Genomic DNA, 138,654 nt, shown 5'->3' on the forward strand with positions numbered 1-138,654 from the left:
TGCCGCTAAGTCCCTGATCCCTAGACACTGGAAATCGACCTCAGTCCCGTCAGTAGGGGAATGGTTACGGGAGGTTAACCGAATGTTCGCAATGGAAGAGACGCTGGCCACAGCTAACGAATCCTCTGAAAAATTTCATAGCACCTGGTCCCCATGGGTCCAGTTTAAATACTCAGACTCATTTGCTAGCCTATCCACAGGTTGATGAGTTTCCCGATCTTTTTGGATCGACTATTTAGGTGTTTGCTGCACTACTTCAGCAGGCGCTGATGTGGATCTCTGTGTGAAAACTGCCTTCATCGCAGTCTTGCTCCTGGACTACTTACTTCTGTTTCTTTTCTACCCTTTCTCTCTTTTTCTCTCATCACCCTCCTTTGTTCCCCTCTAGCTCACCCACCCCCCCCCCCCCGTCCCCCTTGTTAAAACATGTACCTTGCAGATCAGTTGTACTGTCTGCTCACAGGATACTATACTGTTTAAATTAGGTGCTGTGACATTGTTCTCTTTTTGTTGAGTACTCATTCTTTTCACGGAAGCTGTAACTGCCGCTCCGGACCTTGAGTCCCAGATTCATTATAGCTACCAGAAGACATTTATAATTATAATTATATTTGTATCTATAAGTCTGAGTGTATTTGCTTTGCACTATCTGTTTCTTGCATTGCATACTGTGATGTTCTAAACCTGTTATGTGATTTAACTTGAATAAAATTCTATTGGGAAAAATTTTATTGGGAAAAAAAAAAAAAAAATAGGAGTCGTTCGTAACTCGGGTGTTCGTAACTCGGGTGTTCGTAACTCGGAGACTGCCTGTAAAGGGCAAATCTTCCAATGGGGCCACTAGTTCTGGTGACCTGGGGGTCTCCAAGTAAGTCCCTTATTTGTAAGGATTTACTCTAACTTCCTGTTTTGGTTATGGGACAGGAAGTGAAGGGAATTCTCCAGAGTGGGATAGGGATGACAAAAAAAAAACTGACAGGTGTTATGACCCTCCCTTCCTCTATCCAAAATGAAAAATAAAGTTTTGCCTATAGTTCTACTATAACGCAATTCCTGTCTTAGGGTGTCTCCACTCTATAGAAAATCAACAGAGACACTTTTGGACAGCCCCATTGTCAATCTGGGGAAAGGGTAGTGTTAGATTAGGAGATTTAAATGGACTTGACTAAATAAAGCTGAACTCCGGCCAACACTAAAAGGTGTTAGGTCCATTGGGATGTCATTAAATATTAGGGACCCAAATTTCTGAAATGCATGTGAAATTTTTTCAGCACACTGGGTAATCTGTGAGTTAAAAAACAGCCATTACATGACTTTAAAAAAAAATGTTTATAGCGGTAAAGAAATTTTATAAATACATTTGCACATACAGTATATTTTCTTATAAGTAACAGAGACCTACATAACAAAGATTTATACAGTGATAAATAAAATGATACATAATATATGGACAAATAAATAAAGTCCTTGTTAGTTTTGAAAACTTCCTAACTTAAATTATTATTTCAGCCAATAGCTGACAAGTTTTGCATAATTTGTTGTTTGAAAGCAATTATTTAACTTCAACGCTTACACTTCTGTAGCTGATATTTAAAAAATGTGACTTTATCACAGTGCCAGGTTTCTAGTGTTCTTCTTAAATGTTAATTTAGGAATTTAAAATATCTGAAACTTCTTGAGATTTTGCTGCCAAATCATTCTTTCCTGATTTATCTAACATCATATTGGGTTTTCAATTTTTTTTTGTATCTTATATTCACTTTATATTAGTCGTCTTTTAGTAAAATGCAAATGAAAAAAGGTTAATAGATGTTTTTGACCTCTACACAGGCTTCAGCTTGTATAAGAACAGTGTGTACTGCAAGCTTTTGCAAAGTATTGTAAAGCTTTAGGCAGTTATTTTCAAGTCTTTGAAGAAAACGTAAATTCTTGTATATGGATGTTAAACGGGGATCTTAATGGGAGTACTTACAGTCATTTTAGACAACCCTAACCCTAATGAAGTCTGATAGCACCATGTTTAAAGTGGCAGTCAACACTTTCTTAAAGATAGGTTTTTCGCATCTCAGTAGTAGAGGTAAATTGTGCTTTAAAAGCTTCTACAAATCAAACGCTTGGTGTACACTTTGCTATCATATAAGCTGAATCCCTGGTGTACAAGGACTAAGTAAGTCTATAGTAAAACATGTACATAAAATAAAATGTATAGAAAAAAAGTCTTTGCCCTTTTGCATAAAATCCTGAGTTCACTCTTCATCAAATCTGCCTTATATAGGTCAACCAAGTAGGCCAGGCCACCAACCTAACTGCAAATTCTCTGTATTTAAGCTCACTGTAACGTTAGTCATGGTATTCGCCAGTGGATGTTTTTCAGCTGTGATCCACATTTTAGCAGTGAGGGGTTGTGGACTGATGTGGTAAAGTGCGGAGTCATATGGCTCTGGATATGAAACCATTTAAAGTGTAGTCTTTTTGTTTACTCAGCGACTGTCAGCTTCTTGGTTTTTCACACCTGTTTGTAGAAAACATAGGAGACATAGGCATTAAATGGTGGTAGTGTCATGGTGTCTTCAAATCAGTGTTGCCTATTAAATACCTTCTTTGTCCACAGAGAGAATATTACTATTGTCTCTCTGTTCCTAGGCAGACGGTGAGCGGAAATTTCCTTCATTGGAACACAGACATCATAAAATCTTAACAGAGTTTCTAAACCTTCTTCAGTGTAAGCTTTTTCATTGTCTGTGTCCTCATTAATGAGATTATCCTTCATATTCTGCTCTGACATCTATTGAACAGACTGGAAGTGGGGAGCACCACTCACTTCTTGTTCTATCTGGCGACCATCAAAGTGAGTGGAAACCTCCCAAATGGGATCACAGACAGCAATAAAAACGATGATATATTATGAACTTGTGAACTTGAAAGTGCTGCCTGATTGCTAAACACCCAAAGATAATGCTTTTGCTGTCATCAACAATGTGAAAAACACTTTTAAATCTGGGCCAGAACCCCCCAGAGCCCCCTGAATGTTGGTTGTCACTACTTTGCTATTCCGTTGACGCTCACTTGAATCCTCTATCTTTTCGCTGCCATCTTTCTCCAGGAACAATCCACAAACTTACCAATAGATTTATTTAATAACTGATGTTGTTTAGGAGTACTAGATCCCAAAGGGTTGTTTCTTATTGATTGCTTCATACAGTACACATACTTGTATTGGTGTTTAGTAACTCTAGGGCAGCCTTTCTCAACCTTTTTAAAATTGAGGAACCCTTGAAATATGATTCTGGTCTTAGCCCTTGTACACACGGTTGGATATTCTGACAACCAAATCCGTCGGATTTTGTCTGAAACTGTTGCATACACACAGTCGGACAAAGTTGTCAGAAAATCCAATCGTACTTAACATGATGACGTTATTTCGTTAGGACGGGACTACGTTCAGGCTAGTAGCAATAGCTTTGGTCTAGGAATTTGATCTGAGCATGCGTGACACTTTGTCCGATCGGAATTCTCTACACATGATTGGACAAAGTCCAATCGGATCATGTTGTCGGAAAATTTTATAGCCCAGCTGGAAAACTTGGTCCGTCGGATACTCAGACGGAAACAGTCTGATGGAGCCCACACACTGTCGGATTATCCGACAACACGGTCCGATCAGACATTGTCCATCGGAATGTCCGACCATGTGTACAAGGGCTTAGGGAAACCCTGATAAAAATTACTGCATCTACAGGTCATTGTACATTAGTGTGATGATCAAGGAGAAAAATGCTCCCTACATTGGGGGTCAGTGGGAATAATCATCCCCTTACAGATAGCTAAAAAGATCATCGGTTTCAGTGGTAACTCATCTGAGTAGCAGAAATTTCCTCTTGCTCGAGGAATCCCTGGAAACCTTGGGAGTAACTTTGTGTGAGAAAGGCTGCTCTGGACAGAAGGATCTCAGATCAAGAGGCTAAGTGACATTTCTGACAACTTCATATGATATCAAACTGATCATAAAAGTCCAAGTATTTTTACTAAAGAAAATGTCCAAAACAAAGCTGTAAAACCAACTAGTCATGTGATCATGGCTACCGTAATTTAAAATGATTCTTCAATACCTCATAGTTTAGTTATTTTCCCTTTTTCTGGCATTTTTATCTGAGATGAACCAACCCTTGAAACAGGGTGCTTTTGGACATTCTGCTCAATAAATATAATTGAATTTTTACTATCGGTTTAGCACTCTTTGGGGGGAATTTTATAAAAAAAAAACTGGAGCAGACAAAATGTGGAGCAGCTTTGCATGACAACCAATCAGCTTCTATCTTCAGCTTGTTTCGGTAAGCTTTGAAAATGAAAGATATATGATTGTTAGTCATGCACAACTGCTCCAGATTCTGGCTGCTTCTGTTTTAATAAATCCAATTCTCTGTCCTTTACACTATATGCAATAGTTTTATTTTACATGCTGTAAAGAGAAAATGTGCTTTGCCAAGCCAGGACTGAGTGCATTCCACACAGGGGTAAAGATAATGTAAAATGTTAATTTGACAGATTAGAGCCATGGTTTATAGTTTCTTGATTTATCTGTGATGGCGAGTATGTTATGTATAGATTATAACTATTAAGAACTCTTTTTCTAACACATCCATTAGCAAAAGAACAACAAATCTAAGCTGGTGGTTTGATGGAGCTGACTTGTTAAACAAAATTAACCCAAAACGTCTAGTGAATGTTGGTTCTGCCTAATGCCAATTTTGCCATAGGAATAACAGTCTGGGATACATCTGTCACAAGATGCTTTAAAGGACATTCTTGTCATAGTTCCCCTATCAACCTGCACAAGAAGGGGCAGACTTTAAACTCAGTTTGAGTGTGGCACCTGCATCGCTCTTGGTTAAATATCAGTCCTCGTTGGTTGCACTTTTTCTCATTCTTCTGGCACACACATTCACAATTTTCAGGGTTTAAAATCCTCCGCTGGTCACAAGGTGGACAGACAGACCTAGGTGAAAAAGGAATAATTTGAGAAGATAATTAATTTACTTCTGTTACATTGAAGTTAGATAAAAAATTATATATATATATATAACAAATATTATACTTACCTGCTCTGTGTAATGGTTTTGTACAGTGCAGCCCCGATCCTCCTCTTCTCGGGTCCCTCGTCGGCGCTCCTGTTTCCTCCAGTTCTCTGATTGCCCCCATAGGAGGCTGCTTGCTGGCTCCAGAGCCTTGTGTCCATAAGTCACACAGAATGAGGCTCAGCCCCGCCCCACGCTCCCTCCTCACTGGCTGTGATTGACAGCAGCACAAACCAATGGCAAAGACACAGGAGAGCAGCTGCTCTCATGCACATTGCTGGATTGCGATCAGGCTTGGGAAAGTATGGGGGGGGGGGGGGCTGGGGGAGCTGCATACTAAAGGTTTTTTAGCTTCATGCATAGAATGCATGAAGATAAAAAAAATCTTCAGCTTTTAGAACAACTTTATTTAAAAGACTTGGGACTAGGGTTGAGCGAACCTGAACCCGAACAATTGACTGTATGTTCAGGTTTGGGTCCGGTGTTCGACAACGTAATGGCACATTTTAAAAAGCCCTGCAACAGCCAATCAACATTTGTTTAACTGATGTGCCCTTAGAAGCCATCACAGCCATGCCTACTAATGGCATGGCTGTGATTGGCCAGTGCAGCATGTGACCCAGCCTCTATTTAAGCTAGAGGCACACAGCACAGCACGTCACTCTGCTTTAGACAGTGTAGGGAAAGGTTCCTGGCTGCTGCTGCTGTGACAGAGAAAATTACATGATAGGAGTCCTGATTCTGAAATCTATTCTAATTATTCAGCGATCTACATTGATTTAGTTGTGTGGGTGCAGTGCACAAGCTTTTTACACTGCACTGAGAGAAAAGATAGACAGTGTAGTGCAAGGTTCCTGTTGCTGCTTTGAGGGAGAGAGAATTATCTAGAAGTCCAGATTCAGAAATCTATTCTAATAACTCAGCGATCTACATAGATTTACCTGGTTGGATTGCAGTGCTCAGTCTTTTTACACTGCCATGAGCCCAGTGCCGGAAAAAAATATAACTTTTATCTGCAAGCTCAGTGCACCAGCACTGCATATGTTGCTGTGAGATACACCCTGTACATACTGTGGGTGTATTCTGCTCTTCCAAAAACACCCATTTAGGGCAAAAAAAAATATTTTGCAGTTGCTGTTTTTCTTCTATTGTGCTATTAAAATAAAAAATATTTAGGGCAAAAACTTTTTTTGAATAGCATTTTTGCCAGTTTTGTAGCTCTAAGATACACCATTTACATACTCTGGGTGTATTCTGCTATTGCAAAAACACCCATTTAGTGCAAAAAAAAAAAACCTGCAGTGTTTTCTGCATATGTGGAGGTGTGCGTTACACAATTTATATAGTTTTTTTCTATTGTGCTATTCAAATAAAAAAAATTCAGGGCAAAAACTTTTTTTTGAATAGCATTTTGGGCATTTCTGTAGCTCAGAGATACACCGTTTACATACTGGGTGTATTCTGCTATTGCAAAAACACCCATTTATGGCAAGATCCTAAATTTGGAAAATATGAGAAGAACGTCAAAGAAGGGACGTGGCTCCAGTCGTGGTGCTGCTGGTGGAGCTCCTGTTGCAGGGAGAGGACTTGGTCGATCTGTGGCAGCTACACGCACAAGTGAAACACCTTCCTCAGGTACGAGTAGGAGACAGAGCTTGCAGCGGTATTTGGTCGGGCCTAATGCGGCTGTACGAATGTTGAGGCCAGGGCAAGTACAGGTGATAGTAGATAGGGTTGCTGACAATGCCTCCGGTTCCATGACATTGTCTCTCACCCAGTCTCCCGATGAAAGATCAGAGTTGGCACCTGCAGCCGATGTCCATCAGTCTTTCACATCACCCACTTGCAAATCAGCCAAGCAGTCTGAGCCCCAAATCACGCAGCAGTCTCTTCTGCTTTTTGATGACTCTGTTAGCAGGGTTTCCCAGGGCCATCCACCTAGCCCTGCCACAGAAGTGGAAGAGATTGTGTGCACCGATGCCCAACCACTTCTGTTTCATGATGAGTACATGGGAGGACCATCGCAGCACTTCTCAGATGATGACGAAACAGAGGTGCCAACTGCTGCTGCTTTCGCAATTGTGCAGACCGACAAGGAGGGCAGGGGTGAAGACTGGGTGGAAGATGATGTGGAGGACGATGAGGTCCTGGACCCCACATGGAATCAATGTCATGCAGGTGACCAGTGTAGTTCGGAGGAAGAGGTGTGGTTGCAAAGAGCCACCAGCACAGCAGAAGAGGGAGCAGGGTGCAAAAGCGGAGCATCCATCCCCTAGACAGTACGCCTGCTACTGCCCAACACAGCAAGGGACTGAGCACACCAAAGCCAGGTCCAAGGAGTTCCCTAGCGTGGCAGTTCTTCAGACAATGTGCTGATGACAAGACACGAGTGGTTTGCATGCTGTGCAATCAGAGCCTAAAGTGAGGCATAAACGTTCTCAACCTGAGCACAACCTGCATGACCAGGCATCTAAGTGCAAAGCACGAGCTGCAGTGGAGTAGACACCTCAAAAACCAAGAAATTTCTCTGGCTCCTCCTGCTTCCTCTTCTGCTGCAGTCTCGGCCTCTTCATCCACCTCTGTAGTGACAGTGGCACCTGCCAACCCGCAAACAGAGGATCTGCCAGCAACACTACCACCTGGGTCACCAACCATCTCCACAATGTCCCATGGAAGCGTTCAGCTCTCTATCTCCCAAACACTGGAGCAGAAGAGGAAGTACCCTCCTAGCCACCTGTGATCCCTGGCCCTGAATGCCAGCATTTTAAAATTCCTCGCCTTTGAAATGCTGTCATTCCGTCTGGTGGAGACGCAGAGTTTTAAAAGCCTGATGGCATTGGCTATCCCACAGTACATCGTGCCCAGCCGCCACTACTTTTCCAGGCGAGCCATCCCTTCCGTGCACAACCAAGAGGGGGACAAAATCAGGTGTGCACTGCGCAACGCCATCTGTGGCAAGGTCCACCTAACTACGGATGTGTGGACCAGTAAGCACGGTCTGGGACATTATATCTCCCTAACAGCACACTGGACAAATGTAGTGGCAGCTGGGCCTGAGGCGCATAGTAGTTTGGTGCATGTCCTTCTACCACTGAGGATTCCAGGGCGCTTCAGTTTGCCTCCTGTTGCTAACTCCTCCTACTTCGCTTCCTCATCCTCTACCGCCTCCTCATCCGGTCAGCATAACACCTTCACCACCAACTTCAGCACAGCCAGGGGTAAACGACAGCAGGCAGTTTTAAAACTTTCCTGTTTGGGGGAAAAACCCCACACCGCGCAGGAGTTGTGGAGGAACATGGAACAACAGACCAATGAGTGGTTGGTGGCAGTGAGCCTCAAGCCCGGCCTGGTGGTGTGCGATAATGGGCAAAAATATCCCTTGCCTGGCGCATGTGCTGAACTTGGTGGTCCAGAGGTTCCTTAAAAATTACCCCGATATGTCAGAGCTGCTGCAGAAAGTGCAGGCTGTCTGTGCGCACTTTTGGCGTTCTCACCCTGCTGCTGCTCGCCTGTCAGCGCTGCAGCGTAACTTTGGCCTTCCCCCTCACTGCCTCATATGTGACGTGCCCACAAGGTGGAACTCCACCTTGCACATGCTGGCCAGACTGTGCGAGCAGCAGCAGGCGATAGTGGAGTTCCAGCTGCAGCACGCACGTGTGAGTCACTCTGCGGAACTTCACCACCAATAACTGGGCATCCATGCGAGACCTGTGTGCCTTGTTGTGCTGTTTCGAGTACGCCACCAACATGGCCAGTGCCGATGATGCCGTTCTCAGCATTACTATCCAAGTTCTATGCCTCCTTGAAAAAACGCTTTGGGCGATGATGGAAGAGGATGTGGCACAGGAGGAGGAAGAGGGATAATTTCCAAGGCTTTCAGGGCAGTCATTCACAAGTGGCTATGAGGGTGGGTTCCTGCACCCACAAAGGTACACAATTGTCCAGCAGCAAGGGCACAGTTCTGAAGGATGACGAGGTGGAGGATGAGGAGGAGGAGATGGAGGAGGAGGAACCATGTTCACAGTAGGGTGGCATCCAGACTAGCTCATGACCATTACTAGTGCGTGGCTGGGGGTATACAGAGGACACAGACGATACACCTCCCACAGAGAACAGCTTTTCGTTGCCTCTGGGCAGCCTGGCACACATGAGCAATTACATGCTGCAGTGTCTCCGCAACAACCACCGAGTTGCCCACATTCTAACTGGTGCTGATTACTGGGTGGCCACCCTGCTGGATCCCCGTTACAAGGACAACGTACAATGTAGCTGGGGGACCGCCAGCACCTCAGAAGGCAGGGTTAGCATGGCTGAAATGTGGAAAAGCTTTGTCAGCATGCCACAAGAACCAGCACCACCAGCTGAGATGGAATATCTTAGCAGGAGGCAGCATTTCACCAACATGGTGGAGAAGTATGTGTGCACATGCTTACACGTACTGAATGACAGGTCTGCCCCCTTCAACTTCGGGGTCTCCAAATTGGGCACATGGCCTGAGCTTGCCCTTTACGCCTTGAAGGTGCTAGCCTGCCCTGTAGCCAGTGTATTATCTGAGCGTGTTTTTAGCACGGCAGGGGGGCGTTATCACAGACAAGCGCAGCCGCCTGTCCAGAGCCAATGTGGACAAGCTCACGTTTAGGGATGAGCCGAACACCCCCCTGTTCGGTTCGCACCAGAACTTTCAAACGGACCCCAAATTCGAACGAACTTTAGAACCCCATTGACGTCTATGGGACTCGAACGTTCGAAATTAAAAGTGCTAATTTTAACGGCTAATATGCAAGATACTGTCCTAAAAAGGGTTTGGGGACCTGGCTCTTGCCCCAGGAGACATGGGTCAATGCCTAAAATGTTTTTAAAAATGGCCGTTTTGGCGGGAGCACCGATTTTAATGATGATTAAAGTGAAAAAAAAAGTGAAATATTCCTTTAAATATGGTGCCTGGGGGGTGTCTGTAGTATGCCTGTGAAGTGCCACGTGTTTCCCGTGTTTAGAACAGTCCCTGCACAAAATGACATTAAACAGAAATAACATCATTGAAAACTGCTTGCGGTTTTAATGTTATATCTGGTTCCTGCAATATGGTTGAAAACCATTGAGAAAAATGGCATGGGTAGCCCTCCCTGCCCATTACCAGCCCCTTTGGGTCTTGTACGCATATCAAGGGGAACCCTGTACCCATATTAAAAAAAGGAAATGCGTGTGGCCCCCAGGCCCTATATACTCAGAACAGCAGTATACAGGCGGTGCAAACAAGACAGGGACTGTGTAGGTTTGTTGTGTTAAGTTGAATCTGTTTGTAATTTTCAACTGGTACATTTTTAAAGTGTAGCTCCAGTCAAAAAAACTATTTTTAAGCTTTTTGGAAAACATAGGGAAGGGTTATCACCCCCTGTATAATTTGTTTTGTCGTCCATCTTTTTTCATCTCACTTGCTGTTGTCTCCTTCCGTTTGCAAGTAGGAGATGTTTGTAAGTTGGATGTTTGAAAGTAGGGGCCTGCCCTATATGCTCTGCAGAAATGGCGGAACAAGGTGTTGGTTTTGCCACAACATTGTAAGCCCTCAAAGTGACTCTTGCTGGGCGCTGGAGCGCCCTGCTGTGAACGATTATATCAAGAATTGTAATTACATGCCATTGTTGAACAGTGGTAGAAAAATTGACCTTTGGTGGTTGTGGTGCTGGTGCCACAACACTATAAGTCCTCACAGTTACTCTGGGTGGGCACAGGAACGGGCCCTCCTGTGAAATATTATATCAAGAATTGTAATTACATGTCCCTGTTAAACAGGGGCAGAAAAATTGGGCCTTAGGCACTGGTGCTGGTGCCACAACACTGCAACCTCTCCCATATACTCTAGTTTTATTGCAGGAATTAGCCCTGCTGCAAAGCATTGCATCAAAAATTGTACTTAAACGCCCCTGTTAGGGATGTGATATTTCAAAAAAAATTATTCGGTTACATCAGCTTCAGGTGCTTGGTAGCTGTGGGTGATCCAAGACTGATTCATCTTGATGAAGGTCAGTCGATCAACTGATTCGGTGGACAGGCGCACCCTGTGATCGGTAACCAGCCACCAGCAGCACTGAAGGTGCGTTCCGAAAGAACGCTGGATGCAGGACAGGCCAGTAGCTCAATTGCATACTGTGCAAGCCCTGGCCAGTGATCCATCCTCAAGACCCAGTAAGCCAGAGGATTTGCGGTGGGAAAGGTGTCCAAGTCTGACCTTGCCCCTAGGTATTCCTGCACCATGTAAATCAGACGCTGGCGATGGTTGCTGGAACCGATCATACCTTGGGGCTGCGGACTAAAAAATTGTCTGAAAGCATCAGTCAGACGGCCACCTTCTCCACTGCTCCTTCTGACCGATGCCTCAGCAACACGTTGTCCAGGACCAGGAGTTTGTAACCTCCCAGTCTCTGGGAACGCGTTGCACAGACCTTTCTGCAAGGCCTCCCGGAGATGTCTCATTCTCTGCTCCCTCTGCGATGGCAAGATAAGGTCGGCAACCTTACCCTTGTACCGTGGATCAAGGAGAGTGGCCAGCCAGTAATGGTCCCTCTCCTTGATCCGAAGAATACGAGGATCCTTCCGCAGGATTTGCAGGATCAGGGAGGCCATGCAGCGTAGGTTAGCTGAGGCATTCGGTCCGGAGTCCTCTGGGTCACTAAGGGCAACATGATCCGCAGCTACCTCCTCCCAGCCACGTACAAGTCCACGTGTTTCTTGGGACTGTAAATCATCCCTACAAGACTGCTGCTGCTGATGCTGAGTGCCAGCCTCCACCTCCATGCTGACACAATCACCCTCCTCCTCCTCTTCCTCCTCCTCGTCCTCTTCCTGTGTGATGGGTGGCACAGCAGGAACACTGTCTGGATAAAGGGGGCCTTGAGAGGCAAGGAAGTCCTCCTCTTCCTGCCTCTGTTCTGCCTCAAGTGCCCTGTCCATTATTCCACGCAGCGTATGCTCCAAGAGGTGGACAAGAGGTACAGTGTCACTGATGCATGCACTGTCACTGCTCACCATCCTTGTGGCCTCCTCAAACGGTGACAGGACAGTGCATGCATCCCTGATCATGCCCCACTGGCGTGGTGAGAAAAAACCAAGCTCCCCTGACCCTGTCCTGGTGCCGTAGTCGCACAGGTACTCATTGATGGCCCTCTGCTGCGTGTGCAGCCACTGAAGCATGGCCAACGTTGAGTTCCACCTGGTGGGCATGTCACATATAAGGTGGTTCTTGGGCAGGTTCAACTCCTTTTGGAGCTCAGCCAGCCGAGCACAGGCATTAAATGATCGGCGGAAATGCACACAGACTTTCCTGGCCTGCTTCAGTACATCCTGTAAGCCGGGGTACCTGCCCAAGAACCGCTGCACCACCAGGTTAAGGACGTGAGCTACACAGGGCACATGGGTCAGTTGTCCCTGTCGGAGGGCGGAGAGGAGGTTGGTGCCATTGTCACAAACCACCATTCCTGGCTTAAGCTGGCGTGGCGTCAACCACCTCTCGGCCTGCCCCTGCAGAGCTGACAAAACATCCGCCCCAGTGTGGCTCCTGTCCCCCAAACAAACCAGCGCAAGCACGGCATGGCATCGTTTTGCCTGCGTACTTGCGTAGCCCCTGGAACGCCTATGGAGCACCGCTGGTTCTGAGGACAGAGCACTGGAAGAGGCCATGGAGGAAGAAGAAGAGGAGGGGGTGGAGGAGAGAGGTCTGTCACAACCAATAGTAGCATTTTGGAGGCGTGGTGGCGGAACAACCTCCAACACTACTGCACCTTGTCCTGCATCCTTCCCAGCTGCCAGAAGAGTGACCCAATGGGCCGTGAAAGACAGGTAACATCCCTGTCCATGCCTGCTGGACCATGAGTCAGCGGTAATATGCACCTTACCGCTGACCGCCCTGTCCAGCGAGGCAAGGACATTGCCTTCTACATGCCGGTAGAGAGCCAGAATCGCCTTCCATGAGAAAAAGTGGCGTTTGGGGACCTGCCACTGAGGAACCGCACATTGTACAAACTCACGGAAGGGGGCCGAGTCTACCAACTGAAAAGGCAGCAGTTAAAGTGCTAGCAATTTAGCCAAGCTAGCATTCAACCGCTGGGCATATGGATGGCTGGGAGTGAACTTCTTTCGCCGGTCCAGCAGCTGGGGCAGGGACATTTGCCTGCTATAATCGGACGTGGGTGTACCGCTAGCAGAGTTCCCGGAAGCACTTGCCTGTGACACACCTAATTCTACACCTTCATTCCTCTCAGAGCAGGTTTCAGAGAGGACTGAAGGTCTAGTGGGGTTGGAGATGCCAGCTGATGAGGAGCAAGGAGAGGTCCGCTTTGTTCTTTGGTGTGGGTCTTTGAGGTATGCTTGCCAACGAGCTGCATGGCAGGTCAACATATGTCTGGTCAAGCATGTGGTGCCCAAGCGGCTGATGTTTTGGTCACACGAGATACGCTTGAGACATATGTTGCAAATAGCAGCGGTGCGATCTGATGCACTCGTCTCAAAAAAGGCCCACACCAAAGAACTTTTAGAATAACGCCCAGAGGCAGCGCCCTGCACAGGCGGAGCTCTGCGGTGTGATTCAGTCGGTGTGCAGCCCCTAAGCTGGCCCCCGGAGGGCATCCTGCCTCGTTGGACACGTGCCTCCTCCTCCTCCTACCAGGCACCCACGTGGAGTCAGTGCACTCATCATCCCCTCCCTCTTCATCGCTGTAGCAAACCTGGCAGTATGCTGCATCTTGTGGAACATGACTGCCAGATTGCTGTCCTTCTTGAGCATCCCCTCTCTCTGCGCTCACGCTACTGCCTTCCTCTAGCTGAGTGTCATCATCAGAGCCCACAAAACACTGGGCATCCTCCTGGAGCATGTACCCAACACTGTGCTCAAAGAGTTCAGGAGACTCCTCAGGAGGACGTGGTGGGTCTAGGGAAGGAGTCACTGATGATGACATTGAGAGGAGGGAAGACGATGCGTTGGCAGCTGCTTTGCTAGTACCCTGAGACTGGGTGAGAGAGGATGAGGAGGATGAAGAGGGCTTGGTCATCCACTCTACCAAGTCGTTGGCATGTTGCGGTTCAAAATGTCCAGCTGCCGAAAAGAAGGACAAGCGTGTCCCATGGCCACGTGCTGATGACAATGCACCGCGTCCACGACCAGCACTGTTGTCTCTAGACACAGAGCCTGCTTGCCCTCTTTTATCGGCTCGCCTGTCTGCCTCTCCTTGCTGGCCTTCCAGACATGGTAATGGCCTGAAGGGAGTTGGGTAAAACAGCAGTGTAATGGAGTCACACAACACCCACTAAGCCCTGCAGATGGCTCTATTAGAGAACAGCAATAAACGATAGATACAGGTGTATATTGTGCTGGAGTCACACAACACCCACTAACTCCTGCAGATGCCTTTATTATAGAACACCAGAGATAAAGGGGTATACTGTAATTGAGTCATACAACACCCACTAAGCCCTGCAGATGGCTCTATTAGAGAACAGCAATAAAGGGTAGATACAGGTATATATTGTGCTGGAGGCACAAAAAACCCACTAACTTCTGCAGATGCCTTTTTTATAGAACACCAGAGATAAAGGGGTATATACAGATGTATACTGTGCTGTGCTGGAGGCACACACAACTTCCAATAACTCCTGTAGATGGCAAGTGGGCTCAAATAGAGAAGAGCTATGTAGGTGGATATAGCGGTATGTACTGGGTACAGAGCACGCAGACAGCACGCACAAGCTCCTAACACTACTGACTGCAAGCTCTATTATAAAAGATAGATCACTAGCTATATAGGTGAGGTGAATATAGCGGTGTATACTGCGGTCAGGGCACACGGACAACAACCACTACACAACAGCAAGATCGAAAATCGTCCGAAAACGATCGGTGTGTACTGTGTTGAAGGTACACAGAACACCCACTAACTGCTTCAGATGCCAACACACTACACTAGGCTGCCGCGCTGGCGGCCTTATATAGTGTGGGGCGTGTACTACACAGCCTGTGGCCAATCATGGCTCTCCTCGCTGCTGGCGCTGTGATTGGCCAAGCATGCGGGGTCACAGTGCATGCTTGGCCAATCATGAGCCAGCAATGCACTGCGATGACGCAGTGCATTGTGGGCCGTGAGCGCCACACGAATTTGGCGCGAACGGCCCATAACGTTCGGAATTCGCTGAACGGGCGAACAGCCGATGTTCGAGTCGAACGTATGTTCGACTCGAACACGAAGCTCATCCCTACTCACGTTCATTAAAATGAACCAGGCATGGATCCCACAGGACTTGTCCGTACCTTGTGCAGAATAGACATGTATACCGGTGTTCTGGCCATCAGATAGTGTCCGGCCGGAGGACAAGGAGATTCAGAAAATCTCGGAAGATGATTGGCGCCTGCGCAATGAGTGCAGGTTCAAGCCCCACCATCCAAGCGGACATACGCTTCGCTCGCCACGCTTCGGGCATGGCCTCGCTTCGCTCGGCTTGAACCTCGGGTGGTGTGGCTTGAGCCTGGACTCACGCGCCGTTCGTCTTCGGAGATTTTCGAAATCCCCTTGTCCTACATACTGAGCAAGCGCAGTACAGGGCGGACAGTATCCAACGGGGGACAGAATTTGACACATCACCGGCCTTACCCAGCCATTGTATTTTTGAACCAGTGTTGGCTACCTCGTCCACCTCCACCGCCGCTTCCACCTACACCGCCACATCCACCGCCACCTCAACCTCCTACTCCATATGGACCTCGTCCTCCTAGGTCAAGATTATAATTTTTAATTTTTTTTAATTTCAAAGTATTTTATTTTCCCACTAGCTTATCCATTAAATTGAATATTTTTTTCCAGATAGGGCGTATTCTGGGGCATTCCCACCATATGTGTGGCATCGTGCCGTTGAGTTCCTGAGGTTCTTAATCACTTCCTGTACCTCTTCTTTTGAGAAGTCTCCAGCATATTATTTTTTTATTTTATTTATTTTATGTTATTTTAAGTTATTTCCCTATCCACATTTGTTTGCAGAACACTTATCGTGCTCTTAACAACATTTTGTTGCCATTTGCAGCCCTCTAGCCCTTTCCATTACTTTTTTAGAGCCATTTTAGTCCTCAAAAGTTTGGGTCCCCATTGAATTCAATGGGGTTCGGGTTCGGGGTCAACATCCAGGTGTCCACTCAACTCTACTTGGGACCCATTAATTATGTTGTGTGCACATGTTGCAATGCAAATACATGTGTCCAAATTCCCCATAATAAAAAAAGTGACTGTTCCCATCTCTGTGTTGCAGGCAGCACAGTGAGTTTTTAAAAATACATGTCCATCTTTTTCTGCACTTTAGTGTGTTGGGAGTCCAAAGAAGTCAAAGGCAACCCATCAAAATGCATGTTACATGTGTTCTCGTGTTCTACCAAGCCTTGATCAATAGCATTTAATGCTGCCCACTGCAAATCCTAATTTCAAAAATGCATTGGAAACATGGGTCAATAAAGCAGGTCTACACGGCGACTTAATGTTACAAAACACACATAAATCTAAATGAGTCTAAAATCAAACAAAATATCAAAAGTGTACATTTTAGGGTCACTGCACCCTTTACCCTTTTTCCAGAACTTTCACTTTAATTTGTACATTTTTAACATCTGAGCATAGTTTTTCAAATGCCACTGTCCTGCAAAATGTCCCCAAATCTAATTTATCTACAAACCTGGCATTTTTAGGGGTGTGCATGCCTTTCTTCCCTTTTCGCCCCCGTTTCTTTGGTTTCTTTGACCCTAAGGTTGTAGAGAGTCTGTGTAAAAAAAAAAACAGACAAAGCAAATGAAAGTGGACTGACACATACAAGAAAATCCATGGCAAGAGATTGCTTCTAGAAGTTAAAGTATTTGTAAAGGTTCAGATTTAGTTTATAAAATAACACACATGTTATACTTACCTGCTTTGTGCAGTGGTTTTGCACAGAGCAGCCATGATCCTTCTCTTCCTGGGTCCCCTACCGATACTCTTGGCTCCTCCCCCTGATGAGTACCGCCAATAGCATACTGCTTGCTCTGGGGCCACTTATGCATGTGTAACACAGAGACACACACAGAGCACGGCTTGGCCCCGCCTCCCGTTCCCTCCTCACTGGCCAATGAGGAGGGGACCCAGGAGAGCTTCCCACACGTCTCTTTAAAGGTTGTCCATTTGTTAAAAGGCCTGACATTTTAATACCAAAAGCAGTTAAATGTTTATAGAACCCAATTTCTGTTAAATCTAAAGCCCCGTACACACGAGCGGACTTTTCAACATCCAAAGTCCGTCAGACCGAGTCCGTCAGACTATCCGATCGTGTGTGGGCTGCAACGGACTTTAGCTTCGCAAAAGTCTGACGGACTTTAGAAATGAAGCATGCTTCAAATTTTCCCGACGGAACTCCGCCGGACCCGGTCCCCTTCGAAAAATTTGCTCGTGTGTGTGCTACTCCGACGGACTAAAACCGACGCTAGGGCAGCTATTGGCTACTGTCTATGAACTTCCTACGTCGAATCCAGTCGTACGTCATCACGTTCGACTCCGTCGGAGTTTGGAGGTCTGTCAGACTTAATCCCTCTCGTGTGTACGGGGCATAAGATCACAAGCAGTGTGAACCATGGGGGCCATAAAAAGACTTAAGGAATAAGTTACAAAAAACATTTTATTGTCCTGATATGTGCCTCCTGTACTTGTAGGAGAAAGTATCCTGTCCTCTTTGTATTGCTTGCTTTGTGTGAAATCTCTGGCGTTCCTCCCAGTCCCTCTGCTTTCCTATCAAAAACGGACCACATTAAGCAGGAGAACATGCCATGGTCAGTTCTCTAGCTATGCTGGGCAACTTTTATCCGAAGATCAGACTTGTCCTGCCATCCCCCAGCTCTTATGCAGCTGAGAACCGAGGAAATGTCATCATCTACTTAAAAAAAAGGGTAAAACCGTTGTACTACTATTTTCTTTATGTATACGATACTTTTTGTTTCATATGTATCTGTAAAACCTTGTTCTATTTTACCTATCAATAAAATAAGATTAAATAAAAAAAAAAAAGGTGTTTATAATGTTTTTTATATCTATACACAAATGTTTTGCCTTTAATTTCTATTTTAAACTGATGGGTTGGTTTACAAGGTAATCGTTTGCATATGCTTTAAATCGGAACTCAACCAATCATCCAATCATTTACAACCAAGAAAATTGTCATCTTAGCCTCTGTTTGCTTTGCAGTTGCTGCACATGTGATCAGTTATGACACCAGCCATTTGATGGCCTGACAGTTCAGCTGAGAGCACAAGCAACTGTGAAAATGATCATTCATGGAATGCCTTAAACGTAACTGTTCTGGGAAACCATTAAATTGATGGGTTTAATTCTGCTTTAAGACCTAATGCAGTCTTAGTCACTTTGCATCAAAATCAAATTAAACTAAGTCCAGTACACATGGGCCAAATGTTAAGTGACATCGGCCAGTTCAATAAAAAACAGCCAACATTTGCCCTGTGTGTATGGCAGCCTGTCTGACAGAAGCTGACCAAGTGGTTGGCTTCTATCAGATGAGCATACTGGAAAACCAGCAGCCAACCAGCTCCAATGGCCAATGGTAGGAGGAGTTTTCTGCCTGTTCTATGAGACTGCAGGACCCCTGACCCTTTGTCTGGACAGTGCTGATTGGATCTGTGCTGCTCACATGCACTCTCCCAAGAAAAAAAAAAATCTCTCTAGCAATACACACCAAACTGAGCATGTGCAGCCTGACTCCATAGACTCTGTGTTATCAGGAAATGATCAGGGGACAGTGGAACGAGGGGAGGATCAGAGAAGACAGGATCAAACAGCTTTTTTACACAATGCAGAGGATTAACACCTTAAGTTCCACAATGAGTATAACAAGCATGCTTTACTGCATATACAGACTGATCTTACTGTTGTGGATTTAGCAACACTTTAAGGCATAACATGTTCAAGCCTCACTGACATAAATTTAGCCATGAATAAACTAACATAAGAGACCTAAGTGTTGGTGTATCCAAATAAAATGAAAATCAACAATACAAAGTGTTTACAAAAAAATTAGTTAGTTGTCAGAAATAACATCTTTCAGTAACCCAAAAGTCCAATACATTTAAACATGTGAAAAGAAATTTTCAAAAGCATATAATAGTGTCCTATTTAAGTGAACAAAAATGTAGTTAATCCTGCTTGTTCAGGAGAGAGTGCTTGACCACGTGGACCCTTCACAGCTACAAATCAAATAAGAAATGGAGGCTTACCAGATCACCGATTAGTATGCACAAATGCGAATACCCAAACGATTCGAAGCGGACAGCCGGACAACGACCCAGTCACTCAGACTTTCCACTGTCACCGAGTCGATTCGAGTCTCCTCACTGGACGATTTGCACAGACCGTGTAGAGTTTTCGATGTGGGAAGCCAAAAATCAGCCCACACCTTCGAGTGTTTCGTAGTTCCCAGGTCCGTTCCGGTCCTTTCGAAAATCTCGGGATATCGTGTCACCATTAAAACAAAAATGAACAAGTGCATCCGATCGTGTAATAAAGTTTAAACACGTAGAATTTATTCATTATTCAGCTGAATAATGTTAAGCGCTACAGATGACTTCACCGAGCCATACAAAAGTAGACGTAACTTAAAAAAATGAACAATTTTGCTAGCAAAACAAATATAAAATCAACGAATGCTAAAAGCACAAAGGGTGAGCGTAACTACCCGACGATCGTTTCGTCAAAATCTGACGTCATCAGGGGTACCTGTTTTTATGGTGACATGATATCCCGAGATTTTCGAAAGGACCAGAACGGACCTGGGAACTACGAAACACTCGAAGGTGTGGGCTGATTTTTGGCTTCCCACATCGAAAACTCTACACGGTCTGTGCAAATCGTCCAGTGAGGAGACTCGAATCGACTCGGTGACAGTGGAAAGTCTGAGTGACTGGGTCGTTGTCCGGCTGTCCGCTTCGAATCGTTTGGGTATTCGCATTTGTGCATACTAATCGGTGATCTGGTAAGCCTCCATTTCTTATTTGATTTGTAGCTGTGAAGGGTCCACGTGGTCAAGCACTCTCTCCTGAACAAGCAGGATTAACTACATTTTTGTTCACTTAAATAGGACACTATTATATGCTTTTGAAAATTTCTTTTCACATGTTTAAATGTATTGGACTTTTGGGTTACTGAAAGATGTTATTTCTGACAACTAACAAATTTTTTTGTAAACACTTTGTATTGTTGATTTTCACTTTATTTGGATACACCAACACTTAGGTCTCTTATGTTAGTTTATTCATTTATACTCAGTTATATGAAAATTCACTTAGTGGTAAGCGCTGCACTTCTATTCATTTTTTATCTTGTTATGCCCAGTATCCTGGTTATGGTGTTCAGCTGCTGTTTTTTCATTTAAATTTTTTTACTAAGCGCAGATTTTTTATAATTTTTCTTATAAATTTAGCCATGACAACGGCATCTAAGCACTGCGGAGCTCACAGCCGGTCTGCATCTGTCACAGAAGAGCTGACACAATGTAGCACAGTACAGCATGTTTAACTGTAAGATATCACTGAAAAATAAAAAGCATTCAATGACAAAAGATTTAAGAGATATAATGGAAAACTGTACCTGCTAGGCCTTAGCATATCACTGTCACGGGGCCTGCAAAGTATTAAAACAAAAAAAGAGTGGAACTGAGAATCATAGTATAACCAAACTGTGTAATAAATGTACAACATTCAGTCTATAGGTTTATATGTAATACAATCCTTATTGTTATTTATTGTATATTCCTAAACTGATATTTTTAGGAAACCTCTTACTTCATGGCAAACAGGCTATGTCACACAATGTGAACACATACTGTATAACTTACACAACAGCAAAACGGAAAATTGTATCAAATATTTACCGTAATTTTCAATTCCTGGCTCCAGTCCATGGCAACATACCACATGTATGTTGCCATGTTTGCGCCATCAAAGTGCAATACTATTGTCCATATAAATGAATGTTTTCGGCAATGGTTACCCTTTGATGATCTTTTTTTTGTTGGTTAGATGCCGAAAAATCAATGTGTGGTAACTAAATAAAAATGCATAGTAACTGATAAGTGTGCCATCACAAGTCTTGTACAAAACAAAAAACCTCCCCTGCTACTCCCTAGCTGACCAATGCAGGGTAACAGTGAGAGTTGGAAATTATATGAGATTGTCAAGTACAAATGTTAGAAGTATTGACCAAATGCAAGCTGAATTGAACACAAGTTGAGCAACACATCCATTCTAGATCAGATTTTTTACCCCTTTAAAAATGCATTTTAGATAGATTGGATCCACAAAAGAAAAAAGAAAAAAAATGTCTCCTGTTATTATTATTTTGAACCTCAATGTGTGGCATTCTTGTTGGTACAATTGTGTTCAATGGTGTTGGTATTTATATGTAAACAGCAATGGCTCATAGTTACAAAATTTAGACCCAGTTCACATTTGGGAAATTAGGAAGCGCAGGCAGAATCGAAGCAATTCTGCCAGCGATTCCTAATTGTGGAATGTAAATCTGCATGGCCTTCTGAATGTCACCCTAATGCGGTGTGATTTTGCCGCAATAGGAAAAACAGGGAACATAGGGAAAATGTGCTTGTAAACTCATACCTGGCTCAGGGCCAAAATTTGGTTTGTGAACTTCTTTGGTGCAACAAACAAACATAGGGCAGACCATTCAAGTGATTAGGCTGCCCTATGCGTAACACAGTGAAAAGCACGTGAATCGCACTTTTAAAAAACGCAAGCGGGAACCCACATTCCCGGTATGCAATATGTGAACCAGGCTTAAAGCCCACATTGAAGGCTCAGAAATAAATGTTTAGTGAGATAAAGATTGTAATAACAACCTCCAGTTTCATATAATTACTACAGTGCCTTGCAAAAGTATTCACTCCCCTTGGCTTTTTAGCTATTTTGTTAAATTACAGCCTTTAGTTCAATGTTTTTTCAATCTGAATTATATGTGATGGATCAGAACACAATAGTCTAAGTTGGTGAAATAAAATTAGAAAAATATATACATAAAACTATTTTTCGGAAATAAACTGATAATTTGCATGTGCATATGTATTCACCCCCTTTTTTATGAAGCCCATAAAAAGCTCTGGTGCAACCAATTACCTTCAGAAGTCACATAATTAGTGAAATGATGTCCACCAGTTGTCAGAAACCATGAAAGCAAACCGAGACAGAAGTACAGTTAAATCACACTTGTTCAATAATAAAATTAAAAAGAACAAACGCAGTTAAATCATAGCCAAAGTTCAGTAACCGGAAGCCAGAAGTCAGGGATCAACGTAGTGAAACAGCAAGCAGGATCTGGAGCCAGTAGGGATGTCAGCAAATCAAGTCTTTAAAACAGGAATGCAGGAGATCGTCTCTGATGTTGATCAAGGCGAAGGCAGAGCGCCTCTGGACTGGATGGCTTAAGTAGGCAGGACTGACGAGCAGGATATCATCAACAGCTGAGTAACTGTGAAGAGATAGGAGCTGGCAATTAGCCAACAGCTGAGCAGCCAGCTCAGAGAATGAAGGGGTGAGCCCAGCCCTGACACCTGTGTACAATCAAGTGTCACATGATCTGTCATTACATATACACACTTTTTCGAAAGGCCTTAGAGGCTGCAACACCTAAGCAAGTGGCATCACTAACCAAACCATGCCATGAAGACCAAGTAACTCTCCAAACAAGTAAGGGACAATGTTGTTGAGAACTACAAGTCAGGGTTAGGTTATAAAAAAATATCCAAATCTTTGATGATCCCTAGGAGCACCATCAAATCTATCATAACTAAATGGAAAGAACATGGCACAACAGCAAACCTGCCAAGAGGCACACCAAAACTCACGGGCCAGGCAAGGAGGGCATTAATCAGAGAGGCAGCACAGAGACCTAATGTAACCCTGGAGGAGCTGCAGAGTTCCACAGCAGAGACTGGAGTATCTGTACAAAGGACGACAATAAGCCGTACGCTCCATAGAGTTGGGCTTTATGGCAGAGTGGCCAGAAGAAAGCCATTACTTTCAGCAAAAAACAAAATGGCACGTTTTGAGTTTGCAAAAAGGCATGTGGGAGACTCCCAAAATGTTTGGAGGAAGGTGCTCTGTTCCAATGAGACTAAAATTGAACTTTTTGCCCATTAAAGAAAACAATATGTCTGGCGCTAACCCAATACATCACATCACTCAAAGAACACCATCCCCAAACATGGTGGTGGCAGCATCATGCTGTGGGGGTGTTTTTCAGCAATCGGGACTGGGAAACTGGTTAGAGTTGAGGGAAAGATAGATGGTGCTAAATACAGGGATATTCTTGAGCAAAACCTGTACCACTCTGTGTGTGATTTGAGGCTAGGGTAGAGGTTCACCTTCCAGCAGCACAATGACCCCAAACACACGGCTAAAGCAACACTTGAGTGGTTTAAGGGGACACATGTAAATATATTAAAATGGCCTAGTCAAAGCCCAGACCTCAATCCAATAGAAAATCTGTGGTCGGATAAAGATTGCTGTTCACAAGTGCAAACCATCCAACTTGAAGGAGCTGGAGCAGTTTTGCAAAGGAATGGGCAAAATTCCCAGTGGTAAGATGTGGCAAGTTCATAGAGACTTATCCAAAGCATCTTGGAACTGTGATAGCTGCAAAAGGTGGCTCTACAAAGTATTGACTTTAGGGGGGTAAATAGTAATGCACATTGACTTTTTCTGTTATTTTGTACTGTTATTTTGTTGTTTGCTTCACAACAGGGGTGTACCTAGAGCATTTAGCACCTGGGGCGGATCCTATATCTGGCACCTCCCCCACCTTAAAATGTAAAAACACCCCACTGTGCCCCCTGCATACCTCTGCATCCTTCAATATATTTTTGTCACTACTGTGTACCCCCCCTCCACAACTGCACCTCTGGACCCCTTTAAATTACACAGCACCCTGCACCTCTGGAACCCTTTACATTACACAGCACCCTGCACCTCTGGACCCCTTTACATTACACAGCACCCTGCACCTCTGGACCCCTTTACATTACACAGCACCCTGCACCTCTGGACCCCTTTACATTACACAGCCCTTGTGCCTCTGGATCATTTACATAACACAGCACCCTGAACCTCCTGACCCCTTTACATTACACAGCCCTTGTACCTCTGGACCCCTTTACATTAGATAGCACCCTGCACCTCTGGACCCCTTTACATTAGACAGCACCCTGAACCTCTGGACCCCTTTACATAACGCAGCACCTCTGCACCCCTTTACATTACACAGCCCCTCACAGCTCTGGACCCCCTGCATGTTACACAGACCCCCTACAGTGCAGATCCCCCCCTACAGTGCAGACCCCCTCCCTACAGTACAGACCCCACTACAGTGCAGACCCCATCTACAGTGCAGATCCCCCTACATTATAGACCTCCCTACAGTACAGAATCCTCCCCTACAGCGCAGACCCCCCCTACAGTACAGACCCCTCACCCCTACAGTGCAGACTCCCCTACAGTACAGACCTCTCCCCCTACAGTGCAAACGCCCCCTACAGTACAGAATCCTCCCCTACAGTAAGAACTCCCGTGATACAGCCAGCGGCATAGAATGTCATAGAATGCATTAAGGTGAAAAAATATTTACTTTTACAACCCCTTTAAAAAAAAGTGAAGAGTACAATGCACCAAGTTTGGCGCATTAACACTGCACTGATCAGGCTGGACTGCACCACACACAAGTTGTAATACAGTGGCTGGTGTGAACTTCCCCTTATTTCAGCAACACTTCTCTGCCTAGAAACACCCAGGTAGCATGTCCCCAGCAACAACATTGCGAAAATGCAGTTTAGTTTCCATATAAGTTCTTTATTTGTACTTTAACAGGCTTCTGTTGCTGCATTTGTGTACAGCTGCCTCAACTTTTCACAGGCCAGTACACACCACCTACCAGCGCAGATTTGGGGCCAGGTTTGGAGCAGCTGTTTAATTATGACAGGATTTTCTATGCTTTAAAGAAAACCTACTAGAAGAAAACATGGAGGCTTCTTAAATGCTAATTGCTTGGCTGTCATGCTTATTTTCTCAGTTAAAATTTCAGAGTGATATCATAACTCCTGATTTTCATAACTCCTGATTTTCATACTTGATCTGAGTCAGGGACTTAAAATACAACTAAAGGCAAAACTTTTTTTGTTTTGTTTTGGATAGAGTGGAGAGGGATTGGAACCCCTGATAATTTTTATTGCTGTCTGTGGCCCCATTAAGGAGATTCACCCTCTCTATCTGTTCTATTTTCCATTATCATTGAAAGTGAAATTAAAGGAAAATCCCAAATGTTGGGTTGTCCTCTGGAAAATAATAGAGGGGAAATGGGGACACTAGTTCTGGTGACCTGATCTGGTCCCAGATGGTGAAGAAAATCTGACTGGGGTTATAAACCTCCCTTAATCTATCCAAAAGTCCCCTAGTTGTGCATCTGAAGGAGCCCTAAGGAGCAATTCCCACACAAGCTACCAAAGTAACAAATAAAAGAAGAATAGGAACGTCCTTCAGAAGTAGCGGGATCACGCGCGCGTGTGCCCGCGCAGCGGCGCGATCCCGATGTGCTCGTGTCACCCGGACACGGCACATCTCAGATCGGCAGGAGGGCTCTGTGATTGGCCCTCCTGATCACATGACGGCCGTGTCCAATCACGGCCGTCATGTGATGTAAACAAACAGCCGGTTGCTAGGCAATCGGCTCTCCTCTCCTCACACGGAAGTCATCGCTGAGGAGAGGAGAGCAGAACGCTGCAGCCGGCTGATGATCAGTGAGTATGAGCTGTTTTTTACAGCTTTTTACTCACTGATCATCAGTCTAGTGTCAACACACAACACACCACACAGTACAAACACAGTCCCCACATATGTCCCCAAAACACACATGTCCCCAAAACATACATGTCCCCAAATAATAAAAACAATGAGAGATAACATCTTTGAAATGGTGATCTGAGCCTCAATGGCATGATCCCTTTTGATTTCACTTGGAGCAATGTAAATTTCTGATGTTTCTTGCCTTCTTGAACACCATATTCGGTTTGGAAGGGATGTGTTCATGTAGTACAGGATCATTAAGTCGGATACCCCAATATTTGTTTAAAGATCTTTAATGGCCCAATGTTTAGTATTGTATTGAGTGATGAAAAATGGGCCTTTTCTAGGAGGTTGTTTGTTATCGGTGTCAGAAGAAACTATCATTGCATATTGATCAAGGTATTTTTGAATTGCCTGATCTATATCTACCTCATGATGCCCTTTTTGCATGAAGTTTTGTTTGAGGATCAGACTTTAGGACTTATAGTTCTCCATGGTCCTGCAATTCTGTTTCAGTCTGCAGAACTGACTGTAAGCCCTTGTACACGCGGTCGGACATTCCGATGGACAATGTCCGATAGGACCGTGTTGTCGGATAATCCGACAGTGTGTGGGCTCCATCGGACTGTTTCCGTCGGAGTATCCGACAGACCAAGTTTTCCATCTGGGCTATAAAATTTTCCGACAACATGATCCGATCGGACTTTGTCCGATCAGGTGTAGAGAATTGCAGTGCCACGCATGCTCAGATCAAATTCCTAGACTAAAGCTATTGGCTACTAGCCTGAACGTAGTCCCGTCCTAACGAAATAACGTCATCACAAGTACGATCTGATTTTCTGACAACTTTGTCCGACTGTTTGTATGCAACGGTTTCGGACAAAATCCGTCGGACAAAATCCGACGGATTTGGTTGTCGAAATGTCCGAACGTGTGTACAAGGGCTAAGGGATATTCTGAATCCATTTTTTGTGGTGGCAACTGGACCTATATACATATGAATTCCTGGCAGTGGGTTTAAAATGTGTCCTAGAGCAGATTTTCCAGTCCTGATCATGGAAAACTTCTAGATTCAATAAAACAAGCATGTGGGGGATCTGTACAAGAGAATGAAAAAATCTCTTATAGAAAAAAAAAAGACAGCATAACTGTAAAGAGACATCTCTGACTTCAAACATGGTAGGCTTTTACAATGGAACAGAGAAAGGTCTCACAGATCCCACTTTTCTGAAACACTGAGAACACCCAAGATCCACCACACATCAGGAATACATCGAGATCAAGATAAATGAGAAAAGTATCTCCCCCTGCATCTTATGAATAAGAAGGAAATCACCCCAAAAATAGAACTGATTCCAACAAAGGGCATTGGAACAATAATAGACAGAAATCTAAGGTCACTGGAACAGAACCAAGAAATTCGATCAGCCCAAGAACTATTAACAGGACTCCAAACAACCTCACTCACAACCTTCTAATCATAAAGGCAATATAGTGGATTATGCAAGCAATACCACAAATCCAAGTTGTAAGGATTCTTCTAGGATCAAAGAGCCTAGCCAGAGTCACGTCCCAAAGGATCACTCTCCAAAAAGAACAACATATAGCAAGGTTCCTGCAGCTATGGACAGTAAAAAAAATATGGAGATCCTCTTGGCACATGATTTGGATACATATGAAAAATGCTATCAGTTATGGGCCCCCTGGAGGATTTTCAGGGAATCAACAGAAAATTAGAAGGCTTAATGGGAATCAGAGTAGGACCTAATTGCGACTAAGTAGGGTTTCAATATATGATATTTATTTGTGGCCTTTATTTTTTAATCTCCCCTTTTTTTCCCCCTTCCTATCCTAGGAAGGCATTTTGTGTTTTGTTTTTGTTAGTTTGTGTAACGTATTTGTAATACATTTGATGGTACGACGATGCCACTTATGTACGAATTCCTGTCTATAAGTATAATCATTTTTTAATAAAATTCAGATTGATAAGAACAAAAAATTGATTTGGAAGGAGCACACCCAAATGGCTCCTCTCTTCCAAAGGATGATTTTTTAGGAACACCCCTCACACTTGCCATCAAACCACGCCTAAAAAGATCTGATGAGAATGTAGAGGAGGCCTTAAATAGGGTAAGATCTGAGAGTCCCGGGACCCCAGATACACAGTAAAGATATTCAATATATCCTCAAAGACCCTCACTCCCTATGAAATATCAATATTGCACAAAGGACTCAATTTTGCACCTTCCACTGTACCAAATATTTTCAATCTCTTTAAAGGACCTCAAAGGATACCACCATTGGCTCTCCTGAACCCTTGGATCCAGACATTCTTGAAATGTTACAAGATCTATGGTCGACAAATTCTGTTGCAAGATCTCTTTAACTTAGAGCTACAGGAATACAGACCAATGATCAACACTTACTTTAAACCTCCATCCAAATTCAATCCTCATCAGGACAAAGCCCCTTATGTAGAGATTTTTACTCCCTTGGTATATGAAAACCTGAAGACTATATGTGCACAAAACAAAATGCACAATAACCTTACCTGTCCAGAACAAAAGTGATCCAAACTCAAGCAAGATCTCTTTTGGGTTTTCAAGGGGGAATTTAAGGAGCGGGTGGAATTGGCCTACCAGAGGGGCATTCTACAATCCCTTTAAAAACTTTTCTTATACCGGGACTTCTTTTCCACCCTGTACTTCCACTTCCTACCCAAAATCCATATGGATCCCCTGCGACCCCCAGGAAGGCCTATAGTGGCCCCCATGGAAGGGCTCACTAGCTACCTCTCGGATTATGTTGACCACTTTTTACAACCAATAGTACAAAGACCCCCAGCACAAATTTTGGTCAGTCTACTACTTGAAACTCTCGCTCATTATCAGTGGGATGATGAATACTATTGGATTTCTCTTCAAGTAACATCATTATATAGCTCACTCAGAAGGTCTAACATCCACCCACTATTTTTTATCTAAGGAGGACTATTTCCATCCCTCACAAGCAAGTTTTCTTCTCAAGCAATTGAGATTTATACTTAATCACAATTACTTTCAGTTAGATGGTGAATACTTTCTACAAACACGTGGGACAGCCACAGCGCTAGTTTTGTTCCCAGCTACGCAAATCTATTCATGGTATACTGGGAAGACATTCAGATATAGGCTCAAAATCAATACTCACATCATCTAGTGTATTATGGCTGGTATTATCATCATTTGGCAAGGAGACAACAACACGATACAAGAATTTTTCAATTACTGTAACAACAATCATCTTGGTATCCAGTTCAACTTTGTATCAGATCCCCACAGGCTTGTTTTCTTAGGTCTAGAACCTTTCCATGATAAGAAGTGGAATATCTGCCCCAGGACACATTTTAAACCCACTGCCAGGAATTCATATGTACATAAGTCAAGCCGCTAGCACAAAAAATGGATTCAGAATATCCCTTATAGTCAGTTCTGCAGGCTGAACTGGAACTGCAGTACTATGGAAGACTATAAGTTCCAAAGTCTGATCCTCAAACAAAAGTTCATGGAAAAAGGGCATCATGAGGAGGATATGGAGAAGGCAATTCAAAAATACCTTGATCAATATGCAATGATAGTTTCTTCTGACACCGATAACAAATTTTTATTTTTATGTTTAATATTTTTATTTTTCACCTTTAGATATATTCTCATCACATTTTTTGTATTTCCAATTCCTCTGGATCATTATGGTCGATCATTATAGCCCCTCATTTACATATCATACACATGCAATATAGTCTTTTATACATCACCGGTTATACAGGGTTCTCCTGTAATTTCCAATTAATTGATTTTACATCAATTTCTTTTGTTATATTCTAGGGCAGGGATATGCAATTAGCGGACCTCCAGCTGTTGCAAAACTACAAGTCCCATCATGCCTCTGCCTCTGGGTGTCATGATTGTGGCTGCCAGAGTCTTACTATGCCTCGTGGGACTTGTAGTTCTGCCACAGCTGGAGGTCCGCTAATTGCATATCCCTCTTCTAGGGGATCATCTTAACCATCTTTACTATTTCAAATATTATTTAAGATTATAAATGTCTCGCACAGTCATTCTTTGTTTTACTTTGTTATATTTTGTTACATTTTACCAATTTAGTTTGTTACATAAATTTTTAATCCAGTATCTTAATGTTTTTATTTGAAAATACTATTTATTTATTTTTTGCAAATACAGGCCAGTCAAGTTCCTCCACCCCAAACTCACTCATCCATGTCTTTATAGACCTTGCTTTGTGCACTTGTCCAAATCATTTGGTGGAGGGGGGATTATGGTGTGAGGTTGTTTTCCAGGGGTTAGGCTTGGCCCCTTAGTTACAGTGAAGGGAACGCTTAAGGCATCAGCATACCAAGACATTTTGGACAAATTCATGCTCCCAACTTTTTTCGGAACAGTTTGGGGATGGCCCCTTCCTGTTCCAACATGACTGTGCACCAGTGCACAAAGCAAGGTCCATAAAGACATGGATGAGCGAGTTTAGGGTGGAGGAACTTTACTGGTCTGCATCTCAACCAGATAGAACACCTTAGGGATGAATTAGAGCGGAGACTGTGAGCCGGGCTTTCTCGTACACATCAGTGCCTGACTTCACAAATGCCCTTCTGGAAGAATGGTCAAACATTATAGACCATAGACACACTCCTAAATCTTGTGGACAGCCTTCCCAGAAGAGTTGAAAATGTTATAGCTGCAAAGGGTGGGCCAACTCAATATTGATCCCTACGGAATAAGACTGGGATGCCATTAAATTTTATGTGCATGTAAAGGCAGGTGTCAAAATACTTTTGGTAATATAGTGTGTGTTAAAGAATATCTAAACCTGATATAGATTTTTTCTGTATTTTTGGAGTTTATTTTTTACTTTGGCCTTGCTCTATGTGACATGCAGCAAGGACAATCTATTGGATGTCCCAACATTACAGGCAGGTGAGTTTTAGAATCACAAAATTTTGACAAAATAGACAGATTGGGTGGACTAGTACAAAACTACAAAACCTGGAAGAAAACATGAAGCACCAATCAGGTGGGTTATGCTCCTTCTATGCCTGTCAGTTCTATTTTCAATTCTGACTGGAGTATAGTTTCAATACATAGTTACATATTTAGTCAGGTTGAAAGAAGTCCACCTAGTTCAATCAATAACAAAAAAAAAAACATACAATCCCATATGCACAATCCTATACCCACAGTTTATCCAGAGGAAGGTAGAAAAACCAAGCAAAGCATGATCCAATTCGCTACAGCAGGGGGAAAAGTTCCTTCCTGACGCAGGGAAATCCGCATCCAATTTACAATAGTGTGAACCCAGCCTAAAACTTTACAAGGCAAATTACTAACCATGATAAAAGTCTGAATAATTGACGTCATTTATCCAGGACCATGTCAACAGAGTTAGACAGAGAAATGATCTGATCCCTAGCACTGTCACCATCTATCAGCAAGTGTCTAATTTAAATCCCCCCTGAATACAAAAGAAATTATACCCAGAGTAGCCAATGGAGAATCAATTGATGGGGACATAGCTTTGGAGTAGTCAGACAGCTTGCCAGTTAGTTATAAATTTCTTTGGGGGGTTGCATATTAGGATAGAGTTCATCTGTTCAATCCACAGCTGTTTGGTAGTGGGGGTATGAGGTGATAACCAAGAGTGAGCTTTCATTTTACGGGTGATGTAAAGAAGCCTTGCCACTGCAATATGGCTTGGGGGAGTGAATAATTTATCGTCTACCAAACTCAGAAGGCATACCACTAGGTCTTGTGGAATAAGAGTATTAAATACCAATGACTATGTATTAATAATATCCTTCTAATATCTGAATCATTTTGGGCATCGCCAGAACATGTGTCTTAAATCACCCACATCATTTGGAGCACAATTTCTGTATTTTAATAACTTTTATTGATTTATTACAGTAAATCAAAATTTTAACAAGACCGAAGAATGTTTTGTTTTTGTTGTTTTATACAAAATGGGCACATAATAAACTAATATGAAGGTAAACACGGTTTTCTGTTAGATTGTTCTGGGTTTTGCCTTCAATATTCTATCATCCCATTTATGCCAAACGTGGATGGTCCAATTATTTCCTGAAGTGACCTAATCTGACCAGTTGTTGGCTGACTCAGAAGGGGGGCACCCAGCTGCTCAGCACCTGTTACTCATTCAGATTCCTGCTGGACGTGTTGTGAGACAGCTGAAGAATTGAGATCAGCCTGCCATATTGAGCAGGATAACACTGTGACAGGTAAGGCCCCTTTCACACATGCGGACAGTGTCAGTTTGTCAATTTTTCATCCATCCGTTGACGGATGAAAAATGGACATCAATGCATCGCAATGGAGAAAATGTATGTAAATCAATGATCATCCATTTTCATACGCTACCATCAACATCCATTTTTTGGAATGGATCAAAGCCATATTTTTCTTCAGATAAAAAAAAACGGATCAGATGAAAAACTAATGCAAATAGACAAACAATCCATTTGCATGAAGGAATAGCTCCGGGACTCAAGCGGTTAAGGACTCTAGCTGGTGGATATAAACAACTGATGTCTAAACGGATGACAAACTCATGACAAACTCATGACAATCGAATGTAAACTTCCCCCATATATCAATAACAAGGGTTTACATAAAACAGAAGACTGAACGCTGCCTCACAGAAAGGATGGGTTTAATGAGACACAGTAAAAATTGGCAACTCACATTTGAGTAGATAAAAACAAGCATGTAGGTAGATAGCATGGCTGGAATCGAGGGCATCCCCAGGATGATGGCATTGGTATCTTGTGGCAAGGTAGTGAAGTGGCCTGGACCGGAGGGGAAACTGTTGGTCGGAGTGGAGATGGCATGGCATGCAAATGGTGCCGATACCAGAACTGACATCAACAGGGAACATGATGCAGTGGATGACTGGTAACACGTTTTGAAACTTCCTGTTTGTTCTTAAGATTCTGAAGACCTCAGAAATGCGTTACCACCCATCCACGGCATCACGCTTCTTGCTGGCAACAGTTCGGTATCGGCGCCATCTGCGTTCCACACTGGCTTTCCTGGGGACACTCCTGATTCCAGCCATGCTATCTACCTACATGCTTGTTTTTATCTACTCAAATGTGAGTTGCCAATTTTAACTGTGTCTCATTGAACCCATACCTTTAACCACTGCACTTAGTCTGGCGTCCCTTCCGTCTTCTATTCGTTTTTTGCCAAGTCTGCTTCACTCTTAGGGGTGCTGCCGTGGGTGTTCAGTGTTTACCATCTACATGTCAATTGCTTGACATCATTTATATGGACTTTTATGAACTCTTATGAACTTTTATGGGGGTCTTCCTAGTGGTTTTAAGCCCATTAGTCCTCCAGTGCCAGGTCTATTGCATTTTATAGCCACTGCAATAAAGACAGCTGCCACTGCTTTAGGATTGTGTACACAAAGGGATGGAAAGCCATATGGTCCTGTCTCTGCCCTCCCCCAGCTGTAATTAGCCCACCCCTAGCCATCCTCTAGCCCCCCCCCAGCTGTCCTCTAGTTCTTCCCCAGCCATCCTCTAGCCAGTCCCCAGCTGTCCTCTAGGCCACCCCCCAGCCAACATCTAGCCCTCCCCCAGCTGTCCTCCGGCTTTTCACTCTCATCAAACACTCATGTTAAGAGAAAAAAGAAAAGTCTCAAGACTCCTGGGATCTGTGTCAATTTATCCCAGGAGTCAATGGGACTACCACATCTTACATCAATCATCTAGGGCAAATAATGTAGGGAAAAGACCAGAACTAAAAATGTTGGGAGTTGGGATTTCTGGCTCCAAAGGCAACCGCAATTAACAAGAGGTTGATCATAACGCAAAACCTTTCAGCAGTGCTGGGAAAAGATCATCCAGCGCCCAGGGCAAAGATGGCATATTGTGCCCCCCCTCTTTATGTGCAAGCTTATGAGGAGGAGGGGGAGTGAGAGCGCAGCCTGCACCTTCTTCTGACTCTCTCCTTTTCTCCTTGCTGCTTCCAGCGCTGGGCTGACAGATGTTGTGATGCCACTGTCACTACTCCTATCAGCCTTAGAGTAGAAGGAACTTGCAGTGCCTCCATTTCTACACTAAATGCTGCGCCCAGGGCAGCCCCCCTTCTGCTCATACCTTGTCCCAGGCTTGCCTGTCAGTTTGCCCTTTCAGAGTATATTACATGTACTACAAAATAAATCTATTATGTGGAGGTAACTCTTCTCCTGAATATAAATGTATCAGTATAGCTTAGGAAACAAAAATAAAAGTGTGTAAAAATTACTGAGAAAGGCAACATTGTATCAGTTCATCTTACCTGCATTCACAGTCTGTATTCTGAATAACAGATATGTTTGTGTATTCTTCATGGGGAGATCTAATCCTCAAAACCTGAAAAAATATTATAAATTTTGTTAAATAGATTTATACTGTATGTTTAGTTAAATGTGAGAATACGTGCAATCAATTGAATTTTGCAAGTTTAGGCCTGAAAAATAAACACCATTCGAAAAAAAAAAAGATGTTTCCAAACTGTTCCCCAGCCAAAGTCCATGTAGCAAAATTTTATGCCATGAACAGATATTCATTTTACATAAATATATGTTTTTCCTAGTATATAATTTTACAAGGACACCGTTACTGTTTTGTTTGGGTAAAATTTTCACAGAGAGCAAGCACTGCAGATTGTAACACTGTAGTGCTGACATATCGAACCGCTGTACAGAAACAGCTGCTCTTACAATGAGAAAAGCAATCCCTCCGTGCAGCCCAAGCTACTGATTTGTGGTCATTGCTGGGAGAAACTACAGTGCATTATGCAATGTTAATGGGCAATTGCAGCTTGTAAAATAATTCTATAAGCATCTGCCCTATTTGTATGGATGGTCATTTAATGCAATAAGTATACCTTTACTGTATCATAATAGATGTTTCCAAACTTTACCATGTGACAATATAAGAGGAGTGCTCAACCACTTTAAGAGCGATGGGCCACTTAAAGAGGAAGTAAACCCTGATGGGTTTACTTCCTCTTTCATTCCCTGCAAAGGCAAAGCATAATGGACTACTATGCATCGCATAGTAGCCCATTATGTGTCACTTACCTGACACAGGAGCCAGCGATGTCACCGCTGTCCCCCGTAGTCCGGCGCATCCAACTTTCTGGTGGGGTCTCGCAGCTCTGCCGCTGTCATTCGGCGGAGCCGCGATGACGACACGCACTGCAGCTCCATTGTTGGAAATTGCGCGATCAGTACGCCTGCACACCTCTGTCTATGGCGCATGCGCCGTAGACAGCGGTGCCTCTCTTTGGGCAAATATCTCCTAAACCGTATAGGTTTAGGAGATATTTCTTGGACCTACAGGTAAGCCTTAATCTAGGCTTACCTGTAGGTCAAAGTGGTTTGTAAGGGTTTACAACCACTTTAAGTGATTTAGGAACTAGTCGCGGGCCAGCAATGAAATTAAATTCAAAACCATTTTATTTTATTCTGAATAGCATAATAAAGATTTTAAACAATCAGGATTATTTTTTTCTGTGGGACCAATCCCCGGGATGTTTACCCACTATTTACTCACAATCAGAAAAAGAAAAAAAATGGACAGGTTGACCAGACTGAACCAATCACGTGAAAGGAGTTAAAGGCTTTGTTCATGTTGATGCACTACGGTTTACCCAAACCACAGTGCAGTGCATCTGCGGCTTTCCTGCGGTATGTTGTGCTTTGCCATAGATCTCTATTATATCTTGCAGGTGTGGTGCACTTTCAGAAAGCACACCAAAGCCACAGGATATACTGTAATAGTCTATGGCTTAATGCAGCTAACGCACAGGAAAGCAGCGTGAAAGCAGCCTAATATCAATTTTAAAGTGATCATATATGCCCACTGCAAAACTATGATGTTTAAAACATAATATGCCCATTGCTACACTGTGATGTTTAATAAACTGACTTTTTATCTTTCAGTTTTTTTCTGGCATCACTGGCTGTTCCTGTCCCAGATGGAATGATACCAAATGCACTTCACCTTGGACAGGAGTCGGCGCTATAGAGGAAGCTTTGGCTTATGCAGCCCCCACTCCCTCTGCAGCCACTAGCTTCTTATGGTGCCAACTCCATCCACACTGATGCTCTGGGATGGTGGGTGAGCAACCCGCAATCTGGTCTTGTTTACCCACCTTCCCAGAGCAGGAGGTCACAAGCCGCAGGTTGAGCACCCCTGCCATATCACTTTCACAGTTTGGCACATGTTAAGGTGAAATAGTTACACTCAGATTTGTAAAACTGTTTAACTTTCCAGTGAGTAGCCTAAAGAGCCATCTGTAAGAATCTTCATTTCCACTCTCAAACTGACTCTGTGCTTTGCCCTTGCAAGGCAAAGCAACAAAGTTGCTTACCTTCATCCAGCAGTAAATGTGTTTCATTCACTCTCCTGTTGCTCCATTGAGCCACAAGAAGCAAAATACCCGACACAGAGCATGTGACTTACCCCTATTCTCCCATGTGACAGCTAGCACTGTCACATTAGGTGGGCAGAGAGTACTCAGCTCTGAGGACTCTTCAATAAATCAGTTTGGAGCTTACGCAAAGCTGTCCTTATCTACTGACAGCTGAACAGCGCAGCGGGGCAGAAAAGGAAAAATTAGGCTGGGGAGAAAGAAAGTTAAGTCATTTTGCTGCATAGGGTCACTTTAAAGCAGAACTTTGCCCAAAAGAGGAAGTTCAGCTTGTCTGACTCCTCCCCTTTACATTTTGACGCTTTATTTATTAATTTTTTTTTGAGGGGGGGGGGGTACCTGGTTTTGACAGGTACCTGCTCCGCTCCCACATCTGGTTGGATCCCCGCGGAGGGACTGAAGTTTGGCCCCCTCATTCCCCTGCAGACTTCTGGGACATGTAAGTGTCCTATTATTAAAAGCCAGCAGCTTTTTGTATTTGTAGTATTTGTATTCGTAGCTGATAACATTTTTTTTCCTTTTGTTTCTAGAGCCCCATACACACGCTCAGAAATTCTGCCAGCAAAAGTCGGATGTGAACTTATGGTCAGAAATTCCAACCGTGCCAGACTTTTGCTGGCAAAATTCCGGCCAGCAAAAGATTGAGAGCAGGTTTTCAATTTTTCAGTCGGAAAAAGTTCCGATTGGAAATTCCGATTGTCTGTACAAATTCCAACGCACCAGATTCCTACACATGCTCGGAAACAATTCAATGCATGCTTGGAAGCACTGAACTTAATTTTCTCGGCTCGTAGTGTTGTATGTCACCGCATTCATGACGGTCGAAAGTTCAGAGAACTTTTGCGTCACTGTGTGTATGCAAGCCAAGCTTGAGCGGAAGTCCGTCGGAAAAACCATCCAAGTTTTTTCCGACGTAAAATCCGCTCGTGTGTATGGGGCATTAGACCCCTTTCACACTGAGGCAGTTTTCAGGCATTTTAGCGCTTGTAATGCCTCCCATTCTGTGCAGTGCGTGCTTCCACACTGGGGAAGTGGGCTTGAGGGTCGTTAGGAAATGTCCTGCAAGCAGCATCTTTGGGGCGGGTTGGGAGTGCTGTCTTTAGCGCTCCCAAAATGCCCCTGCCCGTTGCACTAAATGGGCAACGCTTCCAAAGCTTCTTAAATGTGCTGAAGGTACCGCGGAAAGAATCCAGGGGTAGAGCAAAGATATCTATTTAACAACTTTTTCCATGCAGTTTTTTTAAAGCTACTATTTGTAACGGGGAGGAAAGTAATGTTGTCAATAACATCTTGAGTGCAGATTACTTTGACAATGACTGGAATTCTAGCTGGTGGTTGCCTGTGACTTTTGTTATATGACTGTGTTTTGTGTATCTGTTATCAGCACTTCTCTCACAGAAAAAATACAAATACTTAAAAAATGTTCAAAATTCTTTCATTCAGGGTAAAGCCAAATTATTCCAACAGTTTCGATGGGAGTTTCAAACTATTACAAATGCCCTATCGTGACTAGTTATCTTTAAGCAATTCATTAAACATTACTCACCCAACCCATCTTTTAACTGCTTGTAAATTTATATTACATAAGAACACAATTTATACAAGAAAGTAATAAACTTTGTTCTTTCAAAAATGGCTACAATTTGCTTCACATTTAAAACTGCCTATTGCGTCTACAGAACAATAAGTGAATAGAAATGCCCTTACTGTGACACAGATTCCAAAAAAGAAAAAGACGCACAGTGGTTTCAACCTTTTACTACTCAAAAAAAAAACAAAAAAAAAATGTACCTACTCTTAGCCCTTGTACACACGGTCGGACATTCCGACAACAAAATCCGTCGGATTTTGTCAGACGGATTTTGTCTGAAACCGGTGTTGCATACACATGGTTGGACAAAGTTGTCGGGAAATCCGATCGTTCTGAACGTGATGACGTTATTTCGTTAGGACGGGACTACGTTCAGGCTAGTGACCAATAGCTTTGGTCTAGGAATTTGATCTGAGGATGCGTGGCACTTTGTCCCATTGGAATTCTCTACACACAATCGAACAAAGTCCGATCGGATCATGTTGTCTGAAAGTTTTATAGCCCAGCTCTAAAAAAAAATTCCGTCGGATATTCCGATGGAAACAGTCCGATGGAGCCCACACACAGTCGGATTATCCGACAACACGGTCCGACCGTGTGTACAAGGGCTTATACGCATCCCTCCTTCCTCAAACTTACACAGCTGTTGCCTCATATGTCCAAGCTTGGGAAAGAGAAACACTTCCCTGACTCAAGAACAGCGAGAAGAATCCTGGTCCTCTACTGCAAGAGGCTCCATTATTAATCGACTTGAAAATTCATATAACGTTTTGTTTCACTGGTACTTGACCCAAGTCAGAATATCCAAATATATAACATCCTAGTTGCCTCACTAATAGTGTCTGAATGCGCCAATATGCACAGGCAGCACCAAAGCACCAGGATATTACATAACTCCATTGATTTTCCTCCAAGCTCATTGATTAACAGTGGCTTCAAGACCCACATGCTTTGTTTACATGGCAGTAGGAATGATGGGACGTGTAGTCTTGGTGAGGGCAGTCATGTGACAATTCTATGCAGTGCTCAGTTTGCACATTCCAAGCAGAACTTTGGGGAAGTGGCGCTAACTGATCCAGGATGCGCAGCTTCCAACAGCAGAAAATGTAAGTGCTAGAAGAAACATTTTTGGGGAATGCTTTATTGTTACTTTAAATATATTTAACCTAAAAAGAAGAGTTTAATAATACTTGAACTCTGTCCTTTATATCAATGCCAAAAAACACTTGGGAAGTGCTTCTCTTTCAGGCTCCAGATTGTTTCCCCCCCCCCCCCCCAAAAAGCTTCTGATTTCCCCTAGATTTAATGCAACCAGACAAGTCATTGGCAGAGCATGAAAGGCTCATTTCAAGAGGCTAGCAACATATTAAAAGACATCTTCTTAAAAGAAAAACAGCTATATTCCTGGATAGACATAAGAAATTGCTGGTGGCTTGGCAGCCGTGAATTGGCTACAACCTGCTGGGCCCCAGATCCTTCCCTCCTATAGCTATAAATACCCTCTTGACTGGCCACAATAGACCCATCCTGGCCTAAGCCAGTAGTTTAACTTTGTCCATCTTTTGCCCCTTCCCACTCTTTTGATAATCCATCTTTCCACTTCTATCCCTCCCATCTTTCCTTAACCACCTTTTTTTGTTTTCTTTTTCAAGCCTCCCATCGTTATGCACTCTCCAGGTTCTTTACCCTATTGACCTTCCCCAGCTGACCCCCATTGATACCTCCCTTCGACCATCTAATGTGTACATACACATACCAGTTTACCCCACTGGTGTACTTCTGATATGACTTATACTTGAATCTCCCCCACATTCTACAACTCATGTTCTTTTACAGTCACGCCTCTGGACAGCTAGAACCAATCTGTCTTTGAACCCTTGCATCATTTTATCTATTACACCCTAAAGACTTGCTTCCCTCTCTTTTGAGATCCTCCTTCATGACGTATTGCTTACCACGCATTGTCAGACTTGTCAATTCAATGTTTGTATTCTCTTATTTTCTTCTTTTAAAATAATAAACTTCTTGTAAAAGAAGAAAAGGGTTCTGGCTTTAGAAATATTTTAAAAGATAATTCCACTTTTGTATAAATACTGATGGTCCACTTCCCTAACTATACGAATGCGAATTTAGGGCGTGAATAACTAATAAAACATCTATTACATTAGTAGGGGTAATGTAAGCCAAATATGGGCCCCTTTTGCCAAGCAATGAGAACATTTTAGCTCTATTATATGGTATCATCTCTATTTGTATGAGACCACTATACCTAATTAGTAATAATCACCTCCATTTTTACAATGTGTGACTGCAAGGGAAAGCAGCTCTGAGCTTCATCCAAACAGCATCCGGCACAGCGCTGAACTGACACGCATGCTGGCCTGAAAAGGAATTCTGAAAACTGGGGAAACTCACGGAGGAGATTCAGAAGGACCCATCGAGGCTGGCACTTACTACGGTTATAGATGTCCGTCCAGGACCGGCCTAAGAAACAAAAACAAACACCACTGCCTTATTTATTATTAAAGGAAATATTCTTTGTATTAAAAAGCTCTGATTTTAAGCATTTAAAGGATTACATATGTACTATACAATGAGAAAATCATAAAAAAAAAGATATGCCTATTCTCATTAGTGTTATCTGATGCATTTTATGATATACATTGTTATGATTACTGTGTTTTAAGCTCAAGGAACCTTAACAATAATCAACCATAGAGGTGCTCTGAATCTGTTTAATAGTAATAAGAAGTATGAAGTTGAATTTTTTGCAGATCTTCCTAGGACTCCAGCTAAAAGATTTTTTTAGTTCTGAATAGAGTAGAAAAGAGAGTTACAACCTCTGTGACATACACTGTACTACCAAAATCATTGGGATGCCTGCATTTACACACACATGAACTTTATTGGCATCCCAGTCTTAGTCTGTAGGGTTTAATATTGATTTGGCTCTCCCTTTGCAGCTAGAACAGCTTCAACTAGGTTTATGAGTGTGTCTATGGAAATGTTTGACCATCCTTTCAGAAGCGCATTTGTGGGAACAGTTTGGGGGATGGCCCCTTTCTGTTCCAACATGACTGCCCACCAGTTCACAAAGCAGGATGAACAAGTTTGGGGTGGAGAAACTTTGCTGGCTTGCACAGAGTCCTGACCTCAACCCGATAGAACACCTTTGGGATGAATTAGAGCGGAGACTGCAAGCCAGGCCTTCTTGTCCACATCAGTGCCTGACCTCACAAATGCGCTTCTGGAAGAATGGTCAAACATTCCCGTAAACATACTCCTAAACCTTGTGGACAGCCTTTCCAGAAGAGTTGAAGCTGTTATAGCTGCAAAGGGTGGACAAACTCAATATTGAACCCTACAGACTAAGAGTGGGATGTCATTAATGTTCAAGTGCAGGCATTACAATACTTTTGGTAATATAGTGTATGAGGAATGGCTAAAAGAACTATAAAAAAAGGAGAAATTTCCCTAAAAAGGGACACAGCAAGAAAAAAATCTGTCAGAAAATGAGTGGAAATCTCTCCAAAGTGAACAGAATTCTCATCTTAGAAAATCTTCATAGAAACAAAGGTCGGCATTAGAAGATTTTCTCCATTACCCCCTGCTCTGATCAAAACTCAAAATACCTGGATTTCCCCTTACTTTCTGTCTTGGTAAAAATGGGGACAGAGACAACAAAAAAAGTCATCAAAGGGTCTAATCCTTAAACTTATTATCTAAAGGGAAAGAAATATTTGCCTTTACATGCACTTGAAAACAAACAAAAAAAAAACAACAGGCTCTTTCATGACATAAGAGATATATATGGAAAATGTGCAAATAATCAAAGCAAATAATGATCAATATCAAAAATAAAATTGACATATGAAAAAATGCAATATAAATAGTGACATGTGTTCTGTAACAGCACCCCAGATGATGCCTATTTAAGTGAAACGCGTTGGGTTGTTACACTGATCCCCTGGTTACTGTCGAATTTGAAGCGCTTGTTTTTTTCTCTGGAAAAATGTAAGCGCAATTCTTATGTTTACAACAATAAATATTCCTTGAGGAATTATGCTATACGCCCTGTTTTTCCTCTCTTTTCTCTTTATGATTGGGCTGATTTGCCGATTTGTTTTACCTGCCTTATCCATCGTTTTGCAGTATTTGTCTGAAGACCGTATCCACATAGTGAGCCTGAATTCCCTGGTCATCCTGTAAAGCCTGTTTGACCCATTTGGGACTTGTCTGCTTCCCTTTTTTTTTTATTTACACCTTGGACATTAATTTGTCACGGAACACGTGTCACTATTTATATTGCATTTTTTCATGTGTCAATTTTATTTTTGATATTGATCATTATTTGCTTAGCGCTGCAAAGTTTCTATATATATCTCTGTTTATTTTACACTTTTGTCCTGGCTGCTACTGTGTAGACAGTGCGGTATATTTTGTTATTTACTTTCATGATAGAAGAATCCATTATCCTGTGCAAGGATAAAGGAGGTGACACAATGGGGGGAATTTACTAAAACTGATGCACTCAGAATCTGGTGCAGCAGTGCATGGTAATCAATCAGTTTCTAAATTCAGCTTGGTCAATTAAACTTCAGCAATACAACCTGGAAGCTTATTGGTTTCTATACAGAGCTGCATCAGATTTTGCATGCTCCTGTTTTAGTAAATAACTCCCAATGTAAACTAAAATGGTGTGCATGCAAATGAAAACTTGGAGCTTTTTATAGCTTCATGGACTTTATGGCTTGGGGATCCTAACGCCCCATACACACGATCGCATTTTCCATCAACAAAACCGTGGATTTTTGTTCAAAGGTTGTTGGCTCGAACTTATCTTGCATACACACGGTCACGCAAATGTTGGCCAACAATTACGATTGTAGTGACGTACAAGATGTACGTGATCTCTATTACGAACGCTAGTTTTACAAGACCAAGCGCTTCCGGCTCCTACTTGATTCCAAGCATACGTGGACTTTTGTGCGACAGACTTGTGTACACCTGATCAGAAAGTCCAACAAAAATTTGTTGGAGGCAAATTTGAGATCCTGCTAGCCAACATTTGTTGGTGGAAAGTCCGACAACAAATGTTCGATGGAGCATACACGCAGTAGGACTTTCTGCCAACAAGCTCACATCCAACATTTGTTGTCGGAAAATCCAATCGTGTGTACGGGGCATAAGGGTAAGCTAAATCCCACCAGCAAAAAATAACAAAAATCATTGTTTTGCCACAATAGGGAGAATTTTTAAAATCATGAAATATTTTTTTCCTCCTTATATCAACACCTGGCTCTTTAGTTCACAGACATACTTCAATGTGTGAAGAGGTTTATCATAATTTAACAAACAGATGATTGGTTATATCTCTAGATACAGTATCTCAAAGTGTTAAAATAAAAGCAGTGACAGATATCTGTGTCTTACAGTGGCAACACAGATAACCATACACAAAGACAGAAATAGTCCTTATCTTCTGCATTTGTCTTTTATGAAACTCTGTTTGCTGCACCAGTTTAATTTTGAAGCATGTTATTAAATAGAAATTCAAAAAATACCTTCTAATGTGTGGTTCTCTTGAGTTTGACACATCGAAATCTGCAGAAGGCGGAAAAGAAATTATTCTTTAAATAAAAGAATGACACCCAAAATTCCCAGTTACATCAATATGGGTGGATTAAAAAAAAAAAAAAAAGAAACCTGAGAAGCCATTAGCCTAGTAATGAATATAACAAAATGCTGTTATAAATATACCTTGTTTGGAAATATCCCAAACTCACACTTACAAACCCAAAAAACATCATGACTTACTGTAGTTAGCTCTATTCAACCAAATATATCACCATCATATGGGTGTGCCATATGTTCCTGGGCACACCCTAATCCCCCCATGTGGCGCAGATTTCTCCCTGCTGCCCCTGTGTCCCCCCACAGCACTGATAGCTTCCCTCCTTTCCTGCCAGTGCGGGGGATGTCTCAAGATGGAGAGCAGGGGAAGGGGCCAGTAAATATGTAATTTATCGACCCCTTCCTTTTCTGAATGAACACAGTTTCTTAAAAGGTGAGACATCTGAGATCTGTTCAGATCCCTGATATTTCACGAAAAAGCCCCCCAATAGGGCTTCTAAAAAAAATTGTAAAAAGATTTTGAAAAATTCTAAAAAAAAATCTAAAACAATAAAAAAAAAACTACTGACACTAATTTCTGCTTACAAATTCTCCGTGTTCATCCGATCCGCTCTGCAGACTGATAGAAAAATAGGATTTTCCTCCGTCTGCAGAATCGGACAATTGCGGAGGCGGACAATAGCGGGTGTCTGCGGATGTTCATCTGCAGATACTCGCTATCCCATAGGGATGCATGTATGTCCGTATTTCATCCGCAAACTGATGGATGAAATACAGACATACTGTCTGCATGTGTGAAAGGGGTCTTAAACTATATATACATTACTATCTATAAATATGCAAATTAGAAAAGGCAATAACAATATCCCTTATTCCCCTTTAAAAGACCAGAAGAAAAAATCCCTAATGCAGGGAATAATTCCCCACTGGTCAAGTACCTCCCCAAAAAAACATGACAGATAATCCAAAAAGATAATCTCCTCTCAAAATATGAGGAGGAGATAAATCATGCAGTCCCCCCCCCCCCCCCCCCCCCCATATAAACACCTGTTAATTCCCCAGGCCACCTAGGGTGAGATCTGAACGGGGCAATTCCTGAAAGGAACAGTGTGATTCTGTAACTACAGAGATAGTTCACACTATTCAATTTTTGGAGTAATACAGTCACTGTAACCAGTCGTTCAAAATACATATGTCATTCCCACAGTCAATCAGTCAGTCAGGGACATAGATGATGTCATAGGAAGGGGACAAAATAATAAATAATAGTCCAAACAAAGAGTGGGGGGGGGATGTACTCCTCACGATCGTAAAGATGTGTCCTCGAATGTAAATAATTCCTGCTGTGTGGTCTTGATGATGGCATGTGAATAAATGAACAATAGTAGACACTTGATTGAGATAAATGGATCGCTAGGCACTGCAGTCTCAAACTGGTCCGGTATATTGCACAGATAGGAACAATTTCACAGATATAGTCAGTGTAACCTTGTGCCAAGGTTCCCACAGCGTGCAGGTATATCCTAGAGCAGTGGTTCTCAACCTTTCCAATGCCTTGTACACACGGTCGGACATTCTGACAACAAAATCCATTGGAAGTTTGTGCCAAACTTGTCTTGCAAACACACAGTTGGACAAAGTTGTCTGAAAATCCGATCGTTCTTAACGAGGTGATGTACAACACGTACGTCAGGACTATAAACGGGCCAGTAGCCAACAGCTTTCGTCTTGTAATTTATTCTAAGCATGCGTGGCACTTTGTCCATCGGAATTGTCTACACACGATTGGAATTTAAACGATCTGATTTTGTTGTCGGAAAATTTTAGATCCAGCTCTCAAACTTTGTGTGTCGGAAATTCCGACGGAAAAAGTCAGATGGAGCCCACACGCAATCGGATTTTCCGACAACACGATCCGATCGCACATTTTCCGTCGTAAATTCCGACCGTGTGTACAGGGCATTATGCCGTGACCCATTGATAAAATTTCCAAAGTTGTGGGGACCCCTACCAGTAAAATTATTTTCGTAGCGTGGGTTGTTAGCACCCAAGGCAAGACAAGTAATTTGCGCCTCTAACCCATGGACATTTAGCGCTCCCGAGTCCCTTCCAATTGTGCAGTATTTAAACCTCTAAAGCCCCGTACACACGAGAGGACTTATGTCCGACAGACTTCCGAAGGAGTTCTGCCGGAGTTCCGACAGAGTTCTGACGGACTTTTCGACTGAGCGGACTTGGCCACACACAATCACACCAAACTCCGACGGATTCGAACGTGATGACGTATGACTGGACTCGAATAAGGAAGTTCATAGCCAGTAGCCAATAGCTGCCCTAGCGTCGGTTTTAGTCCGTCGGAATAGCATACACACGAGCGAATTTTTCGGAGGGACCGGGTCCGGCGGAGTTCCGTCGGAAAAAAATTGAAGCATGTTCCATTTTCTAAAGTCCGTCAGACTTTTGCGAATCAAAAGTCCGTTGCAGCCCACACACGATCGAATAGTCTGACGGAATCATTCCGTCGGACTTTGGATGTTGAAAAGTCCGCTCGTGTGTACGCGGCATAATAGTACATTTTTGTTCTCCTTTCTTTCCCTTTTATCTCTTTATCCTAATTTCTTGTTTTTTTATTCCATCCCTCTCTCTAGCCGTCTTTAGGGCCCTTTCACACTGAGGCATTTTTCAGGTGCTACAGCGCTAAAAAATAGCGCCTGTATAGTGCCTGAAAAAAGAAGCTCCTTTCACACCATAGTGAAAGCCGGAGGGCTTTCACACTGGAGTGGTGCGCTGGCAGGACGGTAAAAAAAAAAGTTCCTACCCATTGAAATCAATGGGGCAGAGCGGCTATGCTGCAGTGGCGCTTTGCCGGAGGTTTTAACCCTTTTTTGGCCACTGGCGGGGGTTAAAACTGCCCCGCTAGCGGCCGAATACTGCCACTAAGACTACGGTAAAGTGGCGCTAAAAATATCGCCAATGCCAGCACCGGCCCAGTGTGAAAGGGGCCTAATTGTTCTTTCTCGTATTCTCTCTCCTTTTTCTTTGTTCCTCCCCCTCTTTTCCTCTCCCTTCCATGTATTCTCTATTTTTATTCCTTGATGGGGAGTGGGGTGAATGGGATGAGTGGCAGTGCTGGCGGGGAGTTGGGATGAGTGGGAGTTCTGATCAGACAACTTAGATGCTCTTAAACAAGGTCATCTGCTGATGTAAGAACTGTAGTGGGGACTTTTAATGGCAACTCTAATCATAAGTAGTGTTACTCACTTTGTCTCCGCCTTCACTGTGTCTCCAGCTCTGTGGTGTCTTGCAGCAGTGACACCTATGCCAAAATTAGGAGATAGGGTCTCCTCCAGACCCTCCCACTTCACATTCCTCACCAGTCAGCTGACCTCTAGTCTCCGCCCCCCACCCATGCTGTGAACTGAATGTGTGACTGCGAAGAGGCTGAGTGGGTGGCCGCGAGCTACAGGAACAGCCCAGCTGGGCGGCCCCAGGCTTCAGAGACAGCCCTGCTAGGCGCCCGTGAAAAGGCTGGGAGCGTGGCGCGGGCTTCAGGAACAGCCCAGGATTTGGTGACCCCTGGCAAATTGTCATTTGACGAGCAGGCAACTAACATTGACAGTATTATATGAAACACTGTTGTGGTTACTTTATGATAGCTGGTCACACAGAGATCTCTCCAATGCAGGACGAGATTCGGTCTGTATGCGGTAACCTTAGATCTCCAGCTGATGACTCCTGATCTGTGATTCTTGCAATGGTTCCAAATCCAAATAAAGTGTCAGTGCACGACAGACTGCTGGCAATTCACTAAGTAATTTGGTTCATAGCTGCAGTGTCTGTTCTCAACAGTCGATTATCTATATAGGCACATGTTGAGGTAATTTGTGCTGTTTATTTCAAAGTTGTATATGATCAACTTCCAGTTCAATTTCTCAAGCCCATAAAAAAAGTGTTGGCTAGGGCAGGTAAGCAAAATGGTGGTGCTGTCCCAGCATAAAAGCTAAAGGCTTACTCGTTTCATTCCTTCAGTGGTGGAACTTCATCAGGTGCTTATAGGGGGTGTGTTTATATAAGGGGAGGGAGGGATCCACTAACTGCATGATTTATCTCCTCCTCATATTTTGAGAGATTATTTGGATCATGTGTCATATGTTTTTTTGGGGAGGTCCTTGACCAGTGGGGAATTATTCCCTGTATTATGCCGCGTACACACGACCGGACTTTTCGAGGGACTAGTTCCGACGGTCTTTCCGACGGACTTTCGGTGGAGTTCCGACGGACTTTCCGAATGAACGAACTTGGCCACACACAATCACACCAAAGTCTGACGGATTCGAACGTGATGACGTACGACTGCACTAGAATAAGGAAGTTCATAGCCAGTAGCCAATAGCTGCCCTAGTGTCGGTTTTTGTCCGTCGGACTAGCATACACACAATCTGTTTTCTCGGTCCGGTGGAGTTCCGGTGGAAAAATGTAAAACATGTTCTATTTCTAAAGTCCGCCGGATTTTTGGCAAGCAAAGGTCCGATGGAGCCCACACAACATCGAATTGTCTGACGGACTCGTTCCGTCGGACCTTTGCTGTCAAAAAGTACGGTCGTGTGTATGCGGCATTAGGGATTTTATCTTCTGGTCTATTAAAGGGGAATAAGGGATATTGTTATTGCCTTTTGTAATTTGCTCATTTATAGCTATTAAAGTATATGTAGTTTAACTCTTTAGGGTGTGTATTTATATCATATAATCTTTGATTATACCCCCCGATATACACTCGGTGAGTGCTACCTCTTGTCCATCACAGGCAGGATTCCCATATATCCACAAATTTTGCTTATCTTCAACTTCAACATCCACTTTAGCATGCGTATAATATAGATCCCCACTTACAAGATGAAGTTGATCCTCTTGTTGTATAGCAAAAGGAATCAAACCATTCAAACCACTCTCCAGTGTTCTCTCCTCATGGCAGCTCCAGTGTTGTTTGTGTATGAGAAAAGAAGAGAAGGACAGGCCAAGTTGCAGTCAGTGTTGGGCTATCCCCTTTTTGCTGTCTCCAGTGGTGTTCCCAGTGAATGGCTGTGCAGGGGAGGTGTGTCAGGACAAGTCTCATCATTGGAAGAGAGCAGCCTGAGTTCCCAGCATAGCTAGAGAACAGACCACTGTGGTCAGTTTTTAATAGGGATTGTCAGGAACACCAGGGATTTCAAACAAAAGCAATACAAAGAGAACAGGATACTTTTTCAGACAAAATAAGAAAAAAATGCTAATAATGAAAAATATAAAATAATAATGTGCAAAATTCGTTAGAAGGTTAAACACACATCAATGAATGTTTAAATGAATGAATAAAACTTAAAGTGGTTGTAAACCCTTACAAACCACTTTGACCTACAGGTAAGCCTAGATTAAGGCTTACCTGTAGGTCCAAGAAATATCTCCTAAACCTATATGGTTTAGGAGATATTTGCCCGAAAACAGGCACCGCTGTCTACGGCGCATGCGCCGTAGACAGCGGCGCGCAGGCGCACTGAGTGCGGCATTCTCAACTACGGAGCTGCCGCGCGTGTCGGCTCCCGTGCGCATGCGGGGGAGTGACGCCATCGCGGCTTCACCGAATGACAGTGGCGGGGCTGCGAGACCCCACCAAGAAGATGGATGTGGCGGACTACAGGGGACAGCGGCGACTTCGCTGGCTCCTGTGTCAGGTAAGTGACACATAATGGACTACTATGCGATGCATAGTAGTCCATTATGCTTTGCCTTTGCAGGGAATGAAAGAGGAAGTAAACTCATCAGGGTTTACTTCCTCTTTAAGTCACAAAGAAAAAAGTGTCCGTGCAATCATGTAATCCTAATAATCCAAATACATATGTAATCTGCTTTCACCACGTGATCCACAACTGTTATAAGATGGACTCTTACCAGATAGATAGGACTCTATTATGGAGTCATAAACACCCATATAGTGATAATTAAGGCAGCTCGTGTCATCCAACTACACGGATCAAAGATGAGGCAGGTTCAAATAGCAGCTCAGTAGATTTACAAAAATGAACTCCCATCATGGATATGCAATAAAACAAAGCATTCACATAGCGTAAGTTCCGTAAAGAACACTTTATTAAAACAAACAGTTGGAGGTACAGTGTCTCTGAATAATTCAGGCATATAGGATGAATAAAATGTGTCAACGAACCATAAATAAGCTTGTGTACACAGCAAGGCAGGCATGGCGGCTGCACATACGTAGACTCCGCCCTACATGTTTAGTCACAACTGACATCATTGGGGGCATGTATGATATTTCCACTAAGGATCTGCTAGTAATAAATTGGTTAATCATACACTTTTAACACAGATCTGGAAGGGTTATTCATGCACTTCTAACTGGGATCTCATCTGCCAGCAAGAAAAGGGTGAATTGTGAACAGTCACCAGGGACCTTCTAGCAATGAAAGGGTTATCCTGCACCTCCTCTGAGATCTACTATCTCCACTCAGTAGCCGCAACAGCACATACCTCCATCCAATCTGCTCTGCAGCCTGACTAAGCCTTTGGTGTTGAGATTTTAACCGTATCATGTTCACAGACCCTAACAGTGATCTGTACCATGTCCTCAGCCTTTAACCATCTTTTGTAGTATGTCCAGGCCTGTAAACATCTCTTGTAGTATGTCCGCAGCCTCTAACCGTCTCCCATGTGTCAGGGCTGGCCCCGGCCCTTCCTTCTCAGAGCAGGCCACTTAGCTGTCGGTTAATTACCAGCTCCAACCTTTTCTACAGTGACTCACCTGATGATGATATCCTGTTCGTCAGTCCTGCTGGTTACTTAAGCTGTTCAGTTCAGTTCCTCTCTGCCTTCGCCTTGGTCAAAACATCCAGAGACTCTCTCCTGTGTACCTGTTGAAGACTTGCTTGGCTGAGGTCCCTTCTGGTTCCTGATCCTGCTTGCTGTTCCACTATACGGATTCTCCAGTTTCCTGATTTCCTGGCCTGTCCTGAAGTACACTGATCTCTGGCTCCCTGACAGCCTGGCTTGTCTGACTATCCATTCCAGTTACCGAACTCTGGTTATGATTTGATTACATTGCTCTGTTTACCTTTTACTATTATTAAACAAGTGTGATTTTAACTGTACTTCTGTCTCAGTCTGATTCATGTAGTATGTTCTCAGCCTGTAACCATCTCCCGTCATATGTCCGCAGCTTGTAAACCATCTTCTGCAGTATGTCTGCAGCCTCTAACCATCTCCTGCATCATGTCCGCAGCCTGTAACCATCTCCTCTACCATGTCCTCAGCCTGCAACCATCATCTGTACCATGTTCACAGCCTTTAACCATCATCATTCCATGTCTTTAGGTTCTAACCATCTCCTGTAGTATGTCCTCAGCCCCTAACTATCTCCTGTATCATGTTCACAATCTCTAACCATCTCTTGTATCATGTCCACTATCTCTGACCATCTCTTGTATCATGTCCACAATCCCTAACCATCTCTTGTATCATCCAAACCAGAACAGAAATTGAGGGGACCTCTATTCTATTGATCCTGGTGGCTACTTGGATTTCCCCTAAATTTCTGTGTTGATATCTAATTGTCTATGGGACAACAATTGAAGGGAAATCGCTTCAGCTGGACACAGATGACAAAACCTATGATTATATTAACTTGACCATGGAAATTGAGAAATATGCTTTTTGGCTTTTCTTGCAACTTAAACACATTTCTAATAACACTAGCTATATGTTTATAGCTTAACCACTTCAATACTGGGCACTTCCTGCCCAGACCAATTTTCAGCGCTATCACAAATAGAGCTTTCTTTTGGTGGTATTTGATCACCTTTAGGTTTTTTAATTTTTGCGCTACAAATAAAAGACTGAAAATTTTGAAAAAAATAAAGTTTTTCTCCATTTGTTACAAAACTTTGTAAATAAGTACATTTTATCCTTCACTGATGGGCACTGATGAGGCTGCACTGAAGGGCACTGATGAGGCAGTACTGATTGGCACTGATGAGGTGGCACATATACAGCACTGATAGGCACTACTGATAAGAAGCACTGCTGGGCACTGATAGGTGGCACCGATGGGCACTGAAAGGCAGCACTGATGGGTACTCATAGACGGCACTGATGGGCATGGATAGGTGGCACTGATGGGCATGGATAGGTGGCACTGATGGGCACTTATAGGTGGCACTGATGGGCACTCATAGATGGCACTGATGGGCACTCATAGATGGCACTGGAGGGCACATATAGGCAGCACTGATGGGCACTGGTGGGCACTGATAGGCAGCACTGATCAGAGGTGCTAGCAGGCATCACTCATGGGCACAGGGTGCCATCCCTAATGGGCAATGAATCCCATCCATGGTGGGCTCTAGTGGGCTTACCTGGTGGTCATGGGTGGGCATCCCTGGTGGCCATGGGTGGGCATTCTTCCTGGCCATGGGTGAGCATACCTGGTGGTCCTGGGTGGGCATCCTTGGGGGGGCTGCACTGATAATCAGTGCAGACCTCCCCTGTCAGGAGAGCAGCCGATCGGCTCTCCTCTACTCAAGCCTGTCAGTGCGAGTAGAGGAAAAGCCGATACACACAGTTTTTCCTGTTTACACTGTGATCAGCTGTGATTGGACACAGCTGATCACGTGGTAAAGAGCCTCCGTCAGAGGGCACGGCTTATCCTGCTAGATGTTATATGATGCCCAGTTAGGATAACAGAACCACTTTCCGGCCATAATTTTGCTATATGGCATGGGGGAAGTGGTTAAATATTGATATTTGCACTCTTTCGCACTTAAAATGGTAATTTTATGTAGTGTCAATAAAAAAATGTGGCTCGGTCAGTAAAGTTCATGATTTTTGTCGGTAAGGCTACTTTCACACTGGGACAGGGGCTCGTTAGTGGTAAAGCGCCGCTAATTTTAGTGGTGCTTTTTGCCCGATAGCATGTCGCTTTTAACCCCCCCGCGCTAGTGGCCGAATAAAAGGTTAAAAGCACCCGCAATGCCCCGCTGCCGAAGTGCTTTGCAGGCGATTCGGCAGTGGTGCCAATTGATTTCAATGGCAGGGGCAGGGAGGAGTGGTGTATTCACCGCTCCTGCACCGCCCAAAAGATGCTGTTTGCAGGACTTTTTCTAATGTCCTGCAAGCCCACCGCCCCAATGTGAAAGCACTTGGGCTCGCACACTGGGGCTGCAGAGGAGGTGTTTTTCAGGTGCTTTACAGGCACTATTTTTATCCCAAAAGTGCCTGGACATCGCCCAAGTGTGAAACGGGTCTAAAAAATTGGTGTTTGTAAATTTTGGGCATCCTGTCAATAAATTTCACTTTGGGGGGGTTGGCAACACTGGTAAGGGGTGGGATCTGTCCCTAGCAATGTGAATGTTTGTGATTTTGTGTGGGCACCCACAGCATGCAGGCAGACTTGATTGTCTGTGAATGAACATGTTTTTCAGAGGGTCCCATCACGGTGGTGGTACTCCAGGGGCCGGTTGTAAGTGCAACCTTTGCGACCCTGGTAGTTCCGAAACTGATGTGTTGCTACAAATTGTAGGCAGCAATATTATTTGGCACACATATTTGGATAAAATTTTATTTGGGAACCACTATATAATTGCTTTAAAAGCATTTACTATTCTGTATCAGGTTTGGCTTTTAGATAGAAAATTAGAGAGGCAGGGGATCCTGAATTATTTTGATATGGGGGTCCATCAGACGTAGTTATTGCCCTTAGAGCCAGCAGTCATAAAGTCATACTATACTTTACACCATCCAACATCTAGAGTGCATAATTCTTCAACATTATTAACTGCACCAGTGGTGATGGTTTCAAAATATGGAAAAATAAATACATTTTATTCCTTAAACTAGTGCTAAACCTACATTTATTTCTAGAGCAACCAAAATTACTATATGTGTGTAGAACCCTCAGTGTACAGAGTAGGTCAATTTAGCTCGCTCTTTCTATAGGCAGAGGAGTTGGGGTTAATTTTTTGTGCTTAGCTGTGCAAAGCTCTAAGGGCTGGGGCTCCGTTACCTCCCCCTGGCTTCTAGAACTTGCTGGATAGTTCTGGAACTTAAAGGGGGGAGGAACAGAGACTAAAGCCTGAATATTTATAGAGTTTCTACCAATCCCTGGGGAGATAAGGCCCAGAAGCTGGGGAAATAGGCCATAAATATTTAAGAGCCTGGAAGTGAGAGAGCAGAGTCCAATCCTCTGGAAGGGCCCTGTGTGCTGGGGGGCTCTGCCCCTGTGCTAAAAGAAGGACAGGAAAAGGAGAGAGCGGGTGGAAGAGAGAGAGCAGCTGGAACTCTCAACCCTTTACCAGTGTCAGCTGGCCTTAGCTAGCAGACAAGATCTGGCCTATGCAGCAGAAAGTCGGTACAGCAGCCTCTTGAACTTCAGGATTTGCAAAAGAGGGACTGAGTAAATAACTTCTGTTTTTTCATCATACCCCAAGCTCTGATAGAGAGAATAGCATGATGCAATACTTTGCATAGCCATAACCGAGGGATTACTTAGTGCCAATATAAAGCCATCAGAAGCCATCCCACACCTCTAGCTTGAGTCTGCAGCAGCCAGGTGTGTTGGCACTTGCATTCTTCAGTTGGAATGTTTTGTCACTGTTCTTGTTGTGTCAACAACCCTACGGGTGGACACTGTTATTGATGTTAATAATTAGCAGCTAGTGAGATTAGCAAGTCCTCAAGCTTTAATTTAGGTTCTCCAGTTCTGGGCATCCCATGCCTTCCCTTTCCCCATGCAAGTTTATCCCCTAAATAAAAAAATAAATAAAACAAAGTGCCCTGGACTAATTATTAGGTCTGTGAAAAAGTTAAAAAATTACTGTTGCCTCACTGCATGACAAAGGTTTGCATGTGTATTCTGCATTTCTATGTATGGGCTTATATAGGCATAATGATAATCATAACTTATTAGCTGCATCTGATGTTTACTAATCAAGTATATAGCCTACCTAATTAAGAGCTTACCAAAGACACATACACACTGCAATATGGAATCATACTAAAATCATTATTAATAAACCATCTTTTTTGCCCTGGTGGTAAAAGTGGCACTCAATTTTTATGTAGCCCACTGGCTCTTCATGTGTGGCCTGCTGTGTTCTGGAATGGGTCTGCAGCTTCTTGGGCATAGGTGGGCACTTTGCAGAGCAGCATTGGGGTGCCAGATGCTGAAACACTCTCTGCACTTCAAAAAGAGTAGTAAAATTAAGGCAGTGCTGTCAGACGAAGTCATCTCTGACAATACGAGTAGAGTAACCACTGAACACCATGGCTGGGGATTACATTTCAAAGCCACTGCAATGAGCACTAATGCAGGTGGGAATTTAAAAAAACTGGTGTAGACCACCAATGGGGAAGGGGAGGTTAACAGTACTGCCACTGCATTGCTTAGGGTTATTATTGCCTTCAACTGACAACAGTGTAGGGGGCTATTATTGTGATCACTTTCACCAATGCTGGGGTTTTTTTTATGGCCAATGATACCAATGTGATGGGGTTTTTTACTGTGGTCACTGACACCAATACTGTTGGTTTTATTGCCTTCACTCACACCAATTCTAGAAGTTAAAGTGATCGTAAAGGCTCATTTTTTCTAATTAACAAACATGTCATACTTACCTCCACTGTGCACTTAGTTTTGCACAGAGTGCCACGATCATCCTCTTTCGGGGTCCCCTGGCAGCGCTATCAGCTCCTTCCCGCATCTTATAACCCCCTAGGAGAGACGATTTCCTGGGGGGCTACCTTGTGGGCGTGCTTCCAAGTCCAGCATTTGCATCCACATACATTTGATTGACAGCAGCGGGAGCCAATGGCTGTGCTGCTATCAATCTATCCAATTAAGAGCCGAGAACCCCGGGCAGAGAGGTACAGCGGGTTTCTACCGAGGGAACAAATGGGCTTAGGTGAGTAAAACGGGGGTTGGAGGGGCGGCCACTGTCAGAAGTTTTTTTTACCTTAATGCATCCTTAAAAAACATGAGGGTTTACAACCCTTTTAATATTATGTCCACTGACACCAATGCTGGGAGTTTATATTGCAGCCACTGACAAAATCGATGAGTCCTCCATTCTCTTCAGCATGAGTTGTATTATTTTGTAAAAAAATTGCAGCAGGACCATCCTTTTTGAATATTACAATGTGCTACAACCAATTTGATTAATTTTTGTTTATTTTCCAGTTGACCACCACTGCCATACAGTCTGTTTCAAAATGGCTGGGTATGGCTGAGTATGGCTGGGTACGCCTGAGTATGGCTGAGCATGGCTGGATACAGCTTGGTATGGCTGAGTATGGCTGGGTACGGCTGGGTATGGCTGGATATGGCCGAGTATGGCTGGGTATGGCTGGATATGGCTGAGTATGGCTGGGTATGGTTGGGTATGGCTGAGCATGGCTGGGTACAGCTCGGTATGGTTGAGTATGGCTGGGTATGGCCGAGTATGGCTGGGTACAGCTTAGTATGGCTGGGTACAGCTGAGTATGGCTGGGTATCGCCGAGTATGGCTGAGCATGGCTGGGTACAGCTCGGTATGGCTCAGTATGGCTGGGTACGGCTGAGTACAGCTGGGTATGGCTGGGTACAGCTGAGTATGGCTGGGTATGGCTGGGGGTGGTGCACTTGCAGGATGGGAAAATCACACATCACAATGAATGGGAGGCAGTTTTTATGCGCTTTACAGGCGTTATTTCAAGTGCTAAAACGCCTGAAAACTGCCATAGTGTGAAAGGGGTCTTAAACACTGGTGGATTATGCATTGTGGGTGCATGGGCGCCGCCCAAACTATTCATGTGCCGGCCCCTTTCAGGATGCCAGACACGTGAAATACTATGAGGAGATAGGCACGGGGAGGGGTGTATTTTGAAGCACAGAGGCTCTAATGGGCTTCAAAATAGGATGGGCTCAGGGCACAGAGCATTGAGTCCCGATTCCACCCTGTTGTGTGACATAGCGAATTGATTTTCGCTATTTTAAATTTTACGTTCGTCCCTGCCAATCAGGAGGCAGGTCAGTGAGACCTATCTCCCTATTGGCCAAAGCATTAGGCGATCCTATTGGATGCCTAACTCTTTGGCGGAAGAGGAGACACGGCTGAGGAAGCCTAAGGAGCTGAGCAGACACAGGAGTCGCCTGCCATTGCAGAAGAAGAAGAGGAGAGCCCCGTCACTCCAGGAGAGGAGCAGAGCCCCGCCACATGTGCGGTAAGTGCCGCTGGACCGGCTGCGGGGGGGTTGGTTAAAGTGACAGCTGGGGGACGTGCCTGGCTGCATATGGGCACAGTGGCTGTATTTGGTGGGCACAGTGGTTTTATTTGGTGGGAAAAGTGGCTGTATATGATGGGCACAGTGGCTGCATATGATGGGCACACTGCTGCATTTGATGGCAAAGTGGCTGCATATGATGGGCACAGTGGCTACATTTGATGGGCACAGTGGCTGCATTTGAAGGGCAAAATGGCTTCATATGATGGCACAGAGGCTGCAATTAATGGCACAGTGGTTGCAATCGATGGCACAGTGGCTGCAATTAATGGCACAGTGGCTGCATTTGATGGGAAAAGTGGTTGAATTTGATAGGCACATTAAGGCTGCAATTGATGGGGTTTTTTTAAAAGTATTTTTCATAATTTTTCAGTTTATTTGCCCCTCCCCAAAAAAATTTGGAGCACCAGCCGCCGCTGGACTTAAACCCAAAAGTGGAACTTACGCTCGTTGTACGTCTTCCCCCCTCAGGTACCACATTTGGCACTTTTCCGGGGGGGGGGGGGGGACACCTTTCGGGGGGGACATTAGCTTTATGTTTTATTACTTTTAATGGATTGTACAGCTGCTGGCTTTTATTTTTTGCAGTGGTGGGCGGACCTCCGCTTTAATGTCACTAATATACAATATGTCCCAAATGACAAACTCATCAAGGATCTTCCCTTCATATGATTTAGGAATTTATTATTTTTCATGTTTGTTGGTTTACTGTAAGTTGTAGTACCTGCAGCTCATCTTGTAGAAGGTCTGATCCTGATTTTTTTTTCTAGCCAAAATTATGTCTAAAACTATAAAAGAGCCTTGCTATCCTTTCTGTTTTATGGCGTTAGGCATGAGATTTCCATAAAGTGGAAATCTTTAAACCCACCTACAAAAGCTGATTATTAGAGTCCTTCCATATTATAGGCTTATGCACTCCAACCATCTGCCCCAACAGCAGATAACACGCTTTAGGGAGGGAGAAAAGTGCTATAATAATCAGGAGCATAGAAAACATAAACATAAAAAAACCGAAGCAACAAGGAAAACTGTTCTGAAGGAAATATAGTGCTATCATTGTTGACCAACTCCAAAAAAATACTAGTTTTCTGACTAACATGCTGATCCAATGTCTTCCATACTTTCTAGGTCAGTGATTCTCAACCATGGTTCCATGGAACCCTAGGGTTCCTCCAGAGGTTGCTAGGGGTTCCTTCAGCATTGGGCCATTTCTGCCTCCCGAATAAGTTCCCACCGACACCATTGTTCCTTTTATCTATCTGTAAGGAGGTAATTCTTCCCAATGACCACAAGTGTGAGGACCATTCTTCCCACTGACCATCACACTAATGTATCGTGAGTTGTAGATTTCTAATTTTTAGCAGGGGTTTAGCTGGAGAACTATTTCAAGGGTTCCTCGGTGTTGAAAAGGTTGAGAAAGGCTGTTCTAGGTCGTTGACCAGGAACAAATGTGCAGATGTGATTTTTCTGTGACTTTTTAATAGGAATACTTTTTTTCTAGATCAGTAACTCAGAGCCCTTTGAAGCAAGAGGATCAACATAACAGTGGGGCAATTAGGATTTTTGAGAGAATGGCAGCAATTCCAGCCTACAATTTCCTTTTTAGTTTGTTGGGAATATGCATACTCAATAATGACCTCAGTGTCACCATACTTAATGTTTATGTAAGACTGGGGGATGATATGTGGAGAGAGAGTGGACCTGGAGGAGTTATCGGGCTTCTATAGTTACATTCCTGTGTTGCTCCATTGATTTATCATTTCCATTCATTATATTTAATAAAAGAACAACGAAGACAAAAAACATCTAATAATCTGACCTACCTTAATCTCTTTGTTTTATGTTTTTTTTTTCATTTTTGTTGCCCGTTGTCACTTCCCACGTTGTTGTCACTTCCCAGCTTCCCTTTCCCCTCCCCCACAGCGTCTTCCCTTCTTCTGCTACCCTTTACTCTATAAACAGCTTACAACTTTTCCCCTATAACAGATATGATCTTAGCACAGTAGCCAGACTGTCTGCAACACTTGCTTTTTTTTTTTTTTTTGCTACAACAAATCTGCAGTCAGATACATCAATCACTATCTATATTCCTTGGTTGCATGTTTTTTAGGGATTGTTGGTGATGTTATTGTGACATAAGTGTCTGATTCCTAATACAGGTATGTTCCCCCTGTGGAGGTTGTAGGACCACAAGTTCCAGCATGCTAAAAGATTTCAGGGTGCAGCAATGTATTGCTGCATCAAGGAGCAATATCCGTAAGAGTTACATTACACTAGCCATTAATACCTACTGCAAAAATATTCCCAAAGGGCCACCCATTAAAATCATGTACTGAATTAATCATTAGGGCCATAATTGCTTCATCATTAAATCATTAGCTTTATGTTTTATTACTTTTAATGGATTTCATTAAGCAAAATAAAAATGTAAGGTGTTGTGCATTTTACTATTTGATCATTACAACTGTCAATGAAAAGGAACAACTAACCCTGGAGCAAATCCCATTTAATTCATACAAGCTGATCTTCCTCATTATGTCTAACGATCGTTTTCTGGAGAAGGACCATTTGAAATGATCTCTTCTATAACTGATCAATTGTCTCTTACTACATGTATAGTGCCTTGAAAAAGTATTCATATCCCTTGACATTTTCCACATTTTGTCATGTTACAACCAAAAACGTAAATGTATTTTATTGGGATTTTACGTGATAGACCAAGCCAATGTGGTACATACTTGTGAAGTGGAAGGAAAGTGATAAATGGTTTTCAAATTTTTTTACAAATACATTTCTGAAAAGTGTGGCTTTCATTTGTAATCAGCCTCCTTCACTCTTGATACTCCTAACTTAACCACTTCAATACCAGGCACTTAAACACCTTCCTGCCCAGACCAATTTTGAGCTTTCAGCGCTGTCGCAATTTGAATGACAATTGCGCGGTCATGCTACACTGTACCCAAATGAAATTTTTATCATTTTTTTCCCACAAATAGAGCTTTCTTTTGGTGGTATTTGATCACCTCTGCGGTTTTTATTTTTTGCTAAACAAATAAAAAAATACCGAAAATTTTGAGAGAAAAAATTTATTTTTTTTGTTTCAGTTTCAAAACTTTGCAAATAAGTTTTCTCCTTCACTGATGGGCACTGATGGGGTTACACTGATGGGCAATGATAAGGCGGCACTGATGGGCACTGATGAGGTGGCACCAATGAAGTGGCACTGATGAGGTGGCATTGATGGACACCGATATGTGGCACTGATAGGTGGCACTGATGGGTGGCACTGATGGGCGACACGGATGGGCACTGATAGGTGGCACAAATTGGCACTGATAGCTGGCACGGATTGGCATGGATGGGCATGGATAGGTGGCACAGGTGGGCATTGGTTAGTCGGCACAGATGGGCATGGGTAGGCGGCACAGGTGGGCATGGGTAAGCGGCACAGGTGGGCATGGATGGGCACTGATAGGCGGCACAGATGGGAACTGATAGGCGGCATTGTATTATAATATATTGTACTAATGGATGCCAATCAGTGCCAATCAATAATGCATGCCAATCAGTGATGCCCATTGTGGGCACTGATTGGCATCCATTATGGGCACTGATTGGCATCCATTGTGGCACTGACTGGAATCCCTGGTGGTCTAGGGTGGCATACCTTGTCCTGGGCATCCCTGGTGGTCTGGTGGCGTCCCTGGTGGTCCAGTGTGGGCATCCTCGGGGGGGCTGTGCTGATAATCGATCAGCACAGACCCCCCCTGTCAGAGGAGCAGCCGATCGGCTCTCCTCTACTCGCGTCTGACAGACGTGAGTGAGGAAAAGCCGATCACCGGCTTTTCCTATTTACACTGTGATCAGCCGTGATTGGACACGGCTGATCACGTGGTAAAGAGTCTCCGTCGGAGACTCTTTACCGAGATCGTAGTTGCTGGGTGTCAGACTGACACCCCGCAACAACGATCGCTGCGATGCGCGCCCCCGGGGGCGCGCAGCGGCTCATAATCCTGATCACGTCATATGACGTCCGGTCAGGATTATGCAACCACTTTGCCACCGTCTATTTGTTATAGGACGGGCGGCAAGTGGTTAAATCTAGTGGAACCAATTGCCTTCAGAAGTCACCTAATTAGCAAATAGAGTCCACCTGTGTGTGATTTAATCACAGTATAAATACAACTGTTCTGTGAAGCCCTCTGAGGTTTGTTAGAGAACCTTAGTGAACAAACAGTATCATGAAGGCCAAGGAACACACCAGACAGGTCAGGGATAAAGTTGTGGAGAAGTTTAAAGCAGGTTTAGGTTATAAAAAAATATCCAAAGCTTTAAACATCTCACGGAGCTCTGTTCAATCCATCATCCAAAATGGAAAGAGTTTGGCACAACTGCAAACCTACCAAGGGATGGCCGTCCACCTAAACTGACAGGCCGAGCAAGGAGAGCATTAATCAGAGAAGCAGCCAAGAGGCCCATGATGACTCTGGAGGAGCTGCAGAGATTCACAGCTCAGGTGGGAGAATCTGTCCACAGGACAACTATTAGTCGCGCTCTCCACAAATCTGGCCTTTATAAAAGGAGTGGCAAGAAGAAAGCCATTGTTGAAAGAAAGCCATTTGTAGTTTGCGAGAAGCCATGTGGGAGACACGGCAAACATGTGGAAGAGGGTGCTCTGGTCAGATGAGACCAAAATTGAACTTTTTTGGCCTAAAAGCAAAACGCTATGTGTGGCAGAAAACTAACACTGCACATCACTCTGATCCCACCATCCCCACCGTAAAACATGGTGGTGGCAGCATCATGTTGTGGGGATGCTCTTCTTCAGCAGGGACAGGGAAGCTGGTCAGAGTTGATAGGAAGAGCCAAAATACAGGGCAATCTTAGAAGAAAACCTGTTATGCCACATACACATGACCGGACTTTCCATCAGAATAAACTCTGACGGTCTTTCCAACGGAGTTCCGACCGAATGGACTTGCCTACACACGATCACACCAAAGTCCGTTCGTTTTGAACGTGATGATGTACGACAGGACTAGAAAAGGAAGTTTAATAGCCAGTAGCCAATAGCTGCCCTTGCGTCATATTTGGTCCGTCGGACTATCATACAGCCGAACGGTTTTCACGATAGGAAATGATTCCGTCGGAAAGATTTAAAACATGTTCTATTTCTAGGTCCGTCAGAATTTTTGAATAAAAAAAAAGTCTGCTGAAGCCCACACATGATTAGAATATCCAATGAAATTATTCCGCCTGACGTTTTCTGCCGGAAAGTACGGTCGTGTGTACGCGGCATTAGAGTTTGCAGTAGACCTGAGACTGAGAGGAGGTTCACCTTCCAGCAGGACAATGACCCTAAATATACAGCCAGAGCTACAATGGAATGGTTTAGAGAAAAAGCATATTTATGTGTTAGAATGGCCCAGTCAAAGTCCAGACCTAAATCCAATTGAGAATTCGTGGCAAGACTTGAAAATTGCTGTTCACAGATGCTTTCCATCCAATCTGACAGAGTAATTTTGCAAAGAAGAATGGGCAAAAATGTCACTCTCTAGATGTGCAAAGACATACCCAAAATGACTTGCAGATGTAATTGCAGCGAAAGGTGGTTCAACAAAGTTATGAGTCAGGAGGACTGAATACAAATGTGTGCCACACTTTTCACATATTTATTTGTAAGAAAATGTTGAAAACCATTTATCATTTTCCCTCCACTTCACAATTATGTGCCACTTTGTGTTGGTCTATCACATAAAATCCAAATAAAATACTTTTACGATTTTGGTTGTGACATGACAAAATGTAGAAAATGTCAAAGGTTATCAGGGTGAATATAAATCAATGATTTAAAAAAATAAAAATAAAAAAAAACTTTTTTAAATTTAAATTGATTTTATTTGATTATCAAAATTATTTTAATAAAATGCTTTTGGCGTAACAATCTATCTAAAGATAGTTTTCTATTTAAGATACAAAATAAATTATAAAATCTGCGCTTGGTAAAAAAATTGGAAATGAAAAAAATTTATTTTAAAAATTAATTTTAATTTTTTTTAAAAAAAATCAGCAGCTGAACACAATAACCCAGATACTGGGCACAACAACGTACAAAATAGCTAACAGTGCAGCGCTTACCACTAAGTGAATTTACATATAATTAAATATAAATAAATAAACTTACATAAGAATGAAAAAAACTTAAATATTTGGTGGATCCAAAAAGAATTTGAACCTCAATTAGAAAACGTGTTTGCAAAAGAATTTGGTTAATTACCAAAAAAAGTTGCCTAAAAAAATTATTATATTTGCCAAAAAAATGGCATCCAACAGCAATTCAAAAAAAAACCCATGCAGTTAAACATGTGAAAACAAATTTTCAAGTCCCATACAAAACATGTGAAGATAAATTTTCAAAGGTGTAGAGTGGCATCCAATGTAAGTGAACAAAAGTATAATTGATCCTGTGTATTCAGGATAGGGGGATTCAGGGTAGATACGCTCACCCTTTGTGCTATTAGCATTCGTTTATTTTTATACTTTGCTAGCAAAATTGTCAATTTTTTTACGTTACGACTACTTTTATACGACTCGGTCGAGTCTTTTGTAGTACTTAACATTATTCGGTTGAATAATAAACTCCACGTGTTTAAAAAACTTTATTACACGATTGGGCGCACTTCTTTATCTTTTTGTCTATATGGTGATATGATATCCTGAGACATTCGAAAAGACCGGAACGGACCCGGACTACGTAACACCCGAAGGTGTGGGCTGGCTTTCAGCTTCCCACATTGAAAACTCTACGCGGCTGTGTGGACCGTTCAGAGAGAGGATTCGAATCGTTTCGGTGATTGTGGAGCGTCTGAAGGCCTGGGTCGTCGTCCGACTGTCCGCTTCGAATCGTTTGGAAATTCGTATCTGTGTACACTAATTGGCGATCTGGTAAGCCTCCATTACTTACTTGATTTGTAGCTGGGAAAAGCACACGTGGTCAAGCACTCTTTCCTGAATACACAGGATCAATTATACTTTTGTTCACTTACATTGGATGCCACTCTACACCTTTGAAAATTTATCTTCACATGTTTTGTATGGGACTTGAAAATTTGTTTTCACATGTTTAACTGCATGGGTTTTTTTTGAATTGCTGTTGGATGTCATTTTTTTGGCAAATATAATAATTTTTTTAGGCAACTTTTTTTGGTAATTAACCAAATTCTTTTGCAAACACGTTTTCTAATTGAGGTTCAAATTCTTTTTGGATCCACCAAATATTTAAGTTTTTTTTCATTCTTATGTAAGTTTATTTATATTTAATTATATGTAAATTCACTTAGTGGTAAGCGCTGCACTGTTAGCTATTTTCTATTTAAGATACATTAATAATTTAGTTTATTCTGCAATAGTTAAATTTTTGGTAAACTCCTTCAATGAATCCAAGCTCTGAAAGCTAAGATAACATTCACTGCATTAATGTATTCGCACAATTTCACAGTAACCATGGGATAAAGCAAAGTTTAGAAATATTCCTTTATCCCATTGTTATGCAGATCGATGTGCACTACAAACTGTATCAGTTCTGATATCGCTGTTTTACTAACCTGACAGCTTATTATTCTAAATAGAAAACCTTCATTTTGTTTGCAAATATTAAAGATTCTAATTAGCAGCAAGAATAATTCCTTACATTTAAAGAGCACCTGTCATTTCAGATCCATCATTGCACCGCCTGTTAGTGATCACCCACTCACCTGGTACCACCACGTCCCTCACCTTATTGTGTCACTGCCGCATCATCAGCCCTCCCATTAAAGTAAATGGGACTTTCGGTGAGACAACAGAGGGTCAGAGGAGGAGCTGCTGTGGGGCAGAAATGACAGTTTCTCGTTAAAAATTATGATGTAAATCAAGTTGATTTAAATCAAGCTATTTTACTAGTAATTTAAATCATGATTTAAATCGACCTGATTTAAATTGACTTGATTTAAATCAAATCGACCCTGAAGGGTATGAATACTAATATTAAGGCACTGTATGGCTGGGAATTGTTCTTCATTGCATTTTGTGTACACTTGCTGCATGCTGCATTGGTATACACTCCCCCATACAATGCATAAACGGCATCAGCCTCTTTTACCGTACATTCACATCTATGCGTGTGGCCGCGGGTGCAGGAATCGCAGCGATTCCCCCACCCACATTGAAAACACACTGCTCTGAATTGCACCCCACACGCATGTAAAATCGCAGTGCGTGTGCGAGAACCGCAAGTAAACTGCATGGTCAAAAAGACCAGGTGATTTCCCTGCGGCTGCGTTTTTGAAAAGGTGCGGGCACCTTTTTTCCAGAAATGCAGGCATGGCAGCCCATTCATTTGAATGAGCTACCGTGCCCACGCAAATGCAGCCCGCACAGAACGCAGAGATGTGAACCTAGGGTTAGGAAATGTGTTTTATTAGTTTCATTGGAAAACATGCAGTCTGCAGTTCTGAATTCTGACCGCATTAACAAAACATCCAGATCAATTTCTGATTTCTGGGTCAGCTTTTAAATAGTAAATCTTGCGGCTGCAACTCAGTACATAAAGCATGTAGACACGGAGAAGTGTTTCAGCTGTTAATCCACAAAATATTAAAATATGTCTTAACTATGCATCTCTGACTGTGAAATAATGGTTGATGACAGATATAGTGATTGCAGCATTTTAGAAGCAGAAAATGTATTCTACTACCTGCAATTGCAACACATTGTCAGAGCTCAGGGGGAGGAAACTTCATGGACCTTATCGCCAACACCAATCTTTAAAATCATTTTCTCGTTTGACTGTGCTAAAGGTCTTATTTCCCAGTGTTACAACATGCTACATAGTAAATATCTGGATGGCTACCCCACCAAGGCCCGTGAAAAATGGGAAAGGGATGTGGGACCACTATCAGGTGACCAGTGGGGAGATGCGCTGCAGGCTGTGGTATCCAGCTCTTTCATTTCATCACAGAAACTCTCAATTGTACATAGTAGTGAGATCACACTACACTCCTACTAGGTTCTATGATATGGGTATGCTCACAGATCCAACATGTTATAGATGCAAACGCCATAGGGTGAACTGATCCATCTTCTCTGGAGTTGTCCTAAGCTCCACCGCAATTGGACAGCTGTCCTGGATACCCTAACAGGGTGTTTGAAGTTACCTTACCGCTTGACCCTAGATACTGCTTGTTAGGAATCTTATCTGACCTCATACTAGAAGAGCCCAAGAGGGTGGCATTTAATCAAGCTCCCGGAAACTACTTCTCCTGCTATGGAAGTTGTCCAACCCTCTTTCACACCGAATGTGTGTGACGCACATGGGTGGCACTCTTATTTTTGAGATATATCTATACCAACATAGGGGATGCATGGGAAAGTTTGAAAAGGTATGGGCACCGTGGTTGGACACCCCTGGACTGCGTGAACTTGTTCAGATGCGTTTGCTGCAATGACCTGATAGACCTTCAATAACTCCTGATAACAATGGTTGATAATAAGCTGGAGACAGAGCGCTTTTCATGTGTCCCAAGTCTATTATTCATTACACAGTGGCAGTTTTACCTACACATGTTCATATGCTCTTGTATCTGGTTTTCCTTTTTTCTTTGTATTGAAGGCTGCTTGATAAATGTGCTTTCAAAGTGTAATGCGAATTACTGTCGCCAGAATGTACCTGTTTGCTTATTGATCAATAAAGAACCTGTTTGATTAAAAAAATAAAATAAAGGAGCAGAACATCTCTTGGACCTTCTGCACATTACAATTTATAAAGTTTACAGAGAATGGTGGAACAAAAAAAAAAACATCCAGATTGCAACAGTTCTGTGAGCGAAAAAACATTGTTAATGAGAGGTCAGAGGAGAAAGGCCAGATTTGTTCAAGCTGACAGGAAGCCCACCCAACTACAGTGGAAGCTTGGATTACGAGCATAATCCATTCCAGGAGAATGCTTGTAATCCAAAGCACTCGCATACCAAAGCGAGTTTCCCAATAGAAGTCAATGGAAACTAAGATAATTCGTTCTGCATTGACTTCTATTACATGCAATACCGCACGTGGCCAGAGGTGGGATGCCGGAGAGCCTTGGAAATACTCGGGGACAGCTCGGGTGAACTCAGAAAGGCTCGAAAACACTCAAGAACTGAGTATTTCTGAGTGTTTCCCAGTATTTCCGAGTGGTTCAGAGTATTTCAGAATGGCTCCGAACCGTTCAGAGTGTCACTGGCGCCCCAGCACCTCTGGCCAAATGCAGTACTGCAAACCCCATTAGCTTGAATTCTGCACGTTTTGCGAGACAACGCTCGTAAACCGAGTCAAAATTGTAAATAAAAAAAGTTGCTCATCTTTCAAAAGGCTCGTTGACCGCATTACTCGTGAACCAAGATTCCACTGTACTCAAATATCCACTCCAAGTGTTATATAGAAGCTTCACTGCACCTGAGCAACACAAACCAAAAACACCATTTCATTCATTTTAAATATTCAAAGCAAACTCCCCCATCCATCACCCCCCCCCCCCCGCATTTCTGTCTGTGGCCATCTTGAGTAAGGGCAAATGAGTCATGTAGCATTTACTTCCTGGAATCCATCTGCCCTTAGCTCAGGCATGCATGCAGGAGAGTGTGCTGAGAAAACCCCTCCCCCTCCTAAAGAATTCTGGGATGTGTGCCATAATTTGCCGAAACAAGAAACCAGGACGTTACTGAAGGAATGTAAAAAAAAAAAAAAAGAAAAAAGGTTAAAACAAGTAAATATGATTTACTTTCCATTTTACTAATGCTAGCAGCATGAGGATTAAAAATAATCAATGTTGATTGAAAGAGTGAAGTCCCGCTTTATAAAATACTGGTTTTCTATAGAAAAGATAGACCTTGTATCAAGTTTTTATTGCTACAGAAACATACCCCAGGCTCCACTCCAGACTTGCTCCTTTCAACCCACATGGGTTAGCCTTCCAATGCCACTTACTGCTATAGACAGCTATAGATGAGGGTGGTGGCGAGTTTTTTCATATCGTATTTGTATTGGTGCAGCAATGCACCAACACCTTTGCAGCCATTGTGCTACATGCTGGGTGTTTGGTGTGCTGCATGTACCTTTAAGAAGGGGTGGGCTCCCGTTCAGTCCACCTGACCTCATCTATCCATTAGAATGCATGTGCCTCCACTGTGGGGACACTCATACTTTAGTGTTAGGACCACAGATACAATGGTGCCTTGGCGAGGCTCTGTGACTTACGCATGCGTTTGCAAATGCATGCGGACTAAACCCCTGTTTTTAACGTACTGTTAGCCCTTGTACACACGGTCGGAGAATCTGTCGGAATGAGTCTTATCGGACCGTGTCGTCAGATAATCCGACTGTGTGTGGTATGCATCAGACTGATTCCGTCCGAATCTCCGTCCGACACAATTTTCCAACATGTTGGAAATATTTCCCGACCAACTGGGCCGGACGGACCTAATCCGATCATGTGTAGAGCATTTTGATCGGACCAAGTGCTACTCATGCTCAGATCAAATTCCTACATCAAAGCTATTGGCTACTAGCCTGAATGTAGTCCCATCGTAACGAAATTACGTCATCACGTTCTGAAAGATCGGATTTTTCGACAACTTGGCCCGACCGTGTGTATGCAACAGTTTCGGACACAATCCGTCGGACTAAATCCGACCGGCAAAATCCGACGGATTTGGTTGGCAAAATCTCCGACCGTGTGTACGTGGGCTTAGACAGGTCAATTTGGTTGTCTGCAAGCTGGTGGTAAGTAGGCTTGGATTTTTCCTGGGCATTGCCCAGGCCTTGTTGTTACCTGATTTAGCCTTCCAATGCCACTTACTGCTATAGCCAGCTATAGATGAGGGCGGTGGCGAGTTTTTTCAGTTTTTTCAACCCACATGGATGACCCAGGTGCTAGCTATCACAGCCCCACTCTCAATCAAAACTAAATATAAACTAACTCCAAAACTCAGCTCTTCTTTCTATTTGAATTTAATAGAAAGAAAAGCTAAGTTTTGGAGTGCAGCTTATATTTACTTTTAAGTCAAAGTTTTTATTGTTGTCTGTGTCCCTATTATGCCCTGTACACACGGTCGGACCGTGTGTGGTCTCCATTTGACTTTTTCCGTCGGATTTTCCGACGCACAAAGTTTGAGAGCAGGATCTAAAATTTTCCGACAACAAAATCTGATCGCATAAATTCCGATCGTGTGTAGACAATTCCGATGGACAAAGTGTCACGCATGCTCAGAATAAACTAAGAGAGGGAAGCTATTGACTACTGGCCCGTTTATAGTCCCAACGTACGTGTTTAACGTCACCTCGTTCAGAATGATCGGATTTTCCGACAACTTTGTGCGACCGTGTGTATGCAACAAAAGTTTCGGCCAAAATTTGTTGGAAAAAATCTGACGGATTTTGACGTTGGAATGTCCGACCATGTGTACAGGGCATTAGGTGTATTCATCTGCTTTATTTTGTATGTTGAACATTGTCACCAAGACAAAAAGTCAGAGGAAATCCAAACATTTTGAGAGTTCTCAAGAGCAAGAGGTCAGGAAAAAGCCTTCAATGGAAACAATGGTTGCCGTGTCTAGGGTTGCCCATGGGGGGTACATGCAACCCTCCTGTACTTGCACAGGGGCCCCCTTGCTGACCCAATGTGGTCGGAGACTGCCTGCGTGCTGCATCATACAGGGCCCCAGGCCCCATCATTTTTAATGAGGGCCCTGAGGCTCCAGCAAGACACTCCAGAGATCAAAAAATCTGGTCCTCCCTCACCCACTGGCCACTGATATGAGGAAGAGGGGACTGATGGCAAGGACCGCCTATTCAATCCTACTTGCAGAGGAGAAATGTGAGTGTGATGTGTTTGTGATGTGTGTGAGTGTGCGTGTGTGTTTGCCCACTGGCACAATCACTGCCTGAACTTCTCAACTCCTGGAGGGCGTCAGCTGACAACAGGGGGCCCTGTGTCTGGATTACCTCCACTCCCTTAATCAATGGATCCTGTTGCAGTCTCGCATCTGTTGGGACCCCAAAAGGTATGGCTTATCACATCATAAGGGTTCTGTGTGCTGGGCTGTGTATACTTTGGACTCTTGCACTGTGCATGTTAGATACCCCTGAGGCCTCCTCGGTACATTAAAATACACCTAACCCCTGCCCTCAGTACATTGGACTCCTCATTTCCTGTTTTGGCTAAAGGACAGGAAGTGAAGGGAAATCTCCCCAACTGGGAGCTGGCAAAAACAAAAAAAAAAGCTGACATAACCCTCCCTTATTCTATCCAAAATGAAAACAATGTTTTCTTTTAACTCTGCTTTAAGAACAGAAAAGTGGGGGCGTGTGGCCAAGAGCGGTATGGGAGCGGACGTGTCTCACTGACCTCCCTATTCAGATCCTGCATTGATCCTCTTCCCAGCCAGTAAAAACGCCAGAAATAGCTTCGCTACCCTGGGACACCCTCCTCTGACCCGCCCGGACCTGAAACTGAGTACCAAGGGAACCATGATGACCCACAAGCAGATGGAAACAGGCAGCCCATCAGAAATCCAACATGGCACCGTGGTTCCTCTCTCCCATTGAGCATGAGGCACAGACAAGCCCAAGGATGCGGGTAAGACACCTAAAACACCTAAGGGTGCGGTGAAAGTCCCCCTCGGGACATGCTGTATTACATCAAACCACAGTCGGAGAATGCATGGACTGACTCTCGCATGGCACCGATCAGCCATCCCTAGACAGAGGTGGATGAGGAGGGGGAAGAGGGAGAGCAACCCACCCTGGCTGCAATCCTTAAAGCAGTACATAGATGCACAGCGTCAGTACACACTCTCCAGGAGCACTTTGGGGGTCTCAAGGAAGAGCTGGGCTTCATTAGACATGACCTGCAGAAAATCAGGGCGCGCACCACAGCTGCTGAGGGCCGCATTAGCGATCTTGAGGATCAGCTGACTCCCCTCCTCAGAGATATGCAAATTACCACCAGGATTGCTAGGACAAATGAACTTAAGTCAGATGACATTGAGAATTCCAGGAGAAGCTCCAGGAGAAGACGCATGGTAGGGACCCCACAGAGTTTGTGGAAAGATGGCTCCTGGAGATCTTTGGAAAGGAGGTATTTACCCCACTATACTCGGTTGAGTGGGCACACAGAGTTCCGTCCAGGCCCCTTCCACCGAGACACCCACCCTGCACTTTGCTGGCCCGGCTACTCAACTACAAGGATAAAGAAATAGTGCTCCACCAGGCTCGCGAGCAGCGCAATGTGCAGATTAATGGAGCTTGCATCTCTTTACCCTGATTATTCTGCGGAAATACAAAAAGCCAGAGCCAGATTCACAGATGTAAAGAAAAGACTACAGCGGCTCCGTGCCACTTGTGCCATGCTGTTCCCTGCAAAGCTGCGGATCACAGCAGGGGGTCAGGCACATTTCTTTGAGTCGGCTGAAAACGCCTCCTCCTGGTTAGATGCCAATGAACATGTCTCTCACCAGGCCGGGAGGGGGGCAGCAGAGGGAGACTGACACTCCATCCCAACAGATTAAAGTTTGCAATGTATAAATCTGTTTGGCTGAGAAGTCACAACTTTTACCTACATCTTAAGCTCTGAGAGCTAGTGAGATTCCTAGTTAACGTTAGGAGACTTAATACCGATTGTTTTCTACCAGTTCGCCCTCTGCTGGACAAGTGGATAATAAATTGGGTCGGCTAGACCGACCATATGTTTCCCCCTGGTTATACCCAATTCCCCCGGAGTTACTGCAACCCCCTCCATGCTGCCTGCGGGACTCACCTACCATTTTAACCAGCGACTGTTGTGAAGCCGACACCACAAGTGAGGGCATGAACTCACGAAGGACTGTGATATGTGTGATTCCACTTGATCAGATGCAGCACCATGGCTCGGGTATGGACTTCTCCTTTGACCAGTATGGTCTGGCTAGAAGAGACTGGACATTACCACAGGCACCAATGGCTGTAGAACTGCCTTACCATATATCACATAAATTTATGCTGACATTATGCTGATACTTTCTTGGAATGTTAGAGGTCTACAGAGCCCCCTAAAATGCATATTTACCACCACTATTCGGCTTAGAGGTGCTGAAAACATTGTTTACGTACCACCTGGGCATATGCATATGTACCACCACTTTTCGGCTTAGAGGTGCTGAAAACATTGTTTACGTACCACCTGGGCAGTCCGGACATTCCTCTTATTGTAGTGGGAGACTTGAATTGCTATATGGATCTAGCTTCAGACAAACATCCTCCTCCGGTGGATAGCCGCACGGCACTACGGAAATTCATGGAGGAGATCGGATGGATTGATCCATGGCGTGGCCACAACCCACAGCAAAAACAATTCTCTTGTTTGTCCAAAATGCATCTCTCCCTGTCTAGGATTGACCTTTGACTATGCATTCCCCTGACGGCACACCTCCTGCAGGACATTCAATATCTGGTGAGGGGTGTATCGGACCACCCGCCTCTGGTGGTATCCGTATTGGCTAAACCGGTCACGGATCTGCCCAGGGCTCCGTGGAAACTGAACGCATTTTCAATCTGTTCCCCATCCCAGAGCAGATATCCGCAGAGATTTCTGAGTTCAGGAAGCGTCATGCGGAACACCCCAATCTAAATTTAATGTGGGACACATTTAAAGCATTCCTGAGAGGCTTACTTATCAATGAGATAAATGGGGTGAAATCCAAAACAAATGCCCAACAGGAGCAGGCTGCCCGGCTGGTCAGTCGCCTGGAGGCGGAGTTCGTAGCAGACCCATCTGATGTCTCAAGGGAGGACTGGCTTGCTGCCCAGGAGGCAGTTGACAGGATTACTGGATCTGTGTCTGACCGGAAAAGATTTTTCAACAGGCTAGCTTTCTGTGAAGAGAGGGAATAGACGGGTAGGTTGATGGCAAAAATAGTAAGGGCTTCCCAGACCTCCCCATCTATTGGTGCCTTGCACCCCGAGGGGGGGGGGACTGGTGAATACCCCCGTTTCTATCATGCAGACACTGGCAGGGTTCGACTCGGATTTGTATAGGTCTATTCACTATTCACCGGCTGACCTACAGGACTACTTACAGGGTATCAAGCGACCTTAGTCTAACAGACACACAGAGATCACTTTTAGATGCCCCTATCAAGATAGAGGAACTACAGGAGGCGCTTAGCCTTTTCCCTAACTTTAAGGTCCCAGGGGACGACGGTCTTCCCATGGAACTATTTAAACAATACGGAAGTAGCATCCTGCCACAACTACTTAAGGTACTTAATGCGTCCAGGGAGAACCAACGCTTACCTTAATCCATGACTAGGGCCAATATCGTCTTTATTCTCAAACCAGGCAAAGACCCTTTAGATCCGGGGTCTTATAGACCAATATCCTTATTACAAAGTGATATAAAAATCCTGGCCAAGGTCCTGGAATTACGGCTTAATGGAGTCATCTCCAGCATTATACATTCAGACCAGTCGGGTTTTATGCCCCAAAAATCCACTGCCATTAACCTTCGTAGACTTTTCCTAAATTTACAGACGAGACCGGACAATGAAGGAGATAGGGCACTGCTGTCATTAGATGCACATAAAGCATTTGACAGTATAGAGTGGTGGTACCTTTGGGTGGTCATGGGCAAATTTGTCTTTGGCGAGAGGTTCCTATCCTGGGTTCAGCTGCTCTACTGTTCACCACAGGTGGTGATACAGGAGGTGGGACATTTCAGCTACATAGAGGTACCAGGCAGGGGTGCCCATTGTCCCCCCTCCATCTCCATCGCCATTGAGCCCATGGCGGCCCAAATTAGAGGCAATCAGTGCATCAAAGGCTTCCAATAAGAAGAAATCCATGAGAAACTCATGCTATACGCAGACGATACCATGCTGTTTCTCGGGGACACGGCTAACTCCCTTGGGGAGGCTATGTCCTTGATCAGGCCCTTCGGGGTTTACTCTGGGCTTGTGATCAATTGATCCAAGTCTTCTCTTGTTGCTGGATACAAATCCGGACAGCGAGACACAAATGGTTCACGGGGTGCCGGTTACATCCAGCTTTAAATATCTGGGTATACAGGTTACTTCTGAACCCAGGGAATTTATCTCATTTAACTTTGAACCGTGGCTTTCTCTGACCTCTGTATTCCATTAAATGGCGGAGGTGTCTGTTCAGGGGCTTCATATCCAGATGCTACTCCATGCTCCTCCATACTCATCTGAAGAGCTTCCCGCAGGGGGCGGCGAGTATGTGGAAAGGGAGTAGGTGGGAAAGGGATGTGAGTAACTTTGAGGAAGAACAGTGGGAGGAGGCACTACAGGCGGTACACCTATGCTCCCTTAAAGTGGCCCAACGATTGTCTCATCTGTATATTTTCCTTAGAGTTCATTATACACCGGCCAGATTGTTCAAAATGGTAATGAGGCTGGACTCGCACTGCCCTAGATGTCTGAGAGACCACGGAGATCTCATACATCTCTTATGGTGCTGTCCCAAGCTGCATTGGTTCTGGACAGGGGTCGTGTCCAGGTCAGGTCATGGTACTGATGGATCCAAAACCCTGTCTGTTGGGGATTGTTGATGACATTCCCACCGGAGAAGATCAGAAGCAGGCCATTGCCAGAGCCCTGTTTTAGGCCCGTAAATTAATCCTTTAGGCACTGGAAGGTGGTTGACCTTCCTGCGCTAAAGGTTGGAGAAATACATCTTTCAACATAGGGGGCGTTCAAAAAAATTTGATAAAATGTGGTCACCCTGGCTGGATACCCCTGGCATCTCCCCTACTATAGACCTGGTGATGGATAGGTTGCTGCTTTAATTTGCTCAGATAAACACAGAGGTGAGGACAGGAGAGAGGGCAAATAGTGTATTTATTCGGGAGTAAGGGCAAGACCCCTTAGAGGTGGTATGTACGCTTGGGGCTAATGGTAACTTGTATCCCATGCTAATGAATATTGAATGATGTATGTGCTGATTGAACCACTGAACTATATGTGTCCGGAATCTATGACAGTTGTTGTTATATCTTAGTAAATTACGTGAAGATTGTTGCTGGTATATCTTTGTAAACTGTAATGTTTTTCTTTGTTTGTGTTCCAATAAACTTTTTTGGAGAAAAAAAAGAACAGAAGAGTGAAGCAGTGGTTCATGGAAGGAGTGAAGACTGGAAAAACCATTGCCTTGCCAGATGAACCTTGATTGCTGCTGATGTACAGACTGTAGGGTCAGAATTTGGCATACAGCCTGAAGTCTTAAGCCTCGTACACATAAATGGATTTTCCGCATGACAAAAACATCAGACTTTTGTCCGAAGGGCATGTGCCGTGAACTTGTCTTGCATAAAAACGGTACACAATTGTCGGCCAACAAACGTAGTGACGTACGTGGAATTTCAACTCTTGAGCGCCACCCTTTGGGCACCTTCTGCTAATGTCATGTTTGGTGGGCATTGATTTCGAGCATGCGTTTTTGTACTTTGGACTTTTGTGTGACGGACTTGTGTACACATGCTAGGAAAATCCGACAACAGACCGTTGTCCGCGGAAAATGTTTAATCCTGCCATCCAACATTTGTCGAGAGAAAGTCTAACAATTGTGTGATGGAGTATACAAACGGTTGGATTTTCGGCCAACAGGCTGTCATCACATACTTGGTGGAAAATCCAATGTGTACGAGGCTTTAGGGATGAAGATGAATTGTAAGGTTGCAATATTAAAGTCTGTTTGACACATCTAAAGGAACTATGTAAAGATAAGGAGTCATCATAGACTAATATCTCATAGTAGCTAATACATTATGGAATCCTTGCCACAAAGAATTCAAGATGGGTTGAAAGTAGGGAAGCCTATCTGTCACTTGGTAGGTATCAGTTTTATTGCTTTCTGAGGCTATTGTTTACCTCTAAATTTGCTCCGATGTCAAGAATATGAATGCTATTTATTAAATAGTCATAAATAAGAAGAGATGGTCGTCATTGGCACAGTTTAACTATTTTCTGCTGGGGCAACGCTGAACACCTTGTTCGAAATATTCTTGGTCTCCAAGCATACCATGACACAACATGTGTAAGGCTTTTCATCTCCCAGTAATGTATTCATTCTCCCTTCTTTCTCTATGCTGTCTCATGTTGATCTGTTTGTTGACAGTAGTCACAGGCCAGGGCACTCAGTAGGACACACATACATTAGCTTGCAACATCACTCTGCTTCTACCACATTTTATACTGTACACTTCCATTCAAGCCACATAGAAATACTGTAGGCCCATACTGTTTGTGCAAAAAAATCATCTTGAAACAGATCCAGTCTAAGACTACAAACATTATATATATATATATATATATATATATATATATATATATATATATATATATAAAATTATTTTTAAAGACACATAATGGTAAATTAATTGAAACATAAATGAACTACATAGTTACATAGTTGGTCAGGTTGAACAAAGACACAAACCCATCAAGTTCAACCAATAAAAAAACAAAAAACAAATATACAATCCCCTATGCTCACAGTTGATCCAGAGGAAGACAAAAAACCCCAGCAAAGCATGATCCAATTTGCTAAAGCAGGGGAAAAATTCCTTCCTGATCCCCCCGAGAGGCAATCGGATATTCCCTGGATCAACTTTACCTATAAATGTTAGTACTCAGTTATATTATGTACACCTAGGAAAGCATCTGGGCCTTTTTTTAAAGCAATCCACTGAGCAGGCCAGAACCACCTCTGGAGGGAGTCTATTCCACATTTTCACAGCTCTTACTGTGAAGAAACTTTTCCATATTTGGAGATGAAAACTCTTTTCCTCTAGATGTAAAGAGTGCTCCCTTGTCCTCTGTGATGACCTTAAAGTGAATAACTCAACACCAAGTTCACTATATGGACAACTTATGTATTTATACATGTTGATCATATCCCCCCTCTTCTCCTCCTCTTCTCAAGAGAGAATAAATTCAGGTCCTCTAATCTTTCCTCATAGCTGAGCTCCTCCATGCCTCTTATCAGTTTGGTTGCCCTTCTCTGCACTTTCTCTAGTTCCGATATCCTTTTGTGTGAACTGGTCCCCAAAACTGAGCTGTATATTCCAGATGAGATCTACCTAATGATTTGTACAGGGGAAAAATGATATCTCTCTCTCTCTGGAGTCCATACCTCTCTTAATACAAGAAAGGACTTTGCTCACTTTGGAAACTGCAGCTTGGCATTGCATGCTATCATTAAGCTTATGATTTACCAAAACCCCCAGATCCTTTTCCGCTATGGATTCCCCCAGTTGTACTCCACTTAGTATGTATGATACATGCATATTCTTAGCCCCTAAGTGCATAACTTCACATTTACCAACATTAAACCCCTATTTGCCACATAGTCACCCAAAGAAACAGTGCATTGAGGTTGGCTTGTAAGTTGAAGACATCCTGTAAGGACATTACTCCAGTGCATTGCTTGGTGTCATCTGGTGTCATCTGGTACTTTTAATCCCAGAACATATATTGATTATAAGAATTTAAACAAGTTAGGGTCCCAAACAGTGGCAGCTGGTGTTTTTTTTGTGCGGGGGGGGGGGGGGGAACAACTACCCATCCCCCACCGAGTGACATCCATTCTCTCCTCCATGGTGGCTTCCAGCCAGCCCCTCCACATTGGAATCCATGCACCGGTGTCCTGAAAGGGACCGGAAACAAGGACAGGGGGGCCGTGCGCCCTTAATGGAAGGGCCGCCCCTGGTTCCAACACTGAACCTTGGGGTAACCTGATAACCTTAGACCATTCAGAGTAATGCCGCGTACACACGATCAAACAAGCGGGTGGAAAAGTCCGGCAAACTCAAGTCCGCCGGACAATCCCCCCGTGTGTGCTGTGCAATAAACTATTTTATCTTGTGTGTTGTGTTTTTTTTTTGTACTTTATTTTACAGGAGAATGGGTAGGGGTACATTGTACCCCATACTCATTCACATAGGGTGGGGGGCCGGTATCCGGGGGCCCCCTTACTAAAGGGGCTCCCGGATTCCGATAAGCCCCCCGCCCGCAGACCCCGACAACCAATGGCCAGGGTTGTCGGGAAGAGGCCCTTGTCCTCATCAACATGGGGACAAGGTGCTTTGGGGTGGGGGGGCCACGCGGCCTCCCCTTCCCCAAGGCACCCCCCATGTTGAGGGCACGCGGCCTGGTACGGTTTAGGAGGGGGGGGGCGCTCGCTCGTCCCCCCCCCTTTCCTGGCCGGCCGGGTAGCGTGCTTGGATAAGGGTCTGATGTGGACCTGGGGGGGACCCCCACGCCGATTTTTTCGGCGTTAGGGTTCCCCTTTAAGTCCATACCAGGTGGCGGGGCCAGCGACATCTCCTTCGCGGGCCCCGCCTACCTGGAGACTTTCCTCCGCGTGTGTGGGCGAGTCCGTTCATTTCAAAAGTAGGGCGGATAGTACGGCGGACTTAGTACGCCGTATTAGTCCGCTGAAAAAGTGCCGTGTGTGGGCAAGTAGCCCGTTTGGAAAGTCCGACGGACAGTCTGGCGGGAAGTCCGCCAGACTAAGTCCGTCGGATAGTCTGCTACGTGTGTACGCGGCATAAGAATCATTAACCACTACTCTCTGAATTTGGTCTTTTAGTCCATTTTCTATCAATTTACAAACTGATTTTTCCAAACCTGTAGACTTTACCTTACACATTAGCAGTGTGTGTGGAACTGTGCCAAACGCTTTTGCAAAATCCAGGTATACCAGATCCCAAGCCACCCCTCTGTCCAAGGTTTTACTTACCACCTCATAAAAAGAAATCAGGTTTGTTTGACAACTTCTGTCTGTCATGAGTCTATGCTATCTGTTGCTTATTTTTTTTTTTTCCAGCAAGAACTCATCTGTGTGGTCTTTTATTACACTCTCGTACATTTCGGCAGAGCGGAGGATTTATCACTTCCGGGTCCTGATTTGCCACCCCACACCAGGCTTTACCCCTATGGGGGGGGGGGGGGGCGTGGAATGTACACTGTCATGTTAGGAACAGCCAGATTCATACATGCTGTTTTCCCTAGCGCCAGCCAGGCACTTTTACATGTGTGTGCGACCTACTACTTTGTCATTGCTTTTAAATGTATTAAATATACTACACTATGAGACTCTCTCTTGTCTCCCGTGGAGTAAATTTTTATGCCCTAGCGCAAGGGTGCCCAACCAGTGGCCCGGGGGCCACATGTGGCCCACGGAGCCTTCTGATGTGGCCCATGACCTCCTGCTCTAGGATGGTGAGTTGGCAAGCCCAGATTGCAGGTTGCCCACCCGCCATGGCAGAGCATCAGTGTTGTGAATGAAGCCAGCGGTAGAGAAATGAAGCAGCTGCGGAGCAGAGCCGCATAAGCCGATGCTTCCTTTATAGCACGGCTCCTGTCATAGGTGGAGTGATACCAAATGCACTCTGCCTGGGACAGCAAGTTTATTACTAAAATTACAGTGTATATATGGACTTCTGTTCTGCAGTGGTTGCTGGGCTGCTTTCAAACTGATCTGCTGGTGTAGTGCAGTGCACCTGCAGCTTACCTGCACTGAGCCATAGACTTCTGGTTTTATCTGTGGGTTTAGTGCACTTTCAGAAAGTGCATCATACCTGCAGATTACAATAAAATTCTATGGCAAACTACAGCTAACCTGCAAGAAAGCCACAGGTGCATTGCGCTGCATCCACGGTGTGGGTAGACTGCAGACCATCAGTGTAAAAGTAGCCTTAGGCCCCTTTAACATGATCTGTCTGACCCAATCGGACCCTCCATTCACCTCTATGGAGCGGCAGATGTAAACAGACTTGTGTCCATTTACACCTGCTTATTTCCAATCGGATCTGCTAAAAAAACAAGTGGATCCATCCCCTTCCATTTGATCAGATGAGAGGGCCCATAGAGTAGAGTGGGCAGTGTGTGTCCGCTTTGCATACGCAGAGTGGATGCGGACCTGTCATCTGCTCATTGTGGCCCCCAACTGGTTACTAAGTCGCTTAAGTGGCCCTCGCTCTTCAAAAGGTTAGGCACCTCTGCCCTAGCGTCATCCGGTGGGTTCATTGGGCAGTGGGAATCAATTTGTTTTTCCAAATGCACAATTTGACCTACCCTAAAAAGTAGTCAAACACCTGTGGTGAGTTGTCACCTTTCCATTGAGCACCTGTGGTGGAAGAACTAGAAGCTTAATTTAAAAGCATTTTTTGGTGTTGGGAACACTATCACTAATGGACTTTTTAGCTTGCTTTATTTTCAACATGTAGCGCCCTGGAGTTTAGTCATGGAGCTCCTCAAGGAAGGAACCCCTAGGTGGATGGGTACTTGGTGCACTAGATACAAGAAGAGTAACCCATGGCTATGGGTATGTGGGTGTCCCAGTCAATGGGCAGGGGTTTTCTTTAATCCCTTGGCCTGCTGGGAGAACCTATATATTAAGGTGAGGTCAGGTGATATGTGTTCTGTGCCACCCAGACTGCCATCTAGGTGGATGTGTGTCATCTGCCCCGGGCTGCTAGGCCGGAGATTGGGCCCATCCCAGGGGCATCTAGCTGCCAGGCTGTGTGAGGGTCTATCCAGAAGTAAGAGGGCAGAGCAGGGTTGGGACTGCGGCTTGCAGTTCAACCAAAAGTGACGGTTCTGTCGGCCGGAGAACCTGTTAGTGGTTGAGGGTAGAAGCTGTTGCCACAAAGGGACCAGTCACCTTTACCGGGGACCACAGTGAGTAACTGAAGCAAGTTGTCAAGAATTGGGAATTCTAAGGATATCGGGGCAGTTGCTGAGGCTGCTCCCTTGATGGTACTGTTATATGTATTACGTATATTTTGTATTTGAGGCTATACTCAGTCTATGGCTAACTGAAGCATGTACTGGAATCATATTCTCACCGAAGGGCACTGTGGAGAATAGGGAAACTTCAGGTGGTGATCAACCAGCCAGCGGAGGAGACGCTTGCAGAGTCAAGCCAGGGACCAAGCCAGTTAGCAGGGATGAAGCTTGAGGAGTATCTGAAGTGCCAAGCTAGAGACTCAGCAAAGAAGCGGGGGTGACGCTTGAGGGGATACCACCGCAAACCTTAGAGGAGCTGAAGGGATTCATAGTCAGTGAATCCGAGGGTCTAGTAAGAGACCAGGAGCTCAGTATTGAAGAACTACAAGTAGCAGTTGTAGTGGAGCTGAAAGAACTGATACATCTGAGTTAGGAACTGTTAAAGGACTGTTACCATAGGAGACAGCAATCCTGCGCATGCAGAAGTGGTGCCTTGCTGGGGCCTTTCCCTGTACAGCTGTTCTCCTATTGAAATCTTGCCAATTGTCTGCCAATGGAGTTTGCAACTATCTAAGGGTGTCCTGGCCCTAACCCTCTTTCCCCAAAATATATAAAAGGGACTGTCAAAAGAAATAAAATCTTTTTTAAATCCAAGAAGTGTCTGGCACCCAATGACTTTTACCATCTCTGCACCCACTATGCCTCACAACCCACTACATATTGAAGGATGTCAGCTATCTTTGGCCTTGGAGGTTATCATTAGACCAAAAGAGGTAAAAGACCTTATACATATATAGGTATAGGTATAGACTTGTATATATAGACTTGTATATGCTTAGCGCCACCTTTTATATATTTTTTCCAACAGTAAAACCTTGGATTGCGAGCATAATTCGTTCCGGAAGCATGCTTGTAAACCAAAGCGAATCTCCCCATAAGAAATAATGGAAACTCAAAAGATTTGTTCTACAGCCATTTATTCATACGTTTTTCAGTTTATAGGCCATACATAGTTACATAATAGGTGAGGTTGAGATCACCAGTACGGTATTTATAAATTGAAATCATATCCCCTCTCAAGCGTCTCTTCTCCAGAGAGAATAAGTTCAGTGCTTGCAACCTTTCCTCATAACTAATATCCTCCAGACCCTTATTAGCTTTGTACTCGCTCCATTTTGAGTACATCCTTCCTGAGGACTGGTGCCCACAACTGGACAGCATACTCTAGGTGCGGCCAGACCAGAGTCTTGTAGAGCGGGAGAATTATCCTTTTATCTCTGGAGTTGACCACCTTTTTAATGCATGCCAATATTCTGTTTGCTAAGAAATAATGGAAATTCAAATGATTCGTTCCACAACCATTTATTCACAAGTCCTTCAGTTTATAATCCATATAAAAAGATTATAGCAATGTGTAACCATAGAATGTCCATCCACAAATGGAAGCCTCCGCAAGGGAATTAGAAGCAAAATCCAGCGAGAGCTAGAGCAGGGGTAGGCAACCTTTTGAGCATAGTGTGCCGAAAAAGGTTTTCAAAGAAAGTGAGAGTGCCAGCAACAGTAAAGTAAATGCTACAGTATAAGCAACTTAATAATAATTAACACATTTTAACAATAATAAGACATGAATATTGAGCTTTCAAAGATCAATGGAAAGTGGTAAAGTAAATGGTAACCTCAGATCACCCCAATTCCTGCACCTTCACACCACAGATCAGCCAATTCCTGCACCATCAGACCTCTCAACAGCTCAGTTCCTTCCTCTTTACACCTCAACTCCTGCACATTTACACCTCATAACCCCAATTCCTAAACATACACACCTAAGATCAGCCCCAGTTTCTGCACCTTCATACCTCCAATTACCCCAGTTCATGCATCTTCACACCTCAGATTACCCCAGTTCATGCACCTTCACACTTCATATCACCTCAACTCCTGCAGCTTTATACCTCAGATCACCCCAATTACTACACTTTCATACCCAATTCCTACATCTTTATACTTTATATCACACCAATTCCTGCATCTTCATACCTCTGATCACCCCAAATAAGCCCCAATTCTGCACCTTCACATCTCACATCAACAAAATTTCTGCACTTTCAAATATCAGATAAGCCCCAAATGCATAACCTTTACAGTAGACACCTGATCAGTTCCAGCTCCTGTGCCTTCAGACCCCAGATATGCCCGAGTTCCTGCACCTCCACACCTCAGATCAGCTCAATTCCTGGACCTTCACACCTCAGATCACCCCATTTCCTATTCCATCAAACCTCAGATTACCCCAATTCCTGCACCTTCAAGAATTACTACCTTTAGAAAACTCTAACAAAACACTTGCATCATGGCCCCAACTCCTTCTTGCCTCAAGGTCCCTTGAGTCCTCCCTGTTACATCAAGATACCCAGTGTTTTATCTTACATCAGGGTCCCCAAAGCTCCCCACTTACATTAGAGTCCCAGGAGCCCCCCATTAAATCAGTTTATCCATAGACCCCCCCCTCATTCTATTGGGGTCCCCAAAGTCTCTCCCTCGCTTTACATTAGAGTCCTCAAAATCTTTCCCTTTATCACATCAGGGTCCCCAGGGTCCCTCCGCATTACATCAGGGTCCCCCGGCAGTACATCAGGGTCCCTCCACATTAATTTAGGGCCCCTGCGCATTACATCAGGGTCCTTCCGCATCAATTCAGGGTCCCTCCGCATTACACCAGGGTACACCAGGGTCCCTCCGTATTACATCAGGGTCACTCCACATTACATCTGGGTCCCCAGAATCTCTTTGTATTACATCAGGGCCCCAGAGTCTCCCCATATTACATCGGGGTCCCTCCGTATTACATCAGAGTCCCCCTTCATTACATCAGTGTCCCCCGAGTCCTCAGCATTACATCAGAGTCCCTCAGCATTACACCAGAGTCTCTCCATATTACATCAGGGTCCCTCTGCATTAGATCAGGGTCTCTCCGCATTACATCAGGTTCCCCAGACTCCCGCTAAAACACTCCATCATACTTAGACCATGCACCATATACAACCATAACCCCCCATAGTCTCACATTTACCAAACCATTACTCTACCAAGCATATCATACCTTCTATCCAATCCAGTTGTATCTCAAATGGCCAATACTCTACCACCCATAATAACCACATAATCCTGAACATGTCCAAACCACCTGTGAATGTGTGTTCACACATGCATTCTCACATAAAAACCACATCCAATCACCAACGCAAAAACATGCACATAGATATAACCCCCACCTATGACAAATCGCACATCCACAGCAATCACAACACCTACACCATCATCCGTACCAACACATTTGCATGCATAAACACACTGCAACCACATATATAATGACACATGCGCTGTCACGCACAACATTTCCTGCACGTGCACACACTCACACAACCGCACATGCACATACACAGACTGCAACATATTCACTCACACGTCAGCCACCAAATTATCAAAGTCAAAACACCCCATTTATGAAACAATACACTGCCAGCCAACCCTGTACCCCTGCATTCATAGTCCCATAACCCCAGCCAGGAGGATGGTCTATGTGGACAGCTTTTCCCCCGGATGCTGAATACTTAGATGTGCTTGTTTTAATCATCAACCATATGAGTTTCTAAATTTTGTACCTTCATTAAATGTAACTGTATTGCTATACTTAGAGACGCCTCTCTTCTCTTTTTTAACTTCATTGTAACGTGACAATACTTGTATATCAAGACATTGCTTGATATACGTGACAGTGGACATCCCTCCATTGGTTTCCACTCAGCCAAAGAATTACATTCAAAATACTAACAAGTACGTACAAAGCCATCCACAATTTAGCCCCCAGCTACATCACTAGCCTAGTCTCTAAGTACCAACCTACTTATTCTCTTCGTTCCTCTCAAGATCTTCTGCTCTCTAGCTCCCTCGTCGCCTCCTCCCATGCTCGCCTCCTGGACTTTTCCAAAGCCTCTCCAATCCTATGGAATGCCCTACCCCAATCTGTCTGCGTATCTCCTACTCTATTAGCTTTTAGACAATCCCTGAAAACCCTTCTCTTCAGAGAAGCCTACCCTAAACACACCTAACAACTATTTTTTCATTTTCTCCATCAGCTCACCCCCCCTACAGGGGGTGCAGCAGTCGCGACCGCAACTGGGTCCTGTGCTGCAGGGGGCCCAAGCAGCCCCCTCTACATATGGCCGGCAGCAGCATAGGCAGCTAGGGGTACCAGTGCTCCATGCACACGGGTGGCTGGAGGTGGAGGGTGACTAGCAGAGCTCCATGCTCGACTATCGCACTGGCTGCTCTTTAGTTGTGCATTCCCCGCATGACCTGTGTCCTCGGCCGGCTCCTCAGAGTACCCCTCTCCTGCTCCATGCATTGCCGCTCAGTCCGATGTCTGTTCTCCCCAGCCAGAGTCCCGCACACCCCCCCCCCCCCGAGTCCGGCCCACACTGCACTGCATACTTCTCCAGGGTAAACAAACTTTAAGCACACAGATGCAGTGCAGCCCTATGAGAGCCGGCTCCCCAGAGGACACTGCCAGCTTGTCTGCCAGCCCCCCTCCTCCCCCGTCATACACAGATGATGAAAGGTCTTTCTGGGAGATATGTGGATCACCCGTCCAGCACACTGGATGGAGCCCAGGCCAACATTGATGAGTGCGCGGCCTGCAGCTTGGTCATGGTGAGTGAGAGGACCCCATCCCCCACACACCATTACATACCCCCTCCATCTCCCCCTGGGGACAGGGGCCCCTTCACACGTGGGGACAGGGACCCCCATCTCCCCTGGGACAGGGACCCCTTCTCACCTGGGGGCAGTAACTTCATCTGCCCTGGAGAAAAGGACCTCATCTCTTCTGAGGACGGGGACCCCATCCTGCCTAGGGACAGTCCCCCAATGGGGCACCTAAAAATAAAAAAAAATAATAATAAAAAAAAATCTGATGCCAGTGGTGGAACTACAGGGCTCCCAAAGGTCATACCTGTGACCACGCCCTGGAGTTCCACCGCCAGACTCGGAGGGAAGGGCCCTGGCTGGGGTTCAGGGGGGCCCTTCATGGTTTCTTGCATCGGGGCCCTGAAGGTTCTAGTTACGCCACTGCTGTTGGTGCTATATAAATCCTGTATAATAATAATATTTAAAAATATTGCTTGTCTTGCAAAACGCTCTCAAACCAAGTTCCTCTCAAACCAAAGTTTTACTGTAAATATATTTCTAAAGGTGCTATTGACATGACATTTTCACCACATGTCAGCAAACAACCCATGCAATCCATACATACAAAGAAATCAAAACAAATAAGTTCAGAAATTAAGTTATGTGTAATAAAATGGAATTGCACAGGGAAAAAGTATCGAACACATGAAGAAAGGGAGGTGTAAAAAATCATGGAAATCTGAAATCTAATATCAGTACAGTAATTAGAAAGAAATCCTGCCCCTTTTCAGTGAAAATTTGTATCAGCTGGATCAGTCTCAATTGATGGCCTATAAAAATGTGTCTCATTACCAAAGTGTCACACAAGAAACATCTCATGATGGGTAAAAGCAAAGAGCTCTCTCAAGATCTTTTCAACCTTATTGATGCAAAACATACCGATGGCATAGTTTACAGAAGGATTTCTAAAATTCTGAAAGTTACAGCCAGAACTATTGGGGCCATAATCTGGAAGTGGAAAGAACATAATTTCACCATTAACCGTCCACGACCAGGTGTAAAAAGATTTATCAGAAGTGTTGACCAAGAGCCAAGGGCCACTTGGGGAGAGCTTCAGAAAAACCTGCAATTAGCAGGTACAATTTTTTCTGAGAAAACAATAAGTAATACACTCAACCGCCATCGCATGTATGCATGCTCACCACGCAAGACTCCATTGCTGAAGAAAAAGCATGTTGAAGCTCATTTAAAGTTTGCTGCACAACATTTAGACAAACCTGTGAAATACTAGGACAATATAGTCTGGTCAGATGAGACCAAAATCAAACTCTTTGGATGCCATAATACACATCATGTTTGGAAGTCAAGTGGCACTGCACATCACCCCAAAAAAAAACCTACCAACAGTGAAATTTGGAGGTGGGAACACCATGGTGTAGGGCTGTTTTTCAGCATATGGTACTGGCAAACTTCATGCAATTGAAGCAAGGATTAATGGAAAAGTGTACCATTCTTGATAAAAATCTGCTGCCAGGATAATGAAGATGAAACGAGGCTGGACATTTCAGCAAGACAATGATCCCAAACACAAAGTGAAGGAAACTCTTAGGCCGCGTACACACGGGCGGACTGTTCGTCCAACTTTGTCCGCTGAACAGTGTTTGGGCGGACAGTCCGCTCGTGTGTGGGCTTTCAGCGGACAGTTTCAGCGGACAGTTGGACGGACAAGGTTTTTCGGAAATTCCGTAAAACTGTCCGCTGAAACCTTGTTTCAGCGAACAGTCCGCTCGTGTGTAGGCTTGTTCGTCAAACAAAGTTGCGCGCATGCTCAGAAAGGATTTTCACGCCGAAAGCTATAATGCAGTGTATAGGACGTCGTATTTTTCGTCCCGTCGTACGTGCCGTTCACGTCATCGCGCACGGTTTCAGCAAACTGTTCGTCCGTCGTGTGTGGCCATGTCCGTCCATGCTAAGTTTGAGCGGACTGTTTGCCGAAACTGTTGGACGGACAAAGTTGGGCGAACAGTCCGCGCGTGTGTACGCGGCCTCAGTTGGTTTCAAAGAAAGAAAATAAAGCTACTATAATATTCAAAATAGAAACAAAATTAAAATCAACACTGAATAAAGTCAATGCCACAAGGTAAGAAAATATGAACTGTACATATCCAACGGAAATAACAAAAAGATTGATGGTGGATGACTACTCATTCCATAATCAGATACTGAACTCCAGATAAATTCTATGAAGACAGATTAGAGCTGATGATAAAATCCTGGGCTCTACATGTTACGCGCCTTGCGTGTCTTCAGGAGCATCAAAAACAGACTTACTAGATAAAAACAAAATATATAAATAAGATCACAAAAATACATAACACATATAAAATATACAATGGTATAACAGTGCGTATATAGAAACCCCCTTCGGAGACAACCCGACAGGCCACAGACATGAAACCAAAGCCTTGTATACTATGGAGGCGTGTGTGATATGATAACATTGACCATAATTGTAAAGCCTCAATATTCTCAAGAGGAAAAAAAAAACCTTGTAATCTTGATTGAATAAATGAAAAGTAGCCAGGTAACCTTAACCAGAACTACATATCACTAGCGCGGATAAGTATCATAATGTTTACTTATAAATGTGAAAGACAGTGTTGAAAGAATAAATGAAAGTGTTGTAATAAGTAAATGCGTAAGGTGATTAATCAACTGAAAAACAGTGATCATAACAACAACAAGGGGTTTAAGTATGATGTTACTAGTGAATGTTTAGACGGGTGAACATTTTTTAAAAATTTTATTAGTGAATAGAAATGCAAGTACACTCACCAAAACAGTATACAGATAAAGGTGTATAAGCAACGCCAATAAAACTGTATATAATAGTAATTCAACTCCCGACGTATGTATCCAGCATTAAACAGGTTCCTGGGTAAGGGGCCGTTTATAGTATCACAGGACTTTCTATAGGAGTATAGGAACCCATAATAGGGTATGAAGTATGTGAACTAAATAGGTTGCTGATAGTCCGGGGAGTATGTCTGTTTGTGTCAGGTTGTCTACTAAGGGGGTTTCTATAGACACACTGTTATACCAATGTATATTTTATATGTGTTATGTATTTTTGTGATCTTATTTGTATATTTAGTTTTTATCTAGTAAGTCTGTTTTTGATGCTTCTGAAGAAGCGCAAGGCGCACAACATGTAGATCCCAGGATTTTATCATCACCTCTAATCTGTCTTCATAGCCTTTATCTGGAATTCAATATCTGATTATGGAATGAGTAGTCATCCACCATCATTCTTTTTATATTATTTCCGTTGGCTATGCACAGTTCATATTTTCTTACCTTGCGGCATTGACTTTATTCAGTGTTGAGTTTCAAATATACAATTTTTATTCATCTCCGGTTAGGGCAAGGCCCCACAATACAGGCAGGAAAACAATCAGAGCTATGAGTGCACAGATCAGTTGTGGTACAAAAGAGAGACAAAAGAAGGGAAACCCATAACAGTATGAAAATAACCAGAACAGAGCAATGAACAAGTCATGGTAAATTAGGCGGGTGTGTAGTGGGTCGTCAGGGAAGGAATTTGGTGTCGGACCCATCACTTCCGGTTTTCGGCCGAAACCGGAAGTCCGCGTCTGCTGCACACTCTGCTGTTATCTTAAATGTAAGTGTGGATTTTACTGTTGTTTTCAATAAAATAGCGAAGTTACTGCACATGAGAGCCCTCTGTGTTCTTTTACTCTTTATGGTCTCGATATCCTGGAGCTATTGGGAGGGCAAGTAATATATATCCTCCCAGTGAAAACTTAATCAGCGGTGAAGCAGTGTGAACGAAATAGAAGCCAGCAGTTACCCTTTTATACAGTGCCTGTATACCAGTTATTGGAGGTGAGAGGCTGGGGGAAATAGTTGGTGCACCCATTAAGCACTGAAGTTTGCAGTGATTTGTCACTTGTGGGAATCGTCTGATCACATTTTTTTGCATGAACTTTATCCATTTATTTTGCAATGGCATCAGTCACTAATGCACTTTAAGCATGGACTAAATATTTATTTTTTCACGATATTTCACTATTGTTTTTTATTATATTTTTTATAATTTTCATATGGATATTCTATTATGTTTGTTTGCATCTGGATTGTCTATGTGGATTGTTTAGGTGTCTGAATATTTTTCCACGGATTTCTATTCACTATTTTTGCACATTTATTGCATTCACGTATATTTGTTGAATTTTTGAAATTAATCCATTACCTATTGTATTTATATTTAGTGGATATTATTTTATTCACATTTATTTTGAGATTATTACACACTGATTTTATTTAGCAATTTTTTGGTAGCGCCGCATTTTTACTATTTCATATATCTAATTCTGGTGCAGAGAACACTTTTTTATGCTGGCTGCTTCCTAGATACATTATTTCTTTTCTGTAGGATAACTCAGGTGGAGCGCACTAGCATTTCCTTTTTACATTTGTAGTGGGTCGTTGCTTCTGTAAGAAGTAAAAACAGTGGGTGTTAAAGCTCATTCAAGTGGTACAGGAGCGGGGTTCAATCTCTGTGCTCCCTCCCTCCAAATGAGGGGAGGAAACTCAGAGTTGCCGGAGGAGTATGAGGGGGAGGGGTAAGGATTTAGGAGGGAAGGGGACAGAGAAAAAAAGAGGGGGGGAGAGGCAGAAGAAAGACAGAGAAAGAAGATAGACATGGCGGTGGTTCAGGTCGTCCTCTCCACAGAGGGGACAGGGGAGAGTCAGGGCCCCAGTAAATGTTGGCCTTCAGCGGAGAATATGAACAGACACCAGATGTCCCAGGTCTTTTTAAAGTCTTCCTGTTTGTGTTGTGCAGTGAGGATTAGGTCCTCCATTTTCCTCACGTCTTCTACTTTTCGTAGCCAATGCGCCATGGTCGGGGGGGGAACGTTGTTTCCAGTAAATGGGATACACGCTTTAGCTGCATTAAGGAGGTGGCAGACAAGTAATCTCCTATATTTTTTAATGGGGGTTACTGAAAGATGAAGTAAAAAGAAAGCAGCATCATCCGGGATTGGGTAGTCTGTGAATTTCTGGGAAATGCGACAGACCTCATCCCAAAACACCCGCAATCTGGAGCAGGACCAAAACACATGTAACAAGGTACCCTTTTCCTCATCACAGCGCCAGCACCGATCCGAGGACGAGGGGAAGCACTTGCTCAACCTGGAGGGTGTCAGGTTGAGCAAGTGTGAGGATCTTGAAGTTGGCTCAATACTTATTTTACACGCTGTATACGTAAACTCTCAATTTGTAAAACAACCCATTCAGCTTAAAATAGAAATGAAGGGCAAAACATTTGTGTATGAATATAAAAGACATCATAAATACCTTTTTTAATAAGTGGTTCATTCCCTGTTCTCAGTTGCATAAGGATCTTAGCCCTTGTACACACAGTCGGACATTCCGTTGCACAATGTCCGATCAGACCATGTTGTCGGATAATCCGACAGTATGTGGGCTCCATTGGACTGTTTCCGTCAGTGTATCCGACGGACCAAGTTTTCCAGCTGAGCTATAAAATTTTCCGACAACATGATCCGATCGGACTTTGTCCGATCATGTGTAGAGAATTCCGATCGGACAAAGTGCCACGCATGCTCAGATCAAATTCCTAGACCAAAGCTAGTGGCTACTAGCCTGAACGTAGTCCCGTCCTAACGAAATAACGTCATCACGTTAAGTACGATCAGATTTTCTGTGTGTATGCAACAGTTTCGGACAAAATCCGTCGTACAAAATCCGGACAAAATCCGACGGATTTGGTTGTCGGAATGTTCGACCGTGTGTACAAGGGCTTAGAGAACTGGGGGATGAGAAGCAGCAGCACACTGATGTTTCCAGTGAATGGCTGTGCAGGGGAGGAGAAGTGTCTGATCATTGAAGGAGAGAAGGCTGAGTTCTCAGCATGTCCAGGAAACTGACCACACTGTGCTCTCTTGCTTAGTGAGGTAAGGTTTAATAGGAAAGCAGGGGGGTTGTTGAAAAATAAATGTTCCATCCTGCATTCTTTTTGAATTTTCTAATTACTACGGTCGAAAAGGCATTCTGAAAAGGAAAAAATGTCTCATGAAATTCTACTGAGGTATGGTCAGCTTAAGAGGGGATTTCCCCACACTTTGAAGCCATTTGCTTTTAATTTCTGCTTCAGGAAATTAAAAGAAGTTTCTCCAACAGGATATAGACAATAAATAATAATCTGACAAGGGTTATTTACTAATCCCTACCCATATCTAAAATTGAGAAGTATCAAATACCTTCAGCCAATAGGAAGTAACAAAGAGATGGAGTTTGAAGACACTGGCTACTGGAAAGGTAAGTATAGGTGCTTTTCTGTAACTGGGTGGACGTAGGTTCCAAGTCACCTTTTGGGTACAGGATCACTTTAAACAAAATGCCAGATTCTCATTTAACAAATGATTAACCTAACATAATTCAAAAGCTCTTGGATTTAACAATGGATGTATAAAATATAAAAATCCCAGAGCTTGACCAAGATCGATGTATTGTTTTTACCTGAGTTAACAAACTGAGTTAACAAACCCACAGCTCTCAAACTAGGAAATTATTGCATGTAGATTAAAGTTGTTCTAAAGCAGGGATATGCAATTAGTGGACCTGCTGCTATTGCAGAACTACAAGTCCCATGATGCATAGCAAGACTCTGACAGCCACAAGCATAACACAGAGAGGCAGAGGCATGATGGGACTTGTAGTTTTGCAACAGCTGGAGGTCTGCTAATTGCATATCCCTGTTCTAAAGCATGAGGATTTTTTTTTACCTTAACCCCCCTGGCGGTATTCCCGAGTCTGGCTCAGGGTGGAAGTTTTACACCAAAAGCGGTAACCCCGTGCCAGACTCGGGACAGCATCGCTGGATCCAGGAGGAGGTTTACTTATCTTGTCCCTTGGATCCAGCGATGTCCCCCCGCTATACGAGCGCCTCGTCCTCCGCTCGATTCATCCCGGAGCCGATCCCTGTCCCCTTCGAGCGTTGCGACGCATGGGGATGGAGATCAAATTCAAAAAGTAAAACACACAGTATACATACAGTATAATGTAATCTTACAGATTACATTGCTGTATGTAATTATTTCACATCCCCTTTTTGCCTAGTGGTCTGTCCAGTGTCCTGCATGCAGTTTTATCATATAAAAACTGTTCTTTATGCCTGGAAACTGGAGATTGTCCATAGCAACCAAAACTGTCCCTTTACATCAAAAATGGTTTTAGACCATTTGTGGGGAGATCCGTCATCAAATATTGAAAATTAATAACAGTGACAATTCTGCAACTGAGCAAATTTCAGTGTTTTTGATTTGATTACATTATTGAATAATTTTTATTATTGTTATATTATTATTTGGTATAATTATTTATAGTTATTTATTATATTATAATTTATGATTTCATTTTCAAACTTTATCATACCCGGAATGTATGCTAGACTCTGGTTTGGACAGATTTAATTGAGTTATTCCTAAGAATTACAGCACTACAATATAAAATGCCAAATTTTCATGCAAAATAATTGTACCACTTTTAGCACCTAAAATCCGAAATAATCGTACGGCCAGGGAGGTTAAAGTGACTGTAAAGGATCGTTTTTTTATTTTTTTTAAATAATAAACATATCATACTTACCTCCACTGTGCAGCTTGTTTTGCACAGAGTGGCTCCGAACATCCTCTTCTGGGGTCCCCCGGCGGCTCTCGCAGCTCCTCCCTGCTTTAGATTACCCCCCTAGGAGAAGTGCTCTCCCGGGCATAACCTTGCGGGCGTGCTCCCGAGTCCAGCAGTTTCATCCACAGACATGAATGCCGGACTCGGCCCCACCCCCACATCATTGGATTTGATTGACAGCAGCAGGAGCCAATGGCTGCGCTGCTATCAATCTATCCAATCAAGAGCTGGGACCTCGTGGAGAGAGGGACAGTGTGTCCCTGCCGAGGAGATGAAGGGGCTCAGGTAAATAAAATGGGGGGGGGGGGCTAGGGGGCCAGTGACTGCCAGTTGTTTTTTTACCTTAATGCATAGGATGCATTAAGGTGAAAAAACACGAGGGTTTACAACCCCTTTAACCACTTCAATACCAGGCACTTAGACACTTTCCTGCCCATGCCAATTTTCACCTTTCAGCGCTGTCGCAATTTGAATGACAATTGTGCGGTCATGCTACACTGTACCCAAATTTTTTTTTTATCATTTTGTTCCGACAAATAGAGCTTTCTTTTGGTGGTATTTGATCACCCCTGCGATTTTTATTTTTTGCGCAACAAATAAAAAAATACCAAAAATTTCGAAAAACAAAACAAAAGTTTTTCTTTGTTTCTGTTAATTTTTTTGTAAATAAGTAAGTTTTCATCTTCAATGATGGGCACAAATATGGCTGCACTGACAGGCACTGATAAGGTGGCACTGATGGCCACCAATGAGGTGGCACTGATGGGCACTTATAGGCGGCACTGATGGGCACTGATGGGCATTGATAGGCGGCACTGGTATGCAGCACTGATGGGCACTCATAGGTGGCACTGATGGGCACTCATAAGCGACACTGATGGGCACTTATGGGTGGCAGTGATAGGTGGGCATGGATGGGCACTGATAGGTGGCACTAATGGACACTGATGGGTGGCACGGTTGACACTGGTGGGTGGCACGGTTGGGCATCACTTAATTGTTCTGTTACATAATGGTGCCAGTCAGTGCCCATATGTGGACACTGGCACAGATTTGCCATTAATTTGCACATGTGGATGGCCATGGGGGATTTACCTGGCCATCCACATCTTATGTGCATCCATGGTGGATTCATGGCGGATTCACTGGTGGTCCGGCGTGGGCATCCGAGGGGGGGCTGCATTGATAAACAATCTGTCAGATGTGATTGAGGAAAAGCTGATCACTGGCTCTTCCTGTTTACATGGTGATCAGCCGTGATTGGACACGGCTGATCACGTGGTAAAGAGCCTCCATCCATTGCAGACTGACACACCACACCACTGATCGCCGCAATGCATGCCCCCACGGGCGCACGGCGGCTGTTATCCTACAGGACTTCGTATGATGCCCAGTCAGGATAACACAACCACCAGAAGGGGTAATGCATTCCTTGCATGAAGGTAAAACATGTTTAAGTAGCAGTATTCCCCCTCACCCCCCTTATACTTTCCTGAGCCCTCACTCCATCCAGTGCTGTGCCTGTCTGTAGAGACCCTCTCCCTTCTCCCCACTCTCACAGGCTTGGCTGAGAGCAGCAGGACCATGGGCTCCCGCTGCTGTCAGTTAAATCCTGTGATGAGGGAGTGGGAAGCAGGGCCAAGCTGCACTGTCTGTATCTATAGACACAGAAAGTGTGACTCGAGATCATACCCACAAGAAGCAACTTGCTATGGTGGCACACCAAGAAGAGGAGGAGCACCAGTGGGGGACTCGAGAGATTTCATTGCACAGAGCAGGCAAGTATAAACCTGTTATATAATGTTATTTAAGAAATTAAATTGAGAGTTTACAATCACTTTAAATATACTGATATCAGGTTATGTGCCTACCCAGTGTTGTCAGGTTTCTGGTAATGTTTTAAAATGTAGGACCTGGTGAAAAAAAAAAAATCCCATGTGTGAATCTCTTCCCCCCTTCCCCACGGCTGACTACACGTAGAGTACAGTATTTGTAATGGGAATATACTTAAGACTATTGAAACTATACTTGTAGACTGGGTATAGATGAACAACATCACCCCATATACAAGCATAAACGATCATGCAATATCAGTTCTCTGATTTCTGAATTTGTATTTGGGTGCCTTCATTGGGTGTTCCTTCATTCATCAGAAGACAAGGGTAGTATAGGGTTGTATGTAATAATATTTATGTTAATTGAAAATTCAATTTTAGTGAAAATTGGGGTAAGAACAAGGGAGAGAATATAAGTTGGTTGATTATCATATTACAATTGTCAAAAACAGACAACTGTTGCTCTCCTGGGTAAGGATACAGAAACGTCATAAGACTATCTGATCAGCACATAAGGGACCCCTTCCCTTACTGTATGGGTACTTTATATACATGTTTGACTTAATACCAGCAGTCATTTTGCCAGCTACAAGAAGAACCAGCACGGCATATACTAGTGCTGACATGCACTGGAAGCACCTGATACAAATCTCCCTTCCTGTGCCTCAGTTTCCCTCAAGACAAGGTAGTTTGAAGCGTGTGATTGGCCAAAGACCAAATGGCATTGTTCTTGGCTACATTTCGATGATGGCGGCCAGTGCTGAAAATTCAGCATGGCAATAGAGAGGACACTACTTATACCTGGCTGGTACCCTCTGATCTTATATCTCAACTCAGAACTTTACCACCACAAAAAAAAAAGACATTGCATATCTACCTACACCACGTGGTTAATCACTACGAGTAACTATTGCATAAGATAAATATAGAGCCAGCAATTATTGACTACTATCAAAATAATCACTTCTAGCAGACTGGCTGTTATAAAAGGTCTTCTGGTTTTAGTACTTTTGTGTAACCCAGAACATTACAGAAAACTCAGATGTCCTTACCAGAAACTTTCTCCTAGGTCAATGTGTCAACATATTCAAATAAGAGGGGTCAACAAGATATCTATTGCAGAATGATGAGTCAGCAAACCTTTCTCTCATGAAAAATGTCCTATTATTTATTCATTCCCTGCTAACTGCACTATATTTTAAATGGTTCAAATGTACCTAAACCCAATAGATAAGGTAGCATTAATTTTCTTTTTTCATTCTTTTTTCCCTTTACTTTCACCTGCTGACTCTTTAAGTAACACACATCTCGCCCTAGGGTGACAAAGCACTCCTTTCCATTCAAGGATGACTCACTGCACTGTATCTATGGAGGAGCAGCGTTGGCACCCTAGTCTGCTTTCCTGAGTTGAGCCACCAACACCTGCCCCTCGCCTCACCTATATTAGGAGGAGGTGATTTGTAGTTTAAAACCAATAGCATTGTTCGACATATCAGTTCGATACCCAGAAAGTCACAAGAACACTGGATTTCTGGCATAATCAACAGATATTTTTCTATATTGCAGAAAATGTTGGCCTGAATAAAGAAAACAAATGCAGCCACCACATCTACATACAACTACAATGTATAACATTTTTGTTCTTGGACTTAGATATCCTTTAATGCAGTGGTCTCCAAACTTTATCCGGCCCTTGAGGCATTATTCCTTCCACTGACACCAAACAGTGGGACATAATCCCTGCCCCCGATATCAATAAGGGGGCACTTTTCCTTCCACTGACACCAACAATGGAGCATAATTTCTTACACGCACAACAAAAATTGGCCACTATTCCTTTTCAACGCCACCAAATATTTCTCCCCCTATTACCAAAGTTTGGGCATTGTTTACTCCCACTGAGCACAGTCCGGCCCCCCTAAAGTCTGAAGAACAGCAAACTGGCCCTTTCTTTAGAAAGTTTGGAGATCCCTGTTTTAAAGCAACCAGTAATCCAAAGAGAAAAAAAAACACTCATCACTACATGGAGAATGGCATACAAGTGATCAAAATACGGAGCCCGCTCTGCTCAGCGGGGGAACGCTCCATCCCCGTTGAGCAAGAAGATGACAGGTCCATCTCTGCACACTGTGCAGTGACGGACCTGTCAGAGAGCCGCTCTCCCCCATGGGGAATCGGATGATGACGGACCATAGAGTCCATCAACACCCGATCCACAGATGGATGGAAAAGTAGGTTTTTCCTCCGTCACACTTTTTTGGATCGGAGCGGGTCAGATGTCAGCGGACATGTCACTGACATCCGACGCTCCATAGAGGTCTATGGAGTATCCGTTCAGTATCGCCTAAAAAACTGACAGGCGGACCTGAACGGACAGTCTGTGTGAAAGAGGCCTTACTGATAAGCTTCATTGTAGCCAATTGCCATTGCATGTCAGTCCATTCATATATTCACATATTCATTTTATTTTGTGATAGTCTACATTGTAACCAATTGCCAGCACATGTCAGAATACAATGTATCACTATGATATGTATTGTAACCAATTGCCATTTCATGGCAGACTATAATGTATCAGTATGATAACCTGTATTGTAACTAATTGCTATTGCCTGTCAGACTATTCACTTTGGAACCGTATTTATAAGTAAATAAGGAAAATGTTATTTTATGATAGTCTGCATTGTAACCAATTGCCAGGACATGTCAGACTACAATGTATCAGTATGATAACCTGCATTCTAACTAGTTGCCACTGAATGTCAGGTTATTCACTTTAGAACCTTATTTATATATATATAAAAAAATAAAAAAATAGGAAAATTAGTTAACGATAATGTACAATATACTAATGTTCCATTGTACTACCTATTGCCATTGCATGTCAGACTGTTCACTTTGGAACAACATTTTTTTTAAAAGTAAGAAAAATATTATTTTGTGATAACCTGTATTATAACCTATTTCCATTATATGTCAGATAATTTACTTTGAAACCCCATTCATAAATAAATAGAAATATTATTTTCTGGTAACCCATACTTTAACCTACTGTAATTGCATGTCAGACTATTCACTTCGTAACCTTATTTATTTACAAATAAGGACAAATATTATATTATGATAGTCTGCATTGTAACCAATAGGCATTGCATGTCAGGCTATTCACATTTGAACCTTATTTATTAAAAGAAAACTACGTAGAGGCCAGTAGCCAATAGCTTTCATCTGCAAATTTTTTTCAACGGAAATTTTTTCCCATGAAATTCACTACACATGATCGGAAAAAGTCAGATCGGATTTTGTTGTCGGAAAATTTTAGATCCAGCTCTCAAACTTTTTCCGGTGGAAAATCCGACAGAAAAAGTGCGATAGAGACAACATGATCCCATCGGACTTTTTCCGTTGGAATTTCCGACCTTGTGTATGGGGCATATTACTGGTTACAATGAGACAAAATATAAGAAGATATGCTGCACCTCTTATATTATTTTGTGATAATCTGTATTGTAACCAAATGTTGGACAATTCACATTGAAACTATTAATAAATAAATAAGTAAATAAATAAATAAGGAAAAAGTATTGCATAGTTATACAGGTTGAAAAAAAAAAAAAAAAAAAACACTAGTGCATCTAGTTCACCCAATTTAAAAAAAAAAGGGTATTGTAACCAATAACATTGTATGTCACACTGTTTGGTTTGGAATTTGGAACCTTACTTATAAATAAAGGAACAATATTATTTTATACACATTGGGGGTTATTTCCTAAAGGAAAATCCACTTTGCACTGCAAGTGCACTTGGAAGTAAAGTCGCTGTAGATCCCCGGGAACATGCAAGGAAAATAAAAAAAACAGCATTTTAGCTTGCACATGATTGGATGATAAAATCAGCAGAGCTTCCCCTCATTTCAGATCTACCCCTTAGATTTAGAACGATTGCACTTCCAAGTGCACATGCAGTGCAAAGTGGATTTTCCTTTAGTAAATAACCCCCAATGTACCTAGGCAGGTTTTGGCTGATAAAGAGGACTGACCCTCTATGATCTGCAATAAGGATCTCCATTCCTGTTGATCTAGCTCTAACTCCTCTCTTAGTTCTAAGTCAAAGGTCCAGTAATAATTTGAGTCTCTTCCTCCCACTACTGTTCCTTATGGCAACGCAGGCTCCTTCCATGGCCAGGGATCAGAGCACTTACCGGAGTCAGGATGCACTGGAGTAAGACACATAACCACACCAGGGAACTGGGCAGCACACAATCCATCTTGGGCAGATGTCCCTTGTCCTGGAGGTTGTCCTTTGAAGCCAGTCCTAAATCTGATGAACCAATTGTGGAGGTCTGGCAGGGACTTTTATATGCAGATTCATTCATATGCACAGTCTGTTCAGTAGGGAGAAGGTAATAGAGTCAGATGAGAGGCTGGCATACACTGGGAAACAGGGACAGAGTTTAGTTCCAAAAGGTTACTGCTATCCAACCACCCCCCCCCCCCCCCCCCCAGCCTAAGTAAACTCTTACAAAGCAAACAGAACATCCCCCCCCCCCCCCCCAAAAAAAAAAAAATAGTCAAATTTACCAGGATTTGCTGGTGTCACAGGATAATGTGTGTGCATTGACCTCCTCTGCCTGTCTCATTATGTGCCCCTGGCTGGGTCCCTCTCTTTTTTCTCTCCTTTTGTCTGGGTTATCCTCCCTTCCCTCTCTGTGATCTGTACTGGGTCTGCACACAGCAGAGGACCCTGACTCCTTCCACAGAAAGGTAGAGATAGACAGATAAGCTGAGAATGGGATGGTGGATGGGAGGGAAAGAGAACAGATGGGATAAGAGGGAGGATAGGTGCTGGACATGCTGGAAGAAGAGAGCACAGCACTCACCCCCCCCCCAGTCCACAGCACAGCAATACTCAGCACTGTCACACTGGAATGGTGTGCTGGTGAAGGAGAGGTGCTACTTGTGACTCACTTGCTGTTTCTCTATGACTCAGTTGCTGCTTGTGAAAGACATGCAGTCCTTAGGGAGAGGAAAACTACAATAAAGAGAACCTGTCACATTGTATCTGCAACTGGCACGCCTCCCAACTGTCCCTGAATTGGAGGGACTGTCCCTGATTTGGAGCAATGTCCCTCATTCATCCTCATTTGTCCCTCATTTTCTTCTGATCTATATAGATGTATATTAAATGCACGTTTTATCTATCTTGTGTTTCCCAGCGCTAAACCTTTCATCTGATTTCTAAATTACTGCATTTGTAAATTCCAAAAGCCATTAGTGGTAAACAAACGCACTTGTGTGTTTAACCAATCTTGTTTTTTTTTGTACAATTCTCCTTTAAGGGGGCGTGACAAGGGGTGTGTCCTATGCCTGCATGCTTTTGCTGATAGGTGTCCCTCATTCCCATCTCAAAAAGTTGGGAGGTATGGCAACTGGTGACTTTTTTTTTTCAAAATGCTTGTTGCCTGGCTGTCAGACTGCTCCTCTTTCCTCGCTGCTTCTAGTCAATGTCCACCAAGTGACACAAAATAATGGGGGATATTTACAAAAGGCAAATTGAATTTGCACTACAAGTGCACTTGGAAGTGCAGTCGCTGTAGATCTGTAGATGAGTGGAAGCTCTGCTGATTTTATCATCCAATCATGTGCAAGCTAAAATGCTGTTTTTTATTTTTGTTGCATGTCCCCCTTAAATCTACGGCGGCTGCAATTCCAAGTGCACTTGTAGTACAAAGTGGGTTTGCCTTTCGTAAATAATCCCCAATATCCTTTTTTTTTCCCAAAAAATAGTCCAAATGCATTTATTACTTTAAGTGATTGTAAACCCATAATTATTTGAAAGCGGTGGTAAAGACTCAAACTTTACCTTCGTGCATTCTATGCATACAAAAAAAAAAAAAGGAGTGTGTTCAGCAGCCCCCCCCCCCCCCAATACTTACCTGAGCCGATCTTCCTCCAGCATTGTGCATGGGAGACTCAGCTCACCCGGGTCTTTCCTTCCTCATTGGCTGACTTACAGCCAGTGAGGAGGGAATATGTGTTGGGGTCAAGGTGCGCTGTGTGTGTCTTATATACACATATAGGCAGCTCTGGAGCGAATGTGAATGAGTGCTCCTTGCTCTGTGGGCATTCATCAGGAGGCAGGGGCCAGGAGCACCAGCGGGGACCAGAGAAGAGGAGGATCTGGGCTGCTCTGTGCAAAACCATTGCACAGAGCAGGTAAGTATAAAAATTTTTTTTTTTAAACTGTTGTTAAAGTGTTACTAAACCCACAACAGTAAAATCAGTCTCCATATGCAGTAAAGCATGCTTGTTATACTCACTGTGGAACCTAAGGGGTTAATCTTTCGCATTGTGTAAAAAGGCTGTTTGATCCTGTCTTTTCTGATCCTTCTTTTACTGTCCCCAATCCATCTGCTGATAGAACAGAGCCTTTGAAGCACTCTACACATGCTCAGTTTGGTGTATATTGCTAGAAAGTTTTTTTTTGGGCAGGGAGGGTGCATGTGATCAGCACAGGACCAACCAGCACTGTCCAGACAGAAAGTCAGGGGTCATGCAGCCTCATACGAAAGTCAGAGCAGAATGAAAGCTCCTCCTACATGCTTTAACCAGAAACTTATAGCAGTCACAAGACTGCTATATACTGCTGATGAGAAAAGGTATTTAGCAGTTTATATTTGCTAAAATTATTGCATTTCCATGTTCTGTGTACTGTGGGAGACCAGATATAGTGAATGCAGGGTCCTGGGTTTAGTAACACTGTAATATCACTTTAAAATACCAAACATGGTATACTTAATGTGGTTTTGCACAGAGCAGCCCCAATCCTCTTCTTCTGGGGTCCCCCTGGCGCCCATGGCTCCTTCCACCTGTCGAGTGCCCCACCATAGCAAGCCACTTGCTATGGGGACACTCAGGCAGCCTCATTCCTCCTCACTGTCTGTAATTGACAGCAGCAGGAGCCAATGGCCAACACTAAACTAAGCCCTTGTTTTGTGTATTCACCTTGTCTTGTGGCTGAACCATAGCCCTGTGACAGGACATAATAGGACATATAGTTTATCTCTTTACCAGAATGTTTTATAGTGACCACTCATATATTAATATAATCATTCATTTAAAAAAGTAAATAAATCATAAACCAAAGGCCCTTTGTTCAAACATCATAAGAAAGCTATTTATCAGTTTTCATTTTTTTTTGGGATTAAAAAAAGCCAAAAAAATACAAACATGAGGAGTCCATACATTTTCCATGTAGATCATGTCCCCGATTGGATTTGGACCCTTATCCTTTGTTTACGCTAAATCCAAATTTGAAATCATGCGCTTTTACTTGAAGTTGTACAATTTCAAAGTCGCATGTCAGTATCACTTCATGCACAGTTATCTATGGAAATCGCACCTAAACTTGCAAAAAGTAATGCAAGAACTACTTTCAAAATCGGAGGACAATAGGGTGCAACTTGTCATGCGCTTTGAAACTATCCAATACACCATGGTCATACTCTGATTTTCTTTTTCAATTAGCCTATGGGCTGAACAATAAGGAAATTAACTTAATCCTCCATCCACATTATATAGCACAGATGGAAAAACCTCTCAAATCTCACGCAGCGGCTATTGTATCTTGACGGTGAGACCCACCAGCTGTCAAAATCCCAAAACAGCAACTGTATCTGACTGGATGCAGGCATTGTTCTGCCAACAATTTTCCTGAGGATGTTGGGCAGGAGGCGGCCCACTGGGCCACCCACTGATCAAATGTTGGCTGTTTCCTCAAGAACTGGCTAAAATTTGCACAATCTATGGCCAGCTTTACAACAACACAAGAAATACATCCATCAAGGGCCGGCGCTACCACTAGGTGAACTAGACAGCCACCTAAGGGGACTGCCACCTAGGGCGCAGCCACGGCCGCTGATTTCCCCACTCTCCGCCACAGAAACATAGATAAGAAGGAGGATAAGTTCTGACCCCCCCGAACCTCTTGCCCTACTGCCCCATGCAGTTGCGCCGTGGCAGGGGTGGTGTGGTCCCTAGACCTCCCCCTCCTCCGTTCTTGCCCTCCTCCTTCTCTGAAAGTCGCAGGCCTGGGAGTGGGGTAAGCATGTGATTGGTTGCTAGGACATTGGTGGTCCTAGTAACCAGTCACGTGCTTGCCTCGCCCCCAGGCCCCGACACTGGCCCTGCGTCCATCATAAACCATTAACCAACACAATTTTATTTCAATGCCTGCATTTGTTTGCACTTACAGGCAGTCCCTGAGTTACAAACAAGATATTTTCTGTAGGTTTGTTCTGAAGTTGAAATTGTATGCAATTTTTTAAGTGTAACTCCAGCCACGTTTTTTGGATAGCATAGGGAAGGATTACAGGGAACACCCCTGTAAAATTAGTTTTGCTGTCTGTGCCCCTGTTCAGAAGATTTCACCCCATTTTCTGTCCGTGTGACAATTGGATTTTGAAAATTTTGGGTTGTTGTGGAAACAAGGATTGGTGATAAAGCTTCAGTGGAGACCTTTTCCCATGCTAACTCTTATGCCGCGTACACACGACCGGAGTTTTCGAGGGACTAGGTCAGACGGACTTTCTGAATGAACGGACTTGGACACACACAATCACACCAAAGTCTGATGGATTTAAACGTGATGACGTACGACTGGACTAGAATAAGGAAGTTCATAGCCAGTAGCCAATAGCTGCCCTAGCGTCGGTTTTTGTCCGTCGGACTAGCATACACACGAGCGGATTTCTCGGTCCGGCGGTGTTCCGGTGGAAAAATTTAAAACATGTTCCATTTCTAAAGTCTGCCAGATTTTTGGCAAGCAAAGGTCTGATGGAGCCCACACAAGATCGAATTGTCCGACGGACTCGTTCCGTCGGACCTTTACTGTCAAAAAGTCCAGTAGTGTGTACGCGACATTACAGGAGTGAATTCCCCTTCCTAGGGGTAGATTTCCTCTGACTTCCTGTTGTCTCCCTCCCTCTATCTGTAAATAGGAGTCGTATGGAAGCCGGATGTTTGTAACTCGGGGACCGCCTGTATTTCCACCTGATTGATATGACAAACAGTTCCAGGGTATAATTGTGGATGAGATTTATATTGCACTGAGGATATGGCACTTCCTGAGCTACAGGATGCCATCTCAGGTTGGCTGATTAGGAGGTCACAAGTGCTTGACTGCAGATGCTTGTATGAGGGAACTTTTGTGTTTGCTTTGGATGTAGCCTGTGAGGGATGATCATCTTTTAATATTTGGAAGAATACAGTAGGTGGGAAATACTTGCCTATGGACGTACCTATCTGTACCTGTCTTGACATGTACTTGGACTGTTATGCTAAGATCCTTGTCATTTGTCGCTAATCCCACATCATAAAAGAGGAAAAAAGTAGAGCGTGGCCAAGGCAGAGTGCTACAGTAGTAGGGGTTGATGCAGCTTGGGCTGAGGTTCTGCAACACCCCAATCATCTCCAGCACTTTGCAGGACCTGGTCATCATACTGAGAGCTCAGTCCTGCAGGTTACAGGGGGCTTTATCAGGAGCATCTTCAGAGCTGAGTCATGCCGCGTACACACGAGCAGAATGTCCGACAGAAAAAGTCAGACGGAAGCTTTTCATCATATATTCCGATCGTGTGTATGGCCCATCGGACTTTTTACGTCGAAAATTCTGACGGACCTAGTAATAGATCATGTTCTAAATATTTCCGACGGAACCAATTCCTATCAGGAAAAACCGCTTCTCTGTATGCTGTTCCAACGGACCAAAAACGACACATGCTCTAAAGCAAGTACGAGACGGAAGCTATTGGCTACTGGCTTTTTCTAGTCCCTTCGTACATGCTGTACGTCACCGCGTTCTTGATGATCGGGTTTTGGTGTGATCGCGCGCACGCAAGACAGTTTCAGCGGAATTCCATTGGAAAAACATTCAGAGTTTATTCCGATTGGAAAACCGGTCGTGTGTACACGGCATTACACTTGTACAGCCAGTCTCCATATGCAATCTGCAGGGTTGGGCTCTCCATGTGACAGCCAAGGCTTCCCTTTTTATTCAATATAAATGAAGGTTGCGGTTGCAGTCTTCATTTATAAACTAGTGGTATGTGTAAACTGTTAAAAGAAAACCCTTTTTTTTATACATGTGTTTTCTTATCAGCCCATATTTAGTTTTAAAGCAGTTTTAAACCCAAAAGGTGGCACCCGGGGGGGGGGCTCTGCTGTAAGGTGGCACTCTGGGGGGGCTCTGCCGTAAGGTGGCACTCTGTGGACTGTGATGTATAGGGAGAATGATGGGACTTTGTTGTAAGGGAGGACTCTGATCTGAGCATGGTGCTCATCCTGACTGCTGTACTCTATGCCCACGTACACACGGTCGGAGATTTTGCCAACCAAATCCGTCGGATTTTGCCTGTCGGATTTAGTCCGACGGATTGTGTCCGAAACTGTTGCATACACACGGTTGGGCCAAGTTGGCGAAAAATCCGATCTTTCAGAACGTGATGACGTTATTTCGTTACGATGGGACTACATTCAGGCTAGTAGCCAATAGCTTTGATGTAGGAATTTGATCTGAGAATGCGTGGCACTTGGTCCGATCAAAATGCTCTACACATGATCGGATTAGGTCCGTCCGGCCCAGTTGGTCGGGAAATATTTCCAACATGTTGGAAAATTGGGTCGGACGGAGATTCGGACAGAATCAGTCCAATGCATACCACACACAGTCGGATTATCTGACGACACGGTCCGATAAGACTCATTCTGACAGATTCTCCGACTGTGTGTACAAGGGCTATATGTTGTTTTGTTTGTTACTTACTCCTGGCGTGACAGCCATCTGTAAGTCTGGGGGCCCCATAATCTTCTATTGCCCGGGCCCCATGAGTTGTCAGTCCACCCCTGGTTCAGAGGCTGTTTGTTCATTCATTGTGCCCATTGACATTGGTTATATATGACAGCTTGTGATCAGGGCCATCTTTAATATTGATTGGACCCTGGGCAAAAATTGGACCCTGGGCAAAAATTGGACCCTGGGCAAAAATTTTCTTGGCCCCCCCCCCCCATGCAATTTCACTCTCCACCTGCTCTGAGACATACAATAACTAGCAGCTAGACTTAAAATCAATTTACTGTATCAGATAAGGCAGAAATTATGATTGGTTGCCAGCAGTTACAGCATATCATTACTGCTTACTGACTGGTTGCTAGAGGTTACAGACCAGATTACGGCTCACTGTTTAATTGCTAGAGATTATAGCACATCATCTCTTCACTGCAGGTGGGCATGATATACATACGAATGCTGCCTTTATTTACATATCAATGCTGCCGGCCGTAACATATGAATGCCGGTTATTTACATGTAGACACAGGGTCTGCAGGTGAGTCACCTGTACACAACAATAAGGCAGAGCTGAGCAGCATTAGTACCAGCACTTCACACTGAGATATCGGGACACAGCACGGGACGAAAACTTCAAGGGACAAGTGAATTTAAACTAGGATAGTTGGCAAGTATGAGGCAGCTGCTTTGGGCCCAACAACAATAACAGGGCCCAGGGCAGCTGTCCCTTTTGCCCTGCCTTAAAGACGGCCCTGCTTGTGATCCCCTCAGCATATTCCACTTTCAAAAACCATAGTGCTCTTATTATATTATATTTCTGATGCCCTTTCCTTCACAATGTAGTTTCTTGTAATGTCATTTTTGGTGCCTCTCACCTGTATTGTTAACCTTTCAGTATAATCCCCTGTACATCTTCGATTTTTGATTATTTGATCTTGAATTTGCGAATAAGAGACAAATTTTTCTACTTTTATTATCAAAGCAGATTTTTACTTCTAATTTTATTTTGTGTTAACCACTTGTGTTAACCACTTGTACGTTGGCAGAATGGCACGGGCAGGCATATTGGCGTACAGGTTCTATATGTCGCCCTGCCATTGCATGCACGCCACAACGGCGGCATGCTCGCGGGCCGGTCGGGACCCCCGTGAGTCCGGTCGCGGGTCCCACGGACTTGATCGCCGCAGGGATACCCACGATCGTCTCAAAGGGCGGCTGAACGGGGAGATGCCGTTCTAAACAGCATCTCCCTGTTCTGCCTAGCAACAAGTGACACTGATCTCTGCTCCATGTGATTGGAGCAGAGATCAGTGTTCACTAACACAAAGCCCAGCCCCCACAGTTAGTAACATGCCCCTAGGAACACTTAACCCCTACACTGCCACGCCCTGGTTAACCCTTTCACTGCCAGTGTCATTTACACAGGAATCAGTGCATTTGTATAGCACTGATTGCTGTATAGATGACAATGGTCCCAAAAATGTATCGAAAATGTCCGATGTGTCCGCCATAATGTCACAGTCACAATAAAAATCGCTGATAGCCGCCATTACTAGTAAAAAAAAAATTTATAAAAATGCCATAAAACTATCCCCTATTTTGTAAACGCTATAACTTTTGCGCAAACCAATCAATAATCGCTTATTGCGATTTTTTACCAAAAATATGTAGAAGAATATGCATCGGCCTAAACTGAGGGGAAAAAAATGTTTTATATATTTTTGGGGGGTATTTATTATAACAAATTAAAAAAAAATCGTTTTTCAAAATTGTCACTCTATTTTTGTTTATAGCGCAAAAACCGCAGGGGTGATCAAATACCACCAAAAGAAAGCTCTATTTGTGGGGAAAAAAAGGACATCAATTTTGTTTGGGAGCCACGTGGCACGACTGCGCAATTGTCAGTTAAAGCGACGCAGTGTCAAATCGCAAAAAGTGATCTGGTCTTAAGCCAGCAAAATGATCCGGTCTGAAAGTGGTTAAACTCTATTTGTATTTTTTTCAATAAAATCAGATTAAATAAAAAAAAAAAATCTCAGCACATTGATTTTAAAGATTAAGGGCCCATTCACACCTAGACAGTCCACTGCATCGCGTCAGCTCTTGTTATGCTGTGCTGTCATGTGCTTTGCACTAAGGCATTTATTTAAATAGGCTGCCAACACACCAAGATGCACCAAAAAATGGACAAGCCCAATTATTTCCAATGCAGTGCAACACAACAGATGGCAGTGCGTTATGTGCCCCGAATATGAGAAAAAAGTCCCTCCTCTGCTCCCACCTCCTGGCCCTCTCTGTTGATGAGATGGGGCCCAGGGTAATGTAATTTTAGCCCTGGTAAGCAAGTAGGAGCAGGGAAGTGGTCTAGTAAAATCAATGTATTCATTTAGGCAGAAATGAGCAATAAAGCTGCCGCAGGCCCCCCTGTTTAGCTGGTGAGGCCTGGGCCCAGTACAAAAGGACCAGTTGTACTGCCTTTTCAGTGGCTATGGCTCTAACCAATGATAGTCTGGATGTGATTGGCATTTTAAGTGGGAAAGTCATGCCAAAACATGGGTCTAATATGGAACGTGACAACACTAAGAATGATAGTTGCCTGGCTGTCATGTTGGTCTATTTTCTTTGCCTTTTACCTTGAATGACTGACCCAGAACAAGTATGCCAATGAGAACTACTGTTTTTTTCTTTGACTTTGCTGATCTGTATACTCATTATAGGTTAGTTGCTCAGGAGGTATTAGAGCCACCCAGATAGCAAGGATAACTTGCCACAAATTTGTGGCAGTGTTGAATTGTAAGTCTGTTAACTTGCTGCACATATTTACTGGCAAGTTGGTGCATCAAGTGCTCTGCAAGTGTACAAGTTCTAGTTGACACTTTTCCAATTGGTAGAAAATTTGCGTGGAGCAAAGTTGCAGTGGTGAGTCTACAGCAAGACTCTGCAAGTCTACAGAATGAAAATTCAGCCACAGTGACCCCTGTGGTGGGATGACTATTGCACAACATAACTGAACCAGAACTTGCAGCAGACTTGCAGAATGTGCAACAAACTCAAGAAGTCTGACAAGTCTAGCAAGAGCTTAACAAGTGATTTTCAAACTTGTAGCACAATTCCTTGCTATCTGGGCGATAGCTGGGTGTTCATCATAACTGCCAGCCAAATAGCATTTTCAAATTGGGTCTGCATTGGCAGCCACCTTTATTTCTCTCAAGACTACTTTAACCTTTCTTAATATTGTAAATACCATATTTAATGCCTTGGTTTAGACTTTGTAGTTTAACAGCTGTCATACTGTGCAAAGACTGTAAGGATACAGTGGAACCTTGGTTTTACGAGTAACCTGGTTAACAAGCATTTTGAAAGATGAGCAACTTTTTAAAAATAAATTCTGCAAGTGTTCGCAAAACAAGCAGAATTCAAGCTAATGGGTGGTACAGTACCGCATTTGGCCAGAGGTTCGGGGGCACCAGGGACACTCGGAACAGTTCGGAGCCATTCGGAAATATTTGGAATGACTCGGAAATACTTGGAAACACTCGGAAATACTCAGTTCCCAAGTGTTTCCGAGCCTTTCCCAGGCTTTCCGAGTTCAGCTGAGCTGTCCCTGTAGATTTCCGAGGCTCTCCGGTGCCCCCCCACCTCTGGTCACATGCGGTATTGCATGTAATAGAAGTCAATGCAGAACAAATTATCTTTGTTTCCATTGAATTCTATGGGGAAACTCGCTTTGATATGTGAGTGCTTTGGATTACAAGCATTCCCCTGGAATGGATTATGCTTGTGATCCAAGGCTCCACCGTATATTTTAACTTCAGAATGGGCTGTTCATCATATCATTTACAATCTGTGTCATAAGCAATTATTGAAGGGGTTATAATTTAATACTAGCAGTTAACATAACAAGAGGTCTTGTAACTCCCACAGAATTTGGGCAGACATGCATATCTTTAGTACATTGCTATTCATTTTACTGTATAAATCATTCACACATCAGAAAACAAAGCTATATGCAAAAAATTCTTTACAGAGGGTAGCACATTCTTCACATACTATTACATTGCAGTTAGGACTTTCTATAGCGTGTATAACCTGACATTGTAACCTGCTTAATTACTGGCATTCCACAAAGACAGCACTGTGTGTAGTAGAGGTCCTTTACCTCTATAACTAACATCAGCCCTAGAGAGGGAAATACTAACCCTGCTCTTACTAGTGCATCTTATTTATCTGCAGTCTTATGCCCTGTACACACGGTCGGACTTTCCAACAGAAAATGTGCGATTGGATTGTGTTGTCGGAAAATCCGATCATGTGTGGGCTCCATCTGACTTTTTCCTTCGGAATTTCTGACACACAATGTTTGAGAGCAAGATCTAAAATTTTCCGTCAATAAAATCCGATCATTTAAATTCAGATCGTGTGTAGACAATTCCGACAGACAAAGTGGCACACATACTCAGAATAAATTACGAGACAAAAGCTATTGGCTACTGCCCTCTTTATAGTCCCATCGTACGTGTTGTATGTCACCGTGTTCTGAACGATTGGATTTTCCGACAAATTTGTGTGACCGTGTGTATGCAAGACAAGTTTGGGCTAAAATCCGTTGGAAAAAAATCCGATGGATTTTGTTGTCGGAATGTCCGACCGTGTGTACAGGGCATTACAGTTATGTACCAAGAGTGTTGTATCTTATGGGTGTGATGGAAGATTTTTCACCAAAATGTTAAAATCAGTGTGATACTGACAGCTTTATCTCTTTTAAATCTCTTAATATAGACAATTAGGCTGGTCATACACAGAGTGAATTAAGTTCAACTTTCACTGAATCAGGCAAAATGTGTTCCATTGGCACAATCCAGATTGACAAAAGTTAAATTTTCAATCAAATTTTGTTGCAGGACCTGGCTGGAAATTTCTTGTGCCGCGTACACACGAGCGGATTGTATGGCGTACTTAGTCCGTCATACAATCCGACGGACAATCCATCGTAGTTTCCACTGAACGGACTTGACCACACACGGATACACAAACAGTCCATCGAAAGCTTGTGCGATGACGTGTACAGCACGTACGACGGGACTAGAAATAGGAAGTCCAAGACACAGCAAAGCACCCTTCCGCCGTGTAAATCCTTTCTGGGCATGCGCCATTCTTAGTCCGTCGAACTAGCATACTGACGACCGTATTGTCCGCTGAAACCAAAGTACGACGGACAGATTTTTGGAAAATCCAAAATTCTTAGTACTCCGGACTGCACGCTGAAAAAGTCCGCTGAAGCCCACACACGAGCGGATTGTCCGCTGAAATGTGTTTCAACGGACTAAGTACGTCAAACAGTTCGACTGTGTGTATGCGGCATTAGTTGAACAGAAACTTCATGCAATCAGATGTTTGGGTATTCTGACAGCCATGGGCGTTGGCTGTCAGGCTACAATATCCAGCACTGCAGATTTGTCAAGCCACATTGTTTAGGGTGGATGAAGGAATTGCGTGATTTCTCTCATTCAGCCTGTAAAGCCGAACAAAATAAATCTTAACCACCGCAATACCGTGCCATAGGCGAAAGACGGCTACGGCTCTCTTTTTCTGGGAGGGTGTCCATGGGCATCTTCCCAGAACATGCCTCCTGCAAGCACATTGGGCACTCAGTGACTGCTGTGCTCTTTGGACACAGTTGATCACAGATTAAGGTAAAGGGCCAATCACAGGGGCCCTTTATCATGTGATCAGCTGTGACCAATCACATGTAAACAAACTTGGCGGTTATCAGCATTTATTTTCGCACGCACTATTACTATGTAAGGAAAGGACAGCCAATAACCGGCAAGGCTGATGGGGCACATTTACACTGATAATCAGAGAACTGATCATTAGTGTCAATCAGTGCCGCCTATCAGACTCCATCAGTGTTGCCCATCAGTGTCCATCAGTGTTGCCTATCAGTGTCCACCAGTGTAGCCTATCATTGCCCATTAGTGCCGCCTATCAGTGCCGCCTTATCAGTGCAAACTCATCAGTTCCTCCTCATCACATCAATGCCGTATCATTGGTGTCCATCAGTGCTGCCTTATCAGTGCCCATCAGTGCTACCTCATCAGTGCCACCTCATCAGTGACCATCAGTGCAGCCTAATCTGTGCCCATCAGTGCCACCTCATCAGTACAGCCTCACCAGTGCCCATCAGTGTAGCCTCATCAGGGCACATCAGTGAAGAATAAAAAAAAAATACTTATTTGCAAAATTGTATAACAGAAATGAAGAAAAACTTTTTTTTTTTAATTTCTATATTTTTTAATTTGTTTAGCAAAAACAAAAACCCCAGGCCAATTTTCACACTTCAAACGACAATTGCTCAGTCATGCAAAAATGTAAACATATAACATTTTTGAGGCAGAACTGATGGGCACTGATCAACAAGCACTGATGAGGCTGCACTGATGCGTGGCACTGATGGACACTGTGAGGGGGTTAGCACGGCAGCGGGTATGTGTGACCCCCCTGGATGAGTTCACTACACAAAAGGAGGCACAGCAAAAAACATTGCAGGTAAAAAAAACAAAAGGTGTGGTTTATTTACACTATTGTTGTGGAAAATGTTAGATGTATTTTTACATGTTTTGTCCTCCTGTGTTCATTCTCCCCTAGCCTGCTCTAAAAGAGCTGACTGGGGCAGACTGATGCTGGTTGAGACCCGTACCCGTTAGGTAGTGGATAACTTCCTGGGATTGGAAAGAGGTGTCTGCAGAGTGGGGATGTGTCCACCAGCAAAAGGGCCCCTGTGCACTGTACAGATGATCGTCTGGGGGCATATGCTTGCTCTGCAAGGATTGGTTGTAGGCGGATGTGCGCTCATTGTCTCTGCTGTGTCTGATCAGCACATGGAGATGGGCAGTGCACAACTGTGGATAACCTTCCATCCACAAGGAGATGTAGAATAATCCAGCTATACATTGTTCTCTGGAATAATGTATATTAAGGATTTCTATCAACGGAATTGTAGTCATTGTTCATTGGTTTTGTATGGTTTCCATGATTGAAAGCATTTAGTCAGTTTGCCTGTTTGACTATTTGAATGTATACATGTCTGTGGTTGGTACTTTCTGCTGTATTGTATTGCATTGTATTGCCCTTATATGGGCATTCACATCCTGTGTGTCCGCTGTGAGGTCACAACCTTTGTAGGAGGTGTTTAGCTTGTTGGAAGCAAACCCTCCAGGGTGTGGCTTCCTTTGCAATGGAAATAAAAGATTTGTCCAGGTCCGAGAGCACACACATGCTGACCGTTTGGAGAATGTAAGAATGCTGGTGATGTCTCTTTAATGGGGAACCAGAGGGGCCTGGCTGAGGAGCAGTCAGGCTAAAATGGGGATGTAGGAATGCGGGTGATGTCTAAATACTTGGATGAGTGGTTTGGAAGGGAAGCTAAAGTATTATATCATTAAGATGGAAGTGGGTGCTTATATGAGCACAGTAGATTTGCTACGTCACTATATTTAATGGAAAAAAACAGCAAAACAAAAAGAAACATGAAACAAAATCCTTGCCAACTTGGCCACTTACTACACACGCAGGTTCCCTATCAACTAGGTGCAGCCTTGTGCTGCCCCCAGCACCTATCTCCCTGTTTTAGAGGTTTGCCACACAGGCTTTGTCTCACAACACAGGCAGGTATCACGCTCCCCAGTCTACACAGACACAAAACTGGTTCCAGGATGGAGCACCCTCTCTAAGCATGCTGGGAATTTTGTAAAGGCCCGAATGAGCCAATTTACTTCAGCTGGGCTCATTAACTCACCACTGCAGGACTCTCAGCATTTCCCCTAGTGGAACAAATCTGTATAGAGCCCGAATCTAGGATACACATACCTGCTATCCTGGACGCAACCAGGCGATTTTACCTGTCTGCTGATATAGCACTGATAGGTAGCACCGATTGGCACTGATAGGTGGCACCGATGGGCACTGGCAGGTGGCACTGATAAGTGACACTGTTGGGCACTGGCAGGGGGCATTGATAGGCAGCACTGATAAGTGACACTAATGGGCTCTGATAGGTGGCACTGGTGAGCACTGATTAGCAGTACTGATGGGCACTAATAGGTAGCACTGGTGGGTAATGATTAGCAGCACCGATGGGCACGGATTGGCAGCACTGGACAGCATTGTGGGGACTAATGTTCCTATAACAGAAGCCAGTTAATGTGTTTATTCTTTTCTCCTCTACATTCTTAGCGTGAGGGGAAAAAAAGCTTCAATGATCAGCTGACATTGGCTAACAGATGATCACGTGGTAAAGTGCTGCTGTGATTGGCCTTTACCCCAATCTTTGATAAGCCAATTCCGAAGGACTCTGGGATCACAGAGCATGCAGCAGGGGGCACGCTGGCAGCACAAGCACGGGAGGACATCCATGGACGCCCTCCTGGCAAAGTAAGCCTGCACTGTAGCTGTCTGTCCGCTATAGCGCAGACGGAAAGGAGTTAAAAAACACTAAAAGAAAGCCCTGTCTCACAGAAAATGATAAAAAATGTCATATGGGTACAGTGTTGCATGACCGCACAATTGTCATCCAAAGTGTGACAGCTCTGAAAGCTGAAAATTAGCCTGGGCAGGAAGGGGGTGAAAGTGGCCAGTTTTGAAGTGGTTAACCTATATGTACTTTACTTTCTGTGGTATATCAAGATTCCAGGGTTCAGTAACAACTTTTGAACTAAAATTGATTTGTGGCATTCATGGTGAAAAGTAATTTCTGTATATGTTTAGGTATGTCCAGTGGTCACCACAGTGTCTTCCACAATGAACAGATGCCAGGTGTTAATATGGTATTCTGTTCAGTCAGTCTTGTGATTTACAACTCCTGCCATACCATGTAGCCACACTTATTTCCTGATTGATCTTTTCAGCTTCCTATGCCATTTCTGGGCTCTAACCTGTACATTAGGTAAGGAAATAAGCAGGTGGATATAAGATATACTTTGATACCTTTTTTTGTTTTGTTCCTATCCCTGCTATACCTGTTATATACCATCATACTGTACACAGAGTTAGGGCTTTCCCTGGTCTTGTTTTGGAGATTATATATCTGACCCTAGTCTGTGATTCTATCTTTTTTACTAGTTGCGGGCAGCTGTAAAACGACTAAAAAAAGTGAAACACCCCCCGTATACAATCTATTCCTGGGTGTAGTTAAAGTATATGCAAACCGTCATCTTGTAAAACAACCAATTCAGTTTCAAATAAGATGAAAGGAAAAACATTTGTATATACATATAATAAAAATAAAAAAAAATTATAAATACTCCTATTTTTACTTGTTTTAAACAGTGATCGCATAAACTCTGTTCTTAGCTGCATAAGGAACTCGTAGAGCTAAGGGAGAAGAAACAGCAGCACACTGGTCTTCCCAGTAAATGGCTGTGCAGGGAAGCATGTGAGCACAAGTCTGATCATTGAAGGAGAGTAGGCTGGGTTCTCAGCACAGCTAGAAAGATGACCACACTGTGCTCCTATGCCTAGAGTGGTCATTTTTTGTAGAAGGAAAGCAGAGAGACTGGCAGGAACACCAGGGATTTCAGATAAAGGAAGCAATACAAAGAGAACAGGATACTTTGTCATACAAGTACATGGTACAGCAGGCACATATCAGGGATATGAAATATTAGGTTTACATATTCTTTAATATAGACCTGCAGAGTATTAGGGGGAAAAAAAAAGTCTTGCAGAAGGTTCTAACCCCTACATCTAGGATGTACAGTGCGTGCAACAGAAAACGTTTTTTTCCTAAGAAATTCAATAACAGTAAACAGTAATCTATTAGTCAGAGTATTTTCCACTAAAATAAGAGTGAGGTAGGGGAATTAATAATAATGTAGGAATTTAGCTCCCAGGCTTGTTATGTCAAATATAGACCGACCACAGCAATACACTTACTATACAGTTTGTGACACACTACCAGGTAAATTACTACTTATCAGTGGCAGTTGGTGCTCAGTTTTTTTTTGGGGGGGGGGGTGAGGGGCCAGGTTTGTTTGCCGCCCACCCACCCAAAAAAAAATTGAGCACCAACTGCCACTGATAAGTAGTAATTTATCCCCTCATCGCTCAGTTGCCACTTTGCTCGCCCGCTCACTCACCCGCCACACCACTCACTATCCCCACACTTACCCCGTCCAGGTGGCGGCTTCGGCGGCTTCCCCCCTGCATCTCCTCCCAAGTCCTGGCGGTCGCTTCCCCTCCCAGCCAATTTGGTCTTAGGACTCCCGGCCATTTGGGTCTAAAGGAGGAAAAGCAGGAAGACATTAGCGACACACAAGCTTCACACAAGAGGCCCACCCTTTTTGAAGCCAATTAAAACCTCAGGCCGCGTACACACGGGCGGACTGTTCGTCCAACTTTGTCCGCTGAACAGTGTTTCAGTGGACAGTCCGCTCGTGTGTGGGCTTCAGCGGACAGTTTCAGCGGACAGTCTGACGAACAAAGTTTTTCGGAATTTCCGTAAGACTGTCCGCTGAAACTTGGTTTGAGCGGACAGTCCGCTCATGTGTAGGCTTGTTCGTCAAACTAAGTTCCGCGCATGCTCAGAAAGGATTTACACGCCGAAGGTTGCATTGCAGTGTATAGGACTTCGAATCTCTCGTCCCGTCGTACGTGCCGTTCACGTCATCGCGCAAGTTTTCAGCGGACTGTTCGTTCGTCGTGTGTGGTCAAGTCCGTTCATGCTAATTTTGAACGGACTGTTTGTTAAACTGTTTGACGAACCTAGTTGGGCGGACAGTCCGCCCGTGTGTACGCGGCCTCAGGCTCTAGTCATGTGCTTGAAAAAAAACAAAAAACATTGAAATCCATGTGTCCGGCGCCCTGCATGTAGATTAGGGGCCCTTATGACCACCGCCACTGCTATTTACTAAGCAAGCTTGGCTGGACAAACATTATAATTACAAATAAAAAAAAAAAAAAACACTGTATACAGCTCTGTACCAGTTATAACTTGAAACTAAAATGAAAATGCATAAATGTAATACTACTAACAATTTTTTTTTTAACAACAACATAATAAAAAGCAAAATGATGTAGAATCTAAAATAAAAAATAATAGCAAGATCATAAAGGCCCCACGTTTAAACATTTAAAAATGTTTAGTTCAACACATAATGAATAAAAAATACCCTATGGCACATATCCTTTAAATGTTACGTCATATATATGAAGTCAATGAAGGAAAGACAAAGGGCTATACAAAGTGGTGTGCGATACTTACCACAACTAATATTAAACCATGGCTGCTATACCAGGATTAATCATTTAGAAATTGTAAAAATCTCATTACAAACTAAAATTAATTGTCATGGGACCACAGGCCGCAACCCCTCATCCACAAAATCCCATAAACCTTAAATAAGTATCCAGGGTGGCGGAAAAACTTTGCCGTGACGGGTGGGGGGGGGGGGGAGGGAAAGCTATTTTCTAGTAGGTCTAAAGAGGACCATTTGCGGTTCCGACCCCCTTTTATAGGCTCCATTACCTGTTCCAGCAACTTCCAGGTGCTCCCATTGGCTGTGCATATCCCAACTGGAAACCTGCAGGATTCTTAAAGGGGCAGTAACCCACAATCCCTTAACCTATACCCTGCAAAAGAAAGGGGGGGCGGTCATGGACCCATGAAGGAGGGCCCACAGGGTTGTGCCCTCCTTTTACATTCTAGGAGCAGCATACTACAAGCATTATCAACACACAGTGAGGGGCTCCGGTATCTTGTTTTGTCAGATCTTAAAGTATATGTAAACCCTCACCCTTTAGGACAACCCATTCAGTTTAAAATAAAAATGAAAGGCAAAACATTTGTGCATATATAAAAAGAAACATAAATACTTTTTTCTGGCCTTTTTAATAAGTGATCACATACCCTCTGTTCTCAGCTGCATAAGAAGCTCAAAGCTCAGAGTTCTTGAGGAAGAATAGCAAGCAGCACATTGGTCTTCCCAGTGAAGGGCTGTGCAGGGAGGGGGGGTGTCAGCACAAGTCCAATCATTTGAGGAGAGCAGAGTGCAGCTAGAAAACTGACCAAGTTGCGCCCTCCAGCCTAGTGTGGCCAGTTTGCGATAGGAAAGCAGATTTACTGGCAGGAGAAGCGAGGATTTCTTCACACAAAGGGAGCAATACAAAGAGAGCAGGATACTTTTCCATACAAGTACATGGTACAGCAAGCATATATAAGGAATATGAAGTGTTAAGTTTACATATTCTTTACTATACCGTAGACAAGCAGAGGATCCTGAAAAAAAGTGTTGCAGAAGGTTCTAACCCCTACATCTAGGATGTGCAGAGCGGGCAACAGGAAAAGATTTTTCCTAAGAAATTCACTTACGTAAAACAGTAATCTATTAGTCAAAGTGTTTTCCACTAAAACAAAGGGATTAAGGAAATGAACAATGTAGCAATTCAGCTCCCAAGCTTGTTGTGTCATATATAGACCACAGCGATAAGGGCTCCTTCACACAGGCATTGAAAATTGGAGATTGAGTCCTGTATTTAATGCTTCTCGAACACCTATCATTGCCACTCAAAATTGTTACAATGGGGAGCCGCTGCAGGTGTTCTCACTGCAGCTTTAGCATTGCTTTGTGCTGCTGCGAGACAAAAATTGTGCTGCCTGCAGAGTTTAGCAAATATTCACACTTTTCATTCACTTTTATTGAAACACACCACAACCGCACCTTAAACGCGCTGTAAATGCGACTATGGCGTTTACAGGTCATTCAAGGTGTGGCCACAAAGTGTAAACAGTGATTGTTTCCCATTTTAGCCTTGTAAAAAAAAAAAAAGCAACACACAGGGTGTTTGAGAAGTGTTATGCCCTGTACACAGGGTCGGAAATTCCGACAACAAAATCTGTTGGATTTTTTTCAGACGGATTTTGTCCCAAACTCATCATGCATACACACGGTCGCACAAAGTTGTCGGAAAATCCGATCGTTCAGAATCCGGTGACGTAGAACACGTACGACGGGACTATAAAGAGGGCTGTAGCCAATAGCTTTCATCTCGTAATTTATTCTGAGCATGCATCCGTCGGAATTGTCTACACACGATCGGAAATTTAAACGATCGGATTTTGTTGTCGGAAAATTTTAGATCCTGCTCTCAAACTTTGCACGTCGGAAAATTCGGACGGAAAAAGTCAGATGGAGCCCACACACAATCGGATTTTCCGACAACAAAATACGATCGCACATTATAAATATAAACAAAGACCTTAACAAACCTAGACTAAGTGAAAAAAAAAATGAACAACTATACTATAAAATAGCTGCCAGCGCTCTCCACACTTCCTCACAATGTGACAATGAAAACATATATACCAAATGTGCAGCGCTAAAATGAACATATACAGAGTAACACATATACAATATAATATACAAACAACCTAAAAAAATTAAAACATATCCCAAATATTGTGCATGTGCTCAATAATGCTTTGAAGTAAAAATAAAAGTGCAGGTGCTTAGTGTGTATATACACAGTCCTTAATGATGTTTTTAAGCAAACAATAATAATAGTCCATAGAAGTAACAAAGGAATGGGTGAAAAAAAAAATTGGTGTCTTCATGCAATGTGCACTCTCCCCTACCAGGTGTACCCTCACCTTAAAGAGGAAGTAAAGCCTCAGAAAAAAAAAAAAATAAAAAAAAAATAACCCCTGCAAAACAAAGGCATAATGAGCTAGTATGCATAGCATACTAGCTCATTATGAATTACTTACCTGAGATCGAAGCCCCCAAAGCGGTCCTTGTTCCCCTCCTCCGATGCTGCCATCTATGCCGGAGTGACTTCTGGGTATCACTATCTATAGTGATGTTACTGGCCGGAGCCGCGATGATGTCACTCCCATGCATGCATGGTGCCGCCACTAATGGCATGATCGCCGTTAGAAATGGAAACGCTCAGTGCGCCTGAGCCCGAGGTCTACGGTCACGGCGATCTGTGATTTTTATCGGGACTGCGACATTATGGCTGACACGTCAGACAATTTTGACACATTTTTGGGACCATTGGCATTTTTACAGCGATCAATGCTATAAAATTGCATTGATTACTGTAAAAATTTAACTGGCAGTGATGGGGTTAACCACTAGGGGGCCGTGAAGCGGTTAAGTGTGTCCTAGTGTGTGTTCTAACTGAAGGGGGGATGGGACTGTGTCGGGCAGATGACAGATCGCTGTTCATACTCTGTATGAACAGACGATCTGTCTGTCCTCCCCTCAGAGAACCGGAAACTGTGTGTTTACTCACACAGATCCTGGTTCTCGTGTGCTCCGACTGATCGCGACCGCCGGGCACTCGCATCACACGCGCTCCCTATTGGCTATATATGTTACCGATGTAACATGACAACAATTCGCGCAGCCGAGCCATCTTGCCACAGTACAACTGGAGCGGCTGGTTGGCATGCGGTTAAGGAGGCACAGCGTGACTCACGCATGTGCAGTGCACACCCGGCTGTGAAGGCCCAAGCTGTCACAGCCGGGTGCCCACCGTTGTAATTATGGTGCCGGGGAGAGGAGAGGGAGAGAGTCCAGGGTTCAGATGGCCACATGCTGGATCCTGGGACAGGTGAGTGTCTGTTTATTAAAAGTCAGAAGCTACACTTTTTGTAGCTGCTGACTTTTAATAAACACAAAAAACTGGAACTCCGCTTTAAAGCGGAACTAAACCCATCAATTCAACAGTTTAAAAAAACTGTTACATTCGTGGAATGCCAGGATTGCTAACTGTCACATTTGCTTGTGTCCTCAACCAAACTGTCAAACCATCAAATGGCTGGTGCCATAACCAGTTAGAAAGTAAAGTTGTGCTGCAAATTTGAAAATGACTTGCTAAGGTATTGCTAGACTTGTCAGGCTTCATGAGTTTGTTGTACAATTGCAGCAGGTCTGCATTGCATGACTCCAGATCAAACATTCTGCAAGTCTGCTGCAAGTTCTGGTACAGTTATGTTGTGCAATGGTCATCCCACCACAGGGCAGGGGTGGATCCAGGAGGGGCGGATCCAGGGGGGCAACAGGGCGATTGCCCCCTCTAAGAAATTTGTGATTGTCAGGCCAGTCAGCGGATTAGTGAGCAAGCGGGAGGGCGAGTGTGCGGGTTAAAGAGCGGCTGGGCCAGTCAGCGGGGGTCGCCAGGTGAGAGAGAGCCTCAGTGGGCAGGTTGGCGGATGAGTAAGGGGGGGTCACCAGGTCAGTGTGCGGTTGTGCAGGGCAGACATCGAGTGAGGGGGCGGGCCGGTCCACAGGTGAGTGGAGAGACTGGCCAGTCAGTGAGCCGGCGGGCAGAGAGGACGTGGCAAGTGTAATCCCCAATGTGTGGCAGGTGACGTGGCAAGTGTAATCCACAATGTGTGGCAGGTGACTAGGCAAGGGGTCAATGTGGCTGAATTTTCATGCTGTAGATTTGCAGAGCTCTTGCTGTAGACTCACCAGTGCAACTTTGCTCTTGCTAGAGACTTGCCATGCAAATTTGCTACAAATTGGAAAAGTGTCAACTAGAACTTGTGCTTCAAGTGCTCTGCAAGTGTACAGCTTGCCAGTGAAAATGTGCAGCAATTTAACAAGACTTACAATTCAACACTGCCACAAATTTGTGGCAAGCTATCTGGGTACCTGATCTCATGTGCAGAACCAGGGCAGTTGCAGATCAAACAGAAGCAGCTGCATTGACTATAAAGAATAGGAGGGTTTAATTCTGCTTTAGGGCTGTCAGCAGACCGGCCTCTACAAACTCAACAGTGCCTATAAAAAAGAATGAAACTGAGCATGTGTGGAGTAGAATGAGACAGTATATTACTGCATTTTAAACAGTAGAAATACTTATTTTTTATGTTTTACATAACTATGCCTGCAGAAGGGGCCAGCCGAAGAACTTAATTTTTTTACTAAAGTTCCACTGTAACCACTTTAGGACCTGGCCTATTTTTCAAACTTGTTGTTTACAAGTAAAATTTTTTTTTTTGCTAGAAAATTACTTAGAACCCCCAAACATTATACTTTTTGTCCTAACACCCTAGAGAATAAAATGGTGGTCGTTGCAATATTGCACCGTATTTGCACAGTGGTCTTACAAGCACACTTTTTTTTGGAAAAAATACACTTTTTTTAATTGAAAAATAAGACAACAAAAAAGCTAGCCAAATTTTTTTTTTTATATTGTGAAAGATGATGTTACACTGAGTAAATTGATATCCAATGTCATGCTTCAAAATTGCCCCCGCTCGTGGAATGGCAACAAACTTTTACCCTTAAAAATCTCCATAGGTGACATTTAAAAAATTCTACAGGTTGCATGTTTTGAGTTACAGAGGAGTTCTAGGGGTAGAATTATTGCTCTCGCTCTAACAATTGCGGTGATACCTAATATGTGTGGTTTGAACACTGTTTTCATATGCGGGCGTGCGGGCGCTACTCACATATGCGTTCTCTTCTGCTTGCGAGCCCGGTGGGACCGTGCGTGTTGAAAAACAAAAAATATTTTTTTTTTCTTTTACTTTTTGTTTTTTATTTTTACACTGTTCTTTAAAATTGTGTCGCTTTTATTCCTATTTGAAGGAATGTAAACATCCCTTTTAATAGAAAAAAAAGCATGACAGGACCTCCTAAATATAAGATCTGGGGTCAAAAAGATATCAGATCTCATATTTACACTAAAATGCAATAAAAAAACAAAAAAAATCCCTTTAAGAGCTATGGGCGGAAGTGACGTTTTGATGTCGCTTCCGCCCTGCAATGGTATGGAGCTGGGTGAGACCACTTTTATCTGAAAGCGGACTGTCCACCTAAGAAGTGGATACTGGGGTTATGGTAGCTAGCTGCTGCCATAACAACGATATTCCACTTCAAAGAGCCGCCATATAATGACGGAGAGTGGCCCAGAAGTGGTTAAAGTGGAACTAAACCCTCCTAACTTTTGCAGCCAAGGCAGCTGTTTGATCTGTAGGTGCCATGGGGCTGCACATGTGATCAGTTATGACACCAGCCATTTCATGGTTTGACCGTTGGTTGAGAGCGCAACAAAAGTGACAGTTTTTCACGGCATGCCTTGAACAAAACTGTTTTGGGAAATTGTTAGTTCTACTTTAAAATGGAACTAAACAAATCCATTTAACGGTTTCAGAAATAGTTAGGCTCGTTTATACCATACGTGCATTAAACTGGGAACTGAAGGAAAACCGCACAGATTTCACTTTCAGAGACATCAGTTTCACATCAGTTTTCATGCATGTTGACATCAGTTTGTCAATTATGTGTACCATTCACACCAGTGTTGATGTCATGTCAGTTTTTTTCCTGTGCAGAAAACTGCATACACGTTGCAGAAAAAATCTGCACAGCGTGGTGTGAACAGGGCACATAGAGAACCATTGTTTTCTTGCGCCCTTGCAAAACGCATGCAGAAAAACTGATGTCTCTTGCACCATGATGGGAACAAGGCCTTACATTTGAAGCATCTTGGGAATGCTAACTGTCACTTTGCTTGTATTGTCAACCTAACTGTCAAGCCATCAAATGGGTTGTGTCACAACTGATCACATGTGCAGCCACATGGCAGTTGCAGATCAAACAGACTATAAGATGGCAGTTTCCTTGGCTGAAAAAGAGAGGAGGGTTTAGCGCTGCTTTAACAAATCAAAAGAGATCCAATAAGAGAAGTTCACTGTTGGGGTTTACATCCACTCTATTGTATACTGTATTTAATGGCATATAACACGCACTTTTTTATCCTGAAAACCTAGTGCAAATAGTGTGTGCATGATATACGCCGATACTGCAATTTGGGCTGCCTAGGAGGGAATGGGGAGGGGGGCAGGACGAGAGCCATCAGATTATATACAGTGAGAATCTCCTGTTTACTCAGCGGCCTCTGTAATAGGAAGTCCCGTCTCATGGGCCGGCATTGGACCACTGTTCTGTCAATCATAGAAGCCAGTTCAGGAGGCCGGACTTTGAATTACAGAGGCCACTGAGTAAACAGGAGATTCTGACAACGCTTGTCCCGCCCCCTCCCTGTCCCCTCCGAGGCAGCAGTAATCTGAGGTGAGGCTGCAGATTGGCACTGATCAGTCTGCATTCATGGCAATGGTAAGGATGCAGATGGACATTGATCAAGCTGCAATGATGGGCAATTGTGAGGCTGTATATGTGCATTGATCAAGCTGCATTGATGGACAGTTGTGAAGCTGTAGATGGGCATTGATCAAGTTGCATTGATGGGAAATTGTGAAGCTGCAGATGGGCATTGATCAAGCTGCATTGATGGGCACTTGTGAAGCTGCAGATGGGCATTGATCAAGCTGCAATGATGGGTAATTGTGAGGCTGTAGATGGGCATTGATCAAGCTGCATTGATGGGCACTTGTGAAGCTACAGATGGGCATTGATCAAGCTGCAATGATGGGCAATTCTAAAGCTGTAGATGGGCATTGATCAAGCTACAATTATGGGCAATTGTGAGGCTGCAGATAGGCATTGATAAAGCTGCATCGATGGGCATTTGTGAAGCTGCAGATGGGCATTGATCAAGCTACATTGATGGGCACTTGTGAAGCTATAGATGGGCATTGATCAAGCTGCATTGATGGGCACTTGTGAAGCTGCAGATGGGCATTGATCAAGCTGCAATGATGGGAAATTCTGAGGCTGTAGATGGGCATTGATCAAGCTACAATGATGGGCAATTGTGAGGCTGTAGATGGGCATTGATCAAGCTGCATTGATGGACATTTGTGAAGCTGCAGATGGGCATTGATCAAGCTACATTGATGGGCAATTGTGAAGCTGCAGATGGGCAGTGATCAAGCTGCAATGATGGGCACTTGTGAAGCTGCAGATGGGCACTGATCAAGCTGCAATGATGGGCAATTCTGAGGCTGTAGATGGGCATTGATCAAGCAACAATGATGGGCAATTGTGAGGCTGTAGATGGGCATCGATCAAGCTGCGTTGATGGGCACTTGTGAAGCTGCAGATGTGCATTGATTAAGCTACATTGATGGGCAATTATCAAGCTGCAATGATGGGAAATTGTGAAGCTGTAGATGGGCATTGATCAAGCTGCATTGATGGGCAATTGTGAGGCTGCAGATGGGCAATAGTGAGGCTGCATTTATGGGCACTGACCCTTATTTTGCTTCAAAGTTCTTTCTTTAAAATTTAAGTTTTTTTTTCCTGAAACTCCTAAAATGAAGGTGCGTGTTATACGCTTGTGCGTGTTATATGCCGATAAATGCGGTAATTTACCACTTTAACTGGACAGGATGTTACATGATTCCAGCTCAGCATGCTATTATGCATATAAAAACAGTTTTATGCTCATTTGTTTTTACCACCCACTAGGTATGCTAGGTTGTATAGTATAGCTACAACTCCATACATTGATAAGAGGCTGATTTATAAAGAGTGGTACAAAGAAAACAGGAGCAATGGTGGATTTCCATTAGTTACAGATCATTTTACATTTAGCCTAATAAGAAAAAATAAAACAAGAGATTTGATTTGTTGTGGTAAGCCACTGTTGGTACTTTTGTACCAGCTTCCCTTTGTTCAGTTCTTATAAATGAATTTCTAAGACTATGACAACAGCCGCCTATCAAACATACCACAAAGCAGCACAAGCACACCTTTTAATGAACCTAATCCTGAGCAATTTTAAGTAGCCACGCACTAACTGCGTTACCCTGAGTAAACAGTGTGTAATTTGTCACAGGTGAACATTTTAATTGCCTTCAGGTTTCAGCCACAAAAAAGAGAATAAACAATTGTAACAAGCTGAAGCGGATGTCTGTGCAGAGGGTCATGTCAGCACATATACAATTAATAGCATCTGTCTGACATCTGTGCCCACGGTCATTGTTACAGGATGCTCCTTTGTGGTTAAGATTAAAGAGCTAAGTGCTCTCATAACATACGTGCACGTCGTTTTGTGCTTTAATGTTGCACAGAAGACCAAGATGTTCTTGAATAAAACTCAGGCCTACAAAGAGAAGATCTTAGAAGATATAAGACCTCATTGGTGGCATTCCTTTATATACCCTCATACTGTACTTAGCCACTATGCCTAAAGAGTCTTTGTGCTACAAAAAAACGATTTTGTGGAAATTGATGGCATCGCTAGTGCAGGTACATCTAAAGGCAGAACTTGCTGTTTGTTAGCTTTTAATTTGTGAAAAGAACCATTAAAACATATACAGTTTCTTCAGCCATGCCAAACCATTGTTATATTATAGCCTTGAAATTCACTTATCAGGAAGAGAGGAGTGATGTGCACATTATTATGGCTGCTGAGTAGCTAGCTGATAAATACACTCACTTGTACAGCTAAATGTACACTGCTCACTGTCATCTAATTAAATATTAGCAATAATTAACTTGTTTTAATGTATATATTTTTTTTTTTTATGTGTTTAGGACTGGAAAAAAAAACGAAGTTTAAGAGGTCCATCTGCCTATAGGTGAATAGGTTTAGTGTGCTTTCTTTTTATTATGGTCAAATAAAAATCTTTCTTATTTAAGTCTGGTATAATACTATATGCAATTTTACATATGAATATTGTATAAGCCTACTAAGCACCCAGCACAGGATTTGTTCATTTTTTACATTTATTGTGTTTTACACTAAACCTCCTTACTTGTAGATTACTGGCTATGCTGACAGTTCTCTTTTCACCCGTCCTTGATTTTTCATGTGAAAACAGAAATGTAGACGGGCTCTGTGAACTATTTGTGACCAGTTACTTACACTGCAGCCCTTTTAGTACTTCAGACCAGACAAGGACAAAGTTTCAAACACTTTACATAAGAAAAATGCAAATTAGACATCTCACAGTATAACAGATGAAGACATTATTCTTTCCTAGTTCCCTAACTACAGGCTTGAGTGTTGCTTCGGCATACCTGGTAGTCCCAGCACAGATAAGTTCTTTACAGGCATTCTCATGCAGATGTAAGACCTTCAGAGGCATAATCCAGTGCTGGTGTCTTTACCCTATGTTCAGAGGACTGATAGAGATAGGCTCCTTTTGCTCCTCGTGGGTGTCATTCCTTGTCTCCCTCCCTCATGGGTAAACAATTTCTCTCTTCTACAAGGGAGACATCTTCTCTCTGGGCTTTTGTTAGGGGGAAGGCACAAACTCTCTCCAACTACCTCTCTGGGGGGGGGGGGTTCCCCACATACCGGACCACTGTCCCATATTTATACACCGCAGAATTAGCAGGCTAGGCCCAGAGAAGAACCTACCAAAAAGACCAAAGAACCAGGAAAGGCATTAACTCCTACCCTCTTGGCCGGGACAGCACCTAACTATTTCAACCTGCCCACATACAGTCCTATCCTTTACAGCCAAGGAAGCTGCCATTTTAGTCACGGTTTCATCAGAAGTTCCCATAGTGCTGTACATGTGATTAGCTATGACACCAGCCGTTGACATTGATTGTATTGGCTGCAAGATGTAACAGATAGAAGTCATCAGGGAAGGAGGTGCCGCTTCAAAATTTTGCTATGAGGACCCATGATCTGTAGTTAAAGCACTGGCTTTAACACTCATATCGGGTCACATCAGGTGATAATCTTATGCTTATGGGAGGCTCTGCAACCCAGGAGTTGCCAACTATCTAAAGCAGGGAACTCCAAACTATGGCCCTCCAGCTGTTGCGGAACTACACGTCCCATGAGGCAAAACTCTGACATATACAGACATGACTAGGCATGATGGGAATTGTAGTTCCTGAACAACTGGAGGGCCATAGTTTGGAGACCCCTGATCTAAAGAAACAGTTGAGCAGGTTAGAGAATCCCTGAGATAGGAAGAGCCTGATGGTGCCTAAGGTAGTAGGGATATGGTCTTACTAGCCCAACCACCACCTGGGTACCTTGAAAAGAACCTTATCTATCTCTCTAAGCCAGCCATTCTCAACCAGGTTTCAGCTGAACCCTAGGATTCCTCCAGAGGTTGTAAGGGGTTCCCGGAACTGTGGCTGGTTGATCTATCATTTGATGATGTCTGCATAGTTCTGGGGCCAACACCACTTGACATGGCCACCTGCATAACATCAACTATCTATTTAACTTTCTGTAAGGACATTCTTTCCATTGGCTGCCAATGCAAAGAGATTTTTTTCATTGACCCTCAATTAATTGTTTTTTTAGCTGGGGTTCCCTAAGACCTGAAATTTCTTTCAAGTGTTCCTTCGGGACAAAACGGTTGAGAAAGGCTGTTTTATGCATTTGCTTCATAGGCTGGTAAAGAAAAAAGTATGTACCAGAAAAAACCTTCTCTGACATCAAATAAAGTAAGTGGACTAGCCATGCCATGGTGGTCAGAAAATGTGATTTTCTGCTTTATAACTAAGCAGACACATCAGACAATGCCCTCAACTGGGGGTAGCAAAAGCAATTATAGCAGATATCTATTAAATGATCAATGTTTCACCCTAGGACCATGTCAGGACTGTGGCTGTCCTTAGAGTGTTATTTCCATGCTGGATTTCCCAGAACACAGCTGGTCACAGGTGCTGAGACACTACCAACAGAGGATATGGTGGAAGCTGAGGCAGAAGCTGACAATACAATAAAGGAAGGAAGAGAACAGGTCATGTTTTTCAACAATTGTAAGCATAAGTTGTTTATGTGAGGACTTACGCACACTACTCCATTGCTCTGAGCACCTGCTCTATGCTTAGAAAAAATGTTCTGCACGTATACTAATGCTGTACAAACATTCACACAATAATACGCTGGCAAAACAATTAATACCAGCAAACAATAAAGAATGATTTTTCATGTTCCTCTTAAATTTCAATTGCTGCCAAATGTGATTATTTTCGTTTATCCTGGCCGTGCCATTCCATGTTATTTCTTGTGCAATCAGAGATATTGCCACACATGCTCATGGCCTCAGTTTCTGTGCCACCTTGTCTTGCCTTTCAACAAGTACTAACAGTAAAACTTTGTTGACACAACAGTGCTAACACTATACTTGTGTACCCGTGTTCAAACTAGACTGCATTCAACTCACTAAAGGGACAAAAAGTAATGTTTATCCTTTATATCACATGCTTTATTAAAGTAACCCTGTACTAAGATTTGTAGAGGTGGCCATCGCTCATCCGAAAATTGTATTTGCTTGGCTTCAGATATTGACTTGCATGGGAAGGATTTTAGCAAACTTTGTTGCAGATTTTTCACATTTTGGCATTTAGCCCCTGTGTATGAGATCTCGGGTTTTCATGTGGGTGGAAGGCACCTTTACCAATCTGCTCAGCGGTTGGGAGCGAAATACAACGGTATAGGTGAGCATGTGACTCACTCCCTCTCTCATTTGACAATACTAAGCATCTTGTGATTGGGCCAGTGCTGTCACATGGGGGCTAAGGAAGGAGTCAATAAGCCCTGTGCAAGCTCTGACAAGGAAAGGTGGGTATATGTTGCTTGGGGGTGGGGGGTTGGCTAAGTTTAAAGGGGTTGTAAAGTAATTTTTTTTTTTTTAAATAATAAACCAGTTATACTTACCTCCACTGTGCAGCTGTCTCGGCTTCCCCCCGCAAGTACTTCTCACGTTCATGTGAGCTCCCTCGCATGGTGAGAAGCACTTGCGAGCGCGCTCCTGTGATACAACCGGCGGCTATAGCCACTCACTGTTATACTCGACCCTGCCCCCGGTGCGCCGCGTCATTGGATGTGATTGGCAGCAGTGCGAGCCAATGGCTGCCCTGCTTTCAATCCATCCACTCTAGCCAATCAGCAGCCAGGCTGAGCGGCGAAGAGGATGTCGGAGGCGAGCGTGGGACTTTCGAGGGGTCAGGTAAGTAAAACGGGGGGGGGGGGGCTGGGGGAGCCGACACTGTCAGATGTTTTTTCACCTTAATGCATAGAATGCATTAAGGTGAAAAAATATTTACCTTTACAACCCCTTTAACTTTGCCCTGCATGGACAACGGAAAGGGTCACTTTCAAGGCAACTGTACAATAATGTTTAAGATTCACAACCATCTGTATAAAAATTACTTATTCTTTATGTTTAAAGTGGTATTAAAGCTTTGTTTTGTTTTTTAAACAACAAACATCATGTTATATGTACCTGCTCTGTGCAATGGTTTTGCACAGAGCAGCTCCGATCCTCTTTTTTTCGATTCTTGGTGCTCCTGGCTCCTCCCCCTCAAGCAGTGCCCCCAGAAAGCTGCTTGCCCTGGGGGCACTGTTGCATGCTGCTTGTTCCTGAGCTTGTTCCATAAGACACATAGAGCCGCAGCTCAGTCTCGCCACCCCCTGCTCTCTCCCCATTGGACCACTGGCTGTGATTGACAGCAGTGGGAGCCAACAGGCTAACACTGCTGTCTTAGCCAATGAGGAGGGAGAGTCCTGGGTCAGCCAAGGCTATCGTGAACATCGCTGAATTGGAGGGAGCTCACATAAGGATTGGGGGGACTGGGGGGGGGGGGGCTGCACAGAAACAGAAGGTTTTTTACCTTCATGCACAGAATGCATGAAGGTAAAAATCCTTCATCCTTTAGAACCACTTTAAAGTGGTTGTAAACCCAGGAACAAAACAAACAAAAAAAAACCTGCAAGACTAAGCCCCCATGTCGTTCCTCGTTCACCTCTCCGGCCGATATCACTCCTGGAATTACTTCCGGGTATCCCGGGCTCCGGCGTTATGATTGGGCGGAGCCGCGATGACGTCACTATGGCGCATGCGCAGGGGCGCCGCCGGCAATGGCACAGTCTAACTGAACCAAAGGCACATATGCCATTGCTTCAGTGCGCATGTGCCGATGACGTTGGCACATGCAGACAAAGGGGATATCTCCTAAACCATGCAGGTTTAGGAGATATCCAGGGTAGCTACAGGTAAGCCTTATTATAGGCTTACCTGTAGCAAAAAGCTCATTATGCCTTTTCCCTTGCAGGTCTGAAAAAAACAAAAAAACGTCAGCGGGTTTACTCCCGCTTTAAGGCTCGTACACACGATCAGTTTTTCGGATGACAGTTCATCCATTTTTTATTTGCATGCTAGTCTCATGTCCAAAGTGAAGAGGTCACTCACCATACGAAAATTTTCGCATTACAGAAAACAACTTCAGAAGTGACCTCATGTTTTGAATAGTTCTCTTGCTCTTAAGATTTTTTTTCACAGGAAAACCATACAAATTAAAAGAAAATTGTACATTGAGTTCACGTACGAAAAACATTTTATAGTCTGCACATGCAGATTTTGTCTGACGAAAAACCGGAATCGGTTGTCGAAAGCACCATACTAACAATCCGAAAATTGGCAGATCATTCGTCAGACGAAATTTTACTTCCGATTTTCATATGATGAAAATCTGCAGTTTTAGTAGTCTAGTTTTCAACACAGGTGCACGACTGGGAGACAGGTGTTACCCTATAATAGGAAATGCCTGAACAAGGACCTTTATGGCAAGATCATCAGCCATATGTTGGAGAGTGTACCACTGGGAGGACGTTGGTTGCTTTAGCTGGCCTGAGGATCCATATAGGATGAAGTGAAGGTATGGTGACCACTCCAAACCCCTTAAAGGGCAAGGTGTAGTGAGACCTATTTTTCCACAAAGGACATTATCTGCATATGAGAACAGGAGGTGATAGGTGGTGGTGCATGTGGGATTCATAGCTTTGGATTCACTCACTGGCATTTGTGTTGAACAAACACATGGACTTATATGCAATCCTTGTTAATTTATTTCACTTATTGCTTTGATTATACACAGTTATGCCATATAAACTTTCTAGCTCAGAGGCTAATGTTTTTTTTTAATGTGTATTAAGAAATTTTCTGGTGGACAATAGTTTTATATAGCTGTACAGGACTTAAAATGGTCTAGATAGTCTATGTAGCTGTGGGAACACATCAGTGCAGGCGGCAACCCATTAATATTCATACATTAATGTTTACATTCTTTGTTTTAGGTAATTGCGCAGAGGGTATTTTGATTATTAATATCCATCCCCTATAGTCACAAAATAAACAAAGCCGAGTAACGTAAAAAAAAAAAATCGAGTACATTAAAAAACAATTAATGAGCACATAGAAAAAAAATAATATTCTCAGATAATCTTACTTTTCTACGATTATACTTGAAAGGCTTTAAAGTAATGAATCTTAATTTACATAAGAGCGTCCACAAAAAAACGTGTTAAATCGAGTATATTTTTTTAAACAGCCTGCATGTTTGCCATAAAAGTTCTCTCGGTTATTTCCCTTGGTATAAACTGAAATGAGATCCCTAGAGTATGTTAACGACCAGTGTAATGCATGCAAATGCAAGTCATGTGTAATAATTATGTTCAGTACGATGACTGCAACAATTAAAAATTACACATGTTCAGTGAAGCAAGTCCAAATCCTCATTATAAATAAATTGGGTAGCTAGTCCAGAAACTGTGATGAGTCAGCAATGCAATTAACAACACTACACTCGGGTTTAGATCTTACTGTATATATAAAGGTTGTGTTGGCTGCTGTTTTTGGAAATGTTACTAAAGGTCAAAAGCTAAACATATAAAGTTATACATTATATAGTAACTTTTTGGAAGTAGCACCAAATACAAATCTATTTTATGCATGTTGGGTAGAAAACCTAGATTGTAACATTAATGTATGATATTTGATATTTGTTACTTCATTTACACACAAGAAAACGGGCTCTATACATGTTTACAATGTATTGTAGGTGTTTATATAGCGCTGATCATTTATGCAGCTCTCTACTGATTGTACATTCACATCAAACCGCTCCGTTCACTAGAACTAGTCCTCTAATGTCCAGAGATCAACACTTTAAAGCGGGAGTAAACCCAGTTTCAAAAAACACTTACATTCCTGGCATGCCCGAAATACTAACTTTCAGATTGGTTGTGCTCTCAACCAAACTTTCAAACCATCCAATGTCTGGTGTCATAACTGATCACATGTGCAGCATTATGGCAGTTGAAGAATTATTAGAGGCCAAGATGGCAGCTTCCTTGACTGAAAACAATAGGAGGGTTTACCTCCACTTTAAGAGTGATGATCCCCCTGATCTACCGCAGCTCTCATTGGTTATTCCTGCTGATTTTATATTGCAGCAGGAGAAAGCAGTGATGTTAGGTTAGCAGGAGGAACCAGTGAGGGCTGGACATTGATACTCCCAGAAGTGATGGCTTCTCAGTAGATTTCAGAAGACCAGTTCTAGCGATGGATTCTGTTTACAGGTATGGCCTTAGTTGAAGTGATTCCAGAATGGGACAGGGTTGCTTTAAGGGTGGAAAGAGAAGAAATGGCACTGGGACTAAAGTGATTTAGGCTCCTTCACACTTGTGCGACCTAAAAGTCACGCAATTTTTACCGGAATTTTGGCGTGACTTGAAGCAATGTCTGTGTAATCTTGAGGTCTATGGACCTCAAGTCGCATCACAGTCAGACCAAAGTAGTGCAGGGACTACTTTGAAGTCGCTGCGACTTGAAGTGGCACAGATGTGAATGGGGTACTCATTGGAAATCATAGGGTATGACTCGTCATGCGAATTTGCAGTCCCAAATTGCAGGACATATTACACAAGTGTGAAAGGGTCCTAAAAGGAACTTTTTCTCCCTACGCCCCCACCCCAAAGCACTTTGCCTCCATGTTGATAGGGACAAGGGCCTCTTCCCAACAACCCTGGCTGGTGGTTGTTGGGGTCTGCGGGTTGGGGGCTTATTGGAATCTGGGGGCCCCATATGTGAATGGATAACGGGTACATACCCCTACAAGACAAGAACAGGTTTTTGACAGTTCTAGTCCTGTCTTCTCCTGGTGCCGTCCTCTCCATTGCCCTCTCTCCCACCGCCCTCTTCTCCTCCCGCCTCCATCTTCCCCGATGCCTTCTTTACCGGTGCTGCTGCCGCCTCTCCCGGTGCCTTCTCTCCCACCGCTGTCGTTTTCCTTGTCACCGGTTACCCACTAAAAATATTAAAATGCCTCTGTTCTTCTGTTGTCGACTTCTGTGTTGTCCGCTGTCTGGCATCTGTTATATAGCCATGGGGCATGGCTATCCTATGACTTAACCCAGAGAGCCAGCCCATGTGATGAAACGGGGCGGGCTATCCAGGTGACAACATCTGATGGCCATGCCCCATGACTATATAACAGATGCTAGACAGCGGACAACAACACAATGGAGGAAGATGGCAACAGAAGAACAGCAACTTTTTATTTTATTCGTTAGCTGGTAACCAGCGGCGAGGAAGACGGCGAGAAGGCACTGGGAGAGATGGCAGCAAGAGGAGACAGCAGTGGGATAGAAGGCATCAAGAAAAAGGTGGCGGGAGGAGAAGACGGCGGCGGGAGAGAAGGCACCAGAAGAGATGGCAGGAGAAGACAGCGGCAGGAAGAGACGGTGGCAGAGAAGACGGCACTGGGAGTAGACAGAGCTATTAATATAGGAATTGTCAAAAAACGGCTTTTTTTTTTTACATTTCACTCCCTTTTTGGTGAATGGGTAGGGGTAGTATGTACCTGATACCCAGGGGGATCTGGGGGCCCCCGGATTCTGATAAGTCCCCCGCCCACAGACCCGACAACCACTGACCAGGGGGTTAAAAGTGACCCACTATCGAAAACACCATTTAAATACCTATGTGGAGAGACCTCCAGGGATAGAGGGACTATTTCAACATTATATAGATACCTCAACGACCATAACACTACTTCAAAATATGCAGCGATGGTGGGTTGGGAGGCTGAGACAGCACAGGAATTCCCAGAGGAAGACTGGAAAGATATGATCGATAATATGCACAAATGCACACGCTCTATATCCATTAAAGAAACGGTTCTTAAACTACATACCCGTTAGTATTACACTCCAGATCGCTTACACAGGATGGTTCCTGACACATGCTTCAGAGGATGTCAGGATATGGGGCACACTCCTACACATGTTCTGGAGTTGTAAAGTGCTAGGTCCCATTTGGAACAAAACTGCCACACTGATCACCAAACTAACTGGAGCAACAGTCACTCTGACCTACCAAATTTGTATACTATATGCAGAACTCCCAGGAGTCCATAAACAACAGAAATTCACACACTCTTCAGTGCCATTCAGTGGGCAGTTGCACTGAATTGGAAGGGCCCCTCAGTGTTGTGATCACAAATACTCCTCCGCATGGAGTCTATTAGATATTGGACTTGATGATCCCTGCCACGGCTGCCCAGATAGACTAGACTGCATGAACTAACTCATACGGTAAATATGTTACTCATCTGGTCTGACACATCAAGATGTTGTTAATTATATTCTCAGGGAAAGATATTACAATTCCTGTGCTTGTACTACAGTATTTATATCAAGGTTTGTAGATTTTTTTTTTTCTTATGTTTTATATCTTCCCCAAATTTTCAGGATGCTTATTTCACTATTTTATTCATAGGCAACATGAGAGATGTACTAGTCAACCAATTTATCCTATCTTGCAATCGCACTTATTGTCTTTTCTATGCCTGTACGCCTTGTTTTTATGTTCAACCTTAATAAAAACACTTGTAAACAAAAAGCGCTCCACTAGTGGACGAAAAGCGTTTCAAACTATGGTAAAGCGCCGCTAAAACTAGTGGCGCCTTACCGCTGACGCTCCCGCAATGTCATTGTGAAAGTGCTCTTATGCAACCACATTATTTTATTTTTTTATTTTTACGTGATCCCCCCCATAAAAGATTTCAGTTTGTTTTTCAATTGAGTTGTACAGTTTATAGGTCATATTAAAAGGTGGAAAAAGTTCTTAAATTATTTATCTTTGTCTCAGTCTCGTTCTTTACATCACAGAAACCTGACATTTAAACAGGGGCGTGTAGACTTTTTATATCCGCTGTATACGTGATCTGGGGCACAGCTGCTGCCCTGTAGCAGGAAAACTGCTATAGGGTGGTCAGCAAGTGGTTAATGTAAAGAAAATCTCTTACTTTGTTTCCACTTTTATCACATGTGAATACTGTAAGTGACAAATCAAATGTTAACATTTATATAAGATGACAAGATTATCATAAAGATGGCACGATGCAAGAAATGTCATCACCTAAACCAAGCTTATTTTCTAATTATTGTGTACATTAACTGCAAAAATTTTTTAGTTTCTCCATCAAAAACAAGAAGCAGGCATTACTGAGGTCTTAAAAGGCCCTGGACACTTATACCTGATTCACACCTATGCATTTTTAGTGCTTTTTGCATTTTGCAGATTTGCACTACAGTCCATTTAACATGGTTTCCTATGGAACACGTTCTGTAGTGCAAATCTGCAAAATGAAAAAAGCACTAAAAATGCATAGGTGTGAACTAGTATTTCCCTGTATTTTTCATACAATGACTTCTGATATTTGTCAGATCCATTTAGGGTTTAAAGTGTAGATCTTTCTGAAATACCTTTCAGAAAATGTATTGAATTTTGACCACTAGATGAAGCTGACAATCATAGGAAGTCTTGGTACTAGAGAAAATAGGGGGTAATTCCTGCAGCATGGGCAAATGCTTGTAACATTCATCTAACAAATGTTTTATAAACAGGCCCCTTGGTTTGCAATATTGAAGGGCTTGTAGCAAAACATGATGAGAATGTTTCTTGTACCCATTATGTACAATACAATACATTATTCTCTTTTCTCTCTTCCTTTTTTCTTACAGAACTCCCTTAAAATGGAGCAATTAATGCTCTGTCACTTTGCAGACATGTCCCAGGCGAGAGAAGCAGGGCACTCTGGTCACTCAAAGTACCTTGGAATTCAGCTGCTATAAATATTATTTATGGTTTGTTTTCATGGAAATGTAGTGTAGGACAGCAGAAAGAGACCAAGTGGGCCATTGAGTCTGGTCCCTTTTTTAACCACTTCCATACCAGGCCTATTCTGGCCTCTCCTACATGTAAAAATCATACAATTTTTGCTAGAAAATTACTCAGAACCCCCAAACATTATATATAAATATTTTTTTTTTAGCAGAGACCCTATGGAATAAAATGGCAGTCATTGCAACTTTTTATCTCACACTGTATTTGCGCAAAATTTTTTCAAAAGGTTCATGATTTAAAAGATAACAAAACAGTAAAGTTTGCCCAATTTTTTTGTATAATGTGAAAGATGATGTTACGCCGAGTAAATAGATACTCAAAATGTCACACTTTAAAATCATGCACACTCATGGAATGACGCCAAACTTTGGTACTTGAAAATCTCCACGCATATTTGTTTAATAAAATTTTTTACAGGTTACATGTTTAGAGTTACAGAGGGGGTCTAGTGTTAGAATTGTTGCTCGCGCTCTAACATATGCGGCGATACCTCAAATGTGTGGTATGTACCGCATTTACATATGTGGGCGGGACCTATGTGTGCGTTCGCTTCTGAGCACGAGCTACTGGGGACCAGGACGTTTTAAAAAATTTTTTTTTTTACACTTTCTTTTAAAAAAAATGTTTTAGCACTTTTATTCCTATTAAAGGGAATGTAAACATCCCTTGTAATAGGAATCGTTAATGACAGGTCCTCTTTATGGAGAGATGCAGGGTCAATAAGACTCCACATCCTCCAGGCTGGTAAACATGAGATCGGAAAAAAAATCCAAGATCTCATGCTTACCAGCCACGATTGCGGCTTTGTTTATGTTGCGCCCGGGCCTCCGACGGTCATAGAGAGGACTAGTGACCATCTGGTCACCAGTCATTTCTATGGTCGTCATCCGGCAGCGACCAATTCTTTCTCCGGATCCCGGATGGCACGGGAGAGCCTGGAGAAGCACCGGATGGCAGCGGGAAGGGGGTTTGTCCCCTCCCGTCGCCTGTAAGAATGATTGAGCGGTGGAACCACTGCCATAATCATTCTTATGGTGAAAAGAATCGCTGGCTAAAAACAAGGATATCTGAATGAGGCCTGTAGCTGCAGGCATCATTCAGATATTCCCACTGAAAGTCAAACTACTAGAAGTTTGTTCCAAGCATCAGCTACTCTTTTGGTAAAACAACACTTTCTGAGGTTACTTTTGATATTCAGCCACTTTGCTGCAGTGACAGATGGGGCTTGTTATTTTTTCATACAGACTCCTGTTAATGAATGATGTGGCTGTGCAAGTGGAGATACACAGCTGCACCAATTTCAAATATGAGATGTGGGTGCTTGTCCCCGAACTCACGCGCCGGCACCCATGACATATTGGGACACAGTGGTTGTGTCCATGCAGCTTCCTGCATGGGGATGCATGGAACACCTGTGCATTCCTGTGTTAGTAAACACGACCCTGCATGGGCATATTGTACTATTGTACTCTAGGTAAAGGAGGTCTAATATGTTTTAAATATGTAACATTATTGCTAACTAATGTATTATACTATATTGCAGTAGCAATTTCTACATACAGTATACAGCACTGTGTTACAAAGCAGCACTGGCATCTTCCCACGGTGGTCAGATGACATCATGATTTCTACCTTGGCTAATCTGTGGAAGCGATACCACATATGTGGATATTTGCTGTTTGTACCCATAAAAGGGCCCAAGCACAATAGTGTGATTTTTTTTAAGCCTATCTAGAACACACTGACAGTAAAGCCAGCCATACATGGATCGAAATCCAACTGGTACAGCGGAGACACATGTATGGGCAGGGAGATTGTACAGAAGTGGATCTACTGATCTACTTCTGTACAACCGCCCTGTTGGAAATGATCCGCTCAATTAGTGCCGCCC

General features: G+C 43.4%; 1 protein-coding gene across 4 annotated transcripts; it reads right to left on the reverse strand.

Moving 5' to 3' along the window:
• Positions 1-1,310: 1,310 nt before the first annotated feature.
• Positions 1,311-99,986, reverse strand: VEGFB (vascular endothelial growth factor B). 4 transcript variants are annotated; one of them, XM_077455780.1, is made up of 9 exons: positions 99,631-99,985; positions 99,252-99,434; positions 43,626-43,665; positions 40,349-40,545; positions 34,329-34,402; positions 20,720-20,752; positions 16,776-16,859; positions 4,874-4,996; positions 1,311-2,512 (listed from the first exon to the last, which is right to left on the reverse strand). In XM_077455780.1, exons 2-9 carry the CDS (start codon positions 99,423-99,425, stop codon positions 2,491-2,493), a joined length of 747 nt encoding a protein of 248 aa, XP_077311906.1. In that variant the 5' UTR covers positions 99,426-99,434; positions 99,631-99,985; the 3' UTR covers positions 1,311-2,490. The 4 variants fall into 4 exon arrangements, with proteins under 4 accessions (XP_077311906.1, XP_077311907.1, XP_077311908.1 ...); XM_077455781.1 differs by having other exon boundaries at positions 99,252-99,483; XM_077455782.1 differs by lacking the exon at positions 99,631-99,985 and having other exon boundaries at positions 40,349-40,568; positions 99,252-99,425.
• Positions 99,987-138,654: the final 38,668 nt, after the last annotated feature.

Source organism: Lithobates pipiens, unplaced genomic scaffold (assembly GCF_037356315.1).
Source record: "Lithobates pipiens isolate NorthernLeopardFrog02 unplaced genomic scaffold, aLitPip1_a1.2 Scaffold_10, whole genome shotgun sequence".
NCBI classification, from domain to species: domain Eukaryota; kingdom Metazoa; phylum Chordata; class Amphibia; order Anura; family Ranidae; genus Lithobates; species Lithobates pipiens.

Bases quoted from the DNA above. Each gene is read 5' to 3' on its own strand.
- VEGFB (XM_077455780.1), bottom strand. From the start codon at position 99,425: ATGAATGAATCTGCATATAAAAGTCCCTGCCAGACCTCCACAATTGGT. The intron at 4,997-16,775 runs GTTTGTAGATAA...TTTTTCACCTAG, and splicing joins CACACCCCTAAAAATGCCAG to GTCTGTCTGTCCACCTTGTG. The intron at 2,513-4,873 runs GTGCCACACTCA...TTCTACAAACAG, and splicing joins TTTAACCAAGAGCGATGCAG to GTGTGAAAAACCAAGAAGCT.